Source organism: Phoca vitulina, unplaced genomic scaffold (assembly GCF_004348235.1).
Source record: "Phoca vitulina isolate PV1807 unplaced genomic scaffold, GSC_HSeal_1.0 scaffold6, whole genome shotgun sequence".
In the NCBI taxonomy this organism is placed as follows: domain Eukaryota; kingdom Metazoa; phylum Chordata; class Mammalia; order Carnivora; family Phocidae; genus Phoca; species Phoca vitulina.
Genome location: NW_022589709.1, coordinates 23,522,402 through 23,666,580, shown reverse-complemented (window position 1 = coordinate 23,666,580; position 144,179 = coordinate 23,522,402). Strand labels below are relative to the sequence as shown.

General features: G+C 36.6%; 1 protein-coding gene across 1 annotated transcript; it reads right to left on the bottom strand.

Moving 5' to 3' along the window:
- Nucleotides 1–26,813: 26,813 nt before the first annotated feature.
- PJA2 (praja ring finger ubiquitin ligase 2) lies at nt 26,814–98,117 on the bottom strand. Its single transcript, XM_032403877.1, has 10 exons — nt 97,963–98,117; nt 75,228–75,345; nt 73,696–73,896; nt 71,185–72,238; nt 61,815–62,000; nt 50,651–50,836; nt 45,280–45,391; nt 32,846–32,960; nt 32,339–32,460; nt 26,814–30,128 (listed from the first exon to the last, which is right to left on the bottom strand). Exons 2-10 carry the CDS (start codon nt 75,256–75,258, stop codon nt 30,003–30,005), a joined length of 2,133 nt encoding a protein of 710 aa, XP_032259768.1. The 5' UTR covers nt 75,259–75,345; nt 97,963–98,117; the 3' UTR covers nt 26,814–30,002.
- Nucleotides 98,118–144,179: the final 46,062 nt, after the last annotated feature.

Here is a 144,179-nt window from a genome sequence, read left to right as displayed (position 1 = left end):
AGGCTAGGGTAATCAAATCAATGCTCTTATTCATCTCTTTGTTCATTCTTTCATTCATTAAACATACATTAGTTAAGCACCTTCTGTACTTTAAAGCACTTTGGAAAACACAGGTGAAGGATGATAAGTTGTCTCTTCTCTCAAGGAGCTTTTATTTTTTATTGAATGTGCAAACAAGGCATAGCCATGTGGAATGTCATAAAACAAGAGTAAACTTGTTTTTAAACTCACTGAGAGTAATAGTATGGCAGAGAGTATCAGAGGTGGGGCAGGCAGTGTGGGTGCTAAGGGAAGGTGGGCTCAGGGGAAATATAAGAGGATTTTAACAGGGCTTTGTGGGACTCAAGGGAGAGTCTTGAAGCCTTTAGTCTCCACCTCAGTACCTCTATGGAGTAATGGACTGGCCTAGTGATATCTCAATGAATTCTAGGACTATATAAAAACTAAATATATGTACCATTTTTTTTAATTGAGTACTTATAATGCATCAGTTATTTCACATGTAATATCTCACGGAAGCCTTATAATGAGATTGCTGAAATGAGTGTTATTTTTCATATTTTACTTACGAGAATAAATGAAATTCCAAGAGGTGGAGTGACTTATCTAATGTCAGACACCTGGTGTTAGAGAGACTGAGATTCAAAGCCAGGCATTTCTGGCATAAAATTCTAAGCTACTAACCTCTTTAAATAATGACAATAAAGGACTCAGCAGTGGTGCCTGCCTTGGATATAAACATTGTCCTCGTAACACCCCTGTGTTTTCTCGGATAACTGGTAGTTAGAACTTTCTCCCTATTTTAAGAAGCTGCTTGACTTTTAATAGGTTATGTTTTCACAAGTGCTGCCTGCACTTAGGTATAGTATTGGCCTCTGAGGAAGTGTGAACAGAAGTGCTATTGTTGTATCTTTCCTATGGAAAACCGTCTAATGACTTCTCATTATGCTTGGAATTAATTCTTTGAACTATATGGGCAAATGATCTGGTTTCTCCTACCTCTGATTTGATCTCTTACTATCCACCACTTACTCTGCTCCAGCCACACTGGCTTTCTTTCTTATCTTTGAATAAGCTTTGTTCGTCTCACCATAGGTTATTTTCCCTAGGTGTTCTCTCTGTCTGGAATCCTCTCCCCACAAATCTTCACAAACTGGCTCCTTTAGTTATTCAGTCTCAACAGAAATGTCAGATTCCTTTTATGACCATTTCCCATAACGCCCTCCTACTCAATCTGTAGAACATCATCTTGTTTAATAATCACTGTAACACTCATCTTGTTGGTCTATTTATTCTCTGTCCACAGAAGGCTTGGAAACTTTCAGTGCCTTATGCAATGCTAGATAACCCCATGTCTTGGATAGTGTCTGGATCCTTAAGTCTTTGCAAATGAATGAATAAACTCATGGAGATGAACCCTCACTCAGAAAGAAAAGTAGTAACAGTATGGTATATTTGTTCATTATTTAATATCACCTACCTCTCAGGTATTATTTCTACTTATATTTTAAGATGAGAAAAGTGACATTTAGAGATGCTCAAGGTCACGCAAGCAACGGAGCAGGACTACACACACCTTTTGACTCCAGCTCTATTGAGCTTTCAAAGCTACTACATATGAGTTACGCCCCCAAGTACAGTCTTAAGTGAGGTCAACACTGATTTTTCTCTCATATGTTAGTATTGAAGTGATTGTCTCCACCAGACAGAAGGTGTCATCTCTGGGTCCAGGCTAGCAGTTCCGGTTATTGCCATTTCCTCACCAGAATAAAGGGGGAAGGAGGGACGGGAGGGCCACAGCTTCCTTGTGAAGATGTGATCAGGAAGTTATATGCATCCCCTTCACCAGAGCTACAAGAAAAGCTGGTAGATGTAACAGCTAGTTTGGAGATCATGTGCCCAATTAAAACCTGACAAATTCTATTACTAAAAGGAAGAAGGGGAGACTAGATGTGAAGGATAGTAGGCAAACTGTTAGATCTAATAACAACCACGTTAGGTAGAGATTACTATCATTTTCATTTTACATATGGAGAAACTGGGGCTCAAAGAGATTAAAGATCACACCATTAGTCAGGAAGAGGGCAGAACTCACGACAAGATTCCATTTTAGTCCCCCATTTCATCATTATCTTTCTCTCTCTGTCTCACACACACACAAACACATACACACACCACGGCTCAGTGTTCTGTGCTTAGATGGGATTTCCCCCATTTTCATCCTTGGAATGTCATTTCAGCCTTGATCTGTTAAAGAGAATTCAACCAACAAGACAAGGAAGTAAGTAGAGGTGAGGGTTCCGAGGGCTAGACCCAGTCTGACCGTCTACCGCAGAGCTTGCCTTCTCCTGGGTACAGTGGGCGCCCGGGGAAGCTGCCTCCAGGGGCAGTGTGTTTTGATAAGTCACGACCTGGATCTTGGGTGGAGGGGCTTTGTAAATAATGAGCCAGGAGTCTCTGACACCTGATCAACAAGATCAAACAGGCCATTAGTAGGTACGGGGGGCACATGTCTCGTGTACTGGGATAATCCTTATTTACAGCTGTTGTCCCAGTACACTTATTAAAAGTGCCCCCCTCAAAACTGCCCTAGTTCAGATGATAAATTATATGGTCACCCTATCAATAACTCTATGTTACATTGTTACTCAGCCTTAAAAATATTGGGGCAAAAACTTTTAAAGATGTTGGACAGCTAAATAAGCAGAAGAGATGCCTATATATGAGTCCCTGAATTTGACTGCCATGGTAAAGTAAGAAACTGATCAACTGTTTAAATTAACAGTAATTCCATTCTTCTGGATAAACCCAAATATAAAGATTAATTTTATAATTCATTCTTAGATTACCAAAGGGAGTAAAAATGTCTTGGAGGGTGTTTTATGCTGCAGCATCATTAATGATTAAAATGTCTGGGAACAGAAGCATGTATAGTTACAAATTATTCAAACCACATAAGACTTTATAAAATTCTATCTATGAGAGGCATTCAATAAATAACCCAGAATTCATCTATTTCATGTCTATGCCCTTTGGTTTCAATGACATTCTCATTTTTCAAAACAATATTGAGTTACACTGCACATGGAGTTTCAGAAAAGTTCTTCCCAGTTACTCAAAATTTACTCAATTTGTAGCACAACAATTTTATTGCCCAGAGGTCATTATTGACACTCTATATTTATGAACCTGGTTGAAAAAATCCAGAAGGAGACTTGCAAAATGACAGTCCTCAAGTAACTTTGTTTTTCGGGATCAGAAAAATGAAATTAAAAATCAATACATAAAAGAAGTTTCTGCTTCTTGAAGTTAGAATGAAGTAAAGGACACACTCATTATCTAAGAATAATGGGTAAAAAGAAAAAAAAACAGCAATCTAAAGTGAGCTCACTTAAAACAGGGAGCAAAATTGTACAGTAATTGAAAAGAAAGTTTCCATAGGATTTAAGAAATTAAAACCTGCAGATTTTGGTGTAACTTTCCATCAAAACTGTACTTCAGCATATACCATATTTCATTTGATGTTTAAATGACCATAAAGTGGATCACTTAATAAAAATGTGTGAGGGCTTCATTGGTTTCCCCAGGGGATTCTCTTAGACATGTTCATATCCAAATATTCTCTTTTGGAGTGCTTAGCTACACAGTCTCCATGTCCTTCTCTCCTCTCAGCCGTCAATAAGTCTAACTCCACCAGGGCCTCGTTTATCAAAAGTCTTAGCTTGTGTGATTTTAAACAGTTTTCTAACATCACTTCCATCAACCTCATGAAATCCCACATCTTTGGTAAAATTTGCCTTTTCTCTTTGCAATCAATGTGCACTGTATTAACAATGAATTGTTGGATACTCTAAACAACAAATGATCCTGGAGTCCAGTCAACAAAGACATTGATACAATTGCTGGGAATCAACACTACATGGAACAGAATATTTGAATAGGGAATAACCTCATGACTGTTTGGTCCATAGACCATATCTTCCTTTTAAGGCCACCATGGCAACTGTACAGGAGCAGGGCCTTAGGTAATAATCTCAGGTAGCTAGGACTTCCCCTGACTTTAGGTTTGAGCCCCAACTCCATCAACTTGTTCTGTGGTCTTGAGCAGGTCCCTTCATCTCAATAATCTTACAAGCCCAAGACACCCAGATTCTTTTCCTGGGATCTAAGAAGTTCTGCATATATGTTTTAATGTGCATGCTCTCAGGGAGTGTGCTCATGTTTCTTTCAATTCTCATTAAGAATCTAAACCACTAATCATGAAGTATCTCACATGAGCCCTGAAGTTGCTTCCAGCTTTCACATTCTCTGATTTCTGATTTTCCCTGGGTAAAACTATCTATAGGGAATGAAAGTAGAAGTTTGGGTAAGGCCACAGGAAAAAAAATCTGTGAACTGTTACCAGTAATTAGTGCTGAAATGTAGGTAGGTAATCCATATTCTACCCAATGATCCACCTCCCAGCAACCCCCGGAAGCTAGTTTTGAGAAACCAAATTAAAGATTTTCAAGTTTGTTGTTTCAGAGAAGGCAGAATGCTATCGAGAAGATTTAATAATGTATGTGCAAATTGTTAAAGAAATATTGGGCACTCAGCTCAATCTAAGGATTTGAAATATCACTAAATAATTATCATCCTATATCAGTAATTAATTATGACTAAGATCATTGTAAATATCAGAACTGGAAAGACAGAAAATGACACATACTATCTGATGTGGGCAGAGCAAATAGGGTTTCTGAAAGCTGTAGTAACTGGGTCTTTAATACAGCTATTCTAAATCTTGACATCATCATAGCTATAACTTTATTAAATACTAAGTGCTAAATTTACCTTCTGAACTTTAAAGAGACCTCAATATGGCATTCTTGTAATAGCAAATAGAAAAGAAAAACAGGGAAATTGCTTTGATGACATCAGTTCCACTTTCAAGACTCTTTAGAATCTTCTTCATTGGATTAAAAAAATCTGAGTCTCATTTATTTATTCATCAGGAATTCAGGATGGGGAAATCTGGTATGACACTATAGCATTAGTGTGTAGGCCTACACTCATAAAATCTTGAATGACAAAATTTGACAGTGGAGAGGCTAAGGCCCAGGACTGCAGGAAAATAGTTTATATTTTTTATTTAGCATTCACAGGCAAATGAACCTACCCCTCTATCAATGTGAGTCTTAAGAAGTGTACGGAAAGACTTGAAGCAGTTATAGAGAGTAAATTAATTCAAATATAATCAGAAATTAGGACACGAAAACTGGTTAAAGTGATTAACTGATGTACTTTCTCAGCCAGAGAAATTTTTTGCTATTTAAAGGGCTTGGAGAGACCATTTGCTGGGCTCCTGATCAGACCATGATTCCTTACAGGTATGAAAAAAAATATATGAACAAAACAACTGAACCTGTCTGGAAAGATAAAGAGCATAGTTTACTAATTCTAGAATATGCTAGGATTTAGATTCAAATTGGACAGAAATAGTAAGTAACTGACAATAGGAAGAAATTATTTTCTATTGCCAAACTGCCACGAGCCTATGAAAATCACAGATTTTCCAAATGGCACAATGTGAAAGTAAATTAACAGTTTTGAAAGAGATTGATAGGTTTTTATGACCATGTAGTAGAACACATTTTGAACATTTGTGGACATTTGCTTTCCCAGCATTCATTTCCCCTTCTTTCTCCTACTTTCCCATTGGGATTCACCCTTCCCCACTGTTAGTCCATAGGTCTATGGAAGTCCATCCAAAGCTCCACAGGTGTCCTTGTGCTCAAATATGTGACTCGGGCCTGACAAATTACAGCAGTTCTTCCTTTTAGTCACAGTGATTGGAAGAGTAATGAGTATGACCAAAGTTATGACAATAGTATTGAATGTCTGGGTTGCTGGGGATGCGACTGAAAACAGTCCTCTTTCTCTAGACTCAAACCTAGGAGGGTATGATAATGTAACTGGTGTAGCAACTTTGCCAGGCACCATCTTGAAAAGCCCGAGTATGATATATTGCTACCATCTAAGCCTCAGACCTCACTCCAGTTTAATTAAAAAGGTCCAGTTCTGATTCATGCGCTGCATTTGTCATGTCTGTGAAGTCCCCATTAGTGAAGAACAGTTCGCAGTTTTTCTCTGACTTTCCTGACCTCAAATCTTTTGAAGATTATAGGCCAGTTACCTTTGGAATTTTCCTTGACTTGGGTTTTTCTGATATTTCCTCACAGTTGGATTTAGATTATGCATCTTTTGCAGGAATATCACAGAAGTTCTTCTAAAGGCCTTGTATCAGGTGGCACATTTCAATGTGTCTCATTGTTGATATTTGTTCTCTTTGACAACTTGAAAAGGTGATGTCTGCCAGATGTTTTCACTATAAAGTTACATTTTACCCCTTTGCAATTAATTAAGTGTTCTGTGGAGAAGTACTTTGAAATATTTTTTGTAAATCAAACTTCCATTTATTTATTTATATCTGAATGGATTCATAGTTTCCTATTTTGTTTCATGGGCTACAGTTTTTCATAATCATTATTTCTTCTGATGCACAAATTGTCCCAATTTGGCCTGTCTCACTTGCTTCTGAATCTTTGTGACCTATCTTCATCATTTGCTGATCACTTATTTTTCTGGCTCTGTTCTGTAGAAAGACCCTGAACTCAACCCCACTATGGACACACTGAATCTACAACTACATTTGGAACAATTTCCTCTGAAAAAGACCTGAAAACTAGCTGAACAGCTCCTATGCATGGGCAAACAAGAAGGCCGCATTAAAGTGGGCAGGAGAGGCTGAGACACAATCTCACCATAAGTCACACCCCCAGCACAGCGACCCACAATCAGGAGGGAACTTACAAACCCAGAGCTTCAGCCTGAGGAGTGAACTGTTCACACCCCACATCAGACACTCCAGATTTTAAGAGCTGCACCTGACAGATAAGCCCCCAAAACATGAAAACCAATGGGGCTCACTTAACTGAGACCCAAGGGGCTGTGGTGAACTGAGTGATGCCTCTTGAAGGGCTCATGTGTGGACTCACTCACTCCAAGGCCCATTGCAGAAGCAGCTATTTGAAAAGTGCCCAGACTTTATGCAAAAGGGATTTATTTGCTAATCTTAAAGCATCATCCAGAGAGGTAGGGTCTGTTGGGATACTCTCCAGGGATGAAGGAGATGGCAGGCATCATTTTCAAGCTTCCGCTCCACCTTGCTAAAGCTGGCAGGATGCTTTTTTTTTTTTTAACACTTTAATTCCCTTTCCCCTCAGTGGGTGGCATCTTTACCCTCTAACCAGCAGGCTCCATCTTTGCACTCTCCCTCTGCATCTTCTGCAGGGGAGCTTTTATGGATGTCTGATGCCCTGGTTCTTATGTCTGGTGCCCTGGTTTTTGCAGCTGCAGCCCAGGGACACCCCTTGATTATACAGTTCTGGAGGTCAGGGGAGCTTGTATTCCTAGGTCCCCTGGGACTGTAACAATTGGAAAGATAGTTTTTGGCAGACTACCACCCCCAGGGCACTGCATAGATAGCAGACTGAAACACAACCCCAGGTGTTCAAAGAAAGAGGCCTATTTGCTTATTCTGGAGACGGGGGCGGGGGGGGGGGGGACGGGACAGCCTTCAGGTTTTCAGCACATCTAGAGGCCTAAGGAGGGGTTCTCAGGGAACACAGGCCAGATGACACACCATCTCTGTGCTCTCCCTCTGCCACACTACACCTCGACAATGAATCTAAGAAAGGAGATTATATGCTTGTCTGGAGCTCTGATTTTTGTGACTGTTGCCCAGGGGATATCTCCAGATTACCTGGTCTGGTGGCCTCCAGGGCTTACACTTGCAGTCCCACAGGAATGTATATATTTGCGTACTCTAAAAGCTGCTGCCTGAGGATCTGACTTCCAATCAGCCTGAATCTAGGTGCTCACTCAGATCTCCCTCTTTGGGACACTGACAGATCTTAGCACACCCTCAACTATTGGGTGCTACTGAAAACCAAACAGGCTGCTTGGACAATCACGAAAGCTTGAGACAACCAAGAGCTAGGAAAAGGTAGATGATAAGGTTTATCTCTTACATGAAGCCACTCCTTGAAGACTAGGAGAGGTGGCTGTTCCATCTAATACATAAAAACAAACACAGAGAGTCAAGCAAAAAGAGGAAACAAAGAACAAGCTAAAACCTCAGGAAAAAAATTTTAATAAAATGGAGAGAATTATCTACCTGATAAATAGTTTAAAGTAATGGTCTAAAGACACTGACTGAACCTGGGAGAAGCATGGATAAACACAGAATTTCTTTTTCTTTCTTTCTTTCTCTTTTTCTTTCTTTCTTTCTTTCTTTCTTTCTTTCTTTCTTTCTTTCTTTCTTTCTTTCTTTCAAGACACTGAATACATTTTTATTGAGCCCTTTGGTTTACAACATGAGGTAAAAGGAAAGTCATGTCTCCTTAACCAATATTTTACACAGCTGTAGTCAAATATTTCAAACTTTAGGGAATTATAATGGTTTACATATATTAAAAGTTGGGAATTGGGTAAACAATATCTGCATTCTTGAATTTTCCAGTTGACTCTTCCCTTACAATAGTAACCAGCTCTAATTAGTTACATAAGTTTCCTCAAGGCCATGTTTTATTGTTGCTGATGTCTTTATTTGCTTTTTATTTATTTATCTGCTATTTCAGTCAGTATCTACTAATTCCACTTCAAAAATGAGTTTTGCATTTGCTGGAATTTTGGCATCAGGCTGTCCTTTCTTTCCATAAGCCCATTCTGGTTCAATTTCTAGTTAAGCCTTTTCTCCTTTATTCATAGTTAAGAGTGCTTCATCCCATCCTCTGATAACTTTGCCTATTCCAACCTTAAAACTTAAGGGTTTGGCATTTTTCTTCTTCTTTGAACTTGTTTGAATATTAGTATCAAAAACAGTCCCATCCAACACAGTGAGAATTTCAGCAAAGAGACTGAAAATATATGAAAATAACAAATAGAAGTCATAAAGCTGAAGAAAAACTGAGCTGAAAATAGACTAAAAGTGTTCAATAAAAGACTAGATAAAGCAGAAGAAAGGATCACTCAATTCAAAGACAGGAAAATGGAATTCAGCCAATCAGAACAACAAGAAGAAAAAAGAATTTAAAAAAGTGAAGATGGCTCAAGGGACTTATGGGACAACATCACATTATAGGAGTCCCAAAAGGAAAAGAAAAACAGGAAGGGACAAAAAACTTATTTCAAGAAATAACGGCTGAAAACTTCCCTAACCTGTGGGGAGGAAACAGACATTCAAATCCATGAGGCCCACAGAGTTCCAAGTAAGATGAACCCAAAGAGACCCACACCAAGACACATTTAATTAAAATGTCAAGAGGTAAAGATGAGGGGCGCTGGGTGGCTCAGTCGTTAAGCGTCTGCCTTTGGCTCAGGTCATGATCCCAGGGTCCTGGGATCGAGCCCCGCATTGGGCGCCCTGCTCAGCGGGAAGCCTGCTTCTCCCTCTCCCACTCCCCCTGCTTGTGTTCCTGCTGTCGCTATCTCTCTCTCTGTCAAATAAATAAATAAAATCTTTAAAAAAAAAAAAAAAGAGTTAAAGATGAGAAGAGAATCTTAAAAGGAGCAAGAGAAAAGCAACTTGTTACATACAAGGGAAGCCCCATAAGACCATCAGCCAATTTTTTAGCAGAAACTTTATAGACAAGAAGAGAGTAGCACAATATACTCAGAGTGCTGAAAGTAAAACAACACTTGCAACCAAGAATACGCTACTTGGCAAGTTACCATTCAGAATTGAAGGAGAGATGGTTTTCCAGACAAACAAAAGCTAAAGTGTTCATCACTAAACTGGCCTTATAAGAAATATTAAAAGGACTTCTCTGAACTGAAAAAGAAAAGGTGCTTATTAGTAACAAGAAAACAATGAAAATATAAATCTCACTGATAAGGGTAAATATATAGTAAAGGTAGTGGATTAATAACTTATAAAGCTAGTATGAAGGTTTAAAAAGAAAAGTAGTAAAAACAATTATAACTATAATAATTAGCTAAGAGATACACAAGATAAAAATAAACTGTGACATCAAAAACATAAAATGTTGTGGGGAGAGTAAAAATGGAGAGCTTTAGAACACATTCAAACTTAAGATATTATCAACTGAAAATAGACTGTTATAAGTATAGGTTGTTATATGTAACCCTCATGGTAACCACAAAGCAAAAATCTATAGTAGATACACAAAAGATGAGAAAGAAATCTGAGCACACCACTAATGAAAGTCATCAAACCATAAAGGAAGAGAGCAAGAGAAGAAGAAAGGAAAAAGTGGAACTACAAAAAGCCAGAAAGCAATTAATAAACTGGCAATAACTACGTACCTATCAATAATTACTTTAAATGTAAATGGGTTAAATTCTTCAATCAAAAGTGGATAAAAACACAAGACCTACCTATGTGCTGCCTATTAGACACTCACTTCAGAAGCAAGGACACACACACAGACTAAAAGTGAAAGGACTGAGAAAGATATTCCATGCAAATGGAAAGCAAAAGAAAACTAGAGTGGCTATACTTACATCAGACAACATAGACTTTAAAATAAAGGCTGTAATCAGAGAAAAAGAAGGGCATTACATAATAATAAAGTGGTCAATAACAGAAGGATATAACATTTGTAACTACTTATGCAGCCAACACAGGAGCACCTAAATACATAAAGTAAATGTTAACAGACCTAAAGGAAGAAATAGGCAGCAGTTCAATAAAAGTAGGAGACTTTAACACCCCATTTGTATCAATGGATAGATCATCCAGAAAAATAATCAGTAAGGAAACATTGGCCTTAAACAACATATTATACTTAACAGATATATACAAAACATTCCATCCAAAAGCAGCAGAATATACATTCTTCTCAAGTACACAAGGAACATTCTCCAGGATAAATTATATAGGGCATAAAATAAGTCCTGATAAATTTAAGAGGATTGAAATCATATCAAGCATCTTCTCCAACCCATAATGGTATGAAACTAGAAATCAATAACAAGAAGAAAACTGGAAATTTCACAAATATGTGGCAATTAAACAACATGCTACTGAACAACTAATGGGTCAATGAAGAAATCAAAATATACCTAAAGACAAATGAAAACGAAAATACAACATACCAAAATTTATGTGATGCAGCAAAAGCAGTACTAAGAGGGAAGTTCATGGTGATAAATCCTACCTCAAGAAACAAGAAAAAGCTCAAACAATCTAAATTTACACATCAAGGAACTAGAAAAAGAACAAACAAAGTCCAATATAAGTAGAAAGAAAGAAAAGAACAGAGCAGAAATAATTGAAATGAAGACTAAAAAGACAATAGAAAAGATCAATGACACTAGGAGCTGGTTCTTTGAAAAGATAAGTAAAACAACAAACCCTTTAGATACACCCACCAAAAAAAAGATAGAGGGCTCAAATAAATAAAATCAGATATGAAAGAGGAGCCAATACAACTGATAGCACAGAAATCCACAGGACCGTAAGAGACGACTAGAACAATTATATACCAATAAATTTGACAGCCTAGAAGAAATGGATAAATTCTTAGAAATATACAACCTTCCAAGACTGAATCATAAAAAAAACCCAGAAAATTTGAATAAACTGATTACTAGTAAGGAGATTGAATCAGTGATCAAAAACCTCCCAAACAAATGAAAGCCCAGGACCCTATGTCTTCACTGGTGAATTTGATCAAAATTCTAATTGGAATTAATACTAGTCCTTTTCAAACTCTTCCAAAAGTAGAAGAGGAGGGAATACTTCCAGACTCATGTTATGAGGCTAGCATTACCCTGATACCAAAACAAGAAAAAGACATCCCCCCCCAAAAAAAGGGGGAGAGAGAAAGTTACAGGCCCATATCCCTGATGAAGACAGACACAAAAATCCTCAACAAAATATTAGGAAACCAAATTCAACAATACATTAAAAAGATCATACACCATGATCAGGTGGGATTTATTCCAGGGGTGTAAGAATGGTGCAACATCCACAAATCAATCAATGTGATACACCACATTAACAAAACAAAGAAGAATCATATGATCAACTCAATAGTTGCAGAAAAAGCATTTGACTAAATTCAGCACCCATTTATGATTGAAAGTCTCAACAAAGTAAATGCAGAGGGAATGTACCTCAGCATAATAAAGGACATATATGACAAGCCCATAGCTAACATCATATTCTTTCAGCTTTTCCTCTAAGATCAGAAATAAGACAGAAATAAGACAGTAAGACAGTTGCCACTTTTATTCAACATAATATTGAAAGTCCTAGCCAGGTAAATTAGTCAAGACAAAGAAATAAGCATCACAATTGGGAAGGAAGAAGTAAAACTGTAACTATTTGCAGATGACATAATATTATATATAGAAAAACCCTAAAGACCCCACCAAAAAACTGTTAGAGTTAATCAAAGGATTCAGTAAAAGTTGTAGGATACAAAATCAATATACAAAAATCTGTTGCATTTTTAGTAACAAACTATCAGAAAGAGAAATTTAAAAAACAATCTCATTTACAATTGCATCAAAAAGAATAAAATACCTAGGAATAAATTTAATCAAGAAGGTGGAAGACATGTGGGGAAGGTGAAAGACATGTATGCCAAAAACTATAAGACATTGATGAAAGTAATTGAAGAAGACACAAATAAATGGACAGATATTCTGTGTTCATGGATTGGAAGAATTAATATTGGTTAAAATACCCATATCACTGAAAGCAATCTATAGATTCAATGCAATCTCTATCAAAATTCCAATGGCATTTTTTGACAGAAATAGAACAAACAATTCTAAAATTTGTATAGAACCACAAAAGACCATGAATAGCCAAGGCAATCTTGAGAAAGAACAAAGTTGGGGTGGCTCAGTAGGTTAAGGGTCCAACTCGTGATTTTGGCTCAGGTCATGATCTAATGGTCATGGGATGGAGGCCCGCATAGGGCTCTGTGCTCAGCCGGAAGTCTGCTTGAGATTCTCTCTCTCCTTTCTCTCTCCCTATGTCCCTCCCCCTGCTCCCATTCTCTCTCTCTCTTTCTAAAATAAATAAATAAATCTTTAAAAAAAGAACAAAGTTGGAGGTGTTGTGCTCCCTGATGTCAAATTGTACTAAAAATCTATAGTAATTGAAATGATATTTTATGTATTGTCATAAAAATAGATACATAGATCAATGAAACAGGAGAGCCCAGAAATACTCATGCATATATGGTCAATCAATTTACAACAGAGGAGCCAACAATATACAATAGGGAAGGGACAGTCTCTTCAATAAATGGTGCTGGGAAAACTGCACAATCACATGCAAAAGAATAAAGGGGACCCCCATCTTATACCATACACAAAAATTAACTGAAAATGAATCAAAGACTTGAACATAAGACCTGAAACCACAAAACTCCTAGAAGAAAACATAGATGGTAAGCTCCTTGACTTGTCTTGGAGATGAATTTTTGGATCTGACTCTAAACACAAAGACAACAAAAGCAAAAATAAACAAATGGCATTACATCAAATTAAAAATCTTCTACACAGCAAAGGAAACCATCAACAAACAGAAAAGGCAAACTATTGAAAGGGAGAAAAATTTTCAAATCATATTTCTGATAAGGAGTTAATATGCAAAGTATATAAAGAACTGATACAACTCAGAAAACAAACAAACAAATAATCTGGTTTTAAAAAGGGGAATGGACCTGAATAGACATTTTTCCTAAAAAGATATACAGGTGGCCAAAAAGTATATGAAAAGACGCTCAACATCACCAATCATCGGGGAATGCAAATCAAAATCATGAGATATCACCTCACGCCTCCTGTTAGAAATGCAGTAACACCAGCATTTTTCACAGAGCTGGAACAAACAATTCTGGAACTTGTATGGAACCAGAAAAGACCCCAAATAGCCACAGTAATGTTGAAAAAGAAAACCGAAGTTGGAGGCATCACAATTCTGGACTTCAAGCTGTATTACAAAGCTGTAATCAACAGACTATATGGTACTGGCACAAAAACAGACACATAGATCAATGGAATGGAATAGCGGGACCCTCAACACTATGGCCAACTAGTCTTCGACAAAGCAGGAAAGAATATCCCATGGAAAAAAGACAGTCTCTTCAACAAATGATATTGAGAACACTGGACGGTAACATGCAGAAGAATGAAACTGGGCCACTTCCTTACACCATACACAAAAACAAATTCAAAATGGATTTAAGACCTAGATGTAAGACAGGAATCCATCAAAATACTAGGGGAATATAGGCAGCAACCTCTTTGACCTCAGCTGCAGCAACTTCTTGCTAGACACATCTCCAAAGGCAAGGGAAACAAAAGCAAAAATGAACTATTGACCTCATCAAGATAAAAAGTTTCTGCACAGTGAAGGAAACAATCAACAAAACTAATAGTCAACCTATGAAATGGGAGAAGATATTTGCAAATGATATTACAGATGAGGGGCTGGTATCCAAGATCTATAAAGAACTTCTCAAACTCAACACCCAAAAAACAAATAATCCAGTCAAGAAATGGGCAGAAGACATGAACAGCCATTTCTCCAAAGAAGACATACAAATGGCTAACAGACACATGAAAAAATGCTCAGCATCAGGGAAATACAAATCAAAACCGCAGTAAGATACCACCTCACACCGGTCAGAATGGCTAAAAAAATTTTTTAAAGATTTTATTTATTTATTTGACATGGAGAGAGAGAGAGAGCAAGCAAGCAAGCACAAGCAGGGGGAGCAGCAGAGGGAGAGGGACACGGGGCTCAATCCCAGGACCCCGGGATCATGACCTGAGCTAAGGCAGATGCTTAACCAACTGAGCCACCCAGGTGCCTCTAGAATGGTTAAAATTAACAACTCAGGAAACAACAGATGTTGGTGATGATGCAGAGAAAGGGGAAATCTCTTACACTGTTAGTGAGAATGCAAACTGGTGCAGCCACTCTGGAAAACAGTATGGAGGTTCCTCAGAAAGTTAAAAATAGAACTACCCTACAACCCAGCAATTACACTACTAGGTATTTATCCAAAGGACACAAAAATAGTGATTCAAAGGGGCACATGCGACCCCAATGTTTATAGAAGCAATGTCCACAATTGCCAAAATATAGAGAGAGCCCAGATGTCCATGGACAGATGAATGATTAAAGAAGATGTGATATATATATATATATATATATATATGGTATATTACTCAGCCATCAAAAAGAATGAAATCTCGGGGCGCCTGGGTGGCTCAGTTGGTTAAGCGACTGCCTTCGGCTCAGGTCATGATCCTGGAGTCCCGGGATCGAGTCCCGCATCGGACTCCCTGCTCAGCGGGGAGTCTGCTTCTCCCTCTGATCCTCCCCCTCTCATGCTCTCTGTCTCCCATTCTCTCTCTCAGATAAAAAAAAAAAAAAAAGAATGAAATCTTGCCATTAGCAATGACATGGATGGAACTAGAGTGTATTATGCTGTGTGAAATAAGTCAGTCAGAGAAACACCATGTGATTTCACTCATGGTATTTAAGAAACAAAACTGATTAACATAGGGCAAGGGAAGGAAAAATAAAATAAGATAAAAACAGAGAGAGAGGTAAACTGTAAGAGACTGTTGACTATAGGGAATAAACTGAGGGTTGCTGGAGGGTAGGTAATTGGGGGGATGCGGTAATGGGGTGATGGGCATTAAGGAGGGCACTTGATGTAATGAGCACTGGGTGTTATATGCAACTGATGAATCACTAAATTCTACCCCTGAAACTAATAATATACTATATGTTAACTAACTTGAATTTAAATTAAAAAAAAAAAAGAAAAAACACATAAAAAAATCACATACAAAAAAAAAAAAAAAGAAATGCTATCATTGAAAAGGTAAGAAATAATAAGTGCTGGCAAGGATTCAAAGAAAAGGAAACCCTTACCGGTGGTGGAAATGTAAATTGGTGCAGCCACTATGGAAAACAGTATGGAGTTTTCTCAAAAGTTTAAAAACAGAACTATCATATGACCCAGCAATTCCACTTCTGGGTATTTATCTAGAGAATATGAAAAAACTAATTCTAAATGATATATGCACCCCCATGTTTACTGCAGCATTATTTACAATAGCCAAGATATGGAGGCAACCTAAGTGTCCATCGATGGATGAATGGATAAAGAAGACGTATAAAGACACACACACACACACACAAACTGGGATACTATTCAGCCATAAAGAAGAAGGAAATCTTGCTATTTGCAACAACATGGAGGGACCCTTGAGGGCATTATGTCAAGTGAAATATGTCAGACAGAGAAGGACATAAACTGTATGATCTCACTTACATGTGAAATCTAAAACAGCTCAAAAACCAAAACCCAAGAACCCCCAGCTCAGAGATACAGAGAAATGATTGGTGGTTGGCAGGGGTGGGGGGACTTGGGAGGTATAGGTAAAACGGGTACATGAGGTTACAGAGTACAAACTCACAGTTAAAAAATAAGTAAGTACTGGAGATATACTGTGCAGCATGGTACCGATAGTGAATAATACTGTACTGCATATTTGAAAGTTCCTAATAGATCTTTAGAGGCTCATCCCAAGTAAAAATAAATTTGTAACTGTGTAGGACACAAACATTAATAACTAGGCTTACTGTGGTGATCATTTCATAATATATGCAAATATATGTTGTCTGAATCATGATGCCATACACCTGAAAGTAATGTTATATGTCAATTATACCTCAATTAAAAAAATGCAACCCAAATGCTTAAAAAATGATAATAGGCAACTTCTATTGAGTGTTTACAATTGGGGACTTTGAGAGGATCTGAATAAATAGCACTCCTTTTCCCTGATCAAATTCTAAACAAACTGAGAAATAAGACAAAAGAGTGGCTGATAGTGGCCAAAGTAGCACCTTGTTATAGATATAGGTTAGGGTGCAGGAAATGGCTTGTTTCTATGGGCAAATACTTCTCTCCAGGGCCACCCCTAAGATGGGCAAGACCCTGGAAAATATTTTTGTTGGGCTTTTGTTTATATAAACAATTTGAATAAAAAATATTATAAAACTCATGGGTCCAAGTGAGGTATTGTGATTTAGCAATCAAGATTTAGAACAAATAATGAGTAGATAAGACATACATACTTGTTTGTGGTCTTGTCAGTGCACGTGAAGGTTTTTCATACTTTTCAGGTATCACTTCTTCCTGTCCAGGTCCAGGAGCCATTCGTTCATGTTCTTTATTGTCATATGCAATGTTCCTAGCTAATTTCATCTCTCCCACACTGAGGAAATGATAATAGCATTATTACTCATGATGTCATGGCCTTTCAGAACTTGTTTGTATTGAAACAATACAGGTCTTCTTGCTTCTGCAGCTCCCTAATTCCATTTACTTAATGCTGGTTACATCATTACTTCGGACACTACCTCACCCAAAGTGTCACCTGAGAATAGCAGCATCCAATGACTGACTATATCAAAGGTCATTACTGTGCTTCATTGATGATGACAAGTCTCATTGAGAATATGCAGGAAAATATGAATAACTGCATTTTCCAAATACACTAAATGTAGTGTTCTGACTCTTACAGCATAAACAGAGCAGCATGTCTTCCAACTACATCCTCTCTTGAATTCCTTAGGCTATAGTCTCTGCATTTCTAGAATGTCATCTCTTTCCATGGGGATGGCACCTCTGCCTTCCACACACCATGAGCAGGGAGGAGGGGTGATGAGCAGTTAGTTCCCTTTGCACAAGAAATGCCAATCCCTCATCCAGCACGGTTTAAAACCAACTTGTGAGAAGGGGGCTGGGAGGGATGGGGTGGCTGGGTGATGGACATTGGGGAGGGTATGTGCTATGGTGAACACTGTGAATTGTGTAAGACTGATGAGTCACAGACCTGTACCCCTGAAACAAATAATACATTGTTAATAAAAAAAAAAAAACCAACTTGTGAGAGCATGACATCGCCCCAGTTGGAGGCAGGAGAGGGCATGAATGGAAAGGGCCTGCTGGTGTTGTGGAGGAATGGTCTCAAGTGTCCTCGGAGGGGATGGGCATAGTCACCCGAGTCCACTTGATGGGGGTTGGCACCCTGCTAGCAGTGGGGGTGGAACAGGGCAAAGGACACCTGCGCCCCCCACCTTGAGTCATGTAGACCAGGTGGCACCTTGGTGACGTAGGCCCACACATGCAGCTCAAGCCAAGACCTGAACTTGCTTTGCTTCTGATGTGAGTGAGGGGTACTCCAAATCAGCTTGATTCTGGGGGCCTAATCTTGCCCACTCTTGCAAAAAGAAACATCCTGCCAGTCAGCAGGGGAGCTGCTGGTGAGGACACCTTCCTGGAACCAGAGCCCGGCTACGGGGCCCAGAATGACCCCATGCGTGTGAGTCCCGGCCGCCCTGGGAACATCTCTTTGAGCTCACGTGCAGGGGAGGGGGGGAGGGGGAGAGGGCACCCCGGAGACAGACACAGGGGTAGGACCCACACTCACCCCTCCCAGATGTCCCTGCCTGTCAGGCCGGTTCCAGGCCCTGGATGGGGACTTGGAACGTTTCGAGAAAGGGACTCCGAAGCGGGGGCCCCTGCTCGTGGCGCGGGGCGGGAGGTGTGAGGGCAGTGCGGCTCTTCTCAGTGGTGAAGCCCGGAGTTAGCCTGACCCAGCGGTGCTTACAGCATTACCAGTCTCAAAGGAGGGAGCGCTACCCTTGGAAGAGCAGAGGCAAGCGCTCACTTCCAAAGGAGGAAAGGGCCTTTAGCTCCACTCACCCTAATCCTAACCAGATTAAGCAAGTGAGCGGTGGAGAGAGCCCAGGCGTGTCTCAGCAGTACGGTTCCCTCCACATGGAAGGAAACATGGCGAGTGCAGCCTAAGTGTTCCCACCTCACCCGTACTGCGTACCTGCCGGGATTCTAAGTACTTGGCAGGTCTGAACTCACTCAGTCCTGCAAGAGAAATACCACCTGTCCCTGTTTTATAGATGCAGGCACAGACACGTGGAGGTCAAGGAAGCGGCCCACGAGCTCACAGGTAGTACGTGGTCAGACTTGGGATTTAAACTCTGGCAACCTGGCTGAGGGAGGAAAGAAGGAGCAAACAAAGGAAGAAGAGGAGGGAGGAAAGAAGGGACACAGGAGAGTAAGAAAGGACTAGTACCTGTCGCCTCTGGAGTAACAGGCAGGATTGAGGGTTTTCTTCTTCACTTATAACTTGGAGCAAGTCAATATTGCCTCAGCTTCCCTCTTTTCAAGAAAGTCCACCCAAAACAACCTTAAATGTGAAAAGAAAAAATATTCTCCCCAGGTGCAAAGAAGCTTATCCTCACTTTTGTAGACATCATCTTTGACATTAACAGGTCACTAGGGAATGCTGTTACTCAATTTACAAGACAAAATGTTCCCTTCATTGTGATTTTTTTTTTTCTCCCAGCAGGTTTCCTACTTCAGGACCACGAAGCAATCACCGGGCTCCTAGGGATTATTAATCAGTATTGTCATACTTAAAAAGCCCCAAATTTCACCCTGTACTTTCATTTTAATAGAGGGCCTGCTGCAGAGCAAGCTGTCAGGAGTGCCAAAGCAGGCTGGACTGCAGTCTAGAATAGATGAAATGCACTTAACCTTCAAGCCCAGAGCTGAAGAAATGCTGTTTCCAATGAGGCCTTCTGCTGACTTTGCAGCGGTGAACTGCGGTGGCCAGCAACCAGGCCAGAGGTTAGATGGTAGAATTTTCTGCAGAGAGAGTCCAACTAGAGAAGGACAAGCTAATTTTTTTAAGACATGAATTATGGATGTTTTCCCGAATACAGTGTGACTCAACTTTCTCAGTGATTTGGGAGCAGAGCATTACAACAGTGCAGTCCCTTAAAGTATGCAGGGAAGGAAGCTTCTTTTGCTTCCAGAGTGAAGGACTGTGGCACATCCAACTGTCAACAGAGAGGTGGTGGGGAGTAGTGACGTAGAGCTGTGAGCAGGGACAGCTGTCAGGCCCCTACCCCGCACTTCCTGCAACTCAGGTGGATATACATTCCCAGTCCTGGCACTCTTTTTCTGAGCCATATTCAACAGTACCCCCTGCAGCCAACTGATCAGAGGTGAGGAGCTAGGCAAAGCCTACTTATCGCCTTTGACTGTGGGAGACCCATAGGGTTTTAGGAGGGCCTCTGAGAACGAGTCAGGGTGTGGAGGTTGAAATCAACTTTCCTAGAGGATGCTGCACTTTTTTGAGGAAAAGGAACAATTATATGTACATAAATACACATATGTGCATTTTTTGCCAATATGGTAAAATATTAATAATTCTTAAATTTTTAAAGCCATAAAGATAGGTGATGGTTACATAGGGGTTTGTTATGTATTCTAATTGCTCATTTTTTTTAAATATTAAAAATTTTTTTAAATATTGACATATCTTTTTAAAAATCCCTTAGAAGGTTAACATTTGCACCCTGAAAATGTGGCAAATACCTGTGGAGAAATTCTCAGTTGCTGGAAGCTGGAGAACCACTGACATTTGCGTTTATTTTCTGTCTCATTGTAGTTCTCCTGCTCTCCTGCTCTGCGCACACACTCTCCCTCCCCACGCCAAGACTTTCCTAACTTAAAATTGACCCAAAAATGGAAGCAGAAAGAAAGGAACTCACAAGTAAATGTCTTGATCTGCTTGTCACTATCTTCCCCCTTGGTCTGCTTGCAGCTGAGGACCTATGCACAAAGCAGGCAAATGCAACCTATTTCTGATCTAACCTTAGCAGCTGCTCTGACTTTCCAAAGGATTACACTGGGCAAGAAAGCAGGAGCATAGCTTTTGGCCAAGTAGGACAACTGTTAGTGGTCAGAAGACCTGAATTCAAGTCCTAGCTCTAACACTTTCTGGCTGTGTGATCATGGGCCAGCCACTGCCTCCTTCTTAAGGGAGGTCATGTATCAGTGATTTAATTGTTGACTGTTCATTGATCCTAAGTACAAAGCACTCTATAGACAAGCTCCTTCTGCCAAGTTGCTTTGGCAATGCTCTCCTGGCCTCCTGTGGTTATCTGTTACTAGAGATGATGAGGCCATGGGTTTTCATTAACCAAAAGGATTAGCTGTCAGGGACAGACTAGGGTAGAACAAGACCATGTAGAGTGGATTTAGCGTAAGTAACAGAAGGGACTCGATATTTACCCGGATTCAGTTACAACTTGCTTTCTACTTAGGCCTCACCAGTCTGTAGAAATACAACAGCCTTCCTTTGACCACATCATTGATCGTCTTGGAGATGTGGACAGTGGTCACTGGCACTGTGGGGGCCACAGGGACTGACAAGAGAAAAATGGTGGAGGCGGAATCCTCTCCATAGTGGATTTGAGGGTAACATAAATGTCTGCATCTGCTGAGATCATGTTTTGCAGGTAGGAGAATAAATCGATTTAATATGTTTAGGCTCCTCTCCTTAGCCTCTCTGGGCTTATTCTCTGTGTAATACTCGTAATTCCCAACTTCTGAATCCTTTTTGATCCAAATGTAGTGTTTTCATCTCCACTGAAACAATGTTATAAAAAAGGGCTACTGAACTTCCAGGTGAGTCTGCAAGAACTATCAGTACTGCAGCTGAAATTTACCTTTTTTATACTTACCTTGAGTGTTAACTCACTTACCTATGCAGGAGGCAATATAACAGAGCACTGGAGTCAAATCCTGACTCCCTTCCTTCCTAGCTATGTATGTGGCCCTTGGCAGTTACTGAACCTTTTGAGTTTTGCCTTTTGGAGATTAGAATAGTCTGCCTCTAAGAATTTTTGTTAGGATTAACTAAGATGATGCATATAAAACTACCTATGAAAGTTCCTGGCATATAGTATGCACTCAACAAATGTTAGCAGATTTACTCACTATCCTCCATCTTTCTGTACCTCTTCTGTTCTTTAGAACCTAAACAGCATGCAGTTGTTGTGAGTTACAATGTAGCGAACTTGACAACTTGACAGTGGTGCTTACTCCTGGTCAAGCCCCGAGTAAGACAGTTTCCGGGTATGTTAGTTCTGGTCCACCAGCACAGTTACCACAACGTGTAAGATATCGTGCCCCGGGGGCAGCACAGCTAGCAGGAAAGCAAGGCTTCAGAACTGCCTGCTTTATGTTCCAATTTCAGGTAAAAACACACTGGATGCTTATGTGTATATGCCATAGAACACAAGGATTTGAAGGGAAAGGTAATAAAAATGTATCACAGGAAAGAAGGTAAGACACTTTTAAGTGTTGCTTCTTCCCTCCATTCTGCTCAGCCCCATCTCTGGAAAATCAATTGTCTAACTTCTCTGGTTGTGAGATATCATGAATTTTAAAAATGAAAAGAAACAGCGGCGAGGGGGGGGGCGGGTGTTGCTGTTCAAAATTCTGAAAAAATATTTTGTTTTTCCTTGCCATGTTATTTTGCTAAATTGTTAGAGACATTATTGCCTTAAGTTATGTACTGCTGATCAAAGTTCTAATGTCCTGGGAGCCACGAAGCCAATCCCCCTGAAGAGATCTTCAACCTACAAACATAGCAACATGCTACAGATTCTTTCGGCTTGAGGGGACTTGGGCTAGCTAGCCACCTTGGGGAGCTCAGCATTTGTTATTCTTTCTCCGTTTTGGTTGCTTCTAGCTTTGATAACCATAGAAGAGCTCTTAAAGCTCTGTGAGCCAGGCATTTCCCCAGGCCAAGACGAAACCCTTTCCATTTAGTGAATCCAGCTGCTTGGGAGAGGTGGGAAGGCATTAATAGAGGCTCCTCACTACAATGGAGACTTCAGGAGGTCAGAGAATTTGAGTATCTTGTTTATAGTTGTGCCAGAGCAGCACGTGATAAACGTTTGTTAAACAGCAGCTTGGGATATGCAAAGTTCATTTGTTGGGTTTGCGGAAGGCATTTTATCAGCGGATTCAGGGAGGATGCCAGGCTGATATGTCCTAATATACTATTTCCAAAAGCAGACTAATTTCTATTAAAAACAAACTTTAAACATCTTCTTTCAGGTGCTACTTACTTATTTGGATGTGGGCTGTAGCCAAGGGACTCACCTGTGATTCCCCATGATCCTAGACTAAAGCTTGCTATCCAGGCAAGGTTCATTTTGTAAGCACCCCCCATCCCTATCCTCATCTGCCTTAAATGTGAATTTAAAGTAAAATAAAAACCGACATTCTGTAATGGCATCAAACCTAGGGTACTGCAATACCTCGGCTGAAGGATCCTTAGTCCAGGTCAAGAGGAAAAATTACTTGTTGAGGCCAAAGGTTGGTCAGTATGATGGTATGTAGTGAAGCCCCTTAATAAAGCTGTAGCACTTGGGTTCTTTTAACAACAACAAAACAAACAAAAAAACCCCAGGAAGACAAATGGAATGAGGGCATAGCTTAAAACCCTGGGAAGAATTTAAAATAGCATTTAAGGATTGAAATCAAAAGGAAACCCTCTGTCAAATGTCTATTCCTACTGATGAAAACAATTTGGGGGTAAGGTTCTCTACTCCTTGGTGTGATTACAATTGTTGAGGGCAAACGCCCACTACTTCTTAAGGAAGAAATCCAGAGACTTTTGGAAAAGGTGGGGCTGAGTCACTTACAGACAGGTGTCTACATTAGTGAGGACTTACTGGCTGAAGAGACAAGAGCATGACATACATCTTAGGCCACTCTCAGCAGAGTAATTTAAGGATCCCAAATTATCAGGCAGTTAGAGGAGGTTCTCATCAGATCTTTTTTATTTAAAAAAAAGATTTTATTTATTTAACAGAGAGAGAGAGGGCACAAGCAGCAAAGGGAGAGGGAGAAGCAGGCTCCCCACTGAGCAGGAAGCCTGATGCAGGGCTTGATCCCAGGACCCTGAGATCATGATCTGAGTTGAAGGCAATTAACAGACTGAGCCACCCAGGCGCCCTTCATCAGATTTTAATGGTGACTAAGAAACTTTACGAACTATTAGAACTTTGGTCAGCAGTACATAACTTAAGGCAATAATGTCTCTGTAACAATTTAGCAAAATAATATGGCAAGGAAAAGCAAAATATTTTTTCAGAATTCTGAACAGCCCCCCCACCCCCGGCCCCGTTTCTTTTCATTTTTAAAATGCAGACTGCATCCCAAACAAGTTATTTAAATATTAACAATGATCAGATAGGCTGCTCCTATCCAGGAAGGTGGCATGAATAAGAACCCTTGAGCTCTTAAGAACCAGGACTCAATTTTTTAATTTGTAAGGTTGGAAAAAACAACCTACCCTGCAAATTCATTAGGAAGATTAAAACAGAAAGCCTAACACAATGTCTAGCATTTCATAAACAAACTATTCTTATAATATAAAAATGCATTTTTTTTTCTGGACCCTGGGTGGCTCAGTTGGTTAAGTGTCTGCCTTTGGCTCAGGTCATGATCCTGGGGTCCTGGGATAGAGCCCCCACCTGGGGCTCTCTACTCAGCTGGGAGTCTGCTTCTCCCTCTCCCCTTTCCCCTCGCCCCTGCACCTCGCTCGTGCTCTGTCAAATAAATAAAAAGTATAAATAAATAAAAATGCATTTTTTTCAATGAATCTTAGTAAGAAGAGATGCTGTGTTATAATCAAAAGAAATCATAGTGGCTCGCAGAATTTCTCTTACTGCAGTAAATGGCTAAGAGGTGGTATCTTTCTAAAAAGATAAAGACCTCCTTCCAATTTTCACTGTAAAAACTGTATATTGATTATAAACTAAGAATACAAAATGGACTAAATTGCTATATCCAGGCATGCAGCCTTTTAGTAAAATTATTATTGGTTAAATTTTATTTATTTTAATAAAGTCCCCGTCAAAATCTTTCAACTTCTGAGAGGTGATTAAGATGCTTTTATGATTTTCATCTGAAATGTTCATCCATCCTCAAAGGTAGTGCCAAAATCCAAACAATGATGGAAAGCAACCATATCTCCCCATGACTTTGCATATCAACAAAGAACATTTTTTTCAAACCTTTTCCCATGCACAAACTAGTACTGAACCTGTAATTCTGATTCATTACTTTATAGAGAAAACAAGCAGAACAATTAAGTGACTTGTCAAGGTCATGTTACATCAGATACCACAATTTCTGAGAGGAAAAATAGTAGGTTCTAAAAATTATAAAAATGAGCTTGACATTTATCACTTACCAAATTCTAGGGCCGATTAATAAACAGATGGCATGCGAGCAGTTGGAAAAGGAGGTAAGTGTGGTTTCACTAAGAATAAGGCATTTCCAGCTAACTTCATTTCCTTTCTTGATTTAGTATATTAGCAGATTAGGCTACTTCCATAGACAGTGCAATCTGCTTGTCTGTCAAACATGACAAAATTTCTTAGTGTCCTTTTAGGAGAGATGAAGAACCATGAGCACATAAGTGATTCGCAGTTGCTTCTACGGCTGTCCCTGAAGTACTGATTAATGGATCAAAGTCACCGGGAGCACAGCCTCCAGTGGCATTCCCACGAGGGTCTGCCTTTCATCTTGTTCTGTTCAATATTTATCATAAACTTGAACAAAGCCACTAACTACTACAGGCATGCTTCATCAAAACTGAAATGGACACAAGGCCAAGAGAAAGAATCAGAACTCGTAAGGACCTTTAAAAGTAAAATCGAATAAGGATGAATGCAGTGCTTCAATGAGGTTATGGACAAATTGTCTAAGTAATTTTAGGAATGGATTTGGCTGGCCAGCAATGCCTGTGAAGTTCAGCAAGAGACAACAGTGTGATATGCTTCCCTAACGGTGATGGTAACAGATAACATCAACATATTCCAATCGTAAGTCATGAGAATCACTCTGAAGCTGGCAATCAAGCCTCTGGACCCTGCTCTTGTCAGACCACCGAAGAACTGTGTTTAGTGCTGAACAATGTATTTTAAGAGAGGGATTGAAAGGGCCAATGCCAGGTTGGTCTGGAATGGACATCATGTGAGAACTGAGAAAAATGTGAAGTCTGAGGGAAGGTATGAAGAGGTGACCACACAGAAGAGACAGGACCTTTCTGTCTAGTGTCATGTGTGCTATTTATAAACACACGTGGGTGACACACTTCTAACAATGAAATCCATCCCTTGTGGGACTACTGAGTGGCTCTAACTCTGGAAGCAGTGGCTGGATAAAAATCGTATGACAATTATAAAAGGATTTGGCACTAGAGAAGAGGTGTGCCAACCCTGTCTCTAGCTCCAAGGCTATTTTCTAGCACGTATCTATTCTATTAAGGGGGAAATCACAATTCTAAACATTCTAAAGCTTCTAAACAAAATGATTCATTTTCTAATTTAATATGTGCATAATCTATCAGCACTCAATTTACCCTTCTGAAATGGGTGAGGTCTTTGAACCCTCTGGAAGTCATGAGGAATCTTCCTGAACAGGTAGATTTGGTAACAGTCCTATGCCTGATCTGGAGGAAGCCACTGAGGCGAGGTGGGCCTCTGTCCCAGAACTTTGAGTCAGGACAGAACTATGCAGTCCTGAGTCAGTGTGGAAATCAGGCTCTGCTGAACCCACAGGATTGCTGAGAACATTTAGGCAGGAGAGGGCAGGGACTACTCCTTCAGAGCCCTTCTAGAAGTCCATCAACAACTTCTGTATAGCTGGGCTGTTAGGGCCTTCTTGGGTCACAGTTCAAGGACTATGAAATCATGTGCCCAGGAGCCTATTCCAGGCTTTTTTAATAGCTGTGTTCTTTGCCATTAATGCTAAATCCTCTAGGGATTTAAATTATAGAAGTGATGTGACTGCACAATTAAATATTAGAAATGACCACTGAGTACATCCTGTTTATTGTTTATGATTTACACGGAAAATGATGGACTGGGGTTGTTGAACAATAAACCAATCAATACATTTAGACCTGGGCTTTTGAAAACTTGCATTCCATTTTAACAGTTCATATATATTTAACAGCTTATATATAAATCCAAATCACAAATAATCTTAAGAGTTAGTTAGCTCAGAGATAAACAATTAAGAAACACAAGAGAAAACCACATGGATCTACCTTTAAATATCAGCATTCATATTACAAGGAAGAAGAAAATGTTTAAAAAAAATAAAATTATTAAGTCAAGTCACTTAACATAGAGAAATAAGAGAAACATTTTTATCAATATTTATACTTATTCCTAATTTACCTTCATATATTCTTAACTTTTTCAAAAGGATCAAAACAGTATTTCAGAGGATCAAACAATATTTTGGTATCTGAACTTTTCTACCTTTGCTTGTATCAACCTGTTACAATGAAAATCCTAAAATCTGAATTTTCTTTAAAAAAATTTTTTTTAAGCCAACTCTTACTCAACTTTTCTCCTTCATAGCAGCTGTTTATAGATAGTAGGGAGCCAAGAATGAAGGATAGAAACAGATGGAAAGCAAAAAGTACAACCGCTATCTTAAGTTCAGCTCTCAACACTACTGGCTGAGTTTGGAACCAAAACCTCTTAACAACTGGCAGATAATAGCTAAATCTTAACAGGCAAAGAAGAAATATTTTCTTTGGGACAGCTGCTACTAGGAGAAGAAAACTGATGGCCCTTAATACTGCCTAAATATAATTTGTGGCTTACTACAGAGCAATCTGTAGCAATGTCAGTTTAACCAGTACGCATCACAACTGATCAGTATTACTTAAAGGAAACAAACAACAAAAAGAAACAAGAAAAAGAAAAGAAAAAAATAAAAAATCACACTAGTCACAAAGTTCCACAATATACACATGAGAATTAATTTTAATCTGATTTGACTCCTTGACACTAACTGATCATCAATGAAATATGGTATGGAAAGATCACAGAGTAGAAAACAAGCAAAGATTAGTTTATACAACAGTGACTATATACATCAGAAGGAAAACATGCTAGCTAATGCAACATTAAGGCCTGAATGTAAGCATTTCCAAAGTCACAGAAGCCCCAAAGAACCCCTAAATTACAAAGTCACCACATTACATGCATGCAATGTTCAGTTTTGTTTTACCCATAAAAGGATACACAGTATTTTGCTGTAAATACCAGACACACATTTACAATATATGCAAAAATTAGAATGCAAGTGTTATGTTCCTTATATTTAAGCCTCAAATGTGCCAACAGTGAAAATTCATTTAAGAACGGAGAAAAGAGATGGAATATAAATACTCAGAGAAATTACACAAATAAAATGTAATTTTGTATTTGGGAAGCCATACAAATTTTCCTTTTACGTGTCCAAACTAAATAATCAATGTACTACTCAGATGGATGTACACTCACTACGTGCTTTACAATTTTACTTGCTCAAATGTGGTATTCTAACACCTATCATTCTCGGTACTGATAGCAAATCACATCTGGAAGTTAAATATTATGTCCATCTTTGTACATATTTGCCTACTGGGTGTAATCACCTAAATGGAAAGCTGTACAATCTTATTTTGGGGTTATATAATTATGGATGATCCTAAAGGCCAAATTTCCCATAAAAACAACTAAGGAAAGCTCATTTCTTCACTTTTATAGAAGAATCTGAACAGAACTGTTTTATTAGAGGGTAAATCTGGGGTCAGGGTCTTTTCCCTTTTAGAGAAAGGAACCATGTTACATGTTCAGTCCTGCTCATAGTCACTAGGTGATCATATAATCTACTCCCTTTTCACCCAGGGTTTAGTTTAGTTTAATTCGAAACAACCCATTTTTATTATTTATTTCCAGGTGAATAATTTTATCAAAATAAATTAGTGTAAAGAAACAAATGCTGAAAATGTATTGTGAATAATCCTTGTTCAGGAATACTTTAAAGGAATAAATTACAACACAGTAAGGTTTAGATATGTTTAAAAAGACATGGCCAAATCTGTCCTATACCCCATCAATTTTATGCTTTATACAGGTTGGTACAATTAACCTTCCAGTTTTTTAAGGATCAGATTTCCTCTTGGGATACAACAGAATGAATGTTTAAACACTTTGATGCATGTTTTCAGACTTTCCAAAATATTTCGGAACCAAAATTACTTTAAACAAACTGTATCTAATATTTATAAATTTATAAATATATTTATAAATTTATAAATTAAAAAACCAGTATTTATTTAACAAATGTGCCATGAATGTTCTCAAGTATAACTGTAACCAGGCAGAAAGGGAGAAAGGATTTCATAAGGCCATCTAATTCATCTCATCATACCAAACACTGAGCACACTAGATTGTTCATAAGCTTTACTAACCTTACCGGAAGCACCAACCATAGTAAAACACTCATGCTTTGCTAACCTTACTTTAAGCACATCCACCATTTAGAAAAAGGAAAAAAAAAAATGTTACTGTCTAACCATTCCAAGGGGATTACGTTCAAGATTTTAAAATTTTGCAATGTTTAAGCCAAAATTTTGGCCTTGGTTTGGCATTCTAAAAAGTCCTAATTTTAAACAAAGATGGAAGAGTAGACATCTTCCTAAAGAAACCACTCAGTATTATGAACCAAGAGGTTCTGATGTAGCAAAAGCAAAGTGACCAATGAAAAAAGCATGTTTTAGAATTCTTTTTATTTCCAATGAAACCAAATTTTACTACTGTTGTGATCACAGTCTTCACATTTGATGCAAATAGGAGAGCTTAATTATAATCACTTAGTGGCAGTACTTCGGACAAAACCAATAATATATGCCACATATATGATTATTTCTTCTGGAGAGAGTTAATTTGGTAAGCTTGACTTTACAATACCAACATATTCAACAAAAGAAAATGGATGCACTGCTTCAACATTCAGCTTGAAAATGTTTAGTACTTTTTGCGAACCTAAATTTAGTTTAGAAAGGTTAATATTCTTCTTTCTAAACTATGGCATAGACTATATATAGCATTTTAAATTTATTTATATATAATTATTTGCACATCAGATTGAGAAGGAATTTGCAGATTGACTTTGACAGAGTGATCTCATTCAAGGGTTAAGGTTTAGGGGGCTTCCGCAGAGCTGTCGCCAGAAGGGGGGACCTCCTGGTCAGGCTCGGAGGACGCAGCTGCCGATGCCTCGATGACGGCAGGTGGGAAGTGGCGGCGGCACACGGGGCATGTTCCCGACTGGAGGGGGAGGAAAACAAGGTCAGAGCCAAAGGAAGGGTCCTAACTGCCACATAATATCTTAGCAAAGAAAAAAAACCAGTATCAGTATCCTAAAAACAAATCAAAAAACTTAAAAAACAAAACAAAAAAAAAAATCAATCAACTTCAAACCCACCCAACCAGAGAGGCAAAATTGTGATGCTATTTCCTCTTTATCCCAATCAGATTCTAATTTCTTTGAGGGTGAATAGCGTCTCCTAATCGTGTTTGTACCTTTCAGGTCAGTCATCTTTCATTCAGGATTAACAGAGAGTCTACTACACTCCTTGCTCAGCACCGGTGCTATGGTGGAATGTGAGCAAGGAGTCACAGTGCATGTCCTCACCTGAACTGAATTAGCTTTATTATTTACTCTATGATGCCTACATTAGAGAAACCACAGACCTGATTAATTCACATATTTGTAACACCAAATCATCCCCTAGGATGGACTTCCCTTACATATACCGAAGCCTCCAGTGTATGTCAAAACAGATGGGCCTCAGACCTTCTTTATTAGCCATCCTTTTCAAAAAGATATGGAGAGTTAAGTGCCTTCTAAATGATGAAAGAAATCAACTGTAGAGCTAGGAGGGAAGATGGGACAAGGAAAGCAGTCATACTGTGAGTATATCTTTGGACCAAAGATGATAGAGATGTGTCATCCGGTGATAGATTATCCCCTCGAGAATATGTTTTCTCCCCCAAAGAGACAGCCCTGATAGAAATCACGCTGTTGAACAAAGATTTGTATCTTGGGGATCTTTTCCCCAGAGGAAAGGCTTTTTCTTGACGGGAAAGAGACGAGGAGATTATTACTTGGGGTTATAGCCAAGTCAATGACAATTCAAAGCTGTACAACATATATAATGTTTACAATTCAAGAATTTAATTTAGCAAGCATTTATTGTGCACCTGTCATACGGACTGGGCCTGAACAACATTTTAGAGTCAGATGAGTGTGGTCTCCATCAACCCCATACCAGCTGTGTAGCCTTGGATGAGTAAAAGTCATTGGAAAATGAGAATAAGGATATGTCCCAGTATGTCCCAGAGTTACTGTGAGAATTAAATGAGAAAATACACAGGTCACCTACCAGTGCCTGACACAGGGCAGGAACATTTAGATCCTTCTTCAGGCTGAGATACTACCATGAGAATTTAAATAAAGGGGATATGAAGGACAAGAAAGGTGGAATTTAAGCTGGCCCTACCTAGATCATCTCATCTTACAGATGGTACAGGGGGAAACTACACCAGCTAAGCAAACATAAACAAGTGTACAGAGGAGTAAATGTAAACAGACAGGCTGGGGGCTAGATCGCAGAAGGCCTTGCAAGCCGAGAGAAACTTCAGATTTTACAATGGAATGGTGAACATTTCTGCATTGGATTTTACAAATCTTAAGTAGAACTTTGACAACCATGAAGTGGCAGTAGAAGGGTAGCAAACAGCAAAGAAAGAGAAAGGAAAGAAAGGAAAGGAGGAAGGAGGGGAGGGAGAAAGAAGGGGAAAAGGAAGAGAGTGGCTGTAGGGAAGAGAGGGCGTTATATCCCTAAGTAAATAAGCTGTGAAAGTGATTTGGGAATTTCTACCTTACTGCCTGTAAACATACTTTATGTAAAAACAGAGTTCACAGAGAGGATTTAAGTAAGACTCTTTTGTTCTCAAGTAATTCAAATGTAGTTAAAAATTACTGGGTAAATATTTAGGGAGAATATATACAGCTGGAATAGAAGGTACCTGGTAGGTTATTACGTATTTCTCATATACATTTTCAAAGACAATGATTTGTATTAGCAGAATATCTGTATATTATTACAGTACTTTGAGTAGTGCCAAAGGCTTTTTTTTTTTGCTTATGATATTTTTGAAAACACATTTCAGGGATATGATTAAAGATCTAATTAGCTTTATCCTAGAATGATTTTTTGATATTGAATCATTTACAAAACTGATTAAATATGTCAAGCAATTAGTGTTGTCTATCTTATTTTTTAGAAATGTTAGTAAAATAGTTTCATATTATCATTAATCTGTAATCACTAAGAGGTAATCAATTTTTAACACTTAATTAAAAAGTACTGCAAGTATGCAGCTAAATAAAATAGGCTTAAAAGATACTATCATCATTAACTTTCAGGAGAACTATTAAAATATTAACTTCAAAAAGTAAAAATAAAACTCACCTTCTGTAGCCAAATTGAGACACAAGGTTTGTGAAAGAAATGGTGACAGGGAAGCTCTGTTGCTATATCATCCTTAATATACTCACTGCAACAGATTGGACAGCACTGCTCCTGACCAATTGCTGAAAACAAAAAATAATCTGATCAATCCCACAGAGTTCAATTTTAATAAAACTGAAAATCAACATATTAACTCATAGATGATACTTATGATAGAAGAACCAATCTTTGAAAAAGTAATTGCCAAACATGTTTCTGTAATATATGATAGTTCAGAATTTAATAAATATTGCTTTTGTAGAAAAGTTGGCTGGGGCACATTTGTTCCAGCCCATGACTTAATAAGTTAAAAATATTCTTCTACTAGGTGAAAGTTTATCAGAATTTGGTTTCATAGAAAAACTAATGAAAGTTTCTAACAGTCAGTATTTTATCTTTCAGGTGCACTGATAATATACTTACACATGCAATGTGTCATTTGACATTAGAGATCAACTTTGCCCTTACCAGTGTGGTCTTCAAGAACAAGGGTCTCTGGAAGACCATCAATGCTTTCCTTACTGGCTGGTGGATTGGCCACCTCAACATCCACTGCAAGAGACTCTAAATGTGCCAGTGCAGTCTGAAAAAGAAGTCACAGTTCCTTGTTAGAAAACACTTTAAAACAGTAATAAAAAACTATTTTTTAAGGTATCTTTCAAAATTATATGCATCACTATTCTCTTCTGCTTCAGTCCCCTGTCCTTTTTGTCTCCTCCCAAAAGGAACCACCATCACACCAAAACATCAAAAAACACACCAAAAAAAGCACCAAACTTTTCACAAGAACAACAAAAATCTATCTTGTCTCAATAATCGTCTACTTGCCCACCATTTTTGTATCTTCAGAAGAGTGGTTACCTCTTCCAACTTAGGAGTTCCTGTGTGCAATCAATAACATGAAAGAAAGTAAACACTTTTGGACAGGCTCAACCTTTGAAAGATAAGGTTACCAGATGATGTTAAAGGCATAGAAGCAAATAATGTATTCCTGAATGGCTATATCACTGGCATAGAATCAGCACACCCACATGACTAGTTCACTAATATTACTAGGTTATCTGGGATGTGAACTTTATTAGGGGTTCAATGTCTATATAAAGCTACTATTCTAACAAGGATGAAAGGAATAACAGATCATATGACCCCCTAGTATAATCCTTTTGTGGCTTGATTAGCCCTTCCGGCTACAATTAAATTAGAACTATAGGTGGGACTTGTATTCATGGAACCTAAAAGGGAGAAACCCAAATACTCATCAACAGATGAATGGATAAACAAAATGCGGTTGGTAAAGTATACAGTCAAATTCAGAGTATTATGACACTATAATGTGGTAATGTGTCAACTGCTTTATACTAGTATAAAGGTTAAAGGACAAGAGTTATCACTATAGCTACAATAACTTGTTAATGATATACAATATAAAAAGAGGTAAACTGTAACAACAAAAATATAAAAGGGAGGAATAAGAATAGAGTTTTTGTATGTAATATAAGTTTAGTTGTTATCAGTATAAAATACAGTGTTAAGATATTTTATGCAAGCCTCACTGTAACCACAAAGCACAAATCTATGTTAGATTCACAAATGATAAAGAGAAGGAAATCAAACAATACCACTATGGAAAATCGAGTCACAAAAGAAGGCAGCAAGAGAGGGAGAAAGGAAAAAGAGAACTACAAAACAGCTAGACAACAATTAATAAGATGGTATTAGTTAAGTCCTTACTTATCAATAATTATTGTAAATGTAAATGTACCAAATTCTCTAGGCAAAAGGTACAGAGTGGCTGGCTGGACTGAAAAAGCAAGACCCAACTATATGCTGCCTACAAGAGACCCACTTCAGCTTTAAGGACACACAGGCTCAAAGTAAAGGGATGGAAAAAGAAATTCCATGCAAATGGAAACCAAAGAGAGCAGGGGTAGCTACACTTGTATCAGAAAAAATAGACTTCAGGCCAAAAGTGGTAACAAGTGACAAAGAAGGTTATTTTTTAATGATAAAGGGTCAATTCATCAAGAGGATATAGTAATGACAAACATGCACCCAACAATAGAGAACCTAAGTATATTAAGCAAATAAAAGCAGATCTGAAGTGAGATTATACAACAATAAATAATAGTAGGGGACTTTAATACCTCACTTTAAAGAATGGATCACCCAGACAGAAAATGAAAAAGAAAACATCAGACCTGAAGTATACTTTAGATAAAACAGATCTAAGAATATACAGAAAATTCCATATAATAGCAACAGACTACACATTCTTCTCCAGTGCACACAAAACATTCTCCAGGATAGATCATATGACAGGTTACAAAACAAGTCTTAGCAAATTAAAGAAGACTGAAATCATACCAACTCTCTTTCTGACCAAAATGGCAAGAAACAAAAAAATCAACAATAGAAAGAAAATGGGAAAATTTATAAATATGTGAAAATTAAACAACACACTCCTGAATGACCAATGGGTAAAAGAAGAAATAAAAAAATATCTTGAAACAAAAGCAAATGGAAACATGTCAAAACGTATAGGATGAAGCAAAAGCAGTTCTGAGAGGGAAGTTTATAGTAATAAATGCCTACATTAAAAAAAAAAAATCTCAAATAAACAACCTAACTTTACACTTTAAGGAAAGAGAAAAAGAAGAAAAACAAAGTCAAAAGTTGGCAGAAAGAAATAACAAATACTAGAGCAGAAATAAATTAAATAGAAATCAGAAAAATAATATAAAATATCAAAACTAAGAACTGGTCTTTTGGAAAAAAAAAAAAACACACCAAAATGATAAATCTTTTAGTTAGACTAAAAAAGAAAAGACTCAAATAAAATGAGAAATGAAAGAAGAGAGGTTACAACTGACACTACAAAAATAAAGGATCATAGGAGACTACCATGAATAATTATACACCAACAGATTGGATAACCCACAAGAAATGGATAGACTCCTAGAAACATACACAACATGCTGACATCAAGAAGAAATAGAAAATCTGAACAGACTAACATAAGTAAGACTATTCAATCAGTACTCAAAAATTTCCCAACAAAGAAAAGCCCAGGATCAGATGGTTTCCCTGGAAAATCCTATCAAACATTTAAAGAATTAAAGCCAATCCTTTCCAAGGTCTCAAACTCATTTTTTGAAGCCAGCATTATCTTGATGCCAAAGTCAGATTAGGACATAAGAAAGAAAATTACAGCCCAATAACCCTGATGAACATAGACGTAAAAATCCTCAACTAAATACTAGCAAGCTGAACTCAATAGCACATGAAAAGGATCATACACCACAATTAAGTGGGATTTATCCCTGGATGCAAGAAAGGCTGCAACATATGCAAATCAATAAATGTGATATACCACATTTATAGAATAAGAGATAAAAATCATATGATCATCTTAATATATACAGAAAAAAACATTTGACAAAACATCCTTCTTTCATGATAAAAGCTCTCAACAAATTAGGTATAGAAGAAATGTACCTCAACATAATTAAGGACCCATATATGACAAGACAAGAGCTAGTATCATAAGCAACAGTGAGAGGCTGAAAGCTTTTAAGATCAAGAACGCCCACTCTCACCACTCCTATTCAACACAGTACTGAAAGTCCTAGCCAGAGCAATCAGGCAAGAAAAGGAATAAAAAGCATCCAAATTGGAAAGGTGTATTTGTCTGCAGATGTCATCTTTTATACAGAAAATCCTAAGGACTCCACCAAAAAGCTGTTAGGACTAATCAACAAATTCAGGGAAGCTGTATGGTACAAAATCAAGATATAGAAATCAGTTGTGTTTCTACACATTAACAATGAAGTATCCGAAAAAGAGATAAAGAAAACAATTCCAATCACAATGCATCAAAAGCAATAAAATACTTAGGAATAAACTTAACCAAGAAGGTCAAAGATTCTGTTTACTGAAAATTGAAAGATGTAGGAGACTGAAGATATAATGGAAAGATATTCCATGTTAAGGAACTGGAAAAATTAAAATGTCCATACTACCCAAAGCAATCTACAGATTTAATGCAATTCCTATCAAAATTTCAATGGCATTTTTCAGAGAAATAGAAAAAAATCCTAAAATCTGTATGGAACCACTAAAGACCCTGAATGGCCAAAGCAAAGAACAAAGCTGGAGGCATCACTTTCTGATTTCAAACTGTGCTACAAAACTGTAGTAATCAAAAACAATTTGGTACTGGCATAAAAACAGACACACAGACCAGTGGAACAGAATCAAGAACCCAGAAATAAATCCTGGCATATATGGACAATTAACATTTTTGACAAGGGAGCCAGGAATATTCACTGGGAAAGGATACTGTCTTCAATAAATGATACTGGAAAAACCAGATCATCACATGCAGAAGGATAATTGCATGCATGAAACTGGACCTCTACCTTAACACCACTCACAAAAATTAACTCCAAATGGATTAAGGACTTAAACATAAGACCTGAAACCATAAAATTTCTAGAAGAAAACACTGGTGCTTGACACTGAGCTTGCCAATGATTTTTTGGGTATGACAACAAAAGCACAGCAACAATAACAAAAATAAGTGGACTACATTAAATTAAAAAGCTCTGCATGACAAAAGAAACCATTAACAAAATGAAAAGCTAAACTAGAGTGGAGGAAAATATTTGCAAATCATGTATCTGATAAGGCATTGATATCTGAAACATATAAGGAACTCATACAACTCAGTAAAAAAAAAAAAAAAATTTAAAAATGGGTAGAGAAAATGAACATTTTCCCAAAGACGACATACAAATGAATAAGTACATGCAAAGATGCTCAACATCACTAATCATCAAAGAAATGCAAATCAAAATCACAATGAGGTATCACTTCACAACTGTTACAATGGCTATCACCAAAAAGAGAAGAAACAGCCAAGTGTTGGCAAAGATGTGGAGATAAGGGAACCCCTTGGGGACTGTTGGTGGGAATGTAAACTGGTACAGACAACAGTATAAAAGTTCCTCCAAAAATTAATAGGACTACCATATGATCCAACAATTTCACTTCTGAGTATATACCTAAAGAAAATGAAATCAGGATCTTGAAGAGGTATCTGCACTCTTATGTTCACTGCAGTATTATTCACAATAGCCAAGACAGAGAAACAACCTAAGTGTCCATCAACGGATGAATGGATAAAGATGAGGTACCTATATATACACACTGGAATATTATTCAGCCGTAAGAAAGGAAAAAAAAAATCCTAAGTGAAGTAAGTCAGACAGAGAACCTAAGTACCGTATCACGTAACTTACATGTGGAATCTGAAAAACCTGAACGCACAGAAACAGAGCAGAATGGTGAGGAGTAGGGGAAGCGGGGAGATGGTGGCCAAAGGGTACACACTTCCAGTTATAAGACGAATAAATTCTGGGGATCTAATGTATAACATGATGATATAATTAACAATACTATATTATATACCTGAAAGTTTCTGAGAGTAAAAGTCTTAAATGTTCTTACCACAAGAAAGAAATGGAAATTATGTGAGGTGATGGAGGTGTTAACTAACCCAAAGTGATAATCATTTTGCTCTATGTAAGTGTATCAAACCAACACTCTGTATACCTTAAACTTACACAATGTTATATGTCACTTATACCTCAATAAAGCTGAGAAAAATGTGGTATATACATACAATGAAATATTATTCAGCTTTCAAAAGGAAATTCTGACACATGCCACAATACAGATGAACCTCTAAAGCATTCGCTAAGTGAAATGAACTAGTCACAGAAGGATAAATACAGTATGATTCCACTTAAATGAGGTACCTAAAGTAGTAAAACTCACAGAGACGTAAAGTAGAATGGTGGTTGCCATGGGTTGGGGAGAGGAGGGAGTAGGGAGTTACTGTTTACTATGTACTTAACGCTACTTAACTGTACACTCAATAATGGTTAGAGGGATAAATTTTACATTATGTGTATGTTACCACAATAAAAAGCAAACTGGGCCTCCCATGTAGGAGGAGGATTCTGCCTGACGGTTAACATTGCCCTCTCTTGGATGGCAGACGTAACCTTTGGTATACTCTTCAGGATTTAGCCCAGATAATCTCACAATGAATTCTGTCTTTCCAAAAAGGATTTGAGATGACTTACAATAGAGGCTAGGGCCAAGGCCTAAGCAAAGTCAGAACTAAAAAAGGAGAAAGCAAAAAAGGTTCATCATAAGACTTAGTAAATATAGTTAATAATACTGAACACTAATTTGACTCTGAATTTGCAGAGACTGCAAAAAGAAAAACGGTGTGCCAGAAAAGGAATTACTGACTCATAGCTCCAAATTCACCTTTCATTTCTGTTCTGTTAAAACAGATCTGGGCCTTTTGAATATTTTTCTCTTGTTGGCCAGCATGACCTTAGGTTTTGTCAGTAGAGGGCTCTAGAGAGCTCTCACAGAAGGACTTTGCTTCTTGGTTCTAGTGGGCTTGCTGGCCAGGCCCTAGTAGCATTGTTAAGGGTTCCCTATCGTGGGCTTCTGCATCACAGATGACTTCTCCAGCACGAGGCTCCTCTAGTGTGAGTGGCTTCTCCAGCGCCTGGCTCCAAAAGCACATGCCATTTCTCCAGAGCCCGACCAATGCAGTGTAAGGTAGCCAGCAGCTTCCCCTGGCACCTATCTTGGGTGGCTTTGCAGCGGTGTGCTTCCAGTTAGTCACCTCCCTATAAACAGTTTCTCTAGCACTCCAGAGGGCAGATTTCCAGCAAGTACTGCCAGCAGAGTCGCACAAGCACTTCTCCAAGAGCCATGGCTGTGCCCTCCCCAACAGTCTGGATCTCAGCCCGGGGCGGAGGTTGGGGTGGGGTGTGTGTGCTCTACCTCAGTCCTAAGATTATTCCGTAAAGCTGCTATTCCTGCTCCTGGCCAACAGGAATGGAATGTTATCAATCCAAAGCCTGATTACAAATAATCACATTAATCACAATCAAACTACCACTGCGATCCATTGCAATGAAGTGCAAAGTAATACATGTGTCTTGGGAGCCCAGGTGCCTGCCGCACTTGACCTTATGGCAATAATGACGACTATAAAATCTAATGTGGGATGGGATCCTTTAGAGTGCCCCTGCTCACATCCGAAGGTAAAAAGACAAACCCGGGCCCATTAACTCTCAGAGCCAGGTACTGTATAAGAACCACAGTTTCCATGATAGCCCTAGAACATCTTATCTCTGAAAATCAAACACAAAATATAATTGTGTGAACTGCTGAATGAAAAGGAGAGTTTAATTCTGTCTTGTCAAGTTTCTCAAAAGTTGTGTCACTGATTGGTTCAATCAGGATTCTGATACTTAAAATGGGAACATCTGGTTGGACTCAGAGGAAACAGACTATTTTGAATTCCCAAGTCACTCAGAGCCTCCTTTTTTCAATAGCGCTTCTACGTACCCTCCACAGACCAGCTTTCCTCAACTTGAGAATCCTGTGATAATCTCGCTTGGAGTGTACATCTCGTATTACATCTATGCCCAACAGTGAAGTTATCAGAAAATGACAATATCCAAAAAAAAGGGCAGGATGACTGAGAACACATACTCTTCAGGAATGTAGGTTCGGGTCACTCCACCAAGTAAAGAATCCTAACCAGCTGAGATTCTTGCCGAAGGCAAGAAAACATGGAATGGGTTCCCGAAGAAGGAAACCACAGCTATCAATTATAGCCTGTGACCAAATATAAAAACAAGGACTAGTAGGTTTTGCATATTTTCTGCTTGTTATGTGTTTACTTGTATCTGCTAACCATTTTCTTCTTCTCTCTCCTTCCCATTTTTATTTCATATAGCGGTTAACTTTACAATTTAATCTTTATGTAAGAGAATATTCAGTGTGCCTGACTGAATTTGTAGAGTAATTAATATTTAGTGATGGATATAATGACCCTTGGGAGTCTGTTCATCTGCTCATTCTTGAGAAAGGGTGAAAACTTCATTTTAAGAATAGCTATATCTCATTAGGTGGAATAGTCGCATTGCTGTTGAAGGGAGTTCAAATGTGTGTAGAAAGGTGTATATGGGATCCAGTTCCCATATACAGGTGTATATGGTTCTCCAGTTATCAATTACTGCTCCTCAAATCCAAATTCACTGTTTTTGCCAGCTCTGTGAGAATGGATTTGGGCTATTTAAGTATTTTCCTCTGATAGCTGTCACAACGTTAATTAAACTTTGTTCATCGAAGACGCTGCAGAGACACTGCAGAAGGAAAACGGCTTTGCTTCTCATCCCAGTGTGCCTGCTTGACATAGGCTTCCATGGCATGCGTGGTTTTCTCCAGCAGCAGACTTCTGCAATACCCACAGCTTCTCCAGCATCTAGCTCTTGTAATGCATGCTGCCAGCAGCGCTCGGTGGCCAGCAGCTTCCCCCAGCATCCACCCTGGACAATTCTGCAGCACAGTGCTTCCAGTTAGACATCTCCCTATAAATAACTTTCCCCGGCAGCACCCCAGGGCTGATTTCCAGCAAGTTCTGCCAGTGCAGCACTACAGTGACTTCTCTGCCACTCAGCAAGCCACAGCTGTGCCGTCTCCATCAAAGTGTGAATCCCAGCCCTGGAGTGGAGTGGGGATTCTTTCTTAGGCGATCTGAGCCTGACATGTGGTGGCCATTCCTTATATGTGCTTTTTCTATATTCTTTAGAAATATCTTTATTCCTTACTAAGTAAATCCTTGTTACTCTAATCCCCCAATTATAGTTAACAATTCTTTAAACTTTCCCATCAGGAAACAGAAAATGTAAAGTAATAGCCTATTACTTGTCCCTTCTTCCTCATATAACTATAATCACGAATCTCCTCCAATTCCCTGTGTACAGTCTCAAGACAGACTGTAAGAATTCATCTAATACCACATATTAAAAAAAGGGGGGGGATACTATTTATAGCAAGTTCCATTTTTGGTAGGATACTTACGCTTTGATACATGTTTGTCTCAATAGGTTCATTATTCCTTTCTGATGATTATCTGCACATTTGCAGTGCTAATACATACCTGGAATTTCACATATGTAAAAATAATTTATTGGCTTGGTACTGACAAATACTTAAGGTGATCTGGAGTCACTTATAAGCAACAAGAGTAAGAGAGACTGATTTAAAAACACTGCTATGAAAATCCATAAAAATACAAAAATCTATCTATACCTCAGGCAGTATATTTTCATAAGTTAGTCCAAGTGTTAGAAAGACAACAAGATGGACTAAATAGCACAACTGGAATATACTTAGGTTTAAAGTAGCATAATCTTTTGTCAGTACAAAATTTAGTTTTTAAAGAATAAAACAAAATTTAGCTTTGGAAGAATGAAGATTTATAACAAGTGATTTAATACTGATTTTGAATATCACTGAACCAGATTTGCTAGATGATTACCACCTGTTTGACTGATCTGATCTTTCAATACAGCCATTTATTGAGAGCTTACACTGCACCAGCTATTTTACTAAGTGCTTTAACATAATGTCACAATGATCCATAAGGTGAATTTTATTATTCCCAATTTGTAGATAAGGACCTGAAACTTATGGAGGTTAAATGAACGGTACAAGGTCACAGAGCCTAAATGAATCTATCTAACTCAAAAGCGCATGCTCTTACCTCATGTACTACTTTCCTAAAGCCGATAACCCAGTGTATATGAGGTGCTCTGTAAGTGTGTAAAGACTTTCCAGAGGTCCATGGGCAAGGAGAGTCTTAAGAGACTCAATTTCAATCCAGTTAACTTTCTTTTATAACCTTTCCTCAAACTGATCTGCCTAAAAATGTACCTGCATCAAAGTACCATGCTGGTTCTCAGTTACCATATTCCTTTTTATATTAACCTTTTCCTCACTTTATAAATAAAAGCATACTTCTTACCCAATCAAAGGGACAATCTGAAATACTGGGGTCAAACTGAAGTAATGACTGAGTAACATTTTTGTAGATAGGTTCCAGTCATCTGCTTTCAAAAAAAATTGGAGGATCTAGACAATCTGTCAAGTTGATGTGATTTTGGCAAATATCTCAGAAAAACTAAGTGACATTGCTATGGTAAACTCCTTCCATCCCCATCAATTTATTATGTGAACAAGGTTTCTCAAGCTTACATTCATAAAGATGAAAAACAAAATTGATGTTGAGCTATATCTCATTTTAGGAATAAACAGAATTCACTCATAAACATAATAAGGAAGGAAAAAAGTCTCCCTCTATCTCATTAAGAAATACATTTCTGGTCAAATTTTACTTTATGTTTCAATATTTATCAACATTTATAAATTTGTTTTTATTAACTGGATGCTACAAACAATTTTAACTCTAAGTCAATTTTTTTATATTTAAATTCTTTTTTTTTTTTAAGATTTTTATTTATTCATTTGAGATACAGAAATACAGAGAGAGAGAGAGAGAGCATGAGCAGGGAGAGAGGCAGAGGGAGAGGGAGAAGCAGGCTCTTTGCTGAGCCAGGAGCCCGATGTGGGGCTCGATCCCAGGACCCCAGGATCATGACCTGAGCTGAAGGCAGACGCTTAACCATCTGAGCCACCCAGGCGCCCCTATATTTAAATTCTTGAACATGTTTTTATTGCAAAGAGGTATGACAGGGTAAACAATATTGTTTAGGGTTTATGCTAAAAAATTTTAGATGTCAACATAAATGTGCAAAGGGAAGTATTTTTTTCAAAACTGGTTCGGAGTAAAAAGCTTTATTATCATTGTATCAAACAGTTAAAGATCTTAAATATTTTGTCCTGTTCGTATTCAAATTTGAAACAAGATATGAGGCAAATGTTTATTGTCAATATTTTCACCAAAAGCCTCTATCTGGAAAAACAGATCAGTCTGGTATTAGGAAAATAATAGAAATGAAAACAACCAGTGCTGCAAAGAGATCAGGCTGCTTGAGAAAAAAACAAACAAAAGCATACAGTTTGTCTTATTAGTTGTTTTTGTTTCATTTAAAGAACGTTGTTAAATATTATAAATTATTTCAGCTTCATTTTTCAAAATGATTGAATAACTGAATACTAGCACAGAAAAGTAGATTTCTAGAGAGTGATAAGAAGATGGAACTGTACCGATTGTTAACTGAATTCAAATAAAATAAAGCAGAGCACTAAATCTGAGGAAGCTGCTAAGCTGTAGTGAAAGGAGACACTTAGCAGCCCATTAGTTAGATGCAGGAGGATAGATGGGTCAGAATGACCTGTCACTGGGTTCCCGAAGAGCAGCAGCCAACACTGCGGGGACTCTAAGTTTTGCCCACTCTGCTAGTGCCTTTACACAGTATGACATACCCCACCCACCCGACCAATCTTTCTGCTAGAAGCCAATCAAATGTCACATTTCCTACTGGTAACAAATAATGAAACTTCTATTTTAATTCTCAAAATTTCTTTTTAAAGATATCTCTATACTGTAGGAGATCATAAACCACTAGCATACTAATGGGAAAAACTGTGTAAGCACTGTGAAACCAGACTCTAGGATGTATATATTCCATTGTGGTCACTTAAAATTTAATTGAACTCAAGGAAGTTAGTGATCCTTCATCTTTATATATTATATGTCTGATACAAGCTATCACACTGTGTCACTATTTCATGTGTCGGAATTTAGTAAGGCAAGGAGTGTATTGTCTTATGATGTTCTTTCTGACTTTTCTCCTAGTATACAGTATTGCTGCTATGGTTACTTTAAAAAAAAGATACACCAAACAAAGCATATAACTGATCAAAGTTCTCCATGGAAGATTACACACATGTAAAAAAAGTGATGTCAAAGCAAAGCTACCTTAAGTGTGTGTATGTGTAGACAGATAGGTCGTTCTACCTACCTACCTACCTACTGTCTAATTTATGAATCTAAACTGGACTTTCTAACCCAGAAAATTTCAAGATAAAATGCTGTTATAATGTCCCTGAAAGTTCTCTCATTCATTTTTGTTCTCTTACTTTTGACTCATTCAGTTATTTTTCTACTTTGGAAATCATTTCAGAAATATAACTTCAAGAGGGGCGCCTGGGTGGCTCAGTCGTTAAGTGTCTGCCTTCGGCTCAGGTCATGATCCCAGGGTCCTGGGATCGAGCCCCGCATCGGGCTCCCTGCATAGCGGGAAGCCTGCTTCTCCCTCTCCCACTCCCCCTGCTTGTGTTCCCTCTCTCACTGTGTCTCTCTCTGTCAAATAAATAAATAAAATCTTTAAAAAAAAAAAAAAAAAAAGAAATATAACTTCAAGAAAAGACGTCTAATAATGAAATCCACTAGTGCAGTGGATGTTCCCAAACATGAAAAGTTTGGACTTCTGACCTTAGGCAAATACAAGTAAGCACTTGTGTTTTAGTCAAATAAGGAAAAGAAGGCGAGACAAAACTTCGTGCCACACTTATTCAAAAGTATTATGTATATGGAGATAATGGGAGTAAAATGTCTAACTTCGTTAAGCAGCAAGGTAGTATTTAGAAGCCATGAGGACAAAAAAAAAAGAAAAGTGATTTGTAATATATCCTTAGAGATCTTCAATTTCATTTCATAAATACACCTGTGTGTGTATATAAAAAATACTCAGATTTACAGACCCAGATAATTCAATAAAGGAAAAGTGCATTTTCTAAATGTAAGCAAAAGATTTTCTATTCCACACTAACTAGGAAATACTGCAAATTCTAGGCAAATTGGCAGAACGTCTAGAATAATTTATATACATATACTAGTGGCAATCACTATTCAGTCAATGTTATTGATGAAAAATTATTCACTCTTCTTAAAAGCAGTTAAAAAAAACCTTTAATTTTTATAATTTTGCATTTTAAAGTAACCATATATATAACCAACTTATATATATGGGCATTAGAGAGAGTCACTAAAATACCTCCATAGCCTGGGCTAAGCGTTCTTCCAGTGCCATGTAGGTGAGGAACTGAGGATCCACATAAGAAATCGCTTCAGCAACTCCTAGTCCATCTGCAAAGCCGTCAAACAGGCTGAGGAAAAAAAAAAAACACAACAACCATGATTTGGGAAATCTTTATGAAGACATAATTATATTAGCAATTACCAATAAACCAATAAACACAGTACAAGCAGAAAATGTTAAATATTTTAATGATAAAATATTTTAATATAAATTTTGTGTGGTGAGGGGCAGGAAGGACACAACAGAAAAGTGAAATACTAAGCATAGTTAGGATACTACTACCTCGCCCAGGAAGCTGCCATACTCACGACACATTCATAGGAAAATTCTTATGATTCTAGTTCTAACTCGGGATTACTTAGGGCTGGGATAAAGGTAGTACTTTTTCCCTCCTAATTCTTTCCCATATATTTCCCCTTCTGTTCGTTTGAGTGCCAACCCAAATTTACATGAGAACATGGTAAAGACAATTACTGCATTTATTTCAATTCTACCATTAGTCAAAGCCTCTTTTTCTTCTCTCACCTTTTGTACTGCTTAATTACTTAGGCCCTAAAAATATTTTATTTTCTCAAGTCTTTCTATTCTCTTGAGAAGTAGGCCTCCTCCATCATTATTCAGATTGAAAAATATTTAGCTCTTAAGTGTTCATTTTTATTATTATTATTTTTTTTACTAAAGGACTGTAATCCCCTTGAAGAAAATAAGTTTTATTCTGTCCTAATCTCCTTCCTCCACCCCTAGACAGCCATAGATTCCTCATTTTCCTCTAGTCTTGGAAATAACCACATACTTCAAAATTTGGAAACCATAGTATGTCCTCAGTCCTCTTCTTTCTAATCTTGCCTCCTTGGAAATTATATTCAAGTCCATTTCCTCAGTTATCCTCTCTGTAAGTTAATTCCTAAACCTCCACCTAATTCCAAACATTCTTCAGCTCTTGACCTGTAGGTTTTTAGTTTTCTGTGGGGCACTTTACCTCGATTAACTCTCACCACCTCAAAACCAGTATCTCCAAAACTGAGCTTATTTTGTCTAACTAAAGGCAAATTTCTGTTGAATTGTGTTCCTATGAGAAGTCGAGTACAGTCAGGAACATCCGGTTATACAAACTAGCTCAAAACAATTTTGAAGTCAACTTTTGTGCTATCATTAAAATTACAAATCTATTGCCAAAATATACAAAAGTATTCTTAGGAAGATTAAAGCTCAGTAGTATGTAACAATTAGCAGACACCACATAGTACAAAGGAACATTCTCATATAACCACAGATTTTAAAATTAAAATTTAAACTACAAATTAGTGAATCCAACCTCCCTTGCAACACTAGAACTCCTTCACCTAGCAGTGAGATACAGTGCAAAGAGGAAGAGCCCCGGAGTCATAAAACAGGGATTTAACTCCACATTTAACCGAGTCATAGTTAAACAATGTGAAAAATGTATTTAACTGTTACTCTGTTTCTTCATCTATAAAACAAATTAGGGGCACTTGGGTGGCTCAGATGGTTAGGCGTCTGCCTTCGGCTCAGGTCATGATTCCAGGGTCCTGGGATCGAGCCCCGCATCGGGCTTTCTGCTCAGCAGGGAGCCTGCTTCTCCCTCTCCCTCTGTCTCCCCCTGCTCATGCTCTCTCTCTCTCCCCGTATCTCTGTGTCTCAAATGAATAAATAAAATCTTTAAAAAAAAAAAAAAAAACTTAAATGAGTCGATGCATGATGCCTACACATGCCTGGCACAGAGATGGCACCAGAGCAGGCATTCAAGAAACAGAACCAGTTCCTCCATGTGGAAGAGACACTGCTTTCTGGGATGGTACCTGCCAGTGTGGAAGAGCCCTGTCAGAAGTCTGACTTATGTGAAGTAAGTGCTCTAGTTCTGCCTGCTGAAGCAACACAAACTATGTCCACAAAACTTCAAATGGTTAGAGTCAACCATCTCCTATTCTTTTCTTCTCTAGACTAAACTAAGCTAGACATTCAAAGCAGAGTATCTGCTTGTAAATTTGGTCACTGCAAAATAACCAGCTAATATTAAAAATTCTAATATCATCCATCTGGCAATCACCATGGTAATGTGTTTCAGACAAAAAAATCACTAATGATAATAAAACTAGTAGATGGAAGTTTGATAGTTTGAGAAGAAACAGGTTATTTACATAGTCTCAAAGTATTTTCCCACTAGATGCTTATTATTTGTCTAAAAATATGGCAACTGTATAGTGAAGAAATCTGAAAGATAACACCTTAACCAATTGATCAGAATTAAAATCACCAGTAATGGGACAATTTGGCATTACGCGCCTTCTGATATGAACTAAGAAAAACAAAATATCATTTCTATGTGTTCCTGCTGAAAATCTGTAACTTGAATCTAATCATAACATCAAATCTAAACTAAGAGACATTCTACAAAATAAATGGCCTATACTTTTCAAAAATGCCAAGGTTATGAAAGACAAAAACTGAGGAAATGTTCCAGATTAAAAGTGATTAAAGAAACATGTTAAGCAAGAACAATGAGTGGTCTCAGTTGGACTAGAAAAAAATTCTCTAATGGCATTCATTAGTAGGACAACTATAGACATTTGAATAATGTCTGTAGATTAGAGAATAGTATTGTTATCAGTGTTAACTTCCTGATTTTGAAGATTTTACTTTCTTATATAAGAAAATGTTCTTGTTCTTCAGGACTTCATTCTAGACTACGGGTAAAGAGGCACCTTGTTTGCAACTTACTCATAAATGGTGGGGAAAAAAAATACCATAAATAAAGAAAAAGAAAGGAAAGAGAGAATGATAATACAAATGTGGTAATTGTTAACATCTAGGAAATATTAGTGAAGAATATATGAAAATTCTTTGTATTATTTTTGCCACTTTTCTGTACGTTTGAAGTAATTTCAAACTTGTTTAAAAAATTCATGGTCATATCCACAGGGAATTAATTTCCCACAATCATATTAGGTTAATAATTATAACCCCAGTTTCTTACAGGAAAATAGAGAGGTCAAGTACTTACCCAAAAATAAATAAATGGTACAGTTGGGATTTGTCTAAATCCAAAATCAACTCCCACGACACTAGTTTATAAAATACTCTCCGGGTATTCTACAACACTTCTGTGACATCATCAAAACAAATAAATAAACTTTGATAGATAATTTTTTGTTTTCTTTTAAACTAAAATAAAGAATCAAAAAGCTTCAACTTTTTTTAAGTTGTGGTGAAACAACAAAAAAAGTATGTTAAATTTTGGCTTTAGAGATAAGAATTGCTGCTGTTTGCCATGGCTTTTTAGCTGTCAAAATGACGTTATTTTAATCTGAAAATCAAATCATATTTTTACTTTATCAACCTGTAGCGACTGCCACATAAATTAATATAGTACCACATAAGCAAATAATGAGATGATGCCGTATCTACAGAAAATTCAAAATAGTAACCTTCAAAATTCTGTCTTAAAGATCAATGCTAAAATGCTTTCCGTATTAAAAAAAAACAACTACTTTGACGCTTCCCAAATTTGGGAACAATCAGCAACATCTCTAAAATCTTAACACAACAGCCATGTCCAGAGACATCATCAATGAATTAGAACCAAAAATAAAGTTTTCAAGTTTAAAAATTATATTCAAGAAAGACCACAATTATTTCAAATTTTTATGTGGTACAACCTTTTTTGAAAGTTATTTAGAAATATATATCAAGATCTTAATAAATACCACTTATCTCAGTAATGTCACCTCTATTAAACGCCCTAAGGACATAACCTGAAGTACAGAACAAGTTATATGAGCAGAAAGGTTCACTGCACTATTTCAGTGGGGAAATGATCAATTAAATTTTAGTGCAACTACAGACTAGAGCATCTACATAATGGAGCTGTAAAAAATTATTTTCATAAAATTTTGAAAATGTGCAAAAGAAAATATTTCTTCATATTAAACCATAACTGCCTCCCAACATGCACAGATGATGCTAACTAAATCGACAATTCTGTCATCTGCTGAGCATTATGAGGAATGACTTTGCATAATGGAGACAGAAGACAGCAGCTTAACAAGGAGTTCAGAAAGAGGGTAACAGGCAGACAGAGAGAGGAGAGAAGAGATAGGAGCACCAAGATCAGCAAGACCAGGACCAGGGGAGCCACTGCTTTTCCAAAAAGTTTGGGAAACCAGAACATGGGTTTTGGAGCCAGCAATGTTTAAGATGGAATTACAGACTGTTTGTGTGGCTGTGATGAAACACCACTTCCTACTTCCACAAAATGGTCAATTTAAAGTCTGCTTTGCACATACAACTTTTTTCCCCTTGGGAAGTGAGAATAGGAAACGGTAAGGAGGATTTCAAGGAGATGCTGAGTTTCATATCTGGAACAATGTGGAGAAGCACAAAGAAGTAGCTACACACACAGAAAGAGACAGAGAAGATACAAAGGAGAACTCAAAAACATAAGTTCCAGAAATCTGCAGTTATCAGGGGATATGAATAAGTTTTTCTTATCTTTATTCTTCTAAATTTTCTGTAATGGAATTTTAACTAGAGAAAAACAAAACAAATTCTTAAAAATACATCTGTGTAGATATAGAAACAAATAGTACCAAGCCATATTTTCTCCAGAAAAAGTAACAAGAAGAGATCAGTTGGACCGTATATCCTCTCTACATCTCAGTTAACTAGCTGCTTCCGGAGGTCTGCTACACATTTGAAAGATAAATCTAACTATAAACCAAAACAATTAAATTCTGACCATTATATCATGAGACATAACAATTCTATAATCCACTTAATTTATAGGCTTCTTTTATTTGAAATTCATTATTCTTTGTCAGCATAAAGTAAACTGAATACTGTCAGCATTTCTGGGAAGATACAATTATATTTTCTGTATTTTGCATTCAGAGAAGGATAACTATATTCTTATGATTCTTCTGATTTAATCACAGGTTTTGAAATTCTTCAAGTAGATTTATTAAGGACTCTTTTTTTTTTTTGAAAGATTATATGAAGGGCTATATTTAGCATATATAGCTAAATTAAAAGTTGGAAACCTCAAACCATGAGTTTATAAATAACTAGGATATAAGGTGGGCTTCAAGAGAGCCAAAGGTCAAAGAGGAAAAGAGGTCACTGCCTGGAGTAAGTAGGAGGGAATCTATGTAGGAAGTGGCATCCAGAATGAGCTCTGAAGAGGAAGACTGACAGATGGGCAAATGAGAACACTTCTGAGAGATCCGAGATACAGTTTTCAAAATTTAGAATCATGAACAAATTCTATTCAATGAACAATTAACCATGGTAATAACACTGTGTTACATACCTCCAGTCCACATCCAAGTCTTCACTCACACTGGAGTCATCCTCAAGGTTATTGTTACCATCCAGCATGAAAGCTTCTGGCTGTGCAAATTCATTGGCAGGCTCATTTCCCTCATCACTGCTGCTTTCATTGACTTCATTGTACTGTAACCAAGGAATTTCTCCCTCTTCCAAGGATGTCTGTTCCCTAATACAAACATTTTAAGGGAAGAAAAAAATATTATTTTAAAACACATCACAAAATTATTCTCTAAAAAGAGTTCTATTTAGTGCAAATAGATTACTGAGTTCTAAACTCCTGGTACTTATATGATTCTAAAAGTCTGATCTCTTTAACTATAAAGTTATTTAAAAGGTAAGCAAATTTGCTATAAGGTCATATGTATGTAGAAATGGCTCCCAATTACATAAGGACCTATTTTTATTTTATTTTATTATGTTATGTTAGTCACCATACATCACATCATTAGTTTTTGATGTAGTGTTCCATGATTCATTGTTTGTGTATAACACCCAGTGCCCTCCATAAGGACCTATTTATTTGACATACAAATTACCTATGTTCTACATTTCCTCTTCGTGCAGAAGAAAAATAAGAAAAATTCATTCCAGACAATTTTAATTTTTAAACACTGCTCTTGAGGGTGCCTGCACGGCTTAGTCAGTTAAGTGTCTGACTGTTGATTTCATCTCAGGTCAAGATCTCAGGATTGTGAGACTGAGCCCCACATTGGGCTCCTCGTGGAACCTGCTTAAGATTCTCTCTCTCTCCCCCTCCCCACACCCCCACATCCTCACTTCTGGTCATGTACGCTCTCAAATAAATAAATAAAATAAAATAAAATAAAATAAACACTGCTCTTGAGTAGTTTCCCTTCACAGTTAAAGTCCAAATTCTTCAGCCTGGCTGACAAATCCCTACACCATACATGCTTTCTCCTTGGCCGCCTTCTCCAACTGTTACCTCTCACCACTCTTCCCCTTATTCCTATTATTCCTTCTACCTTTGGAACACATGGAGAGCATTTCCACCTTGGGGCCATTTCCTCTACTTGAAATGTTCTTTCACCAGATTTTTGCACAGCTATTCCCTCTCCTTGATATTCAGGTCAAAGTCAGTGTCAGCTCCTCAGAAAGGCCTATCTTAACCACTCATTTTAAGTAGCTGTCCAGTCACCACATAACTCTGCTTATTTTCATTATAGAACTTACTTCTACTTATTTCTACTTATCATTTTCTTGTTTAATGTTAGTCTTTCTCCTACTAAAAATAAGCTCACAGAAACAGGGACAGACAAACAAGGAAAAGAAAAAAGCAGCATTTCAAAACAACAGAAAAAAGAATTATTCAGTAAATGATATTAGGACAACTGAGTATTCACCTAGAGGGAAGGAGGTTAAATTTCTATGTCGTTATTTACCCATTAACAAATTCCAAGTCTACATTTTAAAAATGCATGTGCACCCCACCACCACTTCTAAAACAATAAAAGTACTGGGAGAATCATGAGAGAAATTTTTACAAAAATCTCAGTGTCATTGTAAGTATGATGTAAAACCTAGAAGCCACAGACAAGACTATTAAATTACACAACTTACACATTAAAGAAAAGTCAAAACACCAGAAGTATGGACACAAAGATCAAACTAAGAAGAATTAATTATAATACATGAGCAACTAAATCAAGGCTGCAATGACTGAACCAAAGGTACTTTATGAATTTATAACTAAGAGAATTATACTGGTAGAATTTTCTTATTTATATTTATTTTATTTAACAGAAAATACTGTTTAGTATATCAAAAGGAGGTTAATTATTAGAGCATAGCTCTGACAAAGATGAATTTTAGTTTGGATTTTAAGAAGAAAAAATATTATGCAATAACATATATTTCAAGAGCACTTCTAATCAGAATTCTATTCATTCTAATATGCAAATTTAACCTTGGGGATAAAAACATTTATGAAAGAGATGTAGATGATGCCCACATATAAGAATCAACACATTTTAAAGACACAGAAATAGTATCTCTTTATACACCTAAACCCATAAATGTTTCTTTAATCTCAGATCCTAAGCAACACTTCAAAAATAACAGGTTTATAAGATTCAGTATCTAATATCGTCTAATAAAATCAGAGAAATTAGCATAACAAAACACGCTTAATTTGTTGAAGGTTTAATATCTAATATATAAAGATAGCGGATATTTTCTTTTCATGCATCATAATTAGGTCCAATGAAAAACAAAACCCAAAATGGATTTAAAATACAAGATCAAAAATTCCTAAGCAACAGTTCTTTGCTTATATCTTTATGAAAGCACTCACCATACTGTTTTATAACCTTTCTGGTGACTCACCTGTCTCCTCCCAGACTGGGAGCTTTCCAAAGGCATATAGTGCTGTCTCTCATCATTGTAGCTTCACCCCTTTGCAATAAGTGCTTAGCACTCAATAGGTACTCTTTCTATTTGTGTTGCAAATGTTAACAATAAATCCTTGAAAAACAATCTTAAAAAACAAATAATTTGGGGATTAAGCCTGGAATAGCCCTTGGAAATTTTTGTTATTTCTAATGTACTCCTATAAGAAATGCTTTTCTTTTTCCTATTATACACACATCAAAATGACTCAGTACTCTGTACTCAGATTTAGAACATAAAACTTAGATATACTGGTGAAAATGATTCAGTATAAGAAATAAATATGTTTTTTTAATTCAAAGAATAAAACTAAAATAAATTATTCTGAATATAAATAATTTATAACACATCATTAATACTCTTTATATAAGGAATTCTTGGCTACATATTTTGCTTTAACATTTGATTCTGTCTTTAATTACTCATAATAATATAGTCATAGAAATAGAAAATAAGTAGTATATGGTATACACTTTCAATTAATTACCTAAAGTTCACATCATTTCATACCATTTAACACATAATTTACCAGGCTAGAAGAGTGGCACTGTGCTGGGCCAGAGTTGGCTTGATATTGTAACAAAAGGAATTTTGCTCTTTACAAAAAAAAAGAAGAAAAAAAGATTCTGAACAACAGGGTCAAAAGTATCTTTCATATTGTGAGCTAACAAAACAAATATCCTCATGGGAATGTAAGCATATAAGGTAAGTTTAAATGCTTCAGAAACCCTGAAAATATTTAAAGCAGTATCTCAGTCTTCTCTCTCTCTCCTTATACCTACACATTTACACACATGCCAGACATACCATATGTAACATATTCACAAAAATTTAGACCTTCAATGTCCTTTCTTCATTTTGGTAATTCAAAAATTAATAAAATGCCATTATCATGTTACACAGTAATTTATGAGATTTAAAAAGACATATTATCTAATCATGTGTCCAAATGGTCAATTCTAAAAAAGGATTCCAGTAGATGGAAGATGTGGAAGCCTGTGCCTACCACAACCACCACTGAAGTCCCAGGTATTTCAACTGGGAAGGGAAATTGCCAAGTTGTCCTTTCCTTTTGAGCACTTCCAGCACAGCATGGAGGAAATGAATGCTGCTGCCACGAGGGGAAGCGGAAAATGCTTCAAAATGTACCTCCACAACCTACTCCCAGTGAAAATCCTAGAAGACCATCAGCATCATCAAATCTCTTGACTACAGGCTCTGCTTTAACTCAAATCTTCAGATAGACAGACTGATGTTCCCTTTATGATATATGATTAAAGATCCCCATTCTTCAATAAAAGAAACTAAATTTAATAACACGTGAATAGCAATATTAAAATTATCAAGATATATTAATAAGCCAATATGGAATATTTTAAAGAAATTTTCATTAAAAAGTTTTAGAATATGCTATTATATAACCATGCATCATAGAATTTTCTGAGAAATGAAGAAAATGAAAGTCAGACAAGTCAAATAAAACCTCTAAAATACTAACTACTCTGATTTTATATTCTGAGTGGTTTCTTTTAGCTAACTGATCAGCAATTTGAGTATCCATTATTTGCAGCACAAAATTTCAACCTTTGGGTTAGTGCCAACATTTTAAAGGGCTGAGGCTTTCATGAAATAATCTATATTATAAGAAACTTCATAAAATCCTGGACAACATAATAAGCATTCCTAATTAACTGGTATTTAATTAACTGGTTTTCATTTTATAAGTCAAGACACATGTTAAGTAGTTGCTAAGCTTGAGGGATAAGCTCATTTTTAATAATTCTAATTGTAGAGCAAATTTTTTAAGATTTCAAATCCCTATTTTGGAATTAAAGTACAAAGGAGAGTAAGTGAAATTCAAAATAAAAATCAAAAAAACTTCAAAAAGAATTACAGCTTATAAAATCAATGGTACCCTGTTCCATGTCATCCAGTCACAAAAGATGGAACCCAGCACCTCATTTGAAGAACTGTTTATTCTAATAAATTCAGTGTTAACAGGAAAAGCAAAATATTAAATTTTTATTAAAACATTTTAAGAATATTTATGTAAAAAGTTTGTAAAGTCACCAAAACAGCAGGAAAAACTTAAAAGAAAAATACACAAGTGTGAGATACTAATTTAAATTAAAAAATACTACTTTAAAATACTAATTTCAATACTGTCCAGCAATTATTCAATGTTTACCTAATAAGTTTGTTGTCTAGCTTTCTGAAAGCCTATTTCCCACCTTTTCTTCTTTCTTTCAATTTCACAATCGTCCTATCCTCCCCACTCAATATCTAGTAACAACAAGAATACTGAAGTCACCAACTCATCTTTTCTTCCCACTAGAGAACCTACGGACTTACCTACACTTGTACCTACCTACTACCTTCCCATTAGTTACAATGGAAGTCTCTGTTCCTAAAGGCCCTCTCCTTAGATGTGGATCCTAACCCTTCTCATCTTCTCAAGAACTTCACTTTATCTTTCCTCTAATTATTAGTCAGTTATTCTCCTCTGCAACATTCTATAAGCAAATAATCATGCTTCCAAGTTTTGGGGGGTGAGGACATTTTCCTAGGCCCAACATCCACCTGTGGCTCCTTCCCTTTGTGAAGAATTAGGTATGGTGACTGTCTCTACTCTCTCACCTTCAATTCCCTTTATTTTTTAATTTCTTTTTCCCCCCAAATGTAAAATATATACCATCTATTTAAGTTATAAAGCATATTCTATTTAACATTCATAAACCCACCACCCAAACCAGGAACTAGAATATTATCACTGACTAGCAAACACCTTATGCACCGCACCTATCTTATCCCCTTGGCCTTGCCCTCCAGGGAAAAGTACTCTCTGGATGCCACTGTCATTCCATTGTTTTTTGAAACAATTTTTACTAGTTTTGTATACTTAAACAAGATATTTAAGTTCTGCTTGCTTTTAAGCTTTGTGAAACAGATATCATACACATTATTTTTCCAGAAACAGCTGTTTTCATTCAGCAACATATCTCTAAGATTCATTCATGTTTTTGCATGTAAGTGTGGCTGACGCATTCCCACTGCTGTATATACTCCATGTATGAATATACCACTAACTTTTCTCCTATGAATATTTGGGTAATATCCAGTTTTATAGCTTTCATGAAAAATACTGTGACGAACATTCTTGTACACAACTCCTGGGCCACATGGGGAAGTTTCTCCAGAGTATACACTTAAAAAGTGATACAGCTGATAGTCTACCATGCAAATGTTAAAATTATTACAAATTTCAGTGCATGTGACTTACTTCACACCTCAACAAGCATTTATATCCTCCAAAACACCTGATATTATCAAATCTCCTAGTGTTTGCTAATCTAATGGGTAGGTAAAAAATGATACCTCCTTGTGATCTTAATGTATACTCCCTTGATTACTAATGATCTAAGTACCTTTTGATATTTTTACTCACCATTAATATTTCCTCTTCAGTGAATTATCTGCTCAGTATTTTGAGTATTTTGCAATTAGACGGTCAGTTTTTCTTCCTGATTTCTAGGAGTTCTTTATATCCCGCACATTAACAATTTATATTCTATAAATATATTCTACTAGTTTCTTTCCTTTTCATTTTCAGTTCCTCTTCTTTTTATGTCTTTTGTCCTTTATTATTTTCATATCATATCATTCCCACCAAGACCTCTACTACGATGGCTGCTGAAATGGTGGTATGAGCACCCTTGTCTTGCTCTTGATTTTAAGGGGGGAGGGTTTAATTCTTCATTATTGAAAATGATTACTACTGATTTTTTTTTTGTAGATACCTTTTATCAGGTCAAAGAAATTCTGTTCTGATCCTAGTTTCTACGTTTTTATCATGTTGAGGTATTGAACATTACTAAGTGATTTTTTTCCTATATCTACAGAATCTATCATATGAATTTTCTCCTGTATTCTGTTAATGTGGTGAATGACATTTACAGGTATTCTACATTAAAACACCTTTACATTTCTGGAATTAACTCAGATTGGTAATTGAGTTTTACCTTCAAAAAATATATACTTAAAAATTCAGATTTCCAATTCTGTTTGGGATTCTGACATACATTTAATGAAAGACATAGTTTTTTTTATTTGAAGATTTTATCTATTTGACAGAGAGAGAGCATAAGCAGGGAGAGCGGGAGAGGAAGAAGCAGGCTCCCTGCTGAGCAAGAAGCCCAACCCAGGACCCTGGGATCATGACCTGAGCTGAAGGCAGACGCTTAACCAACTGAGCCACCCAGGGGCCCAATGAAAGACATAGGTTTATATTTTCCTTCACATACTCTTTTGGTATTAGGGTTACACTGGCCTTTTAGAATGATTTGGAGAAACAGCTCTTTTTCTTCTCTTGCAGAGTGGAATGACATGATCCTTGAAAGTTTAGTTTAAGAGAATTTAGCTCTAAAACCATCTGGATTAGTTGTTTTCTCCACAGTAAGATTTTAAACTACTGATTACGTATCTGTAATATTTATAATATTATTCAGGCTTCCATAGTTTTGGTGAAATTTTTTTTCCTGGGAATTTGTCAATTTCTTCTAAGTTTTCAAATTTACTGGTACAAAATTCACAGTACTCTTCTTACTGTATTCAATCTTTATTGTATTTGTGGCTGTCTACACTTTTGTATTTCAGTATTATTTACTTGTGCCTTGTCTTTATTTTCTTGTTCACTATCCAACTGGATTATCTATTTTTCTTAATCTTTTCAAAGTATCACCTTCTGATTTCTTTGATCCTTTCTATCATAACTGTTTTCTAACTTACTGAGTTTTGCTCTTATCTTTCCTAATTCTAATTCTTATTTCCTTATTTTCTTTAAGATTCCTTTTCTATTTTAAGTTAAATGTGTAGTCCCCCATGTTCAGGTTTTCTTCTTTTCCAACTTCTTTTCTATCTTAGAAAGATAAATTTCCCTTTACCAATTTCACTGCATCCCTCAAATTTTAATTGTGGTGGTATTCTCATTATCGGTAAGTAGAGAGCATTTTAGACTTCAATTATAATTTCTTTTTTGTCCTACTGGTTTTTTAAAAGGATGAACAATTTAAAATGTATGGATTTTTAAATTTTTCATATTTTTGTTATTTATTTCTAAGTTAACTGCATTGCGGTCAGAGAATATAGTCTTCAGGATACTGATTCTTTGAAATGTGTTAATCTGTGCTTTGTAGCCTATAATGCTCAGTTTTTTGTGTTTGTGTATTCCACAGGGTGGGGTGTTCATTAAACCATGCTTAAATGAGTTATTCAAATCTGTTAAAGATGATGAATTTCTTATATTCATGAATTATAGGTAATTGAGAAAGGTATTTAAAAATCTCCCAATATGACAGTTAATTTGTAAATATTCTCTAGTTTGGTTAAATTTTGATTTACATATTTTGAGTCTATTTTATTAGGTGCATTCAAGCTTAAAACTGCTACATTTTACTGGTAAACTGGACTTTACTACATACTGACCTTCTCATTCTCTCCAATAATGCTTTTTTGTCTTTAAGTCTACTTTGCTAATGTTAATTTAACTGTTCCATTTTTGTTTTATATTTGCCTGAAATATCATTGTCTATCCTTTTACTTTCAATCTGTCTGTACACCTAGGCTTTAAGTGTATCTTTTGTAAAAAGCATTCAACTTTAAAAAGATAAATCCAACTGATCTGAAGCTTTGACTTTTACAAGCAGATTAGGCAATTTATATTTGTTACAGGATTTGTTCCATCTTACTTTCACCCCTTTTTTCCCTCTTTTTAATGATTTTTTCCTTTCTTTACTTTTATTTGGATTGACTTTTAATATTCTTTTTCCATGTCTTAATTCCTTTTTTCCTCGTCTACAGGTTTCCAATACATATAGTCAATATTCTTTTTTTGCTGGTTATCCTTGAAATTTTACTATACAAATTTAACTTATGTCAAAAGTTAATTCGGAACCAAACAATACACTTCAACTTCGATCTTCCCCTTTCAACTAAAATACTACTGGTGTCCTGTGTTTTAGTTCTGTCCCCATCACCCCTCACTTTTATTTTTTTTAAATGAATTACTGGGCTTTATTATTGTATGGTATCAATGCAAGTAACTGATGATTTCCACAAATGTTCCTGTTTATACTCATATATTTCTATATCTAACTATAATCTGGGATATTTCCATTAAACTTAAAAGTTAAATATTCAAGCATCTACTTATCATCTACACTGCATGTCTAAATGGCACTTAAAACTTCCAAAAAGAGTTCTTACTTCCCATTCCTCCCCCCAGACATTCCCATCTCAGTCAATGACAGTAACTACCCACTGTTCAAACCAAAAAACCCAGCCATAACTGATTCCTCACTCTCCCTCATCTCACACTCAGTCCCTCCTATTATTTATAACTCAAAAATATTCTCAAACCTGTTTACGTTTTTTAATCCTCACTACCATCCCCTAGTCCAACCGCCTCGCCCAACTTTCTTCTCTTTTGTACTTCAATACCTTTCTAATTCAATCTCCAGAGACAAAGCAACTAGAGTGAATCTTTTAAAAATCTGTGTCAGATCAATTAAGCAATTAACTCTCCACTTAAAATCTCCCTGCTCTATGAATAAATTCCAGATGCTATATATCCTGCATAGTTTGGTACCTGCCCACTTCATCTCCTACCACTCTTCTTTTCACTCATTGACTTCGGCCCCACTACCTCCATACATATCAAACCCTTTCCTTTTTAATACCTCTGCTCTTATCTTTCCTTTTGCCCAGAAAGCTCTTCCTCAACCAAGAATTCTTATCTTTTAGATCCCAGCTCAAAAGTCAGTTCCTGAGAGTACTCCCTGGCCACTCTAATTAATGTAGGTCCCTACCAGTTACTTTCTATCATATGAGGGTTTTCCTTCCTTCACAGTAATCATCACAGTTTATAATTCATCAAGTTTGTATTTTGCTTAATACCTGCCTCTCCCACCACAATGTAAGCTTCAAACTGGAATCTTAGTTTGTCTTGCTCATTTAATTCCAGGATCCAGCACAATGCTTGGTACTCATTAAATGCTCAATAAATATTTGTTGAATGAATAATTACTATCACAAATTACATATGAAAAATTTAATAATACTTTGTAAACTAAGTAACAGTGATTCAAGAAGCTCAAACATAAAATCAGAAGAGAAAAAGACCACCATTTTCAATCACTGTCAAAACAATTATGTTTGTAAATTTCTTTCTTTACAGATTTTCTAATATATTTTATTCCTTATGGAATTCATCTCAAGTTGGAAATTTATACCTTTTGAGAAGTACAAATGTTAATGGTAGTCCAAGCTGAAAGTTATGAAAATGTATCTACCAAAATAGATTCCATGAAAGGCTAAAAATTAGAACCAGTTATCAGAAAAAACATTTAAATTAACAGGTACTACCTCACAATAAAACACAAACCTAGGTTTCACAAGAAAATACTGACAACCTTTAAAAGAATAAGCTATTTAAGTAAAATATTTAAACAACCTTTAAAGGAATAAATAAGCTAAACATCAAAGGGCTAAAAAAAAGCATACACATTGTTTTAGCAAAGCAAGTATCACACTTATCCAGACCAAAAAAAGAGACAATCGCACTTATGCCTCTCAACATAAAAATCCTATGTCAGTAAAAAAAAATAAAAAAAATAAAATCCTATGTCAAATATTAGCAAACAGAATCCAGCAGCTCACTGAAACAACAAACTATGACTATGTGATAATGTTTGTTTATTTCAAGAAGACAGGGTAACTATTAGAAAATCTAGTAACAAAATAATTCCTCATGATCATTAGGTCAAAGGTGAAAAATCACTACGATCATTTCCATTGATGCTAAAAACACTGTAATAAAATTTGACAAACATTTTTGCTAGAAACCCATAAAATAATAATGGGGATATTTCCTTAGTGTGATTTAGAAAAAAAAAAAATGTGTGTGTGTATGTGTGTAAATCAAACTAAAAGCCAGAATCATTCTTACTTGGGAAATATTAGAACAAGGGTTATAAACCATGCCCATGGGTTATTTCCAGCCTGCCACCTGTTTTTATTAATAAAATTTTGCTGGAAGACAGCCACACCCGTTCATTTACATATTGTCTATGGCTACTTTTACACCACAACATGGGAGTTGAGTAGCTGCAATAGAGACTGGCACACAAAGCTGAAAATATTTACTATCCACCCCTTCACAGTGTTCAGTCTGACAACCCCTGGAACTAGAGCATTCCCATGAAAGTTAGGAAAAGACAAAGGCATTTACCAGGAATCACTGATTTCAGAGGTCTCACTGGATGCAATTAGACAGAAATACTAAGACTTCCACTTCTGTAACTTTCTCCATTTCTGTGAATAAATCGCTGAGTTCCCTCTTGCGGCTGTCCTTCCCCTGCCATCGCCTCCAATGTAGAGCAAAAGCAGCGCTAATTCACTCACATCTAACTCAACCAAAACAATCTTTTAAATGCCCAAGTTTTCTTTAATGCAAAGTGGAAATATATACTATATCTCAAGAGAAGATAATGAAATTACCAGAATTTTCAATCTAATTGTTCTTTGCAAAATACCAAAAGTATAATGAAAAAAAAAATCAGTAGGATTAATGGTCCTACATAGGGCTTGTACATGTAGTTAACAGCATACCCAACATATGAATGTGATGGATACCATTCTTGGACAATACACATAAAAATAATACATCTCACTGTTAAACATACCCTTCCTGTAGAGACAATTCTTGGTTTTCTTCTTCAGGACCACTGCTATCACTCTGTAGTTCAGGTTCATTCTCATCTTTTCCTGGCAAAGTTTCCCAGCTTTCATCACTTGACGACTGATCTTTTTCTGTACCAGAAAACCGATGAGGCAAAGAGGCAGACCATTCTCCATCACTGCATTCTGAACTGCAAATTCAGAACAGAAATACAATAACTGTCACTATTTGTGCATTTGTCATTTGGAGGCATCAGAGTATACAGTGGACGACTGATGCCACACATGCTTCATCGGGTGCCAAGTCAATTTAAAAAAATATTTTAAAAGTATATACATAAATAAATACATTCAGCAGAATGTAACTTTTTCAGATGAATAAAGCATATGGCAAGTTATAGAATATCAATTTATTATTTTCTTCACTAAAGTAAGTAATTCCATGGTGTTTAGATATAGGTTCTTTAGTTTTTTTGGGTTTTTTTTGTTTTTTTAAAGATTTTATTTACTTATTTGACAGAGTGAGAGATAGCGAGAGCAGGAACACAAGCAGGGGGAGTGGGAGAGGGAGAAGCAGGCTTCCTGCCGAGCAGGGAGCCCGATGTGGGACTCGATCCCAAGACCCTGGGATCATGACCTGAGCCGAAGGCAGACGCTTAACGACTGAGCCACCCAGGCGCCCTAGGTTCTTTAGTTTTTAAACCTATTTCTAAATAAAATTTTAAATATAATTTGGTAATCATAAATTAAATGCTTTCTGAAATAAATAATAATGGATTTATTACTCATCCGACCCAACTAAAACAATTTTTTTTTTTTTAAGATTTTTATTTATTTATTTGACAGAGAGAGACACTGCAAGAGAGGGAACACAAGCGGGGGAGTGGGGGAGGGAGAAGCAGGCTTCCCGCGGAGCAGGGAGCCCAATGCAGGACTCCATCCCAGGACCAGGATCATGACCTGAGCCGAAGGCAGATGCTTAACGACTGAGCCACCCCAAAACAACTTTCTAATTACATACTGACAACTGGGGACATATCCTCTATGAATAAATTTCCACTATTAACCATGTTTTAAAAGCTTAACCATTTTTTTCCTTCCTTTTCTTACAAAAGACTTTAAAATGAAAGGAGATTCAAATTCATAAAAAGCTGCACTGACTAATCTTTACTGAAGTCCTTTGGTAGGACTGTGAACACAAAATAAATTTCAATGCAAGAGAATATGTAGATAAGGAACCAAAGGTATGATAAAAGGGTTAATGAAGAACCTCAGAAAATGACTTTTGGTTATATTTAACTTTGGTTAATTTGGTTACATTTAACTACTCTTTAAATTTCAGTTATCTTGTACGTATTAATGGTGAAAATAAATCTTAAATGCCCCTTCCAATGATACCAACCATTCTGGTCAAGAATCCCCTTAAAGATTTCCCTTTGTGCCTTGATTTTTGAAAAACAAAAAAAAATATTAATAAATTTTAGTTTGTTTCTGAAAGAAGTGATAATTAGTAAGAAATAACTTTTCTTTATGATGATATATTACTAATGGTTATATTATTAATGATATATTAACTAGACTAGTTAATGAGTTCCTCCTTCTATAGGCAGATGAACCCAAGAGATCAAGATGCTATTAAGAAAGAGGAGCGCTAATGTAAGCTCTGAGAAGTTAGAGGTAAAAAAATAAAATCAACTTCCAATCTTTAGTAAATGACGGGCAGCAGGGCACAAACATTCTAGAGAAGGAATGCTATATAGGTCTGGTATAGCAAGTAAGAGGTGTTCCTTCAGTTGGATAGACCCTGATTGCTTTTATTTTGTAAAATTTTCTGTAACCCCAAAAATAATCTAAGATCAAGTAAATCATTTCTAGATTTGTGCCAGTGTAAAAATCTAACAGAAAATAGTTTTAAAAGATTTTCTGAACTAAGTTTCCTTGACTAGGAAGCCTCTCAAATTTAAAGCTGTATTACCAGCTCCAATTTTTGTATGTCATTCACAATTAGGCTAAGCTTTCTTTATTAATTTGTGGCAACTTTACTTATTTAAAAGAAAACCTCATATTTTAAACATTCTATGATCCTGTCCAGAAAAACAATACCTAAAAACCTCTGAATTTTTTTTTTTTTTTTTTTAAAGATTTTATTTATTTATTTGAGAGAGAGAGAATGAGAGAGAGCGAGCACATGAGAGGGGGGAGGGTCAGAGGGAGAAGCAGACTCCCTGCCGAGCAGGGAGCCCGATGTGGGACTCGATCCAGGGACTCCAGGATCATGACCTGAGCCGAAGGCAGTCGCTTAACCAACTGAGCCACCCAGGCGCCCCTTGAATTTTTTTTAACTTAGTGAAATAATTGATGGACTATTTCCAAATTTTAATATAAAAAGAATGCCTATGATCAATAGTCAATATAAAGCCTATGTCACAGATTGGTAAATTCAGCCTTTTGGCCAAATTTGGCCCCGTTACCTGTTTTTCTTATGGTCTCTGGATTAAAAATGTGTTTTTTCTTTTCTTTACAAGTTTATTTTTAATTCTGCCTCTTAGTCAGCAAAATCTAAAATATATACTATCTGGCCCTTTAGGAAAAAAATCTGCAGATCCCCGCCACCCTGTATCATTATTACTCATTATATATAATCCTCACCCCTAAGTAGGTAACTTTTAAATATATATCACTAGCCCTGACCACATAGCCCTCCAGACAGTTTTAGATTTTCACCCTCCTTTTTATAAAACAAAACTTATCTGACAGATAAGTCTCTTCTTGATTTTCTATCTGCTAACAGTATTTCCCTGCTCGCAAGCCGAAAATCACATATATTTGACCCCTCACAAACTCCTATGTTTAAGTCCTTTTTACTTTCCATTCTTTCTGTAAAATGTCTTTTTTTCCATTTCTCCTAAAAACCCTGGCTCCAGTATTTTTCTCCAAACCTAGACCTAGACAGTCAATTATTAGTTGGTGTCCCTAAATTTAACCTCATTCCATCCCCTCACTTAAAAGATGCATTTTAAATATCACTATTGCTTCAATTTATATCAAATAGTCCATACATAATATTACTCCAAATCCTTCACTTTTTTACTAAAGCAGTATTTCACAAAATTAAGCCATTTGCCTACTGCCCTCACAATTTTTGCTGCAGTCATACATTAATGCTGTGTCTTAAGGTACAGTAGTTGAGAAAACAGGTTCTGGAGTCCGTCTGCTTGGATTTGAACCCACCACTTATTAGTTGTGAAAAAGTTAGTTAACCTTTCTGTGCCTTTATCACCTCACACATCAGGTGAATTTAGTAACAGTACCTAATAACTCACTGAGTTCATATTAGTAAATGAATTAATACCTACAAAACATTGTAACAGTGCCTGGTAAATAATAAGGCATCAGTAACTGTTAGCAAATCTTTTTTTTTAACAACTTTCTTTTTTTTTTTTTTTTACTCAAATACTGTATTTCCTTTTCAGGTTTATGAAGATGTTTAAGTGAATACTGTAGATAAAATGTTTAGAACAATTTTTGGAAGATGCTAAACATTTAGTAAAGGGGGATAGTTACTTTATTATATAAGCTGTCTGCTTAGATATTTCAACTGGATTTCCAACCAGCACACCACCATTTTCCTCTTTTCTCTATTGAAGAAAATCTACTCTGAACTCTTGGTTTGTCTTACTGAATGTCAAGATCAGCCTCCTGGTCACCCAATCTGCTTTAGTCTTAGTCTCTCTTTATACCAGGGGTCAGCAAACTATGCCCTGACCCATTAGCCAAATCTGGCCACCTGTCTGTTTTTTAATGGCCTGGAAGCTAAGAATGTCTTTTGCTTTTTGTTTGTTTTTGGTTTTTTGTTTGTTTGTTTGGGGTTTTTTTGCATTTTTAAATGGTTATATAAGTACCTATATAATATCCTTGATTTTGCCTTTTGGTCCACAAAGCCTAAAATATTTACTATCTGGTCACCCTTTGAAAAAAGTTTGCAGACCCCTGAGGTTCAGAGAAGACATAGCAAAGAAAAACCAAACATAGGTCAATGGAAGAGAAATCACAGAACAGGAAAGGGTGAACAAACTGCTCAACAGAAGCACTAAAGTAAAAAAAAAAAAAAAAAAAAAAAAAAAAAAGGTACCAAGAAAAGTCAACTGGATGTGAGAAAGAAGAGGTCACTGTTCACATCAGAGAATATAGAAATAATACTGGGAGTTAGATTTCAAGGCATTTAAAAGTGCAGAGTGGCGGTATAGAAACAGTGGGTATGGAATATTTATTCTGAAAATTCAGGTGAAGAGAAAACAAACAGGCAAGTGGTTAAAGGAAAAGCAAGATCAAGTGAAGGTTTCCCCTCAGGATTTAGAAAAATTACAGAATGAGGTGGAGGGAAGCAACTTTGGTCTAAGAATAATAAAGTCAGGTGTCAGATATGACTATAGACACAGAATGAGACTACTCACCTCTCTTTATTGAAGAAAAAATTCAAAATAGGAAAGGATACTAACATGTTGCAATATGGAGAAAGGAAAACAAGAAAGTTCAGATTTAATTATTTTACTATCTCCAGGAAAGCAAGAAACAAAGTTATTTACTAAGAGTGACAGGAGTGTATGGAACTAAAAGCAGAGAGAGAAAAGATTTAAAAATAACTTTTCAAGTAGAATAAGCAACAGAACAAATAGGACACAAAACAATTGTGGAATAGTGAGGACCCATCTGTACTTGAATATAAAAGCAAATATTTGAGTTAAACATTTTAAATTCTCAAAATGAAACCTAAGTACCACTTTGATTTTCATATGGTCTTTCATTAGTATTGTCTCCCGTTAGCATTTAGAGCTATATTCAAAAGCAGACAACTGTTAACTTGAATGTTACATTTTACACATTCAATTGTGAACCAAAAACACTTTTTTCACATATAGAATTAAATTACATGTGATTTCTAGACAAATAAGATAATTTGCGTAGTACGAATCTTAGATAGAAATAAGATACAGAAGTATAAGCATCCATAAGCAATCTTACTCCTTAAATTCCCCAAAGAACTGGTTTGTTAGTCTTCCCTGGCATTTATCACATCCATAAAAACTGAACTATAGAGGAGCCTCAAGAAAAGTGAAATTTTGGATAATTTTGTCATCTGACTAGCTGAGGATCAAAAACACTTTCCGAATTTTATTGAAAATACTCTGGATGGAAACTATGTTAAGACGTATCATCTTCAGACAGTACACTGAACATAATCTAAGCAGTCTGGGGCATTTTACCGGTAACAATGAACTATGTTGTAATACACTGATACAAATGGTAGTTGTCCAAATCTGTAAGGCTGCTTACTTTAGTAAATAAGGCCCAGATGGTTCTGAATTGTGCCTGCCTTTTACAACTTTCCAGTCTTTTGCCTAAATATCAGAATATTGTCATCTGTAACTCCCTAATGTGCCTGAAGAACAAAGCTCTTTATCCCTATTTACTCCTTCTAAACTTTTACGAACTTGGAAATAAGATTAAAAGGTTTGCTAAAATGTTACAGCATATGCTTTAGGATCTTTGCTGGCTGCTCATAGATGCTTTATTTGTTGGGACACAGGGATATCAGAGGAGCTCCTTCTGCAAGGAGCTTGATTTAGTCTCATGATAATTACCTTTGTTTTATCTTCCTCATAAGGCTGCTGAACACCAAGGGAACAGGGATCATTATTCGCATTTACAGTGTACCTGGCATAAAATCTGACACTTAAGAAGATTTCAATAAATCCTTTTTGAATATAACAAACTGAAATCAACTAAATAGCTGATATTCCTTTTATTTTCCCAACATCATCATCAACAAAAATGCTGTCCCGACATTTTTATCTTAGGTAAGGTGTTTTTGTTTTTGTTTTAACTTTTTAAGCAATGTCAAGGCTTAGGGACAGAAAAACTCTGAAACCTCAAGTGCTCTAAGAAATGGTCAGTGGGTGGCATGCCTCTTCCTTCACTTAGACCCAAGGTGAAAATGTGCTGGCATGGTTAAAAGGTTCTTTTAAACTCAAGATCTTGTCATGAAACAGTTATTAAAATTCTCAGGGTATATTTCAAAAGAGCAGGATGTTAACCTTAGCTCTTTGGTCTAATTCCAAGTCTGGTAATTACACACTGCCTATTAAAATTCCCCTCGCAACTCTAATTTAGGTGGTGTTGGGTTCCTGTCAAACAGCTCAGAGCAATTCTACCAGCTGTGATGCTTATTCCATAGAGTGTAATGTTTCAGATATGATTAAGTGATCACTTAAAAGTTTTCAGGGAGGAAATAGATCATGCATTCATTCAAATACTTTTCACTTTTAAAGAATATATGAACTATGTATTTTTTTTGAACTATGTTTTTAAAAAGTGGCCAAAATTCCTATAACTAAAAATGATTTTAGTTAAGTTCTGGATAAGAGGGTTCTATTTGTAGCTATTATAATATAAACATGACAAGAAAAATTTTCAAGTACAGCATCTTTAGGTTTTATAAAGCAAACTCAAAAAGAATCTCAAAGATTCAAAGCAAAGGGTATTTATACTTTCTTTCTCAAGATACTTACTGTACAGTCACTGTGTTTCCCCATTTCTCCAGTATGCTATTATCAGAACTCAACAGGACTACAGCAAAACATCAAGTAGATGAACAAGTGGCAAAATGAAACTAAGTAGGAATGTATGGTTATTAAATTTCAACCTTTATCTGACAGCATATCAAAAGACATTCTGGCAACTGTGATCCTTTGCAGGGAGTTGAGGGCAGAGGAACTGGAAACAGCATAGAAATAGAAATACTCCGCAATCTGTCCAGACTATTGCAATCTGGTCCTAAACCTATCTCAAGGCTTACAGATGGCAAAAATGAGTGGAATCCTAGGTAAAACCATTATCCTTGAGAACTTATTCTGTGATGGTAGTCTTAAACAAACAAAAAAAACAACCCCAAGTGTTTCTGGCATTTCAATGCGTCTTAAAGACTGCTCCAAAATTAGTTCCATCTTTTAAGCACAACCCAACTTCAGGTTCTATAAATCAATATATTATTAAAAAGTGAAAGAAAAAGAAGTTTCTATTAACTGTGTTTTCTTTCTCTGTATATTCTATTTGTAAAAAATCTATCATTATTTAGAATACTGACACATCACTTAAGGAAACAAATTATAATTAAACATACTAAGACAACACCCTATAACCATTCAAAGTCCATAGTCATTCTAGGTAAATAAAACACTAATACTAATGACACACACACAAAAATCAATTTAAACCAAGAAAACTACTTTTGAGGTTGATAACAATGCAAAAGTTTCATCAATTTTATTAGATGACATTAGGCCTGACTATAAAAAGCAAGGAGAATAAAAAAAAAAAGAGGTTTTTATTTTTGATTAGTGTGTCTCCAAAGATGAAGGCATGGCCAACTTAAATTATTTTCTTCAAGAAAGCAAAAATGTAACTGGGGTAAAAACACAACCCTCATACTTTCAAAAAGACAAATTATCTAAGAAGGTAAGTTGATGTTATTATTATTATTTTTTAATAGTAACCTAGAGGTATAGTAAAGTTTCACAATCCAATCCAAAAATCTTAGGGGTATGTTTTGAAATTCAGATTTTTTCCCCTAAGATTTAGAAATACTACTTAACAATTCCCAGTGGGGTCCAACCCAACCCAAAAACTCAGTAATCAAACACTTTCATATTTCTACAGCAAAATGTTAGGAATGCTTCAGAAAAAGGCCTCATGTTAGTTCAGATCCAGATCTGCATCAAGTAAGTTAACACCAATTCAGGTTTTCCTGTCAATTTCCATTTTAAGAATTCTGTGGATTTTGCATAAAAGATTGTGAAACTAAACTGAAAAAACAGAAATAAGTTAGGCAAAGGTTAACTAATTTTACCCTTAAGCTTAAAAAACAGAAGGTCATATAAATATTGTCTGCTAACCCTTGAAGTTTACAAACTTCAAGATAGTAGTAGAAATTATATTTCAACTATTTCTACAAATCACTTACATTGTATTATAGAAGCTTTATCCGTATGTCCAAAAAAAACCCAATATATTTTATTAATTTTATGACATGAAATAAAATATATAAAATGTATTCATATTTAAAAGGAAAAATTTCTTCCTTTGTAGTACTTTCTAGTTAAAAAAAAAGTAACCGTTATTTCTACAAGTTAGTAAGATCTTGAAACTGTACTGTAACTGAGCAAGGTTGGCTTCAACTAGCTCAAAAGGACATGTGAAAGCCTGGGCTCTGGGGTAATGAAAAGTCAGAAGCTGGACAAAAGAAATTTTCCATTTCTCTCTTCTTTCTATGGTCTTACAGTTTGGGGGTGGGGGGGAATTCTATATACAGGAACCAGAACCAGAATGCCTATTCTAAGAAAAGCTGTGAGGCACCTGGGTGGCTCAGTCGGTTGAACATCTGACTTTTGAATTTGGTTCAGGTCATGATCTCAGGGTTGTTAAGTTTAAGCCCCAAGTCTGGCTCTGCGCTGGGCATGAAGCCTGCTTAAGATTCTTTCCTCCTGTCCTTCTGCCCTTCCCCACCCCCACCCCCCTCACCCCACTCATGCTCTGTGTCTCTCTCTCTCCCTCTTTAAAAAAAAAAAGAAAGAAAGAAAGAAAGAAAGAAAAGAAAGAAAGAAAGAAAGAAAGAAAGAAAGAAAGAAAGAAAGAAAGAAAAGTTGTATGTTTTTTTGAGAATATCCATTTGGATTGGGCAATAAGTAGAAATGCATATTCCAGCTCCAAAATTTACTAGCTTTGTTACTCTGGGAAGTTAACTCGCCTGTACTTCAGTTTCTAGGTCTATAAGTGGGGGAAATAATAATATATACCACATTGAGCTGTGACCAAAAATCAAATGCTACATAAAAATAGGTAAAAAATAAACCTAAAGATAAAAAGAGCAAAAAGAAGAACAGAGAAACAGGTGACATTAATAAATATTGGCAAAGTTAATAAAACATTATCAAAATTTTCTGTAATCTGAGTCACTTTTTAAGCCCCAGATGGATTAACACAGAATTTTTTTAAAAATATGATAAATGCTTACCTTGCATTTTGTTAAATGAAATACTATGAACTGAAATAATTAGTATCTCTATCCTTCTGTAATAACTAATAACCATTATCTGAACTTACAGTTTCTATAAACTCCTGAAATGCCCCAAAGAAAGTTTCTGTAAATAACTAAGCAGTAGTTTGCAAGTGTGGTTAGCACTCAGAAAATAAGAATATTTGGCCAGTCAAAATACCTAATTCCCTGACCACGTCATAGAGCCCAACCATCAAACATCATGGTTACTCGAAATAAACCACTTTGCTTGTTACACAATCTGACAAAGCACGAAATCTTACCTATCTTCATCCTTGTCATACAGTTGGTAATAATCTCCACAGCCATTCCAAAAGGTGTTATCCACCACTTCTTGCCTTCCTGCTGTGGCTCCACTTTCCGCTGTTATTTGGTTATGTTCTGTTTCCCTGTGCGTAACTCTTGAGTAAGGTGGATCCAAGAACATGCAGTCATGTTCTCCATCGTAGTCATCACATTTTATTAAGAGGTCATCTGAGCCATTTTCCTCAACTTCCAAAGCCTCCCTCCATCTCTGAACACTTCTTTGTTTAGCCTCATGCCTATTAAAACCTGTTTCTTGGTCCACCTGGCTTGAACTTATCAGTTTTCTAACTTTGGGCCTCACTACCTGTTCAGGAAAATTTCCCTGGTTCTTGGCCTTATCACTAGTATTTTGTTCACTGCAGATATGCCCGGGAGTACACACTGCATCTTCAGCTGCATTTTCTCCCTGACTCTCCTGGCTAGTATCATTTTGTTGTTCCTTTCTAACAACTTCATCTTCAGAAGAGGACCTCTGAAATTCCTGATTGTTCTGACTGACAAACTCAGTATCACCAGTAGAACTTTTGACTAAAGGTGCTGAATCTAACTCTTCAAATTCATCCCTTATTTCACAGTTGAAAGAGGGAACTGGTGGTGAAAGACCAGTGTATGCCTCTACCTCTCCATTTGCCAATTCAAATATTGTATTGCCCAATGCTTCCTGATATCCACCACCTTCCATAACTTCTGCAGAAAGCTGAAGACGGTCACTGGCCTCTCCATGTGTGCCATCTGGATCGTAAGAGTCAGTCTGAACCAATGAAATTCCATTTTGTACACTTGAAGCATTGCAAGCTTCTGTAGTATATTCTCCCTCAGAGTGATTATGAAGATCTGTACTGCTTCCTAAAGTCTCCCTGCCCTCCTCACTATGATGTACTGCAGCAAAGGATGGACTGCTCTCAATGGTTTGATTCAATGTTGTATCACAAATGGGAATTTCTGTTTCACTTTTTTCAAATAAAGTGTCGTTGGGTAAAGAAGAATGAATTTGATCCGATGGACTGGAATCTTCATAGAGAACAAAGAAAACACATTTGGAGACATTAGATATAATTTTATTTAATAATGACTACTTAAGTAGAAATTATGCCAATTATTATGCACTTGAATACGAGTGAATTCCTCTGGCAGGTACCTCTATGCTCCCTCCCTTAACCGAGAGGGCACACTGGTAACCCTATGAGTTCATTTAAGCCATTGTATAGCCCCTCAATATCCTCTCCCTCAGATGTCTCTTGGAGGTTTTTCACCTAAATCCTGATACCTAAAACATTCCGTAAAAGACATTTAACAGGAGAGGCATAAGTCAAGTCATAGGGTAACCAATCTGCCCTCCCAGTTGTTAGGGTGCACAATTCAAACTTAACTTCTTTTATTATGGGCAGGTAAAAAAAACTTCAATAGTACTTTTGATAGATAAAAGAACAGGTTATAGATCTAACAGAAATGAAACTTTATTGTGTTTGATGTCAATTCAGAAGATTATATCTCAGTCTCCAGATATAAAATATTAGATTTCTATCCCCAAAACAGATTTTTTATAATACATCTGTAATAATAAGTTAACTTTAGATATGCTACAGCTATGACTACAAAACAACAAAAAAAGTCAACAAGTTTAATCTCTTTGCCATAGTTTGTCATAATCTTGAGACAAGAATAAAATCATATCTATTCTATAAATCACTTTAAGCTTGACTACCTTTTATTACCACAAATGTAATAACAAAAAAATGAAGATATTTGAGTTCTGTTTGAAAATATCTTGTTTTGTTGGGACAAAAATTTATAAATTATAAATAACTAAAGAGCAGTCTCGTCATATCACAGAAAGGCTTCTTTAACAGAATGAACTTATTAGCTAATAATTTAGACTCTTGTTTATAAATTGACAGTAAAAATAATCTAGAATTATCAAATTTGCTCAGGATAAGAAGACGACCACACTCTAGTCCAAAGATGTGTAATTACAGTACAGGGATACCTGCAAAATACTTTCCCAAACCACTGAATAATTAAGAAATTTTACTTAAATAACTATTACTTGACGTATGTATTTCATAAAATCATTTTAAAAAATCAAATTAGCCAAGCTAAATTATTTGGAGATACAATTAAAACAAAAAAGCTATTAAACATAATATGCAAGAAAAATATATTCAGTTCACATTAAAAAGTTTTTTGACTGAAAGATGAAGATCTCCACTGGCTGAAAGATGTGATAAGGTAATCACTGCCATGGCAATGTAGTTATATTTTAACAACTGGCTGTGTTCTATTTTCTTCTATGTTTAAAGGTATATAGTATGCATATTAAATTCAATTAGAATATCAAAATAGAATTTCTTGATAGGAAATGTACATTTGTATTCATAGATACATAAAACCCACACATAATTTCAAATATTACAAGATCAATTCCTACATGCTTATTAATAGCTCTTATATAATCCCATGTTGCACACCTGAGGAATTTTCCTTTGGAACATCATCTAGTTCCAACACTTCATAGTCATCACCAGCCCGACCTAAACTTCTTTCATGCCTGGTCATACATGGTTTAAAACTGACATATGCATGTCTTCTTCCGTATCTCCTGCCTGTGATTGTCTGATATCCTCCTGCTGGTTTGGGCCAGGCAGCCTTGCTGGATTCTTGATCCATTGCTGAAGAACACAGTTAAAAATAAGAGAGGCATACAATGACTTTTATTCTGGTGACCAGTAGGGTAGTATTTCAACATATATGCTATTACTTGCCAGATCATATGCTACTGAATATCCAGTACACCTTACTAATACTGTAAAACATACTTGAAAAGTAAACATGAAATACTATGAGAGTTATGTGCCTCTTTACCCCAAAAAATAGCTTTTAAAGTTTGATACCTTTAAGGTATTTTAGATTTTTATGATGTAACCTACTAAAAACAATTTTTCATATGCCAAATTCATATGCCATATTGCAAAAGCTCATTAAGGACTGGACAATGATCCTCCAAATGATCTAAGTAAAGTACCTCATGTATAACTGCTAATACTTATTTGTTGAATTACTAGCACATGAAATGATGGTTTCAATTACATTAAAAGTGAATGCATTCCTATCCAAAGTAATAGCTAACTTCTTTAACTGGCATCTGTACTATCATAAAGAACCAACTGAACCATAATAAAACATATCCCAAATAATAGGGTCAGATAAAATTCTCCAAAAGAAAACAGCAATGAGCCAAGTCAAAGACATGCTACCTCACCTTCCAAAACTACCAATGGCATACACTGTGGTAGCAAAAGCCATCAACATTTGAACAACTTTAATACTAAGTTCTGATGGCTAAAGGATATATAGTAGTAAACAGTAGCACCTTTAACTAAGAACATTACCACGCCATATATAAAAAGTTTAAATTTCTTTAGTCAATTAGATTTTACATATATTATACAAGAACTAAATAAAATATTTTCTCACAGTATATGAAACAATTAATGGAACAATTACATATTTTTGTTTTATTGCATTAAAATAAGAAATAAAATTGCTTCCAAGCACAAATGAAAAACATATATGTATTTCTAACATGCAGTTATCAAGTTTTACATTATGTTTTTTAATCCCCTCAACAAACTTATGAGGTAGATACTGTACTTCATTTTAAAGATCAAAAAAATTAAAGTTAAAATTCAGTATTTAGTAACTGTCCAGTAACTGAATAGTATGACTCCAGAACCAGTACCCTTAACAACTCCAAAGGAAAAGTCTCCAAAATGGAAAGCACAATAGCAGCCAAGGGGGTACGGAAGGAAAATAAGAATTTTTATTTATACTTATTTTCATATCAAAAATTAGAAATTAAGCTTTACAAATATTCAGTATATTGATCAAAAATGGCCTTAAATAAGACCATGATCCCAAGTCATGTACAGTATTCAAGGTATCTAGAGAGAAAAATACAAAGTCCTCAATGTAGAGGAACTGACAAAGACACTTTGCTTACCTGCTGGCTCTTTTTCAGTATACTGTGACATATATGGCAGTTTTCGTGTGCCCAGTTCAGTGCAATTATGGATGTGATTTAGTTTTTACTCACACAATGAATAAGCTGCAGAAGATTCCTACAAAGAAACCATGGATTAAACAAAATAATAATGCAAAACACAAAACAAAAATGGCAAAACTAATACTCCTCCTACTGAAGCTCTTCATTAGCCCTGTAATATCAGAAAAATACAATCTGATCTGACAAGTCCATCAAAAAACCTTACAACTATCAAGATGGCTATTTGAAAATTTACATCTCCTCTTGAAAAACCTTGTTGTAAGTATTTATCATCCTTAAGACTGACAATGATAACAACACATATATAATTTAAAAGTAAATAAGCAAGTGTATTGGAAGAAATGTTTACTGAGGTATGTAACCAAAATATCTGGGAGTCTACTACACTATGCTCTCTTTGCTTCTCCACAAAGTGGTAGAGTTCCTTTAGCCCTGGCACTGTTAAAAGAAATTAACCCTAAGAGTACAGATTTTATTTTTAAAATGTATAATAGTTTATAACAATTAAAAATTAATGGGTGTAAATAATGATATTTTTTACAGTCAATTTATCATTCAGGTATTTTAATCCCAAATAAGAACCTATTTTAAATTAGAAAAACTAAATATTTTATTATCATGTAACAAATATAAAAAGACCTTCTTTTGTTTTGAAATTAAGACATATACTATTTCAAAAGTTGCAACCTGTGCTTTTTTTAAAAGTGTGGTAAGGGCTTACATTTCTATTTAAACATCTTATTTACTTAAACAATGGAGCTACTGCTAATTGCCTAACACTTATTAGAAGATGAGAGTTCTGCAAATGAGCTTAACCGCGTATGTTCTCTCTCTAGCCATAGATAACTATATATTAACATACATAAGAGTACACACAAACATTCTCCAACATAAATTATAAATTCAGCAACAGATTGTGATCCTCTAATATATCTGAACCAAGTCAGACTGTAAGCAACAACTAAAGGGTAAATAATAGCAAAAAAAAAAAAAAATCTTCCCACACTGGCAAAAACATAAGCTCTAATTAATACTGTTTTAATACTAAGAAAAATGATCTGAAATAACTTGAATCTTCACATATTCACAGTACAGTACACGGCAACTGTAAAGCATGACCACGGATTTAAGTTCACGAGTATTTTACCCCAAGTCTTTTCTTTAGACTAAAGCTTTTTTCACTATGTTCCAGGCATTATTTCCAGAGCTGAGGATATGATAACGAACAAAGTGGACAATATTCCTGCCCTCCTAAAACTACAGTATGTGGTACAGACACTAAACAAAACAAGAAGTAAATAAATGTATGTTAGACAAAACATACTGTGGAGCAAAATAAAACAGAGACTGAAGAGTTGCTGAGGGTATACAACGAGAAACAGGGTGGTTAGGGGAAACCTCACTGAGAAGGGATCATCTGAGCAAACACCTTGTGAGGGAGAGAGCCATGTGTAAATCTACAGAAAGAACATCTCAGGCAGAAGAAAATGAAGTTCCTGAGGTGAGAACTTCCAGAAGCGATCACAGCACGAAGTCTGGGATGGAATGAACAAGAGAGAAAAAAAACAGATGAGGTAAGAAAATTAATTAGGGTGGGTGGGTGGAGGGTGAGGTGGAAGAGATCACATAGGCCCTTATAGGATAATGCAAGAAATGTAGGTTTTATTCTGAGTGAGCTGGAAAACCACTGAAGAGTTCTGAACGCAAAATAGATACTACCTAACTTCTGTTTTAAGAGGAAGGAACACTCTGGCTACTGTTTTCAATAGACTGAAGGGGAAGAAGGCCAAAGGCAAGGAGCCTCGTCGCAGAGCTATCGAAATCATACTGCCAAGAGATGACAGTAGTTTAAACCAGGGTAAAAATAGAGGTGGTGAGAAATGGCCAGATTCTGAATAAATTGTGAAAGTAGTGTCAACAAAATTTTCTGATACGGGTTATAAAATAAGATAAGGAGTCAAGGTTGATTCTAAGTTTTATAGCCTGAGCAACTAGAAATGTAAGAGTTACCATTAACTGAAGTAGGAAAATTTGTGGAAGAAGTGGGTTTGGAGAAAATATCTTCAGTTTAGTTTTAGATGTGTTAAATTTGAGGCATCTATCAGACATTCAAGTAGAAATGTTAAATAGGAGCCTGGAGTTGACTAAAGAATGTTGAGTTGCCAGTATAATTTGGGAGTTACCAGTATATAAACAATATTCAAAAAGGCGTGAACTTGGACAGGACATCTAAGTGTACTTGGAGAAGGAAAAAAAGAGTCCTGAGATGATCCAACATGAAGAGGCCTTTAGGAAAAAAGAAATAACAGAAAAATTGACAGAGGCCAATGAGAGAAAAGGAAAATCCAGGGGTGTGGATGCCAAATGAAGAAAGTACCTCAGACAGAAGAACTGATCCACTGTGCCAAATGCTGCTAAGAGATAAAGTATGAGGAGGATCTATAACTGGCCGCTGAACTTAGTAACATGGAGGATACTGAAGATCCTGACAAGGGCACCGCTGGTAGAATGGTGGATATAAAGCCTGATCAGAATGTTGTAAAGAGATAGTGAGAGAAAAGGAACTGGAACTGGAAAGCGTACAAAACACTGAAAATCACTGTTTCTGAATAATAGGCTGGTTTTGTTTTTGTTTTTTGTTTTTTAAGATTTCTTTTTTTTAAGATTTTATTTATTTGACAGAGACAGACACAGGGAGAGAGGGAACACAAGCAGGGGGAGTGGGAGAGGGAGAAGCAGGCTTTCCGTGGAGCAGAGAGCCTGATGCGGGGCTCGATCCAAGGACCCTGAGATCATGACCTGAGCCGAAGGCAGATGCTTAACGACTGAGCCACCCAGGCGCCCCTGTTTTTTTTTTTTTTTTTAAGTAAGCTCCACACCCAGCATGGAGCCCAACTCAGGGCTTTAACTCATGACCCTGAGATCAAGACCTGAGCTGAGATCACAGACACTTAACCATGCTGGACACTTAACCGACTAAGCCACCCAAGCACCTCTTAAAAATCTGTCTTTAATGTGATTCCAATTGCTTCCTAAAGATATTCTCTTCTGAACCCTCCAATATCCTCATCTAAACTTAAGTCTACTTGTTTTCAAGGCCTATGACCCTGGCTCTGATATCTTTTGATTGTACTTCTGAGTTAAGTCCACTGATTTGAATCCCATATTCTTGTGTGCGTGTGTGTGTCTGTCTTTACTAGATCAAACAACTGTTTCAGAAATTTTACGTAAGGAGGTAAAATTCAGGTCCTTGCATGCCTGAATTTTCATCTCTCCCTCACGCTTTAGGTATAGCACAAGACAAAACCATTTTTTCCAAACTCTGAGAGACATTGTTTTCCAACATCCCATGTTGCATATGGCATCCTATTCTGCCCATTTATTTCTCATTTTTTGGTAAGTAAACCAATTTTTCTCCCTGGAATATTAGGATATCCTCTTAATAAGTGATATTTTATAATGCCACAAGGACTTTTTAAGGCGCAGGCCATTTTAAAATTTCTCCTACACAGCCCTGATTGGGCTGTTTTAAAGACTTGTGTCAATTTGTCTCAAAGATTCCTTTTTCAAAATTCCTATTTTCTCTGTATTTGGCCTACCTAGATTAATCCTTTGTCTGCAAACTTTTCTTTCTTATTTTCACTCTATGAAATGGCAAACTTCATCCACTTTTACTTCCAGCCTTTCAGTATTCTCTGTTATAATCTTTTAAATTTCTTGTACTTTCTTGTCCTCTGCTTCGTTTATTATTTTCAAAAGTGCCTCATGCCTTATGAATAAAATGTAGAATAGAATCTCTCTGTAGATACTAATTATTTTTATTTCACCTAAGGCCAGCTCTAGTCAAGTATCTACAACAGTGTTATCTCATTTCCAAGTAAAAAAGTATAAAAAAGAAAAAAAAAGGCAGAACAGGGAGGAGAGAGGATGAATAACAAGAAATGAATTTGTATCTCAAGTGAATGAGAAACCTTCAGTCTGAGTTCTTTCTGAAGAGATGTTTGCTTTGCTGAATTAGTCTCTTGCTCCTTGTACTAATCACGTAATAAGTAACATATGATTCCTCTCTACTTGTGACAATTATTCAATTCAAATGCTTTGGGACTTTTACATATTTCTTACTAAGGTAAGAAATAAAGCAAACTATATACATATGTTGCTGTCTAAGAATTAAAGGAGTGAATCAGCAAAGTATTAATTCTAGATCCTATCAACCTAGCAGTCATCACTTTATCATTTCAACTAGGATAGATATGCCAGCAGCTACAGCGAGACAATAAAAACAACCTTCAAAAGAATACAACGGAAAGCATGGGTATGGAATACACACCTCCCACAGCAGAATTTAAAGAGTGGTGATTTTAAAGACAAAGGCCTTGTTTTATTTTTACTTGAATGCACTATTAATGCACTGCTTCTAATACACTGTCTAACATAGTATGTATTTAAATGGCTGCTGAACAAATGGATGAAAGAACAAACAATTCTGTTCTACAAATTCTTTGATACTTCTTCAAAAAGCAGAGACGAATCTGCACCACTTCAGTGTGGGTTGTACTTAGTGACTTGTTTCTACTGAAGACAATGTGATAGTAGTGACAACATATAAGGTACAAGATTAGGGCATAAAAGGCATTGTGGCTTCCTCCTTGCTCTCTCTCAGCTCACTCTCTCTGGGAGAAGCAAGCTGCTCTATCAGGAGATCATTCAAGTAATCCTAAGGTCCACATGTTGAGGAACTGGCAGTTCCTGCCAACAGCCAGAAGGAACTGAGGTCTTCTGGTAACAGCCATGTGAATGAACCACCTAGGAGGCAGCGCCTTAAGCCCCAATCAAGTCTTCAGATGACTGCGGTCCCAACCTATATCTTGACTGCAACCTCATGAGAGACCTTGAGACAAACCACCCAGCCAGGGTGCTCCTGAATTTCTGACTCAGAAACTATGAGATATAAATGATCAGAGCTAGTACGTCTATTAAAGCATAACAAATTATCCTGCAATAAATAGCAAACACAAATAATTTAAATTATGTGCACTTAGATACTGGATTTTCTTATACTTCTACCTATTACTAGAACAAAGATTTTCTAATGCCAACTCATGAAAGTATATTTTCTCCCTTTTAAAAGATCTGCTTATTCTCAGCATAGGAAGTGCCATGCTAGGGCTGACAGTATCAAAATGAATTACAGTGGTGTTTTGTTGGCGGGCAGTGTCAGACCTGCTGCTTAGCTCCTTTATTCTACCTAGCCTCTAACAAATACTCACTACATAGCTACTGCCATCAGGAACACTTACTTTTAGAATTTGAATCTAGCTGACTTAAGCGAAGTTTTAGGCAAAGGGAAGGAGAAATCAGCTGAACTTCCAGAACAGTTTCAACTAAAAGCTTGGATCTATACCCCTGTGACCTATTTGCTGCAAGCCAAAAATGACTCACTTAAAAACAAACAAACAAAACAGAGGTATAAGTGACATATTAGTATGGGGTATACAACATAATGATTCGGTATTTGTACATAGTGCTAAATGATCATCAAAGTAAATCTAGTTAACATCTATCACCATAAATAGTAACAAAATTCTTTTTCTTATGATGAGAACTTTTAAGATGTACTGTAGCAACCTTCAAATATACAATATGGTATTATTAACTACAGACACTATGTTGTACATTACATTTCCCATGACTTATTTTGTAACTGAAAAGTTTGTACCTTTTGCCCCTCTTCACCCATTCTGCCTGCCTCCCACTACCACCTCTGGCAACCACCAATCTTTTCTCTGTATCTATGAGCTTTTTTACTGATTCCACATATGAGATCCTACAGTATTTGTCTTTCTCTATCTGGGCTTATTTCAGTTAAGTATAATGCCCTCAAGGTCTATCCATATTGTTGCAAATGGCAGGATTTCATTTTTTTTTTTTTTTATGGCTGAATAATACTCCATTGTACACAGACACACTGCATCTTTTTTCTTCCCCAGGAAAATCCCTTCCTCTTTTCTTCTTTTCTTTCTTTGCATAAAACATTCTCTCACAGTTCTGGAAATTAAAGGTCCAGAATCAAGGTGTCAATAGGGCCATATCTCCTCCCAAAGGCTCTAGAGGAGAAACCTTTCGCACTTCTAGCTTCTGGTGAATGCCAGCAAACCTCTGCATTCCCTGGCTTTATACCACATCTTCCTTATCCATTCATCAATCAATAGACACTTAGGTTGTTTCCATGTCTTGGCCATTGTAAATAATGCTGCTAAGAATATGGGGGTGTATATATCTTCTCAAGTTAGTATCTTTGTTTTCCTCAGATAAACACCCAGAAGTAGAATACCTGAATCATATGGTAGTTTCTATTTTTAATTTTTTGAGAAACCTCCATTCTGTCTTCCATAGTGGCTGCACCAGTTTACATTCTCCCCAAGAGTGGAAAAGGGTTTTTTTCTTTTCATATCCCCCCTAACACTTGCTAGGTCTTGTCTTTTTGATAAAAGCCATTCTAACAGACGTGAGTTGCTATCTCATTGTGGTTCTGATTTGCATTTCTCTGATTAATGATGTGGAGCATCTTTTCATGTACCTGTTGCCCATCTGTATGCTGTCTTTAGAAAAATGTCTGCTCATATCCTCTGCCCATTTCCTAATTGGATTGGTTTTTTGCTGTTGAGTTGTATGAATTCCTAATATATTTTGGATACCAAGCCTTTATCAGATATATAATTTGCAACTATTTTTTCCCATTTAGTAGGCTGCCTATAAATAACCATTGTTAAACTATCTTTCCTAGAAATAGGAAAGTAAGTTGAGAAACAAACACAACTTAATCCAACTATTTGAAGGGCAAAGTCTTCATTACTCTTTCAAGCCCACTGGAAAATTTGTTTTATATTCTCTCATATTTGCCTTTATAAAAATGCCTATAAAATGCCCTAAAAATGTTTCTTAAAATTCCTCATAAAACAAACTTCTAAAATTATATAGCCTGCATTTCCTTTCAGTAAAATAATTATTTAACAAAATTTTGGTAATTATTATCAAACAAGTTATAAATTCAATAATACAAACTTTATGACAAAATGAATTTATGACAGACTGACAAATACTGCTAGAAAGCTATTTTGTATATGTTGGAACCAATTACATTTTAACTTAAAGATTTTATTTATTTGAGAGAGAGCAAGAGCGAGAGAGATCACAGAGGGAGAAGCAGACTCCCCGCTGAGCGGAGAACCCGACACAGGGCTCAATCCCAGGACCCCAGGATCACGACCCGAGCTGAAGGCAGACGCCTAACTGACTGAGCCACTCAGGCGCCCCTTAACTTAATTTACTAACATTATCTCATCTTTCTATTTTTAGCTGCGAAGACAAAGTAAATATTCCAAGAGATTATAATAAAGTACCTACTTTGAATAACAATCTAAGCTTGGTCTTAAATTATTTCTTATACTTACAGGTTCTTTTCAATCTATCTCTAGATTTTTCATATCTCCTAGGCACAAGCACAAAGGCTGCTTTTACATATAGGCAACTGCAAAATATTCCACTAAACAAACTACTACTAGATACACAGTAAATAAGGACTAAGGTGGTATTATTCCTATATACTACTATAAACAAGTAGACACATTAATAAAATCAATTGCAGCAAATCAAATAATGTACTATCAGCCACTGGACTTCGAAGTTACAGGCTGCTACAGAAGAAAACTTCCAGGGTATGACTACTAAATTCCGTAAATGAACAATTGTAGAAATGACAATAATAGATAAATCAGAGAGAAATTTTAAAAGTATAACTGTTAAACTTCTGAGATCAAATGGGTTTACTATCCCTAGTAACACAAAGAGATAATCTGATAAAAGGCTAAACTTACTTAAATATTATCTTTCGGGACAACTTTTCTGTAAATTATTTTAAGAGCTTTAACAAACTCAGCACTGATAGAGTGAAAATTTCACTAAAAATATAAAATATATGTAATCAGAAACAGACCTTTAAGATAATCCAAAATTTTTATATTTAAGTAGATAAAATACTGTATTTCCAACTTACGGCAAAGCCTCTATCTCACCAATGGTTTAAAAAATTGTTTAAAAATTTGTTACAAAATGGAGCTGCATGTCAGGCTCCCGGCTATGCAGGGAGTCTGCTTCTCCCTCTCCGTCTGCCCCTCCCCCCATCCTCTCAGCCCCCTACTTGTGTGCGCTCTCTCTCATTCTCTTGCGTGAGCACTCTCTCGCTCTCAAATAAATCTTTAAAATAAGTAACTGCTACAAAAGGCTATTTTTTAAAAGACTACCCAAAGAAAGAAATCTGTGAAGAAAGAATTAAATGAGCATATAGCCAACACACTAGAACAATATTTTCTATGGTTTACTGGAAATATAACTGGCGAAGGGGGAATTAAAAGATTAAAGTCAAAGACAAACTGGAGATGGAAGAATAAAATACCAATCCATTAAAAAATAGAACGAAGAATATTCCTCAAATTTACCTCTCATTTAGATAGGAAGATCTGATTCAGATGTGGCACAACTAAGAAGGGCCCTGCTCAACCCACCCTCCTCTGGGATGCCAAGTCAAATCAGTTACAAATAAAGAAACAATATAGGTTTATTTCCATGTCAATGAGCCAAGAAAAGAAAAGTACAGGAAAAAAGGAAACTAGAAAATCCAATGTTATGCATACCAAATGTAGCAAATTTCATTTGATGATAAAAATTCACAAAATGTGTTCAGAACAAATTAATATACCTGTGATATTTAGACACTTGTATATGTGTTAACTACAAAAAAAAAGAGCTTATATGAGTGGGTTTGGAGAAACAAAGAAACAAGCATGGCAAAATGTTGACGCAAGAAGTATAAATGTGGTTTCCTTGTACTCCATAGAAACTCACTTAGAAATTTTCATGATAAAAACTTTGCAAGTATTTTCCTTTTCTCTGCAATCATTTGTTGAAGAACTATTTAAAGAAAGTACAAAACTCTTGAGCATACATTATAGTTCAATGAATGTTTTCTTATGTTATACATCTGCATAACTACTACCTAGATCAAGATATAAAACATTACCATCATTTCAGAAGGTTCTCTCTTACCCCTTCCAACTCATTAAACTTCTCTCAATCCATAGGCAACCACTTTCTGGACTGCTACCCCATATTAGTTTTTCCTGTTTTAAACTACACAAGTGGAATCATACATACGAACTTTTTGTGTCTGTCTACTTTCGCTGAACACAATGTTTCTGGGATTCATTCATGTTGTTATAAATATTCTTATACATATTTTTTACCTTTCTTGGGTAGTATGACCTGGAATTACTGGGTCACAGTACAGGGCTATGTTTACCTCTAACAGTTGCTACCAGTTTTCCAAAGTGGCTGAAACAATTTTCATTCTCATTAGCAATATATAATAGTATCAGTTGTTTCGTATCTTCAGCAACAAGTCTGGCCATTCTGGTAGGAGTATGATGGTGACATTTCCTTGATGAATAGTAATGTGGAGCAACTTTACCTGTGCACACCGGCCTTTCGTATATCTTTTATAAAGAATCTGATCACTTTTTTGCATGTTTTTAAAAACTGAGTTTTTTGCCTTTTTCTTTTTGATTTGTAATTTACGTATATTTTCTGGATACAAGTCCTTTGCTGGATTTACTTATTGCAAATATTCTTACAGTCTGTGGCTTACCTTTTCCTTTCTTAATGATATATTGAAAAACAGAAATTCTTAATTTTATGCAGTCTAATTTATCGATTTTATGTTCTATTTAAGAAATTTTTGCAAAGGTGATAAGGATATTCATCTAGGTTTTCCCTCTACAAGCTTCATAATTTTAGCTTTTACATTTAGATCTATGATCAAACTCAAACTTTTGAAGATAGCACCAGGTATAAATCAAGGTTTATTTTATTACCATGTGGATATCCAGTTTATCTAATACAATTTATTAAAAGTAAATGCATTCTCTTCTTTAATTTCAGTGGAGCTTTTGTCATAAACCAAGAATGGTTTATATGAAGGGCTATTTCTAGACACTCATATTCTTACATTGATCTTTTTATCTACCTTGTTCTAATACACACTGTTTTAATGACTGTAAATTCATAGTAAGTCTTGACTTCTGAGACATTTACATTTTGATATAAATTCTGGAATCCATTTGATCAAAGAAAAAAAAAATTCTGGGATTTTCATACTGTTTTGAACCCATAGCTCAACTTGAGGGAAACTGACATGGTAACAACATTGAGTTTCCTACTACATAAAGATGGAATATTTCTCTATTATTTAAGTATTTTAAAATGTCTCTGGGAGCACCTGGGTGGCTCAGTCAGTTAAGCATCTGACCCTTGACTACGGCTCAGGTCAAGACCTAAGGGTTGAGAGCAATCGAGCCGAGTCAGGCTCTGTGCTCAGCATAGGGAGACTGCTTGAGATTCTTTCTCCCTCTCCCTCTGCCCCTCCACCCCCACACTCTTCCTTTCTCTCTCTAAAATAAATAAATCTTTAAAAATAAAATGTTTGAGCACTGTTTTATCATTTTTAGTATAGAAGTTTCCCTAATTTTTATTATATTTATTCTTAGATAGATTATATTTTGATGTTATTCTTTTTTTTTTTTTTTAATATCTATTTATGTGGGGCCCCTGGGTGGCTTGGTCGTTGAGCATCTGCCTTCTGCTCAGGTCATGATCCCAGGGTCCTGGGATCGAGCCCCGCATCGGGCTCCCTGCTCGGCGGGAAACCTGCTTCTCCCCCTCCTACTCCCCCTGCTTGTGTTCCCTCTCTCGCTGTCTCTCTGTCAAATAAATAAATAAAATCTTTAAAAAAAAATTAAAATAAAAAATAAAATAAATAAATATGTATTTACTTGAGAGAGAACGAGCACAGAGGGAGAGGGAGAAGCAGACCCCTGCTGAGCAAGGAGCCCGATGTCCTGGGATCATGATCTGAGCCAAAGGCAGATGCTTAACCAACTGAGCCACCCAGGCGCTCCTTGATGCTATTCTAAAGATACTTTTCTAATTTTAATCTACACATTTTTGGCTGCTAGTATACAACTTACAATTTTTGTATACTGGCCTTGTATAACGTGTATACTGGCCTTGTATAACATGTATAATGATATAATTAAATAGAAGGAAAGATACTGGAGATGAAACAAGGCTTTTCATTGAGTATGATGTTAACTGTACATTTTCTGATACTTTTTCTTAAAGATTTATTTGAGAGAGAGAGAGAGAGCATGCACAAACAGGGAGAGGAGGGGCAGAGGGAGAAGCCAACTCCCTGCTGAGCAAGGAGCCTGACACAGAGCTCCATCTCAGGCCCCTGAGATCATGACTTGAGCCAAAGGCAGATGTTTAACCAACTGAGCCACCCAGGCACCCCCATTTTCTGATATTCTTTAGGAAGTTAAGGATATATCCTTCTACTGCTAAGTTGATAAGGATTTTTACCATGAATGGATGTTGAACTTTGTCAAATGATTTCTCCATATCTACAGAAATGATCCTATTGTTTCTCTATACTGTTCTACTAAAGAGATGAACTACACTGATTAATTTTAAAAACATTAAACCAACCTTGCATTCCTGGAACAAATTTGTGATCTATATTATCCTTTCTATGTATCACTGGATTATTTCATTATCTACGTTCATGATAAATACTGGCCTATAATTTCCCCCTTTTTGTCACGCTCTTGTCAGTTTTTCCTATCAAGATTATGCTAAAATCATAAAATATTGGGGGTGATGCTTATTTTTTTCTTGAAGAATTTGTGTAAAAGTGGCAGTTTATCTTACCTAATTGTTTAGAATTTACCAGTGAAGCCATCTGGACCTGGGGTTTTGTAGAAAAGTTTTTATAAAGTCAACTTGTTTAATAGACATTAGGCAATTCATTTTCCATTTCCCATGTCAGTTTTGGTAAGTTGTGTTTTTCAAGGCTTATGATCTTTCACTCACTTATCAAACATTAATATAAAGTTCATAATTTCCCCTTATTAACAGTTTAATATCCATAAGATCTGTATTAATGCCTCCTTTTACATTCCTGGTATTGGTAACTTGTGTCTTTTCCCATTTTTTCTTCATCAGTTCATTACAGATTTATTATTTTTAAAAAGTCTTCTCAACAAACTGTAAAACATTTGTAGTTCCTTAATTTCTACTTTTTTATATATACTAATTCCTTCTTTCTAGTTTCTTTGGGTTTGATTTGTTGTTCCCTTCAGTTACAAGCTTAGACTAATAATTTTTCATCTTTTTTCTTTACCAATATATGCATAAAAAACGACAAAGTTCTCTCAAAGTACTGCGTCAGTTCCACTCCATAAGTTCTGGTGCAACATTTTTGTTGTTTTTCAGATTGAAATGTTTTCTAATTTCTATTGTGACTTCGTTTTTGATTAATGCAGTATTTAGAAATGTCTTGCTTAACTTCCAAACATATGGGGCCCTTCTAGTTATTTTTCTGTTACTGAACTGTAATTAATTCCACAATGATCAGAAAACATGCACTACATAATGTCCATCTCAAATGTGATACTTCTTTAAGAATTATTTTGTCAACTGTCCCAAGTGCACTTAAAGGTGTAGTCTTCAATTGTTAGATATGATGTTGTATAAATGTCAATTATGTCAAGTTGATTAATCATGTCATTCAATTACATTCCTTTACTGATTTTTTTATATAACTGTTCTATCAGTTACTTTAAATGTATATTTAAAATCTCAGCTATGAATACATATACGTCTTTCCTGTTAGTTATGTTAGCTTCTACATTCAAAAGCTGTATTATTAGGTACACACATTTAAAATTATTATGTCTTCTTGATGAATTGACCCACTTATTAGAACATATTCCTCTTTACTTCTTATAATATATCTTGCCCTACATCTATTTTGTACAAGATTAATATAGCCACATCAGCTTTCCTTTGGTGTTTGCAGACAATACTCAGTTCTTTTTACTTTCATCTTATTTGTATTTTTGCATTTAAAGTGTTTTTTATAAGCAGAATATAGGTGGGTCTTACTTATAAGGCCTAACAATATTTGTACTTCCATTGAAGTGCTTAATCCATTTACATTTAACATAATTACTAATATAGATGAGTTTAAGTATCATCTTTCTCATTTGTTCTTTGTTCCTTTATCCTTCCTTTCTTGACTTTAGTACTGGTCAAAAAAAAAAAATTTTTTTTTTTTTTTTTTACTATTCCATTTTATTTCACCTACTAGTTTGTTTGATATAACTTTTAGTACCAATCTTTCAATGGTTCCCCTTGAAATTACAAAATGCACCCTTCCTATATTCTGAATGTTATTTCCTAGAAGCTCACGATACTTTATCTTTCCTAAAGAGTGTTTTAAATTTTCTCATCTCAGGTAATTATATTACAGGTAAAGACAAAGTGTGGGTTGGATTAGAGTACAAAATCTCTGAGAATTGCAGAAACACAGAAAGTTGGCATCCACTCACAGGCTCTTATCCATGCGTGCTGAAAAAACTGGGAACCAGGCTGAAGATTAAAGAGGCATCTTCCAGAGTGGAAGGAAGGTACTGTCTGCCAACAAAAGAAAAGAGTAAAATCCTACCTGGGCCCTTCACCCATATGGGGGAAAAAACCCTTACTCTACTGACAGAAGGACACCAATCACTGTCCTCCATTGTGGCTAGGGGAGGAGTAAAGAAAAAAGAATTTACTTCTGGAATAGAATTAGAAAATAAATCAAGGATTTCAAGAGCTGGAAATGCAAATGCAAGAAATAAAAGACACATTAACAGCGACCAAAAAAAAAAAAAAAAAAAGAAGCATTTTATGGGCTCATCAAAGGACGAGGGAGGGAAAGTACAAATGAACTTCAAGACAGGTCATGAAAAATTACCCAAACTGAAATACAATTAAAAAAAAAAAAAAAGTGTGGGGAGGACACAAAAAAGAGCCTCCAAGAATTGTAGGACTATATCAAATGAACTACCATCTATGTAATGGGATTCTCACAAGAAGAGAAAGTGGTGCAGAAGAACTATTAGAAGAGAAATTTCCAAATATGATTTAAGAGATCAAACCTTAAATCTAAGAAAAGCTCAACAACCACTCACAAAAAGCCCTATAAATAGAATACATGCACACCACGAGACAAATCCTTTTCAACCTGCTATGAAAACTGAACATTAAGGAAACATTTTTAATGCAGACAGAGGAATGAATTACAACTGACTTCTCATCAGAAACCATGCAAGAAAGCAATATATATGGCATCTTTAATGTAAGAAAAACACTGTGAACAAAGAATTCTATACCTGCAAAGTACTTTGCAAAACAAAAAACAAAAAAACAGGAGTACATTATAGCCAACCCAAGAGATGTTACCAGTAGACCTGAACTACAGAAAGAGTACAAAACAGACATTTGATTCTACAAAGAAATGTGGAACTTTAAATTATCTTCACTTTAAGTGAATGTAGAATATATAGAAAATGTAAAATATATTTTTCCTTATTTTTAATTACTTCAAAACAGATGTGTGTGAAGTAGCATTCACTGTCCAAACTTTCTGAGATGATGGAAACGTTCTATCTCACACAGTTCTATCTGAAAGCTAAAAGCTACACGTGGCTACTAAGCGCTTTAAAAATGGCTAGTACAGAGGAAATTAATTTAAACTTAATACTAACTACTCTAAATTCAAATTAAATAGTCACACTGGCTAGTGACATGATGGACAATGCAGTCTAAAGCAAACATAGTAGCAATGTATTATGAGCTTATGGCATATGTAAAAATAATATATGTGACAAAAATAGTGCAAAAAATAGTTAAGAAGAAATTGGTAATAGACTGTTGAGGAGCTCTGACACTATATAAAAAGTTGTATAACACTGCCTGAATATAGAGTGGAATTAAAGATGTGTAATACAAATCACAGAGGAACCAGTATTAAGAGTTTTAAAGAGGCAAAATAAGTATAAGTAGTGAGCTAATAATGAAGATAAAAATATAGAACATTCAGTAGATAGGTTAAATAAAAAACAACTACTAAGATGGTAAATTTAAATCCAATCACATTAATAATTACATTAAACATAAACAATCTAAACAACCTAATTAAAAAGCCAGGCTGTCAGGATGGATTAAAAAAAAACAAAAATGGGTTGTCTATACCAAAACTACTTTAAATATAAAGGCATAGATGTAAAGTAAAAGGATTTATCATGCAAACATAACCAAAAAGAAAGAGAGAGTGGAGATACGAACATCAGATAAAGCAGACTGCAGAAGAAGGAATACTGTCAGAAATAAGGAGGCATATTATATAATGATAAAGGAGTCAATTTACTAAGAAGACCAAACAGTCCTAAATATATATGCACCTAACAACAGAGGTTCAAAATTCATGAAGCAAAAATTGTTAGGAAAGAAAAAATAGACAAATCCACAATTATACTTGGAGAGTTCAACTCTTCTTGCAATGATCAACAAAACAAGTAGAGAAACCCTCAGTAAGGAAACAGACAACCTAATAATCTCCATCAGGCAACTTGACCTGACAACTACAGAATACTTAATGTAAAATATAAAATTTACTATGAAACACAACAGAATGCTCCACCCAAAAGGAGCAAAATACACATTATTTTGAAGTACATATGGAACATTTACCAAGAATGACCATATTCTGGGCCGTAAAACAAACTTCAAAGAACTTAAAGAAAATTATACAAAGTATGTTATCTGCCTACAAAAAAAATTAAACAGAGAAATCAATTACAGAAAGACATAGGCAAAATCACCAAATATTTGGAAATTAAACAATGTACTTCCAATCATGGGTCAAAGTGAAAGTCACATAAGAATTTAGAAAATATCGGGGCACCTGGATGACTCGACTACTTGTTAAGCATCTGCCTTCAGCTCAGGTCATGATCCCAGGGTCCTGGGATCGAGTCACACATGGGGCTCTCTGCTCAGCGGGAAGCCTGCTTCTCCCTCTCCCACTCCCCCTGCTTGTGTTCCCTCTCACCGTGTCTCTCTCTGTCAAATAAATAAACAAAATCTTTTAAAAAAAGAATTTAGAAAATATCAACATAACAAAATTTTGGGAGACATCTAAAGTAGTGTTTAGAAGGAAAAGATGGGTCTCAAAGCAATGGCCCAAGCTTATACCTTAAGAATTCCTAACAGAATGGATTTAAACCCAAAGCATACAAAAACAAATAGTAAAGACCAAAAATCAATGAAACTGAAAAAGCGTTTTTTTTTTTATGCAATAAAACAAAAAAACTGGATCTTTGCAAAAATTAATAAAATTGATTAACCTGGACACAAACTAATAAAGACAAGAGAGGACACATTGCCAACATGCGGAATAAATGAAAAGACATCACTACAGTAGCTACAGACACTAAAAGGATAATAAACAACTCTATGATGATGAATAGATGAAACAAACTCCTTCAAAAACACAAACCACTAACACTCACATATTAAGTGATTCATGCAGTCAAAAACCAAAAGCTTTCAAGAAGTAGATAACCCTGATCATCTTATACCTATTAAAGTAATTGAATTTATCCTTTAAAACCCTTCAAAAAGAAAACTCTGGGCCAAGATGTGTTAGCTTGCAAATTCTAACAAAAATTTATGAAACAAATACCACTCATCTGAAATTTTTCAGAAAATATAAGAGGAAGAAACACTTCCAAACTCTATGAGACCAGCATGATCCTAATACAAAAAATTACATGAAAAAGCATCCTTCGTGAACATAAATAAAAAAAAGTACTCAACAAACTATGAGTTAAATCCAATCTACAAATTTATAAAAATGATAATACATCGTGACCAAATGAGGTTTATCTAGAGAATGCAAAGTTGCTTCAACATCTGAAAATAAAGCAATGTAATTCATCTTATTAACAGACCAAAGAAGATAAACCATATGATCATCTCAATAAATACAGTAAAACTTAATGTCCATTTGATAAAAATTCCCATCAAGGAACAGAATAGGAACATCTTTAACTTGATAAAAGACCTCGTATACTTAATATGGTAATATATAATATATACAAAATGATACTTAATATATAATAATAACTTGATAAAAGGCCCTATTATACAATAATGAAAGACTAAAACCAATAAGTCACTTCTAAAAAATCTTATATAAAGCAAAGAAACTAGAATAGCCAGAATGATTTTGAAAAATAGTAAGTCAGTCAGAGAAAGACAAATACCACATGATTTCACTCATATGTAGAATTTAAGAAACAAAACAAACAAGTAAAGGGACGAAAAAAAAGAGAGAGAAGCAAACCAAGAAACAGACCATTAAATATAGACAACAAACTGATGGTTATCAGAAAGGAGGGGGGGAGGGGATGGGTTAAACAGGTGATGGGGATTAAGGAGTGCACTTGTGATGAGCACCAGGTGATGTATGTAAGTGTTGAATCACTATATTGTATACCTGGAACTAATTATTACACTGTATGTTAACTAACTGGAATTCAAATAAAAACTTCAAAACAACAACAAAAAAGTAAATACTCCAAAAAAAAAAAAAAAAGAGTGAAGCTGGAGTACCTGCACTACCTGATTTCAAGACTTACTATAAAGCAACAAACTAATCATGACAATGTGGTACTGGCAAAATGGTATGTACACAGATCAAGGGGTTAGTCCAGAAATAGACTCATACGTATATGGTCAACTGATTTTTTACTAAGTTAATTCAATAAGGAAAGGAAAATGTTCCTAACAAATGGTGCTAGAATTGAGAAAATGCGCCTTAGTTCTTCTCACACCACATACAAAAATTAACTCAAAATGCATGATACACCTTGTCATAAAAGCCAAAACTATAAAACCTGTGGAAGAATAGATAAGAGAGGATCTCCACAACTTTGCATTGAGCAAACTCAGAACACAAACACAAATCATAAAAGGAAAACTGATGAACTGAATTTATTTTTTAAATTTTTAAAATTATTTTATTTTATTTTATTTTTTTTTTAAAGATTTTTTATTTATTTATCTGAGAGAGAGAATGGGAGACAGATAGCATGAGAGGGGGAGGGTCAGAGGGAGAAGCAGACTCCCCGCTGAGCAGGGAGTCCGATGCGGGACTCGATCCCGGGACTCCAGGATCATGACCTGAGCCGAAGGCAGTTGCTTAACCAACTGAGCCACCCAGGCGCCCGATAAAATTATTTTATTTTTTAAAATTTATTTATTTGACAGAGAGACAGCAAGAGAGGGAACACAAGCAGGGGGAGTGGGCGAGAAAGAAGCAGGCTCCCCGCTGGGAAGAGAGCCTGATGTGGGACTCGATCCCAGGACCCTGAGATCATGACCTGGGCCGAAGGCAGACACCCAGCGACTGAGCCACCCAGGCGCCCCTGGATTTATTTTTTTTAAAGATTTATTTATTTATTTGAGAGAGAGAAAGAAAGAGGAGCACAAATTGGAGCGGGAGAGGAATAGGGAGAGAGAGAATCTCCAGCAAGACTCCTGGCTGAGCGCAGAGCCCAATGAGGGGCTGGATTGCCTGACCACGAGATCTCAACCTGAGCCGAAACCAAGAGCTAGACGCTTAAGGGACTGTGCCACCCAGGTGCCCCTGAATTTAATCAAAATGAAAAGCTCCTCTATTTTGAAAAGTTTGGAAAAATAAAAAGGTAAGCCTTAGACTGCACTGTGTACGTATGTGTCTGTGTGGGTCAAAGGACTTACACAAAAATAAAGTATTCTTACAGCTCAATGAGACAAACAACCTAATGTTTAAAAATGGGCAAAAGATTTGAACAGATACGGGGCGCCTGGGTGGCTCAGTTGGTTAAGCACCTGCCTTCGGCTCAGGTCATGATTCTGGAGTCCCGGGATCGAGTCCCACATCAGGCTCCCTGCTCAGCGGGGGGTCTGCTTCTCCCTCTGACCCTTCCCCTCTCACGCTGTCTCCCATTCTCTCTCTCAGATAAATAAAATCTTTAAAAAAAAAAAAAAAGATTTGAACAGATACTTCACAAAGGAATACGCACAAATGACCAACAGAAAATTTTCAGTGTCCTTAATCATCAGATAAATGCAAATTAAAATTAAAGTATGATACTACTACATACTCACTAGAAAGGCTAAAATTAAAAAGACTGAAATAACCAAGTGTTGATGAGGGTATAGAGCAACTGGAACTGTAAAACAGGAGTGTGGCAGGTTTTCATATTTAAACATTCATTTACCATACAATGCAACAAATCCATTTCTAGGTATTTACCCAAGAGAACAAAAATCTGTGTTTCACACAAAACTTCATGAATGAATGTTCATAGCAGCTTTATCAATAACAGCCCCAAACTGGAAACAATCCATATATCTATAAATAGGTGAAATGGTCAGCAAATAGTGGTAAATCAATACCATGGACTACTTCTCAACAACAAAAAGTTATGATCAGTTAAACACACAAAAGCATGTACGATTGTCAGAGACATCATGCTGAGAGAAAAAAGCTAAGTGCAAAAGAGTATTTATTATGTAATCACATTTATATTCTAGAACAAATGAAACCAATTTATAGTGAGAAGGAGAGGACAATGGTTTCATGGGGCTGAGGGGTATAAATGTCACTGTACAGGGCAAAAGGGAACTTTTGGGAATGACAGATATATTCTATATCTTGACTGTAATAATGAAAACATTCTACTCTTGAATGTGGTGGTGGTGACAGGGATGTACATATTTGTCAAAACATACTTAATTGTGTATTTTAAATACACACATTTTATTGTATGTAAATTATCCTCAATAAAGTTGATTCTTTAAAATGGAGCTCTCTTGGGAAAATTTTAACCAGGGAATATTGGTGATGCCCTTATAACCACTAAAAAGTCAAAAACATCAATAAAATTCAATACCCACTTATGGTTTTTAAAAGTGTCATCAGAAATAAAAGAGAACAAAAACTCATCTTAGAAAACCAAGAATAGAAAATATTTTAACTTAATATTCTCCATTTATCAGAAAGTTTCAGCAAACATCATAATTGATGCTAAAACATCAGAAGCATTCTTCAAAGTCAGAAACAACACATTTTTAGCTATCACTACTATTATTCCAAATTATATAGTTAGTATACTAGCCAAAGCAATGAGGAAAACACGTAAGTTATAAAAAATGAAAAGAAAGCCAGAAAGCTTGAATACTTTCAGATAATCACCAGCTCAAGTGATTAGATACATGATAAACAGAAAAAACACAAAAGTTTTCCTATAACCAGAAAGAGAGAGAGAGAAAATGTTACTGAAAGTTTCCATCCACCAGAGCAAATCCAATCATAAGACAGCTAGAAGTACTAGGAAGGAATGCCATACATATGGGCGAAGATAAAAAAACAACAACAACTATAAAACTTTGCCTAAGAATATAAAGCAAGACGTGAATAAAAGGGAAAGACATACCATATATGCATACAGATGTGAGGAGAAAGACTCAGTATCATAAAGGTCAGTTTGCCCCAATTAATCTAAAATTTCAATATAACATCATTCAAAAAAACCTAAGGATTTTTTTTTTTTAAGATTCTATTTATTTATTTAATTGACAGAGAGAGAGAGAGAGGGAACACAACCAGGGGGAGTGAGAGAGGGAGAAGCAGGCTTCCCGCCAAGTGGGGAGCCCAATGAGGGGCTGCAGGCCTGTGGCGTAAGATGGACCAGGACCCTGGAACCATGACCTGAGCTGAAGGAAGTCCCTTAACCAACTGAGCCACCCAGGTGCCCCAAAACCTAAGGATTTTTTATTTGACTTTTAAGCTGAGTCTAAAGTTTATCTGGAGAAGAAATGCATAAGAAACAGTCAAGAATAATTCTGAAAAGAGGAAGAAATGGTTATCAAAATTTAAAATATGCATACCATTTAACCCAGCAATTCCATTTGTAGGAATCCATGCGCCAAAAATAATCAAAAGAGGAAGTTTCCCTAACAATTCACTTTAAAAATAAAGGTAGAATTAGAAGGGGAAGTGGGAGCTTCACTTTTTACCTTAACATTCCTCCAAAATGTTTGATTTTTTAAAAATTTTTTAAGATTTAAGGTTTGTAATTAAAAACTAATCAAATTAAAAAGTTGGCTTCAAATAAAGCATTATCTGTGATAGCAAAAAACCCCTAAATGTCTTTCATTAGAAGGTTAAATAATTATAGCTCATTCAAACTCATGAAATCCTACTTAACCTTTATAAAGTATCAGAGAGATCTATATATAACAAATAAAGATGTGCAAGACATATAAACAAGAGAAAGAAACAAGTGATATACCAATGTGTTTGGTATTCCTCTCCGCCCCCCCAAAACCCAACTTCGCATGTATGTATGTGTGTTTAAAAACACATTTATAAAGATGCACAGTAAATGGTTAACTTTAGACACTGGAGTAGGACTGGAGGATGAGAAATGTTCACATTTTACCTAATAGTCCTTTTTCTATATTGTTAAGTTTTACATCAAGCTTGCATGTCTGTGGTTAATTTTCAAAACTTAAACTTATTTCATATAAAAATGACATGAATTCCAGGAGACAAAAAACTAAAAAAATAGTTAAAACGTTTATTATCTTCATACTTATTTACATACTCTTCAAATGATGTGTAGTCTTCAGCAGAGGTGGCTGCCATTTTAAGGAAATTTAACTGACCAAATAGGTCATGATAAAAATAACAATACAGTAAGCCTTTTTTTTTAAAAAACGTGAACTTCACAGAACCAGCAGACTCAAAGCAGCGTCCATGCATACGCAAAAAAATTTTACGCCTGGAGAGAGGAGTCTCCTAAACAGATTCTTCCTCCTTGCAAAAAGAGTATTTTACCTCCTCCCTTTTTCTTCAACTTGGTCTGGGCGACTTTAAAACTCACCATTTTGAATGTGCGCAAAATGATTAACAAGCAGTAATCTCAGGGAGGCCCAAACTGAAGGTGGCTCTACCAGAGTGCTCTGACCTGACATCGCTAACCGGCAGAAGCATTGATGCAATGGTGCTAATATCGGGAGAAGAGCGATTGCTATGGTTTGTACAGGGTGTCTGCGTGCCCAAGGCTCGGTGACAATCGGGAAAAATGCAAATACAGCCAGGAGAGCGACCGCAACGGAAGGTTTCGAGAGGGAGGGGGGCTGCAGGCCTGTGGCGTAAGATGGATCAGCTCTATGCGGGATGACTGGAAATGGGCAGAGAAGGCGGCTGTGAGGTTTTGGTGGGGTCACACTCATACAGCCTCCAGTGTCGGGAGAAAGATAGCGGGGTCCTTGGCCAAGGCACCAAGGACAGCAGAAGAGGCAGCAGGGAAGAGCGGCCGGTGGAGACCCCCAGATCTATCGATGCCATTCGCTGGGGGGAGCGGGCGCGGCGGCCACGGACTCGAGCGTGGCCTCAGGTCCGGGTTGGACCGGGCCCAGGAGGCGAAGAAGGCCTCTCACAGCCATCAACCCCACCCACCATGGCCGGCGCAGCGGGCAGGGACAGGCCCTGTTCCTTCTCGAGGACAGAAATTAAGAAATGGAGGGGGTGAAGGCAGCAATCTCCTCGCCCCGACCCTCACATTCCTGACATCAGAACAAGCTAGATTAAAAAAAAAAAAAAAAATCCCCTCACCGAACTGTGCAGCGGCTCCGGAGCGAGAACAGCGCTCGATCCTCCACCCGCCACCACCGCCTTCTTCTCCGCCTCCGACTCCTCCCCCGCGGAACGCGCAGCGGCAGGCGGCGGCGGCGGCGGCGGAAGCAGAGGCGGCGGCGGCGGCGCGTCCCGCCCCTAGCGCCGCGGTAGAGGCGAAGGAGGAGGACACGCAAGCCCCGCCCCCGAGCAACACCGACCAATAGACTCAAAGGGCCTCTGCGGGAAAAATCCACCTATCCAATCGGAACCCGAGGAGTGGGCTCACGTCAATGGTTGGGACGTGGCAGAAAAAGGGAAATATACTTGGACTGTGTCTACTCCCCGGACCCCCTTCTGGCTCAGAAGGACTTCACCCATTGGCCGGAGAGCGGAAGGATGAAGCTACACTCCCCCCAACCCCGGCCCGTCTGGGCCCACCTCTTTTCCCTGCAGCACTGCGACGTTCGGGCAGGGGGCGGGGCACCGCGCTGGGGCTGGAACAGCACGGCCTTTTGTGGTTTGGGCTGGGAGAAAAGGCGGGGTCTCAGGGAAAGGGAAGGGGGTGTGGAGAACTAAGAGAAGGGCTGGCGCAGCTAGACTTTTTCAGAAATCCCAAAGCAACAACCAAAATGGAGGCATTAAAATCAATCCTAACTCGACTGGAAACCTGACTAACAAGGTTAAGGTCTCCTGGCATAAAGCTCAATCCGTTGCAGTTCAGATATGGGTGGGACAAGAAAAAAATAGAAGGGCACGTTTGCCCACCCTGACTCTATGCACTATCTAGTGCCTTTTCCCCTCCCTCCCTGCAGTGAGACCCTTGCATCCTCGTTTCATATTCTCTTGGGGCGGGGGATAGGGGAATGCCTGCGTTTCCTCTCTATAGCCCTGGGCTGACCAGAACCTTCCAGTTTGCATCTAGAGGCTAATCGGCTGTCAAGCCAAGAAGTAACAGCTCCCATCACATGCAACCAAAATAAATACAACAGCTGTAGTCCCTGGACATCTTGCTTAATTTAAACACGAGTAACAGTTTACTAATCATGTCAGTGATGCTAAATTGTTTCTTCGTCCCCCACATGTCCTTTTTTCTCCCCATCCTGAACATGTCTGCTTCTCTGATTACAGTCCTGCTCTCCTCCCACCTTATTCCCCAACCCCCTCAACTCCTTCCACTTACACGCCCAGTGCCCAGGATATATTTATCGCGTCCCACCCCCAAGATTTAAGCGCCCCACTTCTTGTGCTGTCCCTGGCAACTGCAAAATCTGCTAGTGAACCGAGACCTTTTTTTTCCTTTTGATTAAAGCAAATTATCCAAAATTTACTATGGGAACTTCAGTTACGAGAATTTGCTATAGACATTTTGTGAAATCAAATCTAAGTTTCAGCCCACCCTTGTAGTACATTTCTTACCAAGAAACCGTTTCTCACTTGATGTTTCTCTACTTTACACATGTTGCTCTAGAAGCTGTGGCTCTTTTCCATCCAAGTCTCTCCCTCTTTAAAAGATAATTCGTACTTTAATCAGACTTCCCTAATCTCCCTTTCGGATGTTGCGTATTGATCCAATTGGATATACTAACATGCTTGTTAGGGCAGGGTTTCTCAAATTTCAATCTTTTCTTTTTTTTTTTTTTTTAAAAATCTTTTTTTTTTTTTTTTTAAGATTTTATTTATTTATTTAAGACAGAGAGAATGAGAGAGAGAGAGAGAGAGCACATGAGAGGGGGGAGGGTCAGAGGGTGAAGCAGGCTCCCTGCCGAGCAGGGAGCCCGATGCGGGACTCGATGCAGGGACTCCAGGATCATGACCTGAGCCGAAGGCAGTCGCTTAACCAACTGAGCCACCCAGGCGCCCTCAAATTTCAATCTTTTCATACCATACCTGTGTGTGTATAATACTAACAGTATTATTTATTATTTTCTTTAAATAAATGTATTTTTTCTTCAATTTCTTTAAGACGGAAACTTTATAAAAAGACTATGATGGAAAATCTCCATCATCTATCCTAGGTTGAAAGTAACGGTAAGAAAAGTAGACAATACAATTTTTAAAATAATAGCTACAAACTATTGCCTACTAACGTCTTTGAGCCTAAACTCTGAGCCTGTTAAAAGGGGAGGTTACCAAGCATCAAACACATTAAAGATCAAGCATGCAAATGGCATTTTTATCATGATGTAATCAAAGGATAGAAAAATAGAGCTAAAATAGGAATCACTTTCTCACTATGTGAGTCACTGTTTTTAATCATGCATGCATTCCCCAACTGAAGTCATCCAAAGCATCAGAAGTGACCGTGTTACTCTTTGGGAAACACTGTGGAGGCCTAAAGCCTGTATTCTAGAATCAAACAGACCATATTCTTATAATAATTCCTGCATTTATAGCTGTATGCCTCTGGGCAATCTATTTACCTCTCTGGCCTCGATTTCCAATTTAAATATGGGAAAAGTAATAATGTCTACTCATGAGTCATTGAGTAGATTAAAAAACCTAATAAAGCTAAAGCATATCATACCTACCATGTTGTAAGTACTAAATACATATTAACTTATGTATTATTTTATTATGTGTATATAGAGATGATAATATGTATTATTGGCTTATACATATAATTACTATTGATTCCAGAGTTAAGAAGCACTCCCTAAGGCAATGGGTTGAAGGTATGGTGTAAAAGAGTGGTTCTTAAAAAGTGATCCCCAGACCAACAGCATCAGTATTACCCGGGAACTTTTTAAAAATGCATATTCTCAGTTAGGTCCTGAATAGGAAACTGTAAGTGTGGAGCCCAGCAATCTGTAGCTTAGTGAGCCTTCCAGGTGATTTTGATGCATGTAAAGTTTGATGACCACAGATATCACAGAAAGAGGATTGACTGATCAAGGAGTGAGAGGGCCTGAGTTTTAATTATATAGTCTTAAAGTGACATCAGCAGAATGGAGGCATAAGGACCTCTGAAAATTCTTTTCTCCACTAAAGCAGTGAGAAAACTGGCAAAATTGTCAGAATAAACTTGTTCTGAATTCTGGATATTAACCAAAGGCTTGCAGCAATCCAGAAAGCATTTATTCAAGAAAACAGCTGAATCTCTCAGAAAGAACAGCAAGCTTTTGTGATGTTTTGACTTGTTTTAACCCAATCCCTTCAGCTCCAGCTTGGCTGTTGCTTTGAAAAACAGTAGCCCACAATCATGGTGAAAACCAGCAGCCTGGCAGCCATCTAATGAGGCCGAATGAGATTGGAGTGCTTTCAAAACCTAACTCTAAGAGAATAATTTCACCTAACTGGTGGTTCCCTAGAAGATCTCACTTGCAAGGCTGTCTTTACTTGATTTGATTCAGAGCCAAACCAGTGCAAAAAGCCTTTACCCCAGAAGCATTTGTCAAAAAAAATGAATGAGAGGGAATCGATTAACTTTCCAGTCACTTTAGGCAGTGGGAACAGTTGGGACAAACAATAGATTAACCAAAAAGCTTGAAAAGTTGGAGAATGTCTGTAGGAGCTTTGAAAAACTCCAACATATTCACAGGAATCTAGAAACCCACACATATTAGAAACCCCCCCACATACCCAGGGGTGTGTTAAACTGTACATAAGATCAGGAAAAACCCAAGGAGGCCAGAAGCATTCACCAGAGGCTGACCTTGAGGCTCTGTAAAAGTCAGAAATGAAGGCTAAGAGAGAGTCGGCAATGCCTGGCTTAGTGTTGATGCCGTGGCCCAACACACACAGACCTTCAATAAACACTGGAAGACATAATGGTTCCAGACATTTAAGGAAATCTGTCTAATCATAAGCTGAGCACTAAGCTAACCAAGCAGAATCTTTCATGGCCACACACAACAAAGAATACAGACCTCATGCAGGTAGTTCAGAAAAGTCACTGAACAAATGAAAAGTAACTATAACAAACAGCAAGAACAAAAAAACCACAGGGAGGAAGAAGAATCTGATTTCCAGAGTTTCTACATTATGTTTTTTTAAATGTCTGGTTTTCAACAAAATCAAAAGTTGTTTCTTCAAAAAGATCAACAAAATTGACAAACCTTTAGCTAGATTGAACAAGAAAAAAAGAGAGAATACTCAAATTACTAAAACCAGGAATGAAAGGGGACATTACTACTAGCCTTACAGAAATTGAAAAAAAAAAAATTATAAGGGAAAACTAAGAACATTTGTAGGCTAACAAGTTAGAAAACCTTGACAAAAATGGACAAATGTCTAGAAAGACACAAACCACAAAAACTGACTCAAGAAGAAATAGAAAATCTAATCTTAGCTTTGTCATTTATGAACTGAATGACCTTTATTTAGGTTGGTCATTTAATTGTCTTGAGCCTTATTTTCTTCAACTAAAAAACAGATATAATAAAAACTATGTCATACATTTAAATGAGGGGATAGAGAGGTTATATTAGATATATATTAGGTATATTAAGATACTCTAGCCACTGAAACAACTAAAATCCTTAAGACTCCATAGCACCTACACAAGATTACTTATTATTAAATGCCCATTCAGTAGGATGGGTGGGAAGCTCTGCTTTACATTTAGGGACCTGAGCTCTATCATCTTCAATACACAGCTTTCATTTAAAGTTTGAGTACCAACATCTAGCCGATAGAATAAAGGAAGCATGGAGGAAAAGAATGTGAATGATTTCTGAGGTTTTTTATTAGCCTAGCATGGACATAGTTTAGTTATTAGTGATCATGGTCTACCAGCAGGTCACCTTGAACCTATGGAGGCTTGGTTTTAGGCTCTGTTAGACTACTCTGGTTTTGTCCTTACTATTAGGATGTAGACCTTATGCCTAGGATGTGGTTCTGACTCTTAGGCTGTGGCCTTTGTTGGGGTCTCAAGTGGAAACCTGGGATATCTACTAAGATCCCTATCTCTTCGCAGGACTTAAATTCTTATTTTTGACTCCCAAACTGTATGGCTACTGAAACCTCTGCTTCATTCTTTATAATCTCAGTCACTGTTTTCTGCTGGGTTTCTTGCTCTTTGCCTGCATCATTTAAGAATCAGCCAACAACTTAAAGGGAATTTATATGAAGGTTTTGAGGTTCCTTATTTGCAGTTCCTTCCTCTTAGGGATTTTCCACTATAGTTCAGCCATTTTGGCAACTTTGTACTCTGACCTCCTGTCTTCTCCATGTACTAAGAATACCACGTTCTGCTTGAACTCTAGTCCTTGGTACCCACAATTTGGTGTATACTCTCAGGGAAAAAGCCAGAATAATGTGAAGCTCACCTTGTGTTTAACTTCTCTCAAGAATCATAGGCTATCAAGTCCTACCTGCTTTGTAACTCTTCAATGTCTTCAAAAAATTGTTTTACATGTTTCCCCAGTTTTTACAATTGCTTTCAGTGGGAAGGTTAGTCGGATGGAAGTTAATTCATTGTGGTTGCAACCAGAAGTCCACCAAATGGTTGTTTTAAAGTTTGAACAGGGAAATGCTTTTCTAGTCTAGACTTATAGTTTTTTATCAGTAGAATTCCTTCCAAATCTTAATAAAAGTTCTGATATTTTTCTTCCACGCAATTTTATGATTTATTAGCCATACCCAAAGTTCTGTGCCAGATTTAATTCTCAAGTCTGGGTTAATTCTTTGCATCTTAACCTCCATGCCTCTCTTTTAATTTAATGGTGACTACTGTCAGGTTTGGGTGAGAAAGCCATACTCTTAAACTGGATTTTTTTTCCTAAAGATTAGTCTTTATTGTCCTGTGTTGATCAAAACTTTTCTTAGTCTTTTATCTACAGGTTAGGGTCTGGTGGAAGTCCACTTTTCCAGTCATTTGCAGCCCCAAAGTTTCTGGAATTTCTCTATTTTATTTCTATTTGCATACACCCATTTCTTGTCCGAGCTCATCTCTTTGATCTCATACTTTGCTAAACAGTCAGTAGCAACAATATACACCTCTAACATTCTGTTTTCAAAACTTTTCCCCTGGAGTTACAGACTGAAGACACTTTATCTGCCTCCCAAATTACCACAGGAATAGCTGTTTTTTAACTAAATGCTTCGACATTGAGTAGCATGGATCTCCATCTTTCAAGCATCTGAAATCAGTTGCTTCACCACTCACTGACCAACTGCTAAGTCAGTGCCATATATTTACAATATTTTGTTACAAAAAATCATGTATTAATTAAGCAACCCTAGATAATGTAACAGATAAAGTCTAAACTGTTATAAAACACTCACTGGAAGTATATTTCCTGAAGACATAAGGTCCACCTAGTGGTGAGATAGAGAGAGGTGATGGGGGAGGGGTCCTTCTTTACAGTGGGATTCAATGACCCATGCTGGCAGAGGAGGAGCCATCTTCAATCATGTGTTCCAAGTTTATGCTGCGAAACTCCACCAAATAAAGAACTTCGACCAGCTGCATCCTGGTTGAAGGCAGGAGAACAAAAGAGGAAGAAAATGAAACAAGACAAAACCAGAGAGGGAGACAAACCATAAGAGACCCTCAATCATAGGAGACAAACTGAAGGTTGCTGGAGGGGAAGGGGGTGGAGGGACCGCGTAACTGGGTGATGGACACTGGGGAGGGTATGTGTTGTAATGAGCGCTGGGTATTATATAAGACTGATGACTCATAGACCTGTACCCCTGAAACAAATAATACATTATATTATGAATTTATTTATTTATTTATTTATTTTAAAGATTTTATTTATTTATTTGACATAGAGAGAGAGAGAGCACAGGCAGAGGGAGTGGCAGGCAGAGGGGGAAGCAGGGAGCCCGATGGCGGGGTTCCATTCCAGGACCTTAGGATCATGACCTGAGCCAAAGGCAGTCGCTTAATGACTGAGCCATCCAGGTGCCCCAATTAATTGAATTTAAATTTAAAAAAAAAGAGAGGGAAAAAAAGAACATGAAATAGATAGTTGAAAAAAGAAATTATACTCAACCAATTACAGCCTGTGACATAATTTATTCTATGGGTTACACCTGTGGTTCTCATACTATTGAAACCTCACAAGCAGCATCAGTCAGCATTCCCTGGGAACTAAATGGAAATTTTCATGCGATATCCTAATCTTACTGAGTCAGAAATATTGGGAGTGGGGCCCAGCACTGTAGTTAGTGAACCCTCTGGGTGATTCTCACGTGGGCTAGGATTTAAGAACCACTGGGTTTCAGGGCATCAACATAGGACTGAGAAGTGGGTGTGGTGATTGATACAGATTTTGGTTCTCTCCTTCCCCAGAGAGACTAAATACAGTTATACGGTAACTGTTTTTGTGTGAAAGTTTAATCGTGAAAAGAGTGTGGGGCTGTACTATGATGGACAATAAAGACTGGCTTCTTCAGCCTTCATTCCAACCTTCCAACATAGCTTTGCACGTTGGAGAAACAGGAAAGTTAAGAACCTGACTTCTTAGATCCTGTTGCTCCTGGGCTTACAGATGCGGGAACTACAGTGATGGTTTCCCTGAATCACGGAACAGCTCTTGATGCTCTGTTTTTCGGCTGATGGCAAGGGCAGAAGTTCTCTTGGTGGGGTCCAGTTTTTCAGTGTGATTTGGGGGATCGTTCTTGGATGCTCAAATTAGAGCCTATTTCAGCAGCTCTACCAGCCATTTTGTAGAATATAATAAATCTTTTTTGCTGCTTAAACTTGCAAGAGTGTGTTAAGTTTTCTGAAACTGATTTTGAATGATAACAGTAGGTGACCTCTTTTTTCTCTGTGAAAGCTTTTAGCACATTTTCTGTATCTTTTTCGTTCTAAAATTTTGTAACGATTTGTTCTAAATGTGGGTCTATTCTGATTCATATGTTTAGGCATTAAGTAAATTTTTTCTGTATAAAGAACTAAATCTTTGAGTCCTGGAAAATTTTTCTATATTATTAGATTACTAATTTCCTCCCCTCTCTTTTCTCTTTTTAGATATCTTCCCAATTCTTTTCTCTCACCCTTTCATACTATTTTTCTCTAGCTTTCTTAGAGTTCTTAAACTTTATCCTTAATTCCTTCCATTGAATTATTTTTTCAGCTATCATATTTTTAATTTCTAAGTTTTCTCCCTTCTTAGGCCCCATACTGCTTTTACTTTTTTGGATATAATCATCTTTTCTTGAATCTTTCCAAAGTTTCTCCCCCTCCTCAGTTTTATTGAAGTATGACCGACAAATAAAATTATATATATTTAAGGTATACAATGTGATATTTTGCTATACATACACATTATAAAATGATTACCACAGTCAAGCTTATTAACATATACACCACATCACATAGTTACCTTTTCTTTCTTCCTTTTTTTTGATACCCTCTCAGCAAATTTCAAGTATATAATAAATGATTATCAACTATAGTCACCATGCTGTACATTAGGTCTCTAGAACTTGTTTATATAATTAAAAATTTGTACTTTATGACACTTTTACCCTGATTCTTTCACCCCAATAACCACCATCCTGTTCTCTATTACTATGAGTTGACTTTTTGAGTTTCCACATACAAGTGAGATCATGCAGTATTTGTCCTTCTTTATCTAGCTTATTTCACTTAGAATAATGTCCTCCAGGATCATCCATGTTGTACAAATGGCAGGATTTCTATATTTTTTGATGCAAAATAATATTCCATTTTCAGAGGTACTCATTCACTATGTCTCACTTTCCCCAATGGGAGAAAATGTGGATTAAACAGGTCTCTCTCAGCCCTGAGCTGTGCTACCTTGGGGGAGGGATGTCACAGGTAAAGTGAAGCTGTTCTTCTTACCCTCTTGAACACACATCACATTCTTGGATTTTTTGCTCCAATGTCTCCATTGGACTCCTGGACTCCCACCAAGGTACTCTGATCTGTGTGCGGTTGTCAAAAATCAGCATTCTGTGGGGGAGTGATAATAGAAAACTCCTATTCTGCCATCTTACTGATCCTAAAGATTCTAATTAGAGGTTTATTTTATTGTTTTTAAAGTTCCCTTCCTTTCTTTGAAGTATCTGTTTCCTTCAGTGTTATTTACAGTATTTTAAAATCAGTATTCTTTTCTTAACACAAGCTTTCTTCACATATATGATAACCCTTGATTTGTGTTCTGATTTGAAAGTAATAAGTAAATTATAAGTTCAGTGAAAGGGAGTGGGGCTTGTTGAGGGGAAGACCTCACCTTAAGGGCCACTAGCTCTTTTGCTGAGAGAATCATAAATACTAAGATGCCAAAATTTTGATCCAGGCCCATCCAGTTTCTTCAGGGGAATGAAAACATATTTAAATTTTTGTCTTGAAGAGACACTTGACTATTTTATTTTTCTTCATTCTGTAGCTTTCATATAGAACTACATTGTGGATTATACACGTGACTACTGAGCACCTGCATTGAAGCTCTTCTGAATTAAGATGCACAGAAGTGTAAAATACACATCAGCTTGTAAAGATATAGTTCAATAAAAAGGAAAATATCTCAAAAATTGTTAGATTTTTTACATTGATTACATGTTGAAATAATATTTTAGATATGTTGGGTTAATCAAAACATATCAACATTAATTTCACGGTTTCTTTTTATTTTTTTAATTTGGCTTCGATAATATTAAAATTATGAGTGTGGCTCAAAGTATATTTCTATTGCTCAGCACTTACATAGAGTTTTCAATGATCTTTCTTCAGTTCTGTATCTTCTGCTCTTCATAGTACTCATTCCTAGCTTTCTGAAATATCAAGTATCTCTGAGGTTCTTTAAGTGTGCTCATTTCCCAGCTCAGCTGTAATAACTTCTTCCAAGTATTCTTGAGTATTTAGCTTTTTTTTCTGCCTGGCTCCAGTTAATTCCTCCATCTGATCTTTGTTTTATAAAAATTTTTGAGATCTCACATGTGCTGATGCCCTTCCTCCCATTATCTTTATAAATTGTGGTTTACACTTTTAAATCTCTTTAATATTACTTTCATGTAGATTCAGGAGGAAGAGGAGATAACATGCTGGTTTGAACATACTCTGTGACACAATAGATTATTCCAGCCTAGAGGACGTTCTCTGGATCATAACCCTGGGTATGCCCTTAGTATTGCCTGGCACAGAGGACTAAAAACAGTAGAGATTCAGTTTCAATGAGTCTCACACTTGTAAAAGAAAGAAACTATACAGTTAAACAGGAAGTGATGAATCCTATTTCCTTATGATGGAGTCTATATCAGTTAAGATTGTAATTGACCAAAACTGGTTAATTAAAGAAAAAATGAAAATTATGGAAAAAATATTGGGTAGCTATAGAGACGTGTAGAGAAGACTAGAGAAGCAAGCTTGGGAAACTGGTGGGAACAAATAGAGGCTGGGCATGCAGAATCATAGCCTGAGACCTGCTACATAACCAGCCTGGTGAGGACACTGCTATGACCCCACTGAGCACTGGATGATACAGCCTACACCAGCACTGAATGGAGCTTGTGGCACTTCTGCCACTCAGAATTGGCTGTTGTTGCCAGACTAATTCTTCCCTGACTCCTTCTTTACAACTACTAGCCTCTCAGTCAAAGTCCCCGGAGAGGGCACCTGACTACTGAGCCCAAGTCATGTGCCAGTAGAGAGTAGGAAAGCAAGTATCTAGCATTTTCTGTGACTATAATGGGAAGCTCTGCCTCCCCTTAAGATTTTTATAGTAGGGGGACGCCTGGGTGGCTCAGTCGTTAAGTGTCTGCTTTCGGCTCAGGTCATGATCCCAGGGTCCTGGGATCAAGCCCCGCATCGGGCTCCCTGCTCTGCGGGAAGCCTGCTTCTCCCTCTCCCATTCCCCCTGCTTGTGCTCCCTCTTTCGCTGTCTCTCTGTCAAATAAATAAAATTAAAAAAAAAAAAAAAAGATTTGTAGAGTAGGGAATTCCTCAAACAAGAAAGAGGTTGAGATTGGAGTCAGCCAAGGGAACTGACACAGATACTTCAGAAGAAATGACATTTCAGAGTACAGAACCAACATTCAGTATAACTTTTAGAAATGTGAATGTTTAGATACCTTTAGAAAATATATTCTTCTAAGTTTAGTTGTTGCAAAATGAACAAATAGGTTTTGAGATCTACAACACTATCACACAACTAGTGAAAAGATAAAAAATCTGAAGCTTTAGAAGGAAGAGTTGACACCAATTGGTTCAGCTTCTTATCTGACGTGGAAGTCCTTCCCTAAGATCCATTTCAACATTTATAGTATTGGGGGGACCTCACTGAAATAGGTTTCATTTCAATTCTAAATTTTTAGAGGTAGAATATTAGAAATTTCCTCCTTATATAAGATGAAAATTTCCTTCTTGTAGCATCCACCCATGAGACCTAGATCTGATGACTCTAGTTACTCAGAACAGAGCAGAGTAGTTAGAAGTTTTATTTTAACTACTGGGGTCAGACCAATATTTGATTCTGGCCTTGCTTCCTAGTAGCTGAGTAACCTCTTTAATTCTTGTTTTCTACATCTGAAAAATGAGGATTATAACAGCATCTACCTTAAAGAGTTATTGTAAAGTGTAAGAAGATAATTTAGTGCTTAAATCAGTAACCAGCTGATTTCAAACCAAAATTGAAAATCAGCTGCCAAGGAAATTTGGAATAATATTGGAGGAAAAACAGTTGTAATTCTGATTCTACCACTGACTAGTTCCTTAACCTAAAAGAGGTTAACATATCATTCTTTTTACAAAATGAAATATTTGGATTAAGTTATCTTAATAAGATCCCTTTCAGCTCTAAATTTCTGAAACTCTATATGCACTTATATCATCTGTTTTTATTACTGAACATTACCAGTTTCATCAACTGTACCTCATATATCTTGATCAACAGATTTACCATAACCTCTATCACATTTCCTCAGCAATGCTTGTCAGTGTTCAGGCTATTATTTTATTAGCAGGTTTGTTTCTTCTACAAAATTCTTATCCATATTTTAAAAAATTGAAAACAGAGCATAAGGCTATACATACAAAATACAACAGTGTAAAGCTATGAACCATATGGCCTGCATTAACTCTTTATGGAAAGAAAGTAATCTTACAGAAGCAAAATTTGATAATTGACATGTAATGTTTTAATTTTTAGAAAGATTTTATGTATTCATTTCAGAGGGGGAGAGAGTGCAAGGGGGTAGGAGCAGAGGGGGAGGGAGAGAGAGCGGGGAGAAAAAATCTGCACACACTGAGCACAGACCCTGACTTGGGACTCCATCTCACAACTATGAGATCATGACCCAAGCCAAAACCGAGAGTGGGAGGCTTAACCGACTGAGCCACCCAGGTGCCCCCATTATGTTTTAAATAGAAGTCTTGGATTCCTTGATATATATACATATATATTTTATATAGTCTATATGTTTGATCCCACTCATCTATAAACTCCATGAAGACAAGATAAACGTCTACTTTGTTCACCACTATACCCTGCTATTTAGCAGAGTACACACACACACACACACACACATACACACACACACAGGATGAATTGAAAATATGCAGCATTTGAGCAACCCTCTACGTCTAAGCAAAGACTGGCATTTTCCTCTTCAAGTGCTGACCTTGCTTTGGGGGAGTGGTGTTATTTAGAATTTCGAATGGCAGTTCAAAAAAATATGGTGCTATATATTTTGCTAAATTAATTTAATCCAACCTTTTCAGCCATTACCAAACCTTGGAAAAGTCAATGTTGCATAGACTTTCTATTACCAAGAGTTTGGAAATGTTGACTTAGAGCTGGGAGTAAGTATCCAGAAATTGCTCTTGTAGAATACCCCCTAATTTTGTTTTGGAGAGAGACTAAGTGTGGATGAGGACACTGAGAAAGAGAGATATTTTGGACTGCAGGGCCTTCATTACGCAGATAATATTCAGCTTTATGCAGCCATACATCTCCCTTTCCTCTAGCCCAGATGGTGAAATGACTCATCGATTCCACTGGCTAGAAAAACAAGGGAGATAGAAGAGGAGCTGTTATAATCCAGATAAAAATGGATGATGTTTCAGAAGCAAGAGGAAAATATTTCTAGGCAATGATGATGGTACATTGATAGTACTTGTTAATACTTTACATATCTTTTCAAATTCACAGCATGAGTTTCACATTGCTTCTAGGATTCCTGAGTAGTTCTGACCAGGAATTCTTTTTCTCTTCATCATGTATGTAAGTTGCAAACATTTTTGACCTTCAAACAACTTACTTTACTAATTTCTCTTTTTAATAGTTTTTTTTTAAGATTTTATTTATTTATTTGACAGAGAGAGCACGACAGCACAAGTAGGGGGAACAGCAGAGGGAGAGGGAGAAGCAGGCCCCCCGCCAAGCAGGGAGCCTGATGCAGGGCTCGATCCCAGGACCCTGGGATCATGACCTGAGCCGAAGGCAGACGCTTAACCATCTGAGCCACCCAGGCGCCCCTAATTTCTCTTTTTAAAGCCTAACCATCAACCTTCAAATGTGTGACTTCATTACTTTCCTTGAAAATAATTTTTAATTTTATGTGGAACATATTCTAGTTAAAGATGTGGTTAGGATGAATGTGTAATTCTTTTACGAAATAACTGGGGAAGATGGTTACTGGATAGGTAGAATAATGAGCTAAATAATTATGGGATCTGATAGACAAAAGTGAGGAGAGAATGATAAAGAAGGTGTTGTGTATGCTTGCTTTTTTGGTTGCTATTACAGGAGATTATGCTGAATCTGTGTGTAGGGGTTTTTAGATGTATCATCACAGAAAATCTTGAATCTCGCATCCTTCTCCAAAGATCTGAAAAAAAAAATTGATTTCTAGGAAATCAGAGTGGTCTTTCACTAGAAATTCAGCCTCTAATGCAAGAGAGAGTAAAAATGACTAGGTAGGATTTGTTCTTTAGTGTTAATGGCGTAACTGTATCTCTGAATCTGACTCCCTATTCCATTTGCTCCCAAAGCCATTAACCTGAGCCTCCTTAACTAGTTTCAATCATATTATTCCTCAATCCTAAAACATTCCATAGCTATATATTCCCTGTGACACTAGGTAAAATCTTTCACTTGTGCACTCAGGGGCAGTGCTACACAGCTGAGCCTACTTTCCTGTTGTTATTTTGTGAGTGCAATTTCATGTTCTATGCTAGATAAACTAAACTTTTTCTATTTATTTATTTGATAGGGGGAGAGAATCTCAAGCAGACTCCCCGATGAGTGTGGAGCCCGACTCAGGGCCCAATCCCTGAGATCATCACCTGAGCCAAAATCAAGAGTGGGATGCCCAACTGACCGAACGTGACCCAGGAGCTTCCAAACTAAATTTTTTCATAAAACATACAATTTTTCATGATTTTATAATAACATAGCTGACACTGCAATTATTACCTTTCCCTGCTACAGTGGGCATCTCCTGTTTTGTGTGCCTAATATTTATTTCTCCTTCTTCTGATAATATCTAGATTTTTTTATTGGGGAAGAACCTCCTCTCATTGTATACAATCTTGGTGGGTTCCTCAATCAAGATGTTCATCCCAACCCTGGCTAAGGAATGGACACACTACTCAAGGTAAACCAGTCAGATTCTATCTTTCCTTGGAATTTGAATCTCGAGCAGCATAAGAATAAGACATAGTTGGAGCTGATTCATTAAGATAATAGTGTCTATTAAAGATTATCTATTATCTCCTACTTTCTAGATATCTAAAGCTGCTATTTCACATCTTTTCCAACACAAACTTATTCAGCTTCTCTGTAATTCTATTAGCTAAACCTTTATCCACCTAATAAATTCCCTACCTGCTTAAGTTAGAGATAATTTCTATTGCTTGTAAACAAAGAATACATGATGGACCCCGTGGTAGGCAGAATAATGGCTCCTCAAAGGTGTCCATGTCCTAGTCCCCAGAACCTGTGAATATGTTATTCTACATGGCAAGGGAGAATTAAGGTTGCAGACGAAATTAAGATTCAGCTGACTTTAAGATGAAGAGATTATCCCAGGTGAGACTAATGTAATAACACAGTACTTAAACGGGGACGAAGGAAGCCGAAGAGTCCAAAAGAGAGAGAACACATCTTGAGCAAAACATGACCCACTATTGCTGGCGTTAATGATGGAAGGGGACTATGAGCCAATGAATGCAGGCAGCCTCTAAAAAAGTTGGAAAAGGTAATAAAATGGATTTTCCCCTAGAGCCTTCAGAAAAACACAGCCCTGCTGACATCTCTATTTTAGTCCAGACCTATATTGGGCTTCTGACCTTCAAAATTGTAAGATAATAAATTTGCGTGGTTTTAAGGCACTAATTTTGTGTTAATTTATTATAGTAACAGTAGGAAACTAATACAGACTGATAAAATATGACTGTGTAAATAAATCCTATATATCTTTCAAAGCAAATAATACTTTCTCCATGAAGTCTTTTATTTTAAATTATTTTTTAGTTGTGAAATGTCTCAAACATTTGTATGAATTGAGAGAAATTTATCATGAATATACATGTTTACCACTCAGTTCTGCCAAATTATAAAATTTGTAATATTTGCTTGGTATTTTTGGAAACAAATAAAATATAAGAAAGTCCCTTGAGTGCCCTCTTCCCTAAATATATCTCTTAAACTGAATGGAACATTCCTGTGTATACTTTTCTTAATTTTACTTATATATAAACAATGCAACTTTCTCTTTCACATTTTCATGTCTATAAACCTGTTAATCAACCATTCAGCAACTTATTTCTTTTCACTGGAAATTGTATTTTTGACTTTTATTCATGATGAAATATATAAATCCAATTTATTTGTTAAAATTTTGGTATCTGGGGGTGCCTGGGTGGCTCAGTCAGTTAAGCGTCTGCCTTCAGCTCAGATCATGATCCCAGGTCTGGTGTTGAGCCCCATGTTGGGCTCCCTGCTTGGCGGGGCGTCTGCTTCTCCCTCTCGCTGTCTCTCGAGTAAAATAAATAAATACATCTTTAAAAAAATTTCTTTAGTATCTGATAGTTTATAAGCAGTAACAAACCCCCTCAAAATAAAGTGGTTTCAGCACCTGGGTGGCTCAGTCGGTTAAGCATCTGCCTTTGCCTCAGGTCATGATCTCAGGGTCCTGGGAATTAGCCCTGCATCGGGGCTCCCTGCTCAGCAGGGAGTCTGCTTCTCCCTCTGCCCCTCCCCCCTGCTCATGCTTTCACGATCTCTCTCTCAAATAAACAAAATCTTAAAAAATAAAGAAAGAAAGAAAGACAATGAATCATGGAACACTACATCAAAAACTAATGATGTACTGTATGGGGACTAACATAAGATAATAAAATTAAATTAAATTAAAAAAATAAAGTGGCTTAAAGCTAAATAAAAGTATAATTCTTTCTCACATAATAATCCAGAGGTGGGTAGTACAAGGCTATTCTCCCCTCTTCAACATGTGGTTTCCCTCTATGGGATGAAGATAGCTCTATTCTAGCTCTTCCCCTCTTTCCAGACAACTAAGAGGGTAAGGATAAGAGTAAGGTAGTTCCATCGTTTTGACATACATTTGACATACATTACTTCAGCTCATATCCCATTGCCAGAACTTAATCACGAGTTCACACTCAACTGCAAAGAAACTAGATAATGTGACCTCAAGCTTGGCGGAAAAATGCCCAACTATAATTTGGAAGTTTTGTTTCTAAAAAAGGAGAAATTTCAACATTCTCTTATCATTAAAATATACCTAGTAGAAAGGAAATCATCAAGGAGAGAGGGAACCTGAATCTTATCAACTGACAGAATCCAGTTGCCATTGATAAAGCACTCTACCCGACAACGGCAGAATACACATTGTTTTGAAGTGCACAAACATTTGCCAAGAAAATCATATCCTGGCTCATAAAACAATATGAACAACTGTAAAAGAGTGGAAGTCATGCAAAATACATCCTCTAGCCATAATGGAATTAAACTAGAAATCCGTAAAAGAAAAAATGACAGGAAGATCTTTAAACATTTGGAATTTAAAATACACTTCTAAATTCATCAAAGAATAATTCTCAAGGGGAATAAAAAAATGTTGAACTGAATGAAAATACAATGTAGCAAAATCTGTGGGATACCACTAAAGCAGTACTTAGAGGGAAATTTATAGTATTAAATATTTATATAGGAAAAAGCTTCAAATAAATAAAGCCTCCTTCTCAAGAAACTAGAAAAAGAACAAAATAACTCAAAGCAAGTATGAGGAAATAAATAATAACATAAGACAATAACATTAAGACAAGAAATGAGTGAGATTGAAAACACAAGACAATAGAGAAAAATCAATGAAAATAAAAGCTATTTCTTTAAAAAGATTAGTAAAATTAATAAATCTGTACTAAGACTGACAAAGAAAAATAGAAGACACCAATTACCAATATCAGGAATTTAAGAGAAGAGATACTTACAGACCTTGCTGAAATGAAAAGATAATAGAGGATCACCACAAAAAACCTCTACACACATATATTCAATACCTTGATAAAATGGACAAGTTCCTTAAACTAAAAGATGAAATATATAATGAACAGTCCTATAACTACTAAAAATATTGAATTAGTAGTTTAAATAATCTTCCAAAAAAAAAAACCAAAACACACTGCATGCCCAGATGGTTTTAATGGCCAAAGCTGGAATAATTTAAACAACAAAATAAAGTAGTATTGTTTATAGTTCAGAATATAAAATAAATATCTGAGTCCATACTGAAATAAGTAAATGATTAAATAAAGTAATAAATGGGAGAGAATAGACAAATCTGTGCAGAAGAATTCCAAATAATTTATGAAATTTGGAAGTTTTGGGTTTGTGAATGGAATGGCTATGAAAGAATTCTTGAGACGTTTTAGGTGCAAAAAAGGTGTTTTTATTATATTACGGGGATAGTACCCGTGGGCAGAAAGAGCTGCCCCTGCAGGCTGAAGGGAGGCTCATTATATATTTTCAGTTTGGTGAGTAGTGGTAGAGAAAGTGTAACTTTCTAAGGAATTTTTGTATGCTGAAAGCAGGGTCTTACAGGACCTTGAAGATTTAGCTATTGTCAGGATAAAGTTGCTTTTAGTCTTTAATGAAATAGAAACATTAAGGTATTAAGGCAGCCATGAACTCCTTGAGGAATGTCATGTTCTGCATGTCTCAGGTATCTATCAGTGGGCTGTAAGTCATAAGGAGATTTAATTTAAACTACCTTTTTTTTTTTTTTTACCTTTGTTCTCCTCATCAATTTATGTAGATACTCCACCCTCAAGGATGGGTAGCATAACTCCCCACTCTTTAGGTGTAGGCTATGAACAGTGACTTCCTCTTAAAGAGTACTCCACAGAAAGTGCGCAATAAAGTGTAACTTTACAACGGAGAAACCTGACAAAGGCTAACTCAGCCAGATAATCAAGGTCAATATTCATAGATCATTTGCTGATAATATGCACTCTTGATACAATGTTATGAGAATGACACTTTATCTGTGTGGTCTTCCTCCAGAAAGGCTGTAACCCTAGTCCTATGAGTAAAATAGAAGACAAAAAAAAAAAGAAAAGAAAGAAAAACAAGCAAACAAGTAGAAGACAAATTATAATAGTGGGGCAACCTATAAAATATCTGACCAGTACTCTTCAAAATTGCCGAGGGCGTCCAAAACAAGTAAAATCTGACAAATTGCACAGCTCAGAGGAGCCGAAGAAAATATACAACTAAATGTTATGTTGTACCCTGGATGTCATCCTAGAACAGAAAAAGGACATTAGGTAAAAACTAAAACCATCTGAATAAACAATGGGCTTCAGTTATTAATAATGTATCAATATTGGCTCACTGATTGTCAGAAATGTACCATACTAATATAAGATGTTAATAATAGGGAAAACTTGGTATGGGGTGTATGGAACACTCTGTGCTATCTTCTTAAGTTTTCTGTAAATCTAAAATTGTTCTAAAACATGAAGTCTATTTAAAGAGAAAGATAAAAAATAGAGGGGAAGAAGATCAAAATCACTAGAAAATGTGGGAAAGATAGAAACAGACAACTCACAAAGAGGATATAAAAATTTCCTTTAATTACACGAAAAGCTGTTCAATTCCATTCACATTTAGAGAAATGCAAATTAAAACATTTCTTATTTTATCTTTCCATAACATTTTTTCTCTTCTGGAGACTATGTTCCCTCTTGTTAAAAAAAGTGCTCTTCTACCCAGCTGCATCCCTGTGGTTCTAGTTAAAACTATCATAACCATTGAAACATACTAAGCACTCAGTCATTGTTAGCTAAAAAATTGTTATCTGACTTGTAGCAGAATCCACACTTGAGAGCATTTCTTTTTTTTTTTTTTAAAGATTTTTATTTATTCATTTGAGACACAGAGATAGAGAGAGAGAGCATGAGCAGGGAGAGAGGCAGAGGGAGAAGCAGGCTCCCCGCTGAGCCAGGAGCCCGATGTGGGGCTCGATCCCAAGACCCTGGGATCATGACCCAAGCCGAAGGCAGATTCTTAACCATCTGAGCCACCCAGGCGCCCTTGAGAGCATTTCTATTCATGGATGGCTTGAAATTGAAACACGGTCCTCCTCCTAGGTCTGGGAGATTGGAAAGAGGTTAATAGTCACTATAGCGGTCATAATGGAGGCAACAATGCTGGCAGAGGAGTTAGACAAATCTCAGGACATACTCTATTATACGTATGTTGGGATGCTATTGGGTCAAGCTCAGGATATATGATATGTAGCTGTATGGGGAGGCACCCTGACTCTGCTCTCCTTTTCCTAATCGCGTGATTGATATCTATCACATTGGCCACCACAGTGAAAAGTTCAGACTGGTATTAGTTTGATTTATAGGCCAGCCATCTGGAAAATCTACTGAGGGACTTCCTCCCACCCCCCTTCCTCTCTACCTCTGTCTCTGTCTCTCTGTCTCTCTCACACACACAGTTTGTTCACCATAAACTTAAGAGACATGTGGGGAAGAATATTTCACCTCAAAGGCTGCTTGGGCCACATTCATCTCTGTTCTAGGCTCTGAGAAGATGCTCATTTGTAGGTTTCACATAATTGGGCCGTCTACCCGGTGGTGGATGCTGAAGTCCAGCTCGCAATATCAGCCATCCCTGGTTCTTTTCTTCTTAGTAAATTATGGTTTCTCACTTTGCTTATAGACCTTTTTTTGATTTCTAATATTGTAGCTATGGTGGCTTAGTTTTAGTTTCCAGCATAGAAATCTCTGGCTAGATCAGCATTTGCAAGTGGGCTCAAGGAAAGGCCACTAATAACAGTCAATTTCTAGAAGTCTTGTGACACTGATTAAACCTAAGCCGCCCAGGAGACTGAAGGAGATATCAGAATGTGAATTTATTAACTTCAAATGAGAGTCATTGTCATAGGAAATAGAAGACCCACAGTCAGAATGAAGAGCTTATTCTCCCTCTGTAGTCAAGCTACATGTGATTAAAAGGTTGCCAGGTGAACACAGAAATTTAAACAACAGTCATTAGATCAGTCAAATGTTTGTTACTATCAGGGCTGATGTGTCCATGTCTCCATGGACATAGTTTTGCCATAGGGACCAAGGTACTCAAAATATGATGCCTAAAACTCCCTCTCATCACAAACCTGTTGGGATGGATACCACCAATATTATTCCCTATAACTCTCCTTTGTGTGTGCTGTGAGGGACCCTAAACTACCCTCTCAGATTCTCTTTGTCTAGGTTTCCTTGGCTGATCTGACAAGTATATATGTAAATATCACCTTTACATTATAGCTCTGAAGGCTCAGAAAATTGTCTCTTTTGCAGGAGGATCTGCCCATCAAAGATAGGGTAATTATGCTCATTTTACAGTTTTCTTCATGAAGCAATCTATTTCCTTCATTTCTAAGTTCTTGAGGGCCACTTCTATATATAGCTCTCAATACACACCACATACAGCTTCTGACAAGCACAGCACTTTCAATTTGTTGCCATATGGAGAAAAACTTGTAAGAAACTGATGGATAATAGCCTTAAAATTTTATCTTTATATCAAGAAATGCATTAGACAGGTGCAAAAATGTTGAGTTGCCAAGTTAAATTAATTACAAAAGATAAGTGTGTTAAGTAACCAAAGCAGACATTTATTCTTAGCCTAGATGGCATGCAATCCCTTTGGATCATTCTTAATGTTTTCTGTGGCTTAACTGGTTTTTAATATTAGAAGCATTTTTATCTTAATAAGTGTATTAGATAAAGTTAAATTTGTTTCTAGAATGAGTGAACAATGTCTTAAAATCCTTTTGTGAAGACCATAGCCTGTATTTGAGTGAAAAACCCAAACACATTAAGAATATCAAAGAAACTTTATTATCAACTAAAAAATTTTGGACATTGTTGTCTGCATGTTATTTTTCTTAAAGTCTCATGTAAGAGATAGTGATAAATCTCAATTACTTTTCAGTTAGGATAAGCGTAAAATTATGAAATGTCATAAACTCATTTGCAATTTATATTTTGACTATTAGCCACATTAACTTCATTTTCACATGGCTTTTATTTTAGAACATGTCTCTAGAAACTTACAATATGTTAGTTGTACAAAATAGCTTGTCTGCTGGAAGGGTTCTGGAAAGGAAGACATCCTTCTATCTTGTTTTTTGGTTCATACAGACCAAAATTCTGACTCTGCAGGCTGGCCAAAACTATGCTCTGGGTCCACACAGGATAATTGGTTCTGTATTTAAGCCAATAACTCCTGGACAGTCCCTCTGGGGGGTCCTGGGTAGGGAAGATGGAGTGATTTAATTGATACAACAAAATATCTAAAACTTTTACATGGAAATTCAGTCCAGGGAGGAAACAGGCATGTGACCTAGATGTGTTCACCAATCACTGGGTCATGTGAAACTTGGGGAAGTCAATGGCTCAAGGAAGGAAGGTCTGGGACCCGATTCAGCTGGTGAGGATAGTGACTAGGATGTATGGCTTTTGGGGTGGCAGTAGTTGCATAGTTGAGTTTCTGGACCTGGAGTGGCCTTGGTACCAGCAGCATGTGAACTTTTGACACCAGTGAAAACAAAGCCCCCCAGTGTTGGCAGTGGTGGTGGGAGAACTGGTGTTAGTTTCTTTATACCATTCTTCTTGCAAGTTTGGCAGCAGGTCTAGTTCTCCAGCCTTTACAACAATTCTGCAGCCCACAAAGCAGTCTTTTAATAAACTTCCTTTCTGTTTAATCCTCAGAGTCAGAGTCTGTAGTTACAAGAGTAAGAACTCTGACTATAATGTACAACTGGTAGATATAGACCTGGAATTTCAGGAGTTCTGACATGAAGATAGCTTTTTTGAAAATGAAGTTAGCATAGAAGAAAGAATGGCTAAGAGATCAAGAGTTAGAGACAGGCTGAGGCTTGATGAGTGCCTGGATCCAGACTTTTTCTGAAGCTACTATGAATAGATATGTAAGCCAATAAATACAATCTTTTTTTCTTTTTTTTACACACATCATTTTGGGTTGGATTATCTGTCATTGCAATTGAAGGCATTCTGATTAATGTAGGTTCTTGGTTAATATCTATGCCTGTATATTTATGGAGTGTCAAAGCATTTGTGGGTGTTTTAAAACCACGACAGTGACATGGCTGGTGAGTGACAGAGTTGGGATTCAAACTCAGGGAGTCTGAATCTTACCTACTATGCCAAAAGGGAACTATGAATCAGACTATAATATGTGTATGTGTGCCAAAAATTACAGACATTAAAAATCATATAGCGCAGTACTTTTCAAGTTTTCTCTTTAGCATCAGAAACCTTTAAACAAATGAATTAAAAAAAAATTGTCAAAAAAACTCCCATTGATGAAGGTGGGATCTGGATTGGAGAGGTAGGGATGGAACCCGGCCCACTCAACCACACTCTTAACCCTAAAAACCCCTCCTGCATCTCACAGGAAGCTCTAGGTCTCCTTAGTGTGCTCATCTGAAACTGTCTCTTTATACATGAAAATCCAGAGATACGTAAAAATGTTCAATATATAGTGTTGGTAAGAAAAGCAAGTTAAAAAGCAGTAGATGCACTGTGGTCCCATCTTTGTTAAAAAACAAGCATCTCCGTTTATATATATTAAAAAAGAATTTAAGAAGACTCATAAAAATATTAATGGACTAGTGGGCTTGCAGGTGGTATTAATTTTTTTAAATTCTTATTTCTTATTTATCTGAATTTACCAAGATTACCTTTGTGTAGAGAAAATCAAGGTTTTTTTGTTGTTGTGAAATGTAACCTTTCTGTGAGATGACTTTCCCTATACTTCAACCCTGATCTCATTACCTTAAAGTAAATCTTTGATGCTAAAGCAAATTAATTTTTCAAAGTTATGAGCAAACTGAGAGACATAGTGATGGCTGGGAAGTCATGCATTTAGCAATATTAGCAGCATGCTGACACTCAAGGGTATTCCAATTCTGATCCAAACTTAGAATTCTTGGTTCTTGCCTTTTTTTCTCTTGAATAGAAACCCCAAATTTGCTTCATAGTTCTTGAACTAGCCAAGGAATAGTTGCCCCTTTCAGAAACACGGCTTTTGAATGGATGCCATGGCTTTTAATTTATTCAATACAGAGGCCTCATCTCCCCTCATCTCTCTCATCAGTGCTCTTTGCAGTCTCACTGAGATAGACGTTCAGATAGTCATTGGATCTGTTCTGGTTCAGTGGTGGACAAAATTAGCCTATATGCAGATAGCATCCTTCCACATTTGCATGAAGAAGAGAAAATCGTTATCAGGCCTTTATTAGCACCACTAAAGATTTTGCCTCTCTGATTAAAAACTGTAGTTTTTAAAACTCATCGACATGGAAGGAGAGGCTCAAACTCCATTCCGTTTTCCCCTTCAACACGTTACATCAGGATGTGTATATTTAAAGAAAGCTGTAATGAGAAAACTCCTGGCATGTTGGAGTTGGGAATCATATAGACTTGCTTTGCTGGTAAAGAAACAGGTGCTACAAAGGCTGTGGCTTGTCAGGGTTACACAGTGCAAAAATGGGATTCCTAGCCTCCAGCTCTTCTCACTTTGGGGCTGTTTTGTTCAATCATGCCACACTACTTGTTATGAGAGAGCTTCCTGAAAACTTCCAAATGGGCTCGAGACCTCTGGCATTTCCATGTAATATTTTTTTCTTATAGGAACATAGAATTATTAGCTCGTGACCATTGTTCTTTGGCAAAGTATGCCAGGGTCACTGGGCCCTGTCTGAAAGGAAGGCTGTATGTCCGCAGTGAGGGTACATGAATAATATCAGTGCATCTCCGGCAATGAAGCTGTAATTGAATATCTCATTGAGGTCACAGTTTTGCCTAGTGGAAAATAATACAAAGGGTCAGGATACACCCTTCTTTATGCGGAGGTCCCACAGAGACTTGGTTTTAGAAACCAAGGAGAAAATTGTCTGTCATATACTCCCCGATTACCAGCTAAGAGACTTCAATCCAGGGCTCAGGACAGCCAGAAGATGAAGATTCTCACCTTCAGGCAGAGGAATGGAGGCGATATGGCTACTGACTGGGAATTCATAAGGTTTGAAGGCAGTATGAAATGGTCTACAGTATCATGCTAATTCCTTCTCAATGCAATAAAAAGATATTTAACTCAAATGGGAGGTAACTCCAAGTTTAGGAGATCCTCACAACAACTGTATGATAGAATTATATGACTTAAAAAGCAATTTTAGGGGCACCTGGGCGGCCCAGTCGATTGAGTGGCCGACTCTTGATTTTGGCTCAGGTCATGATCTCAGGGTACTGGGACCGAGCCCCATGTCGGGCTCCGTACTCAGTGGGGAGTCTGCTTGAGATTCTCTCTCTCTCTTAAATAAATAACTACATCTTTAAAAAAAAATTAAAAAGTAAAAGGCAATTTTATTTCATATGATTCTTATACTGGTTCTGTGATGTTAACAAGATGAGGACAATGAGGTCCAGAGAAATGAAGTGACAGGGCTTGATCACAGTTCTGGCTCTGCATGAGGAACCACTCCTCAGGCCCTTAGTCCGTTGTTGATGCAGCTGTAGGGATCTTACAGACATAAAAACGATCAGTTCAGAAGAACATAAAGATTAAGCCACAGAAAGTGTTCAGTTAAGGGCAAAAATCCCATCACCTAGACAGTCAAAATGCTGTCCTCACAGGGGCAGAGATGTTCTTCAGCTAAATTTACTGAGTGGCTTCTTTTCATTCTGGCTTTTGGACACAACTTTGTAACTTTGGGAGACTATTCTATTCTCTCAGCTGGTGTAAGAAAATGAAAATGTTTATTTTTTAAAACTGTTTCCAAAAAGGGAACAAATACTTTTCATATTGTTTAACGTGTTGTTGGGGTGTTAGATTAGAAAGCAACTGGGTATTGACATGCCCTCATTATGGCTGATAGACTTAAAAAGCAGTACAACTGGAAATGAAGGTCTTCTGCCCTGCGGAAAGTGTACTTTCAAGTTCTGCTGCAAAATCTTTTAAAGCATCTGGAGACCGGTTCACAGATTGTCAACCTGCAAAGCTGTCTGGATGACCTTGCCACATCGAAGCGATGTAAAGCAGAGTGCTATGTTGGTAATAACCAGCAGACTTAGATGCAAGTGTACTGGTTAGAGCATGTGATAGGTTTCACTTCTATTCATACTTCAAATTACTCATAGACCCAGTTCTTTTAGGTTTAGTTCAATCTCATTCATAATTCTATAATTTCCATGGCTGATTTAGCAAAATAATTACTTTTATTCTGATAAAAAAATTCCTTGGATATCATTCATTCTTTCATTCAGTATTCACAACAAATACTTATTAAGTTACACTTTGAGCTGATCACTGTTTGCAAATCTTGGTCTTCTTTTATCTATTTGTGTCTTTCTATGTACACTTCCCTCCATCTAGATGTCTCCCCACCCTCCTTCGTTCCTACCTCACTCCTCCTTATCCTGCATACTCTTCTCTTCTGAAAAGATATTTTTAGCACACAAAACTACTTTGATGCAAATACTTTTATTTACTCTCCAATGGCAATAGATGAGATCATTTGGGAAGAACATGTCATGTGAAAACAGAAGAACTGGTTTGTAAGGGATACATGGAAGAAGCAATGCTTGCAGAAGAGATGGAGCAGGAGTGGCTAGTGATGTAGGAAAGAAACCAGGAGAAAAGCCAAGGAAAGACTGTTTCCAGGTGCAGAGCATAGTAAGCCCTGTTCACTACTGCAGAGAAGACAAGTAAGTTAAGAAGTGAAAAATGTCATTGGTTTGTGTGTGTATCTGCTTGTATGCATGTAGAGTAACATTGGAATGATTTATAAAAATCTAAGCACAGTAGTTATCTGCAGAGGAGAGTAGGCCCTGAGCAGATGAGGGATGTGGGTGGAAGACTGACCTTTTTTTTTTTTTTTTAAGACTTATCTACTTATTTTTGAGAGAGAGACAGCACAGGCAGGAGGAGAGGCAGAGTGAGAGGGAAAGAGAGAATCACAAGCAGACTCCCTGCTGAGCATGGAGCCCAACACGGGGGTTTGATCTCATGACCCTGAGACCACCACCTGAACTGAAACCAAGAGTCAGACACTTAACCGACTGAGCTACCCAGGTGCCCCAGAAGATTGACTTTGATATTTTGCATACCTTCTAAGGTTTTTGAGTTTTGAATTATGCGAATGTATTACATATTCAGTAAATTAAATTAACATTAATCAATGTTAATTGATTAACGTTAATCAATGACTAACTGTAACTCTCTTATCAATGTTCATAGCAAATAGCAGAATATACAAACTTCCAAAATTTTCATATGAAATTAAAATTGAGCTAATGGGTCAAATGATCTAATCAACACTTATATGAAATTTGTGCGATGAATCCTTTGTAAAAATTGTTTAAGTGTACCAGAAATACCAGATTTACATATATCTAGTGAGGGATCAAGGCTTTATGTTCTTCATGGAGTTTGTCTAAGAATTAAGAATGTTTTAAAAAGACAACTTTCTGTTTGGGGACATGAAGTAATGAAAATATAGAATTTTTTGCTTTCCAAGGAATATTTGTCAAAGTGTTCGTATTCAAAAGATCCCATCAGATAGGCTAAGGATTTTTTCTTGTTTATATGTGCTGTATTCTATCATTATGGATTCTTAGTACTGCCTATTGAAAAACTTCTTTCAATGTACTGGTTACATGTGGTAATTTCTGTATTAAAGCTTTTACCATGTTTCTCTTCAATTTGTTGTAGTTGATATTGTTTTCTGTATCAAAACCCCCTTGTGGGGTCTTGGGATGATACCCAACCCGTCAGATCCTCCTTGCTGGGCTTATTTGTACTGAAATAGAAGATTGTTTTTCACTGATCTTAGTTGAGCAGCCTGAAATAAATTCTAATCTAAAAAAATTTTTTTTGATAAAAATCCAAAATTAGGAAATTCCCTGAAGTTCAGTAAAAATCATAGTACCTCTTCTTTTTAAGAAGTATATAAAATATTCTTTTTTTATACTAACTTTTCTAAGGCTTCCAAAAGGATTTTCTAAGAACCTAACAGTTAGTTAACTTTTTAAAAGTAAGATTTTCTTCGGATGGTTAAATTTCATATTTTTACTTAAGAGAAATCCTTCGGGTGTATAAATGGATGTGTATTAGATTTCAATTTAGTAATTCCAAATGGTGATAATCCATCTTCAAATAGTTTTGTGAAGCCTAGTGGGCATATATGAGCCCTTAAGAAAAAAATATGTCAAAAACCCAACATTTGATTCATTCCCTATTTCAAACAAAATTATAATAACAGCATAATCTACATTTTATTAACTATAAGAGAAAATAAACTGATTTTCAAATTTTGTTTTTCTCTTTAAGATGAAGTCCCAGTTAAATCATTTTTTATACAATTTATATTGAAGATTTGTTTCTCCAATTGAGTTAGGACAGGCTATGCTATCCTGCAGTAATGAACTAATCCTGGAATCTCTATAACTTAACACAACAAAGGTTTATTTCCTGTTTATAAAAATTCTAATGTAGGAGCGATACTGTCAGCTATGTAGTGACTCAGGGATTCAGGCAGCTTCCATCCTGTGGTTTTGCCATCTCAACATGTGGCCTTGATTGCTGTGACAGAGGCACCTTTAACTCCACTTACAGATCATTGGCCAGAATCAGTCGCATGGCCACAATCTAACTATCAGGAAAGTTGTAAAATGCTATTTTTCTGGTGCTTAGGAAGAGAAAATGAACACACAGCATCGCCTTTGCTGAGGTTTTAAGTGTAAGTCCTTTGAGAGTACTTTTTCTAGTACCAAATATCCTTGGAAAAGCAGAACAACCTCCATGACTGAAACCAAATTAGAGCTGTTACTCATCTCTGATTCCTTCTCTTCATGATGGAAAAAAAAGGTTTACAATAACCATGTACTTACATATAGTTGACCATCCAGTCATGGGATTTGTGAACATCCCTGGCTTATTATTGCCTTCAAGATTTAATGTCACCTTTTGTTTTATTTTGATTAGCTATTGCAAATAAGGAGGGACCAGAGATATAAGAATGTAGCAGTTTATAGTATTGCCAAGCAGAGAGAGTCTCTCATCATGACTTTAGCTTCCCTTTTGAAAATATTACCATCAAAACTGGTGCATGCCTCTGATAATAAATATGGTCTTAAAACTTTTACTGCATTAAGCATTTGATGGAGTTGAGAGCCTACATTAACAAAATGAAATTATATCTAATAAAAATACTCTATAAATGTCACAGAGATAAATGAGGTATTTTCATAACTTAAAATTCTCTCTCTTCCGGGAGCATTTTAAATGTAAAATAAGAATCAAAATTGTCCCCAAATTTTACAGTTTCCGGCCACTTTGAACTCTACCAGAATGAATTTTTTTTTTAAACAAAAGTTTCCTTTACACACTTTAAAGTGTAGTCTGAGAAGGTTGAAATATTTGCTGTTGGTTTGCTTTATTAATGCGAAGACATCCTGGGCACAAAAGAGAATCAAATGCTATATATCTAACATACCTAGACTTTTCCTTGGCACACAGGGCACTTGGAACAGACCATATAGCTGTCATTTGAGGTCTGTGGGTTGACCTACTGGGTACAACATAAGGGTTATATATGGTAGCTGGCCTGGCAGGTCTGAGCATTGGTACAATATTTATGAGTTCCAGCTTTGCTCCTAGACTCTTTATAGTTTCAAATAAGTAACAGGTGAAATCCCAAAAAGTAACTTTATTGTTGGAAGTAATGCAAAGTTTTACTTTAGCCAAAATGACAAATAAATACACAGAGAAAGAAGCAAGAAAATAAAGCTTTTTGAAAATTCCACAAAAGAGATTTCTTATCTCACATTGCTATTAACAACATCGATAACAAAAGTTAACTAAGAAAGAAGAAATATGGGAAAAAGCACATTTTGAACTCTTACCGCCTATTGACTGAGAAACGGGGAGACAAAAAGATAAAGATTGTTGTTTAATTCCTGCAGCCTTTAGTTGCAAAGTCATAACTGTGGACCAGGATGCTAGGGAAATTGTTGCATGAAAGAGGAAAAGAACTCAGAAAAAGTAGCTCTCTTCTGTAAGCTGTTCTTCCTAGCCTCAAAACAAGGAAGAGAACACACCTATCTTTGCAATGTTCTAAAAAATGAGCCACAGGAATCATTGAGCCCAATGATCAGAGGAGCCAAGAGAGCCAGCCATGTGACCAAATTGGATGAAGTCTTCCAGTGGTCAACATAGTCATTGGAGTCAAGATGGGATAAGAGAGGATGATAAGAGATATGAGAGTGATAAGAGAGATTGGGAAAAGTCTGGAAGTGTCCTTAAACTTAAGGCTTGAAGAATTAAGTCATGGATCTTCTAGCTGGTGGTCCAAGGTTGTAACCCTTTTGAAGATCAGTAGAAGACACACCAGTCATTTATTGTTTAAAAAAATGTATGTATGTGCATGTATATTATAGTTGCATAACTTCCAGGTAAAGTGAAGTTAATAGTTAATAAGACTGTATCTACAGTAGACATATTTGTTATTTTCATAAACCATTAAACCTTCCTATATAGTTTATATACATAGAGAGAGAGAACCTCTACCTAAATTGGCAGTTCAGTATACATTTTACTGTTTGCCTGTCTGTTTTCCAAAATTATGAATTAAAAAACCCTTGAGGTATTATAAAAACCTTAATACCTTCCTGACACAGATGTAGCCATTTGATAATCTAGTGTCCTCATAATTTTCCATAGTCAGCGATTTTTCCATAATTGACACGCTCAGAGAGAGAGGTTCCTCAGTGTCTTCTGAGTAGAGGTCAGGCCTGGCTTTGACATCTGCAGGGTGTTGCACCTGCAAAAAATGGTTTTGACTGACCAGTAATGTGATAAGTGGGTAACCATCACTAGAGAAGGCCTTTTGGAAGGAATGTATTCACCCATCTACCCATCCTATTACCCATTCAAGAATATCTACTGACTGTCTACATGTGCAGTCATTTGCATGAGTAAGATTTACTCCTTGCCTCTCAGACAGTGACAACTTAGAAGGAAGATAAATGATCAATTTGAGGCAAATGTGCAATTAATTTGAAGGAATGAGCAAAGTTAAGATTCAATTTTGGGGAAAATCACCTATGTTTTGAGAATTCAAGCAAGGATGGAGAGGTGGGAAGGGCTGTGAAATCAAAGAGGCCTCTCAAGAAAGAGCTTTGCTTATCTACCACGATTACTGAACTTTCCCACCCCAGCAAAACTGACCACTCCTGACTTTTTCCCCTGTTGTCCCACCAACAGCTTTCAGTACAATTACCTTTAATTTTGTTGCTTAATTTTGTTTATGTTTTCCCTCAAAATTCTGTCTTGTTCATCTCTGTATTACCATCCCCTAGTGTAGTATCTGTTCCTAATAGGGATTTAGATGATGGATAGCTTTATCGGTCACAGTGGTTGATATTGGACTAGTGGTTATCTGCACTTTGAGAGTGTGTTGGCTATGAAAGCAGCTGGAATAATTAGGTTGGCTCCACACACATTAATGATTACTAGGGTACATTTTTCATCTACTTCATAGTACTTTCCTCAGTTCTCTGCAAGGATATAGTTTTTGCTCAATAAATACACAATTACTTGCTATTTAGACAAGCTAAGCCAAGTGCTAGTGCTTACTTTACTTGACAGCTCATGGTTGTTCTTTAAAGCAGATATAAAGAATGTGAGGGGCGCCTGGGTGACTCAGTCGGTTACAAGTCTGCCTTTGGCTCAGGTCATGATCCCAGGGTTCTGGGATCAAGCCCCACATCGGGCTCCCTGCTTAGCGGGGAGTCTACTCTCTCTCTCCATCTGCCTCTCCCCCTGCTCATGCTCTCTCTCGCTCTCTCAAATAAATAAATAAAATCTTTAAAAAAAGCAGATGTAAAGAATGTGGAAAAAAAAGAGTAACAGGAAATACAACGTTGGCTCTTAGAAAAATGCTCAACTTCTTTCACCATCAAAGAAATGTAAATTAAAACCACATCGAGATATCATTCGCCTACCCATTGACAAAGATCAGGAAACTTAATAGTATTTTTTAAGAACATTCAAGTGAAAAACTTGCGCAAACTAGAATAGTAGTTTCTGGAAAGCAATCTGACAATGTGTATCAAAGTTACAAATGTATCTACTCTTTGACTCAGGAATTCCACTTCCAAGGATGTTAAGATCAGTATTCTCATATGTGGGAAATGATGAGTTGGGGATGTTATTCAGTGCAGCATTGTTTGTGAGAGAAACATATCAACCGTGTCTGGTTCAATAATGGTACTTGGTACAGTGGAATACTGTGCAGTTGTAAACAGAATGGAGTTTTCTTTTTTGTATTGGTGGAGGAAGAATCACTACGATATGCTAAGGAAAGACAGGAAAGGTACAGAATAGTTTGTTATAATTATGCTATTCTTTGTGTAAAAGAAGGGAAGAAAGAAAGCACGTGTGTGTTTACTAGACATGCAGGAGGTACGTCTGGAAGACAACAGAAGAAAACTAGTAACATTGATTTGCCCTTGAGGAGGGGAACTGGGTAGCTGAGAGGCAGGAATGGGAAGCAGAGTTTTCACTGTGCGCCCTTTCTATTTTTGAAATGTAAAACCTTATGACTATATGGCCTATACAAAAATTAAATAAAAATAAACAGAGGACAGCGGATGCGGTGGTTCCCGGCAGGGAGCAGCTGTTGCCATGGTCACCTGCCGCAGCTGTCACACTGGTGTGGTCACCTACAGTGACATCTGCTGGTGCTTCCCGACAGCTATTTTAGGTCCGTGATTTTCAAACTGCTATTTTGAAAGTGGGCCGTGCAGTCAAGTTAGTGAGTCCAACTAGCATTCGAGAGAAAGAGAGAAAATCACATAGAACCGAAAATTTCAGAGTACATAACCAGTAGTAAAGGTAAGTCCTGCTGTGTGAACTTTTGTTTGATCTTTTTATATACATATGTGTTCCGACATAACCTATCTCTCTTACTGTGCTCAAAAATGTTAGAAAGCCACCATCCACAGTGGTGACCTTTCTCAGCCTATCTAGACTTCCACAGTTCCTCTTGAGCAACCAATATATAATAGGGAAGTTCCCATCATGGTGGGGCCAGGATTTCCAGACCATGGATGTGGGGTTCCCACCTTTGCAGCCTCGTCCCTCTGCTTATGTCTCTGTTACTACTGTACAGAGTCTCTAGGCTGTGTGTCTCCTCATGTGACAGCACATCCATTTTTTAAGAGAGTGCATTCCACCCCAATAGTCAACAGGGCTGTTTGGAGTCTAGTTGGGGTGATGGGGACCAAGACCCAACTTGCAGTCCTTTGTGGATCCTGAGCTTCAGTGACCCTGTAGCACCTTCCCTTCTCAGATTGACCCCGATGCCTTGGACCATGCAGCTGCACCATCTGCAATGCCCTTCTCTCCATCTCTGCTTACTTCCTTCTGGTTTCCTTCAAGATCCTGTCCAGTGCTATTTCCCCCATGGAACCTTCCCTCATTTCCTCAGCCTAAAGTGATTTCTCATGTAGTTGCCATGCTCTCTTGATGGCAACTGAATGAAACTTGGTTCAAACTGGGCTCAAGCAAAGAGGGGAATTAGCTCAAATAATTAAAAGTTCAAGAATGGTTTGGATCCACAAGCTAAAGCCACCATCAGTTCAGTCTCTCTCTTTCTTTCTCCTCGCCCCCCATTCCCTTGCTTTCCTCTATGTTGGCTTAATTTTTAAAAAGACACTTCTTTCACAGCAGCAAAATGTCTTCTGGAAGCTCAATGATTATGTCCAACAAGCTGAATTCCAACAGGAATAAAAGCCTTGTTTTTCTCATGACCCTACCAAAAGTTCCAAGAATGGGTCCCACTGCCTAACTTGGCTTATGTGTTCAGCACTGAATCAATCATTGTAGTCGTGAGGTTAGAATTCACTCATTGGTCAATCTCAGATCACATATTCACCCCTGGAGACTGGCCAGCCCACTTGTGGAGAATAGCTACATGGAGTATAGAAAGGGACGGTTCCTCAAATGTATATTAAAAGTGCTGTCACCTGAAAGAGGGGAATGACAAAATAGAAAAAAACAGCAAATGTCCTTGTCAAATTGCTATCCGTACAGTGAAAATGCCAATGACCTAGTATGTTTTCTTGTGGGACTACCTCACCATTGTGACAATGAATCACTTGTGATAAAAATGTAAAGCAAGTCAGATTAACTTGTCAATTCTTATTGAGTTAGCTATCTTATTCAATTGTTTCACATATTTCGGGCCTCTCCATGATGTGTTTTCCCTCAGGATTCTATTTCGATTTCCCATGAACCAATTCTTACAGGAAACGGAGTAATTTGTCAATTTCTAAAATCTATACCAATGATAGAAATATTGAACTCATTGTTTTTTTGCCCCATCGATTTTGGCCAAATATTTTAATCACAATAGAAACTCAAAATCTATGAAAGAAGACTAACGTATACTCTGAGGAGCATGTCTCCCACTTCTGCTTTAGCTCATTCTTTCTCAGGAAACAAAATGTTTTTAAAGAGAAACATCTTCACACATCTGGTGTGATTTTCTAGTTATCCAGTTTAAGCCACAAAAAAAAAAAAAAAAGTGGTATCATCTGTTTTTCTTTTATACGTTTTGAAACATGAGCCTCCGAAAGCTATTTCCTAACATATGTCAATTTAACATCTGCCAGCTCCTAACTGATAGCCAGAAACAGCCGTGTCTGCAACAGTGCCAAGGTATTTCCCATTAGAACTGTCTTCACTTTGGGGTCGTCAGTAATATTTTTACTCTAGGGGTAGCCGATTTCCCTAACTTGAAGGAGACATGTGAATTAGAGGCACAGAGCAGGAGGAATAAATAGGATGATGTCTTTACAGTTATGTGGAAGTATAGCAGAGGAAAGTCCCCCAAAAAAGTATTAGATAAGAAAGCCTATGTCCTAGGTCACAGACTCAACTTCTTCTTCTGGGGGAAAGCATGCTTCACGATACCACATGCTAATTTCTCCTTGTTCTTCAATATCAAGAGTGTTTGCAAACAGAATTAAGATGCATTAGCCATATCTAAGAGTACCCAACTACGTCTAAAGCTTCTTTTACATCTCTTCTCTTTTTAAATCCTTTGATGGAGTTTAAAGTGCTTCAGTGAGCTTCAATTTCTGTCTAGAAATTCATAACAGAATGATATTTTGACATTTATTTTGAAAGAGGTGGCCAAAATGTTGGTCCTAGGAGAGATCAATATTTTCACCTGCCCTAAGAGAATCTGGTGCTGAATTTAGTAGTTCAACAATTTTAAGACCTAGCAATTCAGGGCCTCCCAATGATTAGTGTCATTTGTTCCCTTCATTCTCCCCACCCCAGTAACATCATTGCATCTTCTTTCATTGGATTTTAAAGGAGAGGCATCACTGTGGGTTCATTAAGGTCAAGGCTATCTGTATGTTATTGTTGCTGTATCCTCTATGTCAAAGCCTGTGCTTGACACATACTAAGTGTGGAATAAATGAACCAATCCTGTCCTGAAATCCTGAGATCTGACATTTGCTCTTGGAGTTCTCAAATTTGGGTATCTTAGATAGTCTTACATAAATTATAAAAACATCAAATTGACTTTGATAAAGAAAGAAGAAATGAGTTCTCAGGATTGGACTTTCGTAGGAGAACTTTAATGGTAGTTCTCTCTAAATAAATGTGGGAACTCACATGATACCAGATACTATTTATGGTAACGGCCACTTAATAACCTTTCAGTGAATATAGTGGTTTTGAATATAAATGTAGGGGTAGTGGAAAGAGAAGGAACTTTGGAAGCTAATGATCTAGAGTTGAAATCTTGGATCCACTCCTTGCAAAGTTATTTAACCTTTACTTCCTTGTCTTCCAAATAGGCATAACAATACTAGCATGTAGGCCTGTTGTCACAAATTGAGTACAATGATTAAATAAATAAATAAATAAATAAATAAATAAAAGCTTAGCAAAGTGCCTGTTCCTTGCGGTCCTTCACTAAGTGATAGTTACTATGATCCTTGTTATAACTGTTCTGATATTATATAATACAGAGAACAGACTCAGTTACATATAACCCAAACACTTTCAAGCTTTATAAGCTAAAGCCAAACTCTACCCAATGCTATGTTAGTCATCTAGCAGAATGGTAAATGGTGCTCGTTTTTCTGTCATATCTTCAGCATCTCAATTTTTGCCATGGCTATGAGGAGACAGCTCTAATAAAAGTCATGCCATGAGGCCTATAAGACAGACCCACATAGTATTAATGGTAATGAGGTAAGAGACACGTTTAGTATTTCAAACCAGGTTTCCCCTGTTGAAATTATACCTTCCCAATCTATGACATATTATTCTACAGACTCAAGTGTATATTTGCATTTTGTAAATTGCAGAGACTTAGCACAAATGTCGCAGGTTAATTCTTAATGTGATGCCAAAGCAGGTTTCTAAGGGAGCCCTCTCAGCCTCTCTCCCTTTATTTCTCCTTCCTTTCTGAAGGTGTGCCAGGCACTGTGCATACAAAAAATATTTACAGTGGATGAGATAGGAGATGAAAGGGATTCCAATATGTTTTTTATTTTGACCTGTTCTGGAAAAGGTGAAAGCCATTCCACGTAAAGTTAAGTGCTGTAAAAATACATTGACTGTTAGTTCACTAGAGTCATACTGTGAGTTAGGTCCTTAAAATTTTCTGACACATGAAAAGATTAAATAGAAATAATTCCAGTTTCAACCTTACAGTCAATTTGCTGAAGTCTTTTAAAAAAAATAGTTGCCATAATCTTCCTTAACAAAATAGTTGGAGTACAGAATGCAAGTCTTCCATACTGTATGGGTTGATGAAAGGTATTTCTTGGAAATTATTTGATAATATGAGCTATAAGCAAGGGTGAAAGTTGTAGTTCTACCCAACTATTTAGTTTCGTATTATTCTAGCAATAGTTTATCTCTAAAGTTACTGATTATGGTGATAAATTACTTAGAAGTTTACCTACTTTTAGAGAAAAAAGAGGCCTATAATTTTATTTTATTTTATTTTTAGAGAGGGAGAGCATATGCCCGTGTGAGCAGGGAAGGGGGAGGGGCAATGGGAAAGGGAGAGAGAATCTTAAGCAGGCTCCTCACTCAGCATGGAGCCCAACATGGGGCTCGATCTCATGACCCTGAGATCATGACTTGAGCTGAAATCAAGAGTCAGATGCTTAACAGATTGAACCACCCAGGCGCCTCAGAGGCTTACAATTTTCATATGGCTATAGTGTATGAACAAGAGAGCATTTAAATGCAACCCACCTATAGACATAATTCCAGCCAAAACTTTTTGGATATATTACTTATTTACAGACAATATATCAATATATAATCATCAGGACATTAATTAGGTATACAAAATCTGAAAGCCCCCTCAAACCTGTCAGAGACAAAGAGAAAGTTAAAAAATTTTGCACATTGCTATTTCATGAATTTTAAGATAATTTGCTTCCTCAGAAGCATTCAAGACCAATATCGATCTGATTCATTATTTGTACAATTCATAGGTTATAAAAGGTAATTATAATACACTATCCAGTCAGATTAGTTAATGATATATTACTATTTTCTAAGAAGCTTCCTCTTCCTGTCATGCATACTTCTAAATAAACTTACAGTTCACTCTAGATTTAATTGGACTTTATAGAGGTAGTTATGATACATGTATAATAAAATAAACAATACTAAGTCCTAACTATAATTCTCGCTGATCCCCAGCAATACCCTTCATACACCCAAGTCTCCCACGCTATTCTAATCATATGTTCTACCTTCACTGCTTTCCATTGCTTTCTCTCCTGGAAATAGTATTAACCCTTTGTTTATCCAGACTTGAAACACTAAATTTTTCTTCTCTGCCTTTCTTCCCTTTCCAGGTACCAATTGCTGCATAACAAACCACCCTAAAATTTGTTCGCTTAAGCCCACAACAATCATTTACTAATATTCTGTTAATTGCTCATAATGTGCAATTTGGGTACAACCCAGCAGGGACTGCTTTTCTCTGCTCCACCTGGTGTCAGCGGGCATTGCCGAAGATAGCGCCTTCTTGCAAGACAGCACTGGCTGCAGACTCGGAGCTTACCGGTCGGTTGGGGGCCTCTGTTCCTCTCCATGTCAACCTCTTCACAGCGTTTCTTGGGACTTCTTCACAGCACAGAAGCTGACTAACAAAAAGGAGTGGTCCAAGAGGCCTAGGAGGAAGCCGTAAGACTTCTTAGGACCTAGAGCCCCACCGGTATCAGAATGCTACTACCTTGGCCACACTGATCAAGTAAGTCACTAAGACCACTGGGAGTCACGGCAAGCAGAAAGAGTCTATGGAAAGAGTGGCAAAGAATTTGAAGACATTTCTAATCTACCACGTCCTAGATATTTATCCAAGTTCCGCTGAAATCGACCATCATGGCATCTCTCACATCCATTTCTCATGCTTTCAGCCACCCAAATCCTCTTGTGCAGAGCAGGCAAAAACATCTGCATTGGCAGTGCCAATGGATCAGGAAGGAGATGATGTGAGACCCTTGCAGCAATGTGGTGGCCTCCGAACAGCCGCGGAGGCAGCTTTGGTCATGTTGAGGCATGGGAGACATTACAGGGAAAAGACATTTTCAACAGAGGTCTCTACCATTGTCATTTTCATCTGTGTTCTTATAATCCTCTTTAAAATCACTTGCTAAATTCTCCCTTCTACTCTGTGGCGTGATTTTCAAAAACTGTATGTGGGTATTTATAAAGAAAAAAAAGTGGAGACACATTTGTAGATTCTTTGTTTTTTGGGTTTTTTTTTGTTTTTTGTTTTTTTTAAGTATCTGGGCTACTGAAAACAAGTTTTCCTCCTCTTGGAGTTCTAGAAAGGAAGGGAAGATTAATGCTGATTGAATTTATTAAATTCATTTGTGGTCAATGTATGATAGTTGAATTTCATTTTTTAATGTGCTATAGATATGTTACTCGCTGCATAATCAAAGTAGATGGAAGCCTCATGCTCACTTTATAAGATGTGAAGTGTGATTTTTACTCTAAATTATTATGGACGTATCTCATTGTTAACCTTTGTTTTTATGGTAAGTTAGCAGGCAATAGCTACAGTTTATTTGTTTTTGTGTCCCCTTATTTAGGACTATGACCCTCTGTTACGACACTAGTCTTAAGAGGGAAATGATCTGTGTTACCATAGATCCCTATATGGTGTGGTTTCCAGGAATGCATTGTGGACATAAACAAGGACTGCCTGTACTGTTCCAGGAAACGGAAACGAAACAAACCAGCACTTGAGTGAACACTGAAATGTACCCCACAAACAAACACTGGATCAGAGTGCAAGACAAATAATGATTCTAATGGAACTTGGGAAAGAGCACTAAATGGGATTTAATATATTGCTCCCTAACTGATCTCTGTTTATGACTCTATAGGGGGCTAATTATTTTCCTCAATACTGTGGCAAAAAGAACCAGAGGGGACAGGAAGAGCAAGAGCAATTTGGCTCTCAGTGAATTCTCAATAAATGTTGAACTTCACTGAGACCAATTTAATACTTTTAAATGTAATAGAATGTTATTTATACAAATGATTTTTGAGCAGCATTTTCAAGTTTGAATTGGGTAGATAACTTCCTAAATTGATCAACTTATATCCAATTATTTCAGGAAAACATGACTGGAGCACACGTGTTCATTCTATTTAAATTTTACTTCCATTTGGGTCCATTTTAAAATCTGAAAACCTTAAAACTTTTAAACACTTATTTTTATTCTTTTTATTTTTATTTATTTACTTATTTTTTAAGATTTATTTATTTATTTGAGAGAGAGTACACAAATGGGGGGGCAGGCAGAGGGAGAGGGAGAAGCAGTCTCCCCACCAAGTAGAGAGCCCGACAATGTGGGGCTCGATCCCAGGACCCCCGGATCATGACCTGAGCTGAAGGCAGATGCTTAACTGACTGAGCCACCCAGGCGCCCCTAAACACTTATTTTTATTTAATATGCTGTGTTTACAATGCAATGCTAAGTGAAAACATTATAACTAAACTATATTTTCCAAATTTTCTACAATAATCTGAAAAATATTGTAAATAATTAATTCCATGGGCAACTCTTAGAATATATCTAACTGGCAAATTTGATCCAGAGTTGATCCTTACTTAGCATACCATATAAACCAGAAGCTGGGACATCCGTCTCCTCTTCTTCTAAACCTCAGCCACAGTTAAAGATCCATGTATTTTTCTAGCAGGTGGATATTTCCTAAAAGCAATTTTTTTCAAAGAAAGGAAAATGTTATCTCTTTCACACGAGCACTTTCTCCCTTACTGATTTTCATATTTCCTCCTTTTCTTACAAACTTCCAAGGTGGGGAACAAAGTTGACATTTATATTTTGAAATTTTCTCTGGATCAGGTAAAAAAGCATGTGAATTGCATGATTTTGAAGAACAATGACACAGTGGATAGCTGCTTTAGGGTGAAGATATGTAGGGAGGGATAAAAATGTCTGTCTTGCTTCTCATAAAATATAAATGAATCACTAAAATTTTCCTCCCATTACTTCACAGTAACTGGGGTACAATTTATGAGATGCTGAAAGTAGAAAAGTCTCTTGCAAATTAATTTTGTTTGGTGGAGACTGATAACAGCATGGGAGAAGTGGCTCTTGCCATTTGATCCAGGATCCTGGAGAGCTATGGCTAAGATTTTTTCTTCCTGTTTACTCGGTGTATAATTTAGTATGATTATTTGTAAATCGAAGCCTGAAACTTATTACCTAAAAATGGTGTGTAGTGAAGGGAGCTTGGGTGGCTCAGTCGGTTAAGCGTCTGTGCTTGGCTCAGGTCATGATCCCAGAGTCTTGCTTGGGATCGAGCCCCGCATCGGGCTCCCTGCTCAGTGGGGTGTCTGCTTCTCCCTCTCTCTCTCTGCCACTCTCTCTCGGTGTCAAATAAATAAATAAAATCTTTAAAAAAAATGACGTGTAGTGGATATGAAGGAGAAAGAAGTGTGAAATAGAGGAATCTGGTCAGCAGATATGTATCTTTGTTGAACAAAGGGTATGAATATAATTTCTTTTTCTTGGCTGGCCTAGGGTAGCTGCAAGATGAATGGCTCTGATAGCCAAACAGATGACAGAAAATACACTTAAAAAAAAATCTTCCAATGATATTATAGGGCTCAGGTAACATGATTTTAATAGTCCACATGACTCTAGAAATAGAAATACCACTGGTTCTCAAAAGGAAAAACTAAAATGAAAATTCTATTTCCTGTGAGAAAGTGCTAGAAGAAATCATTAAAAAAAAACAAAACAAAACAAAAAAGGGGTTCCTGGCTGGCTCAGGCAGTAGAGCATGCAACTCTCAATCTTCGGTCATGAGTTTGAGTCCCACATTGGGCATATAGATTACTATAAAAAATTTTAAAAACAATAAAAAAATAGAACCCACTTCGCTATTTTTTATTAATATTGCTCCCTGAAAACAAAAATAAGATAGTATTGCACAAATGACTATAAAACTGTGAGGCCATTAGAGATAGCTGAACTGACATGTTAGAATGTTTTTATTTCCTTAAAAACAAAACTTGAAAAAAAAAATAAATAAAACTAAGCTAGAATGTTGGAGCAAAAAGTTTTTTTCAAGTTATGACACATTTTAAGTATATAATGAATACCCATATACTTGCTACTTAACTTTATCAAATCTCAACATTTTCCCTATTTGTTTTGTAAGAGAAATGATACAGTTGAAGTTTCCTGTGTCTTTCCTTCGACCCTCTCCAGAAATAACATGATAGTGAACTTGATGCTTATTTCCAAGAATTTCTTTATTATTTGATAAATAAATATCCATATACAACTTGTCATGTTTTTAAACTTTATATAAATTGTAAAATAATGTAACACTATAAAAACCATACTTACTTATCCATTCAACTATTTCAGAACATTTAGTTGTTTCCAAATCTTTGCTGTTACAAAAGATGTTGCCTCTGTTATATATCTAGAAGTGGAATTGCTGGGTTGTAGAATATGAGCATTTTGAATCTTCCTTAAAATTGACAAATTGCCTTTGAGAATGATGACAAGTTCCATTCTGCCAGTAGTGTACAGGAGTTCCAGTTTCTACCCATTATCGGAAAGCTTAGAGTTAACAGATATTTAAATTTTCATCAGCACGACAGCTGACTTTGTAGTTTTAAGTTGTACTCTTTTAATAATAGTGAACTTAAACACCTTTTCCTATGTTTATTGGCCATGTAGCTTTCTTGCACTGTGAATGGATTGTTCATTTTTCTATTAGATTATTCATTTAAAAAATTTACCTGTAGGAAGTACATATGTATTTATTTCTGTATTGCATGTATCTGGGTCCAGGGCTTGTCTTTTCTCCTTGTGATATTTTGAAACACAAATGTCAATTTTTGTTTGTGCTTTGGTATCTTATATGAGAAATTATTCTTATCCTGAGATGAAAAAAAAAAAAAAAACCAACCCACAAACACTTTATTTTCTTCTTACAGTTTTAAAGCTATGGTTGAAAATACCTAGGTCCTTAGTTGTCCTGAAATTTGTTTTGGCTCATGTGAGATTAAGATTTAATTTTGTTTAAATTTAGTGTTTTCCCACATGAATAACCAACTCTGTCTTTGATTTTTGGGATGCCACCATGGATTTTTTTTCTTGGATTTCTAATTCATTTCATTAGTCAAATAAGGCAAGTTATTCCCCACCTCCATATTGTTCTTCTTAAAACTCTATTTTAAATCATGTGTTATTATATATGAATTATATAGATTATTATTTTTGGGTTTAATATTCACTCGTTAATTTATACAAGCAACTGTATTGGTATTTTGACTGGAATTGTATGTTTTTTGGAATTGTATTTAATACATAGATTAATCTGGAGAAACCAACATTTGTATATTATTTAGTCTTTCCATCCATGAACATTGTATATCTCTTCATTTATTTCAGGACTTTTTAATGCTGTTTAATAATGTTTGACAGTTTTCTATATAAAGGCCTTGCACATCTTTTGTTAGAGTTATTCCTGAGTACTTTATACCTTTTGTACTTATAGTGAATGGGATAATCTCAGATATTATGTTTTCCAAGTGGTTATTGTGAGTATACATATAGTAATGCACTTGATTTTTGTATGCTCATCTTGAGAAGAAAGTTTTAAGGCCAAGTTGCAATATTTACTAGCATAAATTTTTATTAAATAAATTTGACATTCATTCTAATTCAGCTAAAGTCATGGTTGTCTAAAGATGAGTTAGTAATTACCTGCATAGGGGAAAAAAAAAAAAAAAAAACCTGTCTAGGAGTGCTGACTAAAACATTGTGGATTTATTGCTTTAAGACTATTAAATTTTAATGGATCCAGTTTGGTAATGACTTAATGACTCCATCTAGTGGTAGCTTGAAGTTCTAAGTGTATTGGCAAATGCACTTCCAGGTTTTACTGGATAGCTACTTGTGTTTAAAATATGATAATAATCAATATCCTTGTTGGAAATGTCAAGAAACAGCAAGGATTAATTTGACACATCAAAATTAATTATGCATGTTGTCTTAAGTGTTGTTGATTTCTAGATTAGAATGAGGTATGTTATGGAGAATATTATGTACAACCTCCCATGCTGGAGCCAACTTGTATATATATAGATTTAATTTTATCATAGGTCATGTTCGAATCACGTTTTTTTTTTTTTTAAAGATTTATTTATTTATTTGAGAGAGTGAGAATGAGAGAGAGTACATGAGAGGGGGGAGGGTCAGAGGGAGAAGCAGGCTCCTCGCTAAGCAGGGAGCCCGATGCGGGACTCGATCCCGGGACTCCAAGATCATGACCTGAGCCGAAGGCAGTTGTTTAACCAACTGAGCCACCCAGGCACCCTCGAATCACGTTTTGAAAATAACACCAACAGCTGGCCAAAGTCAATCCATATGACCCAATGAGGACTAATTTATAAAGTTAAGGGCCCTTTAAAATTAGAATTAGTTTTATATTTTACTAGTTCGAACTTTTTCTTTATGTAAGAAATAACAAAAATTTAAGCATTGGGACAACTTGGTAATCATTTGAAGAAAGTATATTTAATTCTAAAATAAACTCAAGATGTATTTAAAATTTATATGCACACACAAAGTTTTTTTTAATATTTTACTTATTATTTATTTATTCATTTATTTAGAGAGAGCGCACGAGTGGGGGGAGGGGCAGAGGGAAAGGGAGAGAGAATCTCAAACAGACTCAGTGGAGCGTGGAGCCTGACACGGGGCTATATCCCATGAACCTGAGATCATGACCTGAGCCGAAACCAAGAGTTGGATGCTTCATTGACTGAGCCACCCAGGCATCCCCACAACAAGGTTTTAAAAGTGTAATATTAAAGCTTACTTAATTTTGAAGTGGGGAAGACCTTTCTAATGATAGACGGAAACTCTAAGAGTAAAGGGTAATTAAAAACTTCTGTAGGCCAATAAAAAAAATTAAATTAAAACAACAGTGGCATATCTTTGGTAAAAATTTAAAAGTGATGATGCCCTGTGTTAATACAGGTTAAGAGTGAAGACATCAAGAATAGGCTTTATTATATTGCTAGTTGAGAATATACTTGGAATAAACTTTCTCAAGGGAGATTTGGCAATGCTATCAAAAGCCTTACAATATGCATAGTCTTGGCCCCAGAAATTCAGAATAAGTATAGGCATGCAACAAAGAAATGATTACAAGAACATTCTTTATAGCACTATTTAAAATATTTAAAAATTATAAAAAATATAAATGTCCATCAGTAGGAGAACTGGGAAACTAATTATTAGAGGATATACTTACAGTAGAATTCTATGCTATTATGAACCCTAATGCTATAGAATAATATTTAAAGATACTTAAAATATTTTTACATATTTAATTATGTAATTACACAATTAAGAGGAAAGTTAGTCTCAGAATATAGTAAATGAAAAGCAGAGAGTACAAATCAGTATATTTTCATTTTTTACAGTATTTGTTTCTGTTCTTAGGCAAAAAACAGAATTGAAATTCAAGAGGGTTTATATTCTGAATTGTGATGTTATGGGCTGCATGTTTGTGTCCCCCCCGAGATGTATATGTTAAAGCCCTAACCTCCAATGTGATAGTATTTGGAGATGGGACATTGGAGTAATTGGGGCTAGATGAGGTCATTGTAAGAAGAGACACCAGAAAGCCTGTTCTCGCTCCATCATGTGAGGACACTGTGAGAAGAAGGCAGCCATCTAAACCAAGGGGAGAGGGCTGACCAGGAACCAAGTTGGCCAGCACCTTGATAATGGGATTTCTGGTCTCCAGAACTGTGAGAAAATAAATTTCTGTTGTTAACCCACCCAGTCTGTGGTATTTTGTTACAGCAGCCCAAGCAGACTAATAATACGTAAGAGGTGATAAGATTTTCTTTTCTTCCTTTTCCTAATTATCTGTATTTCCAAATTTTTTTCCACTGAGCATACTATATTTGTAATTTTAAAAGGTATTGTAAAATATATTAAATAGGATTAGAGGAAATTTCCAATGCATACAGATTATTCAGAGAGAAACTCATCATTAGTAAAATCAGTTATTCAAACCTGGTTTGTGATTACCTTGCCATATCTTCACTAATTCTCTTCATACACTAATTATTTGGCCTACAATTAGATTTAACAAAACAGACTGAATCTTTTCTTAGCTATGAATGTCAAAGATTGATAAGGTTTCTAGATATACCACTGAAAAAATTTTATTTTCTTCCCAAATAACTACTCTACAGTTATTATTTGGGAACATTGACCATTTTAATCATTATATTTCCAATTAGAGTGAGTAATTAGCATTCTGTCTTGAATCACATGCCTAATAATGGTGAAATTCTTTATTTTCTTTGCGTTACAAGGCATTTTCCAATTATCTTACCCATCCATCCTATTTTCCTCCTATGCCGTCAAATTTCTAAGAAACAATGGTACTCCTTTCTATTTTGTTACAATTATATATAACCAAAAACCAGAGGTGAGGTCATGAGTTCTTCCACTATATCTAGTACACACATACATGCACACCTACACACACACACACACACACACACACACACACACACATGCTCTCTCTCACCCACACTTCTATCAGTTTTATTTTTATCATCTCAATATCCCCTGCTAACACTGGGTATATGCTGGTATGCTGGGGAGGGGAGAAATGAAGGAAGTAGGGCTACATATTTGAAGAATGGCAAATTTTCTTTGTGGCAGCAAAGGGTTTGAAAAATCTTGGGATCTGAGGAATATGGAGTCCATCTCCAGAGAGCTGAGAAATTGGCAGCAAGAAATTTCTCCTCTGGGACAGAAATCCACAATCAGTGTAGAGAGAACACTCAAAATGCTTAACCCTGTGATATACATTCATCACTTGAGCTACCTGACAGCTTTGAGCACTCTCCTTACATTGCGATAATTTCCCACATTATATGTCTCACCTTCCCAAAGAGGAAGCCAAAAACTTGCAATCTCAGACTCCCTGAAGAAGGGGGCAGGCATGTGACCTAGCTTCCTCTAACCAGAGGAACTATCCTTTGGAGCCAGATCTGGAGAGAGCATGTGAGCAAGCAGTTGCACCTCGGTTTGGGGGCAGGCCAGGTGGGGGAGGGATTCATTTCTCGCGGGCAGGGAATGGCAGTGCTTT

Excerpts from the sequence above, each read along its gene's own strand:
- PJA2 (XM_032403877.1), bottom strand. The coding sequence starts at position 75,258 with ATGTCACAGTATACTGAAAAAGAGCCAGCAG. Across the intron at positions 50,837-61,814 it reads GAATTGTCTCTACAGGAAGG|GGAACAGACATCCTTGGAAG; the intron begins GTATGTTTAACA and ends TGTTTGTATTAG. Across the intron at positions 45,392-50,650 it reads GACTTGGATGTGGACTGGAG|CCTGTTTGACGGCTTTGCAG; the intron begins GTATGTAACACA and ends TTTTTTCCTCAG.